Consider the following 110,899-nt stretch of genomic DNA (forward strand, 5'->3'; position numbering starts at 1 on the left):
AATTTGTTTTACATATTCCAAACGTGGCCTGCCTACACAATTTTTCCCTTCTACCTGTCCTTCCAAAATTAAAGCGACTATTCCAGGATGCCTTAGTATGTGGCCTATAAGTCTGTCTCTTCTTTTAACTATATTTTTCCAAATTCTTCTTTCTTCATCTATTTGCCGCAATACCTCCTCATTTGTCACTTTATCCACCCATCTGATTTTTAACATTCTCCTATAGCACCACATTTCAAAAGCTTCTAACCTTTTCTTCTCAGATACTCCGATTGTCCAAGTTTCACTTCCATATAAAGCGACACTCCAAACATACACTTTCAAAAATCTTTTCCTGACATTTAAATTAATTTTTGATGTAAACAACTTATATTTCTTACTGAAGGCTCGTTTAGCTTGTGCTATTCGGCATTTTATATCGCTCCTGCTTCGTCCATCTTTAGTAATTCTACTTCCCAAATAACAAAATTCTTCTACCTCCATAATCTTTTCTCCTCCTATTTTCACATTCAGTGGTCCATCTTTGTTATTTCTACTACATTTCATTACTTTTGTTTTGTTCTTGTTTATTTTCATGCGATAGTTCTTGCGTAGGACTTCATCTATGCCGTTCATTGTTTCTTCTAAATCCTTTTTATTCTCGGCTAGAATTACTATATCATCAGCAAATCGTAGCATCTTTATCTTTTCACCTTGTACTGTTACTCCGAATCTAAATTGTTCTTTAACATCATTAACTGCTAGTTCCATGTAAAGATTAAAAAGTAACGGAGATAGAGAACATCCTTGTTGGACTCCCTTTCTTATTATGGCTTCTTTCTTATGTTCTTCAATTGCTACCGTTGCTGTTTGGTTCCTGTACATGTTAGCAATTGTTCTTCTATCTCTGTATTTGAACCCTAATTTTTTTAAAATGCTGAACATTTTATTCCAGTCTACGTTATCGAATGCCTTTTCTAGGTCTATAAACGCCAAGTATGTTGGTTTGTTTTTCTTTAATCTTCCTTCTACTATTAATCTGAGGCCTAAAATTGCTTCCCGTGTCCCTATACTTTTCCTGAAACCAAATTGGTCTTCTCCTAACACTTCCTCCACTCTCCTCTCAATTCTTCTGTATAGAATTCTAGTTAAGATTTTTGATGCATGACTAGTTAAACTAATTGTTCTGTATTCTTCACATTTATCTGCCCCTGATTTCTTTGGTATCATTACTATAACACTTTTTTTGAAGTCTGACGGAAATTCCCCTTTTTCATAAATATTACACACCAGTTTGTATAATCTATCAATCGCCTCCTCCCCTGCACAGCGCAGTAATTCTACAGGTATTCCGTCTATTCCAGGAGCCTTCCTGCCATTTAAATCTTTTAATGCTCTCTTAAATTCAGATCTCAGTATTGTTTCTCCCATTTCATCCTCCTCAACTTCCTCTTCTTCCTCTATAAAACCATTTTCTAATTCATTTCCTCCGTATAACTCTTCAATATATTCCACCCATCTATCGACTTTACCTTTCGTATTATATATAGGTGTACCATCTTTGTTTAACACATTATTAGATTTTAATTTATGTACCCCAAAATTTTCCTTAACTTTCCTGTATGCTCCGTCTATTTTACCAATGTTCATTTCTCTTTCCACTTCTGAACACTTTTCTTTAATCCACTCTTCTTTCGCCAGTTTGCACTTCCTGGTTATAGCATTTCTTAATTGCCGATAGTTCCTTTTACTTTCTTCATCACTAGCATTCTTATATTTTCTACGTTCATCCATCAGCTGCAATATATCGTCTGAAACCCAAGGTTTTCTACCGGTTCTCTTTATTCCGCCTAAGTTCGCTTCTGCTGATTTAAGAATTTCCTTTTTAACATTCTCCCATTCTTCTTCTACATTTTCTATCTTATCTTTTTTACTCAGACCTCTAGCGATGTCCTCCTCAAAAATCTTCTTTACCAACTCTTCCTCAAGCTTCTCTAAATTCCACCGATTCATCTGACACCTTTTCTTCAGGTTTTTAAACCCCAATCTACATTTCATTATCACCAAATTATGGTCGCTATCAATGTCTGCTCCAGGGTAAGTTTTGCAGTCAACGAGTTGATTTCTAAATCTTTGCTTAACCATGATATAATCTATCTGATACCTTCCAGTATCGCCTGACTTTTTCCAAGTGTATATTCTTCTATTATGATTTTTAAATTGGGTGTTGGCAATTACTAAATTATACTTCGTGCAAAACTCTATAAGTCGGTCCCCTCTTTCATTCCTTTTGCCCAGCCCGTATTCACCCACTATATTTCCTTCCTTGCCTTTTCCAATGCTTGCATTCCAATCTCCAACTATTATTAAATTTTCATCTCCTTTTACGTGTTTAATTGCTTCATCAATCTCTTCGTATACACATTCTACCTCATCATCATCATGGGCGTTTGTAGGCATATAGACGTTAACAATCGTTGTCGGTTTAGGTTTTGAATTTATCCTTATTACAATGACTCTATCGCTATGCGTCTTGAAATACTCCACTCTCCTCCCTATTTTCTTGTTCATCACGAAACCTACTCCTGCCTGCCCATTATTTGACGCTGAGTTAATTACTCTAAAGTCACCCGACCAAAAGTCGCCTTCCTCTTCCCACCGAACCTCACTAATTCCTACTATATCCACGTTTACCCTATCCATTTCCCTTTTTAAATTCTCTAGCCTACCAACCTTTTTTAAGCTTCTAACATTCCTCGCTCCGACTCGTAGAATGTTATTTTTTAATTTTCTGGTGACCCCTTCCTTAGTAGTCCCCACCCGGAGATCCGAACGGGGGACTATTTTACCTCCGGAATATTTTACCAAGGAAGGCGCCTCCATTATTGTATATGTGAAAATGCAGAGCCACATTTTCTTGGAAAAAAAGCAGCTGTAGTTTTCCATTGCTTTCAGCTGCGCAGTACTCAGATGACTGAGTGCTGTTGATACGGCCGTTTAAGAATGTGAAAATAGGAGTAGAAAAGATTATGGAGGTAGAAGAATTTTGTTATTTGTGAAGTAAAATTACTAAAGATGGACGAAGCAGGAGCGATATAAAATGCCGAATAGCACAAGCTAAACGAGCCTTCAGTAAGAAATATAATTTGTTTACATCAAAAATTAATTTAAATGTCAGGAAAAGATTTTTGAAAGTGTATGTTTGGAGTGTCGCTTTATATGGAAGTGAAACTTGGACAATCGGAGTATCTGAGAAGAAAAGATTAGAAGCTTTTGAAATGTGGTGCTATAGGAGAATGTTAAAAATCAGATGGGTGGATAAAGTGACAAATGAAGAGGTATTGCGGCAAATAGATGAAGAAAGAAGAATTTGGAAAAATATAGTTAAAAGAAGAGACAGACTTATAGGCCACATACTAAGGCATCCTGGAATAGTCGCTTTAATATTGGAAGGACAGGTAGAAGGGAAAAATTATGTAGGCAGACCACGTTTGGAGTATGTAAAACAAATTGTTGGGGATGTAGGAAATGAAACGACTAGCACTAGATAGGGAATCTTGGAGAGCTGCATCAAACCAGTCAAATGACTGAAGACAAAAAAAAAAAAAATATATAAATGATTAAAAATGAATAATTTATATTTATTCAATTTTTTTTATAAATTCAGACTAATCGCTAAATTACACCCACTGATGAGAGGTGAGCCTTTATTAGTATGTATAAAAAAGCATTTGAACTCAGGTCCTACCTATTGAAATACAGATACGTTACCAATCCGCTATGGAAACAGGCTAATAGTAACATAACAAAATTGACTAAGTAGTAATACGATTTATTAGCTTTTAAAAAAAATTAAAATATTTAAATTGCATAAAATTAATGTAATATATAGTTCGGGAAAAAGAATAATAATAAAAGAAAGAGATTTTAAAAAGTTATTTTCTTATAGTAAATTATCTGCCTAAAATTTATTTCTGTGATGCAGTTTTTAAATCCTATGGAAGGAATTAAAACCGTTGTTCACGGTGTACCAGTTTATCTCTATAAATTGAACTACATTGTCCTATCTGCTAAGAAATTTTTTTGGATATTCTGTACATCCGATTGTTCCTAAAATACTTCCTTACTCTTATCGTAGTCCTCCTTGTCTTATTTATATCTGTATACCTGCTAAGTAACTGTGATACTAAAAAATAAAAACTATGTTCCTATTCTTTCCATAAAGAAATGTTTTGGTTATTTCCACCTCTCCGATAAGGAAATTTATTATTTTTTAAATTCATTTTGCCTTACTTTTATTGTTTTATTTTCTTCATGTAGTCCATAAGAAATAACATTCTGTCATACTAGTGTTAGCAATATGAAATTCTATCGAAATTTCCGGGAATCAGATTGTAAACTATCCTCTAAATTTTCCCCGCGAAAGATGGATAAAATATAAGAAAATCAGGTTTGATAACGATGACTAAGTGTCTGTTTTCTCATATGGGATTAGAAGTGGGGAGTTCGCTTTGACGGTATATGTACATCCAAATAGTTTATATAAATAAATATAATTTGGAATATATGAAACTAATTATAATTTAACGCCTACACTAAGATCAAATGATTCATTTTCAGAATGAATGAGAAGAAAATAAAATGTAAAGAATTGTATTTGATAAAGTGAAAAACTAACTCCGCTCATAAAAGAGAAACAAACGAAATTTTAAGTGAAGTGAAAACATAAGCTGGTAACGTTTATAGATGAATCTGTTCAAAGGCAGGTTTCGATTTGGGAAATGTTCAGCTGTTAAAAATAATGTTTTATTTTTGTCAAGCTAGTTTAGGTCTATTTAGCAACTAGGTATAGCGTAGGAGTAAATAACTCCAAATTCGTAAATGAGGTTTTATTCAGAAGTCCGGCTAGAACGAAATTTACTAATTGCTGTTTATTATAGTCTGAGTTGTTAATTCGTGAACTAAACAGTTCATAATAATTAACTGCTGATTTATAGATAATGAGTCGGATTGTATGCATTGATTTTGGTATGGCTGTACTAGATGATACTGATTTTGCCCCTTCTACCAAAGATTTAGGTGATTTGTGTAATAAAAAAGGGAATACATTTGTGATAAAAAAATCTCCAGTCACAATCACAATTTTTGCTTACAGAAAATAATAATTTCGCTATTTTTTTTTTTTTTTTTTTTTCTTTCTGTGAAATGAAAAGAAGAATTAAACAATTTAATAAACAAATGAATCCGATAATTCAAATGAAAACTATTTTATTTGTATGAAGATAAATGGAAAATTAAATTTTTTATGATAAACTCTACAAGTTTTGTAATTTTTCTTTTTATGTTCTATTATCTAAAACAAAGTATTGCCTACAGAAATTAGATAAAATTAGTCTTTATCTAGAAAATATTTCTCAAAAATAGCAGAATTTTTATAATCATAAAATTTACATGTCACTTAAAAATACTATACTTACAGTAATGTAAATTTATTCATACATTTAAATTTATGTTTAAAAACATTATTACACAATACTCTTACCAAAACGATTCCTATTAACCTGCTTTGCTTATGATAATAGAACAAAATATTATATTTTTATTAAAAGAAATTTTATTAATATAAATATATTATGCATAAAATTAATTTATAATATTATACTTAACAATAATTATTCGATAATTTTATGATTATGTGTAAAATATATCAAACAGCTAAAGGTAAAGAAATTCCAAGTAAAGTTAGTAGTAAAATAAGAAATTAAATGTCTTATAATTACATAAGGCAACATGAATTATGATCTAATTTAAAATCTGTTTTAACAATTAATTTTAAAAGTTAAAGGTACATTATTTTTGCAGTGTGAATTATTTGATACAAGAACCATTTCGTAAACATGTTTGTAGATCAAATATGTTTGTCTAATACATCAGAGGACAGAAATATTGACTCAGAATTTAATTACATGTGTGATCGTATCATGTGCCAAAACACCAACGCATCCCTCAACTTAAGATGTACACAGCCAAGCCTACAGCTCTACAATTCGTAACGGTAGAGGAGGAAATGACTTACTATATAGTAACAAATCCATTAATATAAGGAATAAAGTGCCAACTATGAATAGTGTCAACTTTAAAATGTAACTCTTTGTAGAAATTGTGAAATCTAGATAATCATATTCTATGTAAACTTTTGAGTCGTAAAAATTCATTAATTTTCTTCCAAAATTTTTTTTTGGCCGGTATGTTGCATTTACAGCAGGTTGCTTACAAAAGATTAACAACCCTGCCAAAATTTTACGTAATCGGAAACATTTTATTTTTCAGTACTCTATGACAGTAAGAAATACTTCTAATCTAGTTTAATTGCAATGAACTCATTTCAAAACCGTTACTTGCAACTCTTGGAAATAACAGATGATCTGTTCAATAATTATAAATAAAATTTGCTAATTTCACTGATGAATTTTTCATCGATTTGAAAATATTTTCTCCGTGATACAGGTCGACGTAAGTTTTAAAGTAGAAGTAGAATTTAAAAGAGAACAACAGGAATGTTCTCTTTTAATATCTTTTAAGACGTAGTAAATCCTCACGCTACAGAGAGTTTCAAATGGTGCGGCCCTTTATATCGACTTGTCTCGATCGAATTGAGGGTACTATGAATATAGAAACATCTAAATCGTACTAAGCAGTTTCTTTCGGTGTAAGTTTTATTGTTAGTAAATTTATTTTTAATGTACAGACAACACAAAATATATGTTCTCTGCAAAACCAAAATCAGTAGTTCCCAAAAAAAATTAAGGACAGAATTTGCAAATGCAATTGCCTTAATAAAATAAATGTAGCAAAATTTCTATCGTGAAGTTTTTAAGAGATCTGAAAATAAATTTTCAAAATTGTAACATCCTAATGTCAAAGCTATTTCATAATCGGTAAATTTAGATCGTACTGATGAATGTATTCTTCCAAACTTAAATAATAAATATATCTCGAAAAAATGCAAGGAGCCGATGAAAAGACATCTAGGAGTTTCATATGAAAATTTCTGATTTTAGATCCCGGTCATGATGGAATTTTTTATACTATAAAAAAAATATTTTTTATAATTACAATAAAAAAATTTATGACTGTAATTGAGTGTAAATCTGTCATTATTTAAAAAAAATAGAAAGGCTTGTAAAATTAAAAAATATTTTTGAAAAACCAAAAAATTAATCTTAAATTTAATAAAACTAAAACAGCTATTTATGGAAACTTTATGGAAAATTAGTTTTGTTTTTCATTATTTATTTTTACCCACTGAAAATGCGTTTGGGGTAAGAGCGTGTGTGTGTATGTCTGTTATTATTTTTCTCAAAAACTACTGGACCGATTTCGATGCGGACTTTTGCAAAAGGTAACTATCACTTCAGAACAGGTTCTTAGACATGTTTTACGATTTTAGGCCACGTGGGTACGCTGCAGTAGATGTGTTTAACTAAAACGGCTGGGCCGATTTTGATCCGGTTTTTACATTACATAGCCCAGGTTACATCATTACATTACATCTCAAAGCAGGTTCTTGGATTAATATTACGGTTATAAGCCTACAGGGGGCGCTGGTGTACATATGTTTCTTCAAAATGGCTTTTAAATGTACATGTAGTCGTCTAAAAGCAGAGAAATAATTAAATAACTGTATTTTGACCTTATAATCATCTGTGTCATTGTGATATTGGTTTTAAGACAATAAAATTTTGAGATTTTGATTAACCGTCGTGCATGACCCTAGATAAGTTTTTTATCTAAAGTTTTTTATCTAAAACTAGATAAGTTTTTTTTTTTACCGAGCCGAATCCTAAAGTTAAGTAGTACACAGCCCAGGGGAGTGTTCTTTAGTTTAACGGGCCTCCACGTCTCGGCCCGCTGATCGGATCCTGCATTGCGCCCGCCATCGGATCTTACTTTGCGCCCGCCTCAAACCTCCAGAGTAGGATCCACCAGGCGCTTTCAAAACTCTTGGAGCTCCGCAACATGGTGGCAATGATATTCTTCACGCTGAGCGGTCCGGTAATCGCCGAGCAAGCTATCTGGTATTCACTCCACTGCGGTCACCAGAACACCAAATGCTCCTGTATAAACAGGTTGCCACAGTAAGGGCTGTAGGGGTCATCTACCCTCCAGCAACCTCGCAGGTATATGCGGATGACCCCATGGCCGGTCAGGAATTGCGTGAGAAAGTAGTTCAGCTCACCAAACCTCACGGCATTATAACCGCGATAAGGCGGTGCATCCATATACCCTTGGTGGATGCATCAGACCTAGCTCTTGCCAATATCGGAACAGGACCGCATGTATGTTCTCCTGGGGCACTCCCCGGTTGCCCAACACTTGGGCCGTTGCCAGGTGCTGAAGAGGTAGCTGCCTCGTGATCACCAGCACTGCCTCTGTCGACACCAAGGCATATGCTGATGCCATCTTTAGAGCCATGCGGCGCTGTACCTCCTCTAGGATCCTCGTGTTGCGCTCCACGGTCAAGGTCCTTTTCGATGCCGAAACGACTTAGAGAAGTGTTGCATTATGCATTGACGACGAGTGCATTCGGCCTCCTTTTCGATGCTCGTGATTCGCCGATGTTCGAAAGCAACCTACACAGACACTGCACTATTCGCCTCGCCTTCTCGCTAACCACTTTCATATGGTGGGTGAAGGATTACTTTGCTTGGCATTTCTCCCACCACCACCCCATTCGGTCGCCCTAAAGCATAAGATAGAATGTCTGTGTCACAAACGGCTACTGAGCTACGAAACAGTTTAGCGAACAGTGTCCTAACTAGCTCCAAGAACTAACCTACAAGCATGAGCGGAATAAGCGTGGTACCATACACCACTCGCTTGCGTGTCCCACCGCCCACTTGTCATATATCACTAAAATGGCGCACCCCGTCAATTACTAAAACATATTTGACTATCAATAATTAATTTATCTTGTCAAAGATAGCAATTCGTTGCCACGCCCAGGCCGCTGAATGCTAGTAAGTAACTGTCCACCATTAAAGCGTTTGTAGCCTTAATCTGGTTGGTAGCCAGCCGTATCTCTTAGTTAGCATCCTACAGCAGCGCGGTAGGAGTCTTTTCCCTTAGGTAAACTACTGATGTCGGTTGAAAAAAGCAGTTCAGTTCAGTTCAAAGCGGTTGAACCGCATCAAGGAACTCCCTCGGTCCGACAATGAGGCTCTCGCCACACTGACTCGCTGCTTGTGAGAGGCCAATTTTCCCCTTGACCTCTAAGTTCCAGTGTGTCCTGAGTCCTGGCCGCCCCAAGAGCTGGGCAATGGAACACATGTGTTCGTTCGATTGGACCTCCCCGCAGACGTACAGTTCATCAGCTGCCAGGTGGAATCAAAACAGATATCGGTTTAAATATACATGGTTGGAAAGCACTCGGGCTCTCCCGTTGCCCTTAAAACGAAGAAGAGACATATCATCCCCTCAGATCCTGTATATATTTGTACAAGGACTTCCCTTAGTCGTGGCGTGCAATTCTTGCTGCTATGCTTCCATCGCGAGGCTGCAAAGCCTCCTCCGCAGGCGGGAGATGAGCAACCGTTCGAAATTAAGAACCGATGCATTGAGATCACCGTTCCGCTCCGGTTCAGGCCCCGATCGAAACCGCATCCCAAATTCCTCGGCCTCCCTGCCTCTTCACAATTTCCACATGGCCGATCGAACTTTTACCTCTGAATCGATTGAGAGATTATTTCTCAATACAGTGGTAGCCTTGTAGGAGGTTGTTTTAAAACACCAGTGCATACAATTAAGGCTCTGCGCTGGACACTCCTTAAATTTTGAATAAGTGCTCGATTTCATTCCAACATATGCGCCAAAACGGAGGCCGCATAAGAGGTCATACTTTCGAAGACACCTCGGTACACCATATAAAAATGACAGTCCGTATTCCTTTCGAGCAATCCTCCTAAGCTTGTGCATACAGAGACGGCGTTAAACGCTGCTTGCCTAATGTGGTTGCTAAACAGCAACTTCTCATCAAACAAAATACTAAGATACTTATGAACTCGAACTCGACTGATTACACAGCCTTTATACTTAATATGGGGGTTACGACTGTATGATACTTTGTCTGCGCCCTTAAGAAGCAGAAACTTCGTCTTAGGCATAGAAATCCTTAAATTTTGAATGTCCATCCAGCCCTCTGCGGTTGACAAAGCTGCCTGCGCTTGGTCTTCTAGCTGCAGTCGTCAGTTACCACGAACTAATAGGAGACAGTCATCGGCGAAAGACTGGCCGTGATACCTTCCGGGAATGTCAGTCCAAAAAAACCGTCGACTAACAGGTTTCACAGCAAGGGACCGAGAACTTAGCACTGCGGGCATCCTCCGGTCACGGATTTTGCCACAACTAGGTGCGCATCCTTAAACAGACGGGCGATCCGACAAGTAGTCATGTACTACGGCCTGCAGGACAACCGAAACATTGCGGCGTTCCAACTTATAGGGGACAGAACTGTAACCCAAAGAAGGAAATGCTGCCTCTATGTCAATAAAAATTACCAAATCATATTTATAGTCAGCGCTTTCCACCTCGGCAAGAACATTTAAGATGCAATCCTCGGTGCCAACTCATTACATGAAGCCATACTGGCCTCAAATTAGAAAAGAGTTTATATCGACGCATTCACAGAACTGTTCCACAACCAGCCTTTCAAGAAACTTGCCGATTACCGGCAAGAGGTTGATGGGTCGATAACTGCTTACTTCACTCGGATCCTTTTCTGATTTTAAGAGCACCATCACCAAAGTCACCTTCCAACAAGTCGGAAAGCAACCCCAGTCTAGGCAGCCCGAGAACATAAGATTATGTTCTTGGGGTTCTCGGGGACAGGCATAATCCCATGACAGCCAGCAGATGATAAAAATATCCGGGTCAACTTGGTCAATTTCCGGTGCCTTTCTCAGTGGAATTCGAGAAACCACTCGGTCTACATCTACGGGTTCCACAGACCATACGCTAGGGAATGGTGTCTCACCTATCCTAACGCCGACTTCTGCTTCAGCCCCCGGAGCATCCGGAAACAGAGTATCGAAGAACGCCCGGTAAGTCGCCACAGATGTTAAAGTGTGGTTACGATCATCAAACCCTCATCGAACACTAGACAGCACGTGCAATGGCTTTGGCCGGTAACATGACTTCGCGGGCTGCAACACACGCATGGAGTCTTGCCAATACTTCAGTTTGGCTTACTTGATGGCATAAACGTACTCATTACGAGTGCGCCGATAGATCCGCGACCTTCAGCGTGCACGTCATGAATGATAATTCCCGTTAGTGGGTGACGCTGGTATCTTTTCCTAGCGGACCTAGCTCTTGCGAGCAGCACGCTAAGGTCGGGGGGACCACCAAATCTCCCCGAATTTCCGCCTGCGTTTAACAGACGGCTCCCCAGAAGCAGCGGTCATGACGGCTCCAGACACCCTCCGATCAGCGGACTGGCCACTACCTAAGGGTGATCGCCGTAGGACCCTATTGCAGCCAGTCTTGATGGCCCGGCCGAATTGTTCAGCCATCAATTCCACCTCCTCCCTGTGCTCCATGCGCCATTCCAACCCTCGTAATGCAGCCGCACACTGGCGACGATGCCTGCGCTGATCCATGCCCCATAGGTTATAGCGATCCGAATCCTGGATCTCTTGGATCGCCACCGTAAGCGATCTCATAGTTTAAAAGTCGATGATCACTCACACTGGCCTCGAGCCAGACAGTCCAACTACTTGTACACCTAAGCAGATCGCCCGTCACCAAGGTGACGTCGATGTAACTTTCCCTCAGTTCGGAAGAGAAAGTCGGAAGTTGTTCTGTCTCATTAAGTAAGTTAGAGGTTTCTGGCTTCAACGAATTGCGCGAGACCAGCGCCTCTGGGGTCAGTGAGTGGTGAACACAGGCGGAAGACTCGTGTTAGCGTCCAGATCAACCAGCACTCTGATGTCCGAAAGATCGTCCAGAATTCGCCCCAACTTCGCCGACAAGTCATCGATACTCCATCCAAGCTAGAAGCATCCCGAAACCAGTACGTCATCGAGCGTACTCCTCGTGATTCGCACAGCAGCGTACCGCTCATCAGAAAACAGGGGCATTCAGAAGACACCCAACGAGACCGAGCCGACCACGATCGCAGAGAGCGGCCGTCCCCCACGAGATTGAATAACATCAACCCCGTGGAAGCCGACTATCCTATCCCCGACCGCGTACGGCTCCTGGACCAAGAGGACCTCGAGGTCGTATTCCTCAAGTATCCTCATGCCTTTATTGGTGGCTGCCTGGGAATGACGCAAGTTTAACTGCCCTAGGCGCCAACGTTGAACAAGGTGACCACCGTCCGTGAAAGGTTCCTCCAATTCAGGCGCCGCCATACGCCGTATTGTTTACGAACATCGCCCGGGCTATGTCATGCGATCTGCATTTTTTGCCACCGACCCGGTGTCCGGCACCAAACCCTTTCACTAACACACAGGGAGCGCAATTTGCAGGCGCGGTCTTATTAGGGCAGTTATCTGCCCTGTGCCCAGCAAGAGCGCAATGACCACACATCTTCAATTGCGCTCTAAAGCGGAGAGAGGTGTGCCCAAAGCCTTCACATCTGAAGCACCGGGGTACTTCTTTGTGGTAGAAAACCCTGCAAGAGGTCCACCTAAGAAATAGCCGACCACCGGCCACCATGACCTGCCGGATCTTTGGTAAGGTCTCAATTTTCCAGTGGCTCTTCGGGGCCTCTTTCCGCCCCAACTGCCGGACCACCCTGGTCTCTTGAAAAAGTCATTGACGTGTGTATAGCCGTGTATAGCCGTGAGGATTTTGAGCTCCTCTACCCTCGTTGTCCTTGGCAAATCGTAGACCAATATTTGCGGCCTCCGCTCGGTCAGCAACTGAGACTTCAGCTCGTTCTTCCTGAACGTTGGTCTCCAGCAGCCGCTTGGCTTGCTGCTCATTAACAACCTCTAAGACGACTGCATGATCCCTTGCGTTTGTGACCCGGAAAATCTGGAACCTTTCCTTCCGCGGGTCCAGGACCTTATTCAGTGTCAGCTCCATCATCGCAGACGAAGAACCCGGACCAGGCGTCATAGGGACTACCTTGACAGTGGCCCGCTTAATTTTAAAATTCTCTGCCTGGACTGGTGCTGGCGAGCTCACCCGCTTAGGCCCCGACGCGGCTGTTATCGCGTCGAGAAGACAGGTTTTTTTGCCTTCTCCTGCACCCGTTTCAGAGAAGTGTGGATCTCGCCAAGATCCCTCCCCGTTTCCGGTTTCAAGTCCTTTACGCCTTTTACCACATGATCCTCCTTACCCGTCAGTTGAGAAACGACTGAATCAAAGACTCGGTTTGCGCCCTGAAGTTTTTTTTTTCAATGCCAGTTGAGCAACCATCAAGGAACATTCAGAAAGATACGATTCGACCTGCTGTTTAAATTCGTCCCAAAATCCTTGACTCCTTTTTTTGAGGGTATTTTGGCCTATGCGGACTGCATACCTTCGATCCGCTCTATCCCTACTGATCTTCAGCTAGACCCCTTCAAATGAGGCTTCACCCCGGAGTTCTCCAGGATAGAGACGACCATCGCACAGCTGTACTCCACCATCCTCGACTTCGGAAGGAGCTGCCGAAGTGTCAGCCTTGGCTCGCCCTCCACTGCCTTGCTCTTCCTGCACTGTTCCGACCGAAATCTTTCCCACCCAGCTCGACGCAGAGGTTTTGGCAGTATTTTTTGTGCAATCCGCCGGTGCACAAGAGGGTAGGGGCTTTCCTCTCGTGGAGACCTTCGTGATCTCCTTAACAGAGAAACGTGGCCTCGGAGGAGACCTGCCTAGTGACCTTCTTGGCAGGAAGGGGTCACCGGTAACCAAGTCCTTGGCTAAACCAACCAAGTCCTCGAAACAATCTCCCACGGATTGCTCCATCGCAGCTTATTAAAACAATAAAATAACTGTTGCACTGCCAGGCTCTACAGCTGCCGTTTGAATGATCCTAACTCATACCACAAGAGCAGTGAGCGTTCGGCTTAGTTTTTCCGCGCAAGGCCGACTGTTCTCACGCAACCCCGCTCGAAAAAGTCAAAGCTTTAAAGCTCCTAATATAGACCACCGGCGAGGTCGGAGCGAACTCTTTTCCCGAACTTGCTAGAGGATGAGACAAATTTTCTGGCCTCACGAACCTATGAAAATGGGGACACGATTCAAATAATGAAACCTCCTTATTTAGCCGACATCTCAATTCCCCCCCCCAGCCCGTGTTAGGGGGAGAAGATCCCGCTTCGTAGCGTGTCTGGTCGCTACACTACCCTCTCCGTTCCTAGCAAGTGTGGTTACGGTTCCGACAAGTTCTCACTTACATCACAATGTACTTGAGCGACGTGGAACAAAATTAATATATAATATATAAACAATGAAGTGAAGATAAAAATATGTATATGTAATTTTATAGCCGTCATGTGGTGTCCACATCAGATTTTCTTTTAAATTCATAAAGACGTAATCTTTCTGAACGAATATAAAATCAAAAGTTTTTTGCACCGACCTAGAAGATGATTATTTAACAAGAAAATCTAAGCGTTTGAAAACAGTGAAAAGAGAAGGGATGAAGATGACAAAATAGTAAAGAAAATTCAAAACGTTTTTAAATTATGTAGAATTTCAATATAGGGTTGACTTCCAATATGTGATATAAAATTATTTATAGGCTTTATTAAATTTAAATATTTTTTTTTAATTTACAGAAAAAAATATCTGTGATGTTACATTACATTGTCGTAAATAAGGAGGAAAATGCTGGAAATTGGTATACTCTTATTATTTATTATATATTTATTTTAATTTACATGATTCATTCTAATATAGATTTAATCTAACAAAAATTGGATTTACAATAAAAATATTTTAAACAATTGTCCAAGGAAGTTTTACATTTCATTTTCAAGGTCAGAGAACAGGGATCCATCTCTTTGTAGGGAGACTGAATTTCATTATTAACTATATAAGGAGTCCTTTAAAAACAAAACTGGATGGTTAAAAATTGAAAAATTTTAATTTAATTACTTCCTCATAAACATTTTGAGTTTTAACTTGGGTTCCTTTTTTATATTGCGTGAAAGTTTTGCGTGAAAGCATCTAAATAAAATTAACTAAATTCTTTTCACTATTTTTGACTGACTTAGTTGTAAGAAAATTATTTTCCCAATATCCAATTTTCTTATGTTTTTGGTCGTGATTTTAGTCAATCCCAAATCAGTAAAGTCACAGCCGCAGTTTCCTACATTTCATCGTAGTATAAACTACATGTTTTTATTTTAAAATTCGTCTGTTCTCATCATTTCATAATTATCTATGTTCTAGCTTATGTAAGAACACTAATTCATAGATTAGAATGCATACGTGATTATCTGTTTGCTTGTAAAATCTTCTCTTAAAACTTAGGAAATTTGGATTTGTCGTAACGAATATTTCATCTGTATTTATTAAAATATATATTTCAATAATCTTTTTTTATTTTTTATTTCAATAAATTTATTTTAAATAGGTTTATTCTTATCTGATATAATAATATATCGATATGAACAATAATATTCAAATGAACCTTACAACTAGCAAATAAATTGTTATGTCTAGGTTTTATCCAAGAAAATCATACTGTTTATTTTTATAGAATCACCTATAATAAAAACTCTGAACGAAATAATTTTATGAATCAATTCAGAAGTTCTCTTGTGCGTAGCAAAACAAAATACAGGTATTAACCGATTAAATTTATCTCTCTCAATCTCTACAAACTTTGAAGGTAGCGGTACTAAATTATTAACTTTCGCTCCGTAATTACACAAAAGATTTATGTAGTAAAATTAATGGATTATAACGAAAAAATAGTGTTTTATCTAGTTATTTCAATTTTTCAATTTTAAGTTATTTTAAAATTCAATTAACTGTTTTTTTTTTATTTTAAACAATTACGGAATCTGCTGTTCTTGTAAAATTTTATCATATTTAGCATGTTTCATATAAGAAATCTAAATAAGGACAGATATAAATGTATGTAGAATTCATAACTTTTTCAAACTAATTTTTTTCGTAGCTTAATTTTCTTTTTCAAAAATCCAATGAAATGGTAGAATTTAAATAATTCTTCCTCACAGAATCCATTATATCTAACTGTTATCAGATGATCTTTCACAACTGTAATAAATGCGATGAAATATTCAACTATATAATACTCAGGTTTTATTAAATAATATCTGATATATTTAAATACTTCTTAGAAAAGAGTGAAAAAACACTTTTACTGAATTCACTTTAAACTTATTTAAAATAAAATATAGTCCTCATATTTGTATTTCCATCTATCATTATTATTTTCGTAAATCATGAGTACGATTCTGGTAATAAATATCGGTATTTCTCAGTATTCGGTTACATGCAATAAATTATGAAACTGAAGCACGAAGATGAAGGTGATAATCAAAGATAATGGTAATCAAAAGCAAAGGTTTATTAATTAAACTTTATCAGATAATGAAATAACTGAGAGATAGATTTATAATAATAAGCTCTTTGTGGTACTCTGAAAAGTATCAATGAAAATTTCAAAAAATGCATCTAGAGATAACCACTGCAATTTTTTTTCAATTTCAATAATACATTTACAATAATTTCTCTGACAAAGTATGTTCAATCGTATTTACTTCTATTTTCTTAGTTTTATGTAAACAAATTAACAAAAGAAAAAATGATTTTATATCATCCCATAAAAAAATACCAATTTTTAAAAACTGATCTAAGAGTAGAACAGAATAATAATAACTTGACCTCTTTAGCCACAATCTGTAAACAGATTTTTCGTTTTCATTTCTATTGTACTGTTCTTAATTAAATGCCTGGTTAATAATAATTTATTTATATGGGTCACTTAATTTTAATGATTCTAGTACAGTATATCTTAACTCGTTATCATAGTCGACTTTTTACTGTTCGTTTAAAAGCACAAGCAAAAATAAAACCGCTAGCAAACGACTATGTAATGAGTAACCTGAAGGTAAAACGTACAACTTTGGCTCAGGTATTTTATCAAAATTTGAAGTGAAGTTTGCAAAGTAGGTCGAAAATACCCTGTGGGGGGGAGACTGATGGAAAGATAGGTTGTCTTTCTTCTACCAAATCAAGGTGTACGTAGTAAAGCAAACAAAGCTAAATATACGAGCACGCTTTACTCTTTGGAAGGGGGTGTAAACCTGGGGGAGGACATCTCTCTTGCTCACTCTGTCTTTTTCTAACATACACCGTCTCTTTTTCTGTCCCTATAAGCGATCCTAAACGCTACCAGTTACTCCACATCTTCTGAGCTTAACTGTTGGCAGGGTATTCATTGAGCACGAGTCATCTACACCTCAAAAAATATGGTAAGTAGAATCCAGATATGATAAATTAAGTAATTTAAAATATTTTTATTGATTTACATAAACATTAACAAATACGTACAGAGCAATTAAAGTAAACTATTACACTTAAAATTAAAAACACTAAACAAATAAAACTATAAAATAAACTAATTGACTTTATTTAAGTAATAATTTTTTCTTCACAATTTAATTATTTTATATTTTGAGAATTAATAAAAGAACTTTAATGCAAATATTTTAAAGTTATTAATAAAATTTACTCCATTCCTGGTGCTTAATTTGAGTACAAACAGCTACAATAATATGAATAAAAGTTTATGAGCTTGTACCATGAAAATTTTTATCTACCAATAAAACTAAATCAATAGCTCGCAGGAAGTTATTGAATTTTATGTATTGATAAATCATAAAGAGTTTTTCTTTATGATAAAAATAAACAAATACAAATTGAAAAATAAAAAAAAAGAATAATAATCCAAAATAGCATTATCGTTTAAACAGTTAATTTTTCAGTTGCACAGAAAATCCAGTTTTCCTAATATGATTATAAATTATATATTATTATTTATATTATTAAATATTTTATAAAAATAAGGTAAATACAATATGTTTGTTTATACTGGAGTTGAATGCTACAAGTAACATTTTTAATGTAGATGTTTTTTCTCTATTTTGATATTTATACATTTGAACGTCATATAACAGTAGTGAAAATATATTAACTTCCCCTCACTTAGAATTTTGTTTACTCTTAGAATTTATTTGTTTATAAATTACTAGTATATTTTTTATTTCTATACCGAAGTGTGATACATACATATGTTCTGGTATAAATAAATAAATATATATATATATATATATATATATATATATATATACTGGTATCTGTGAAAAATTCCTTAGTTCCTGGAGCACTATAAATAAGATCAATTATTCCTAATTTATTTGTAGTAGCTGCATTGTCAATGTTTTTATTATTTAAGCTTGACGTTATGTAAGTACTGCATCTGTGGTTAGTCAAGATGCTGAGCTAACACAACGTGTGTAGAATTTCAGCGGTAGAAAATAAAACCTCATTTAGAAAAGCCTGCGGTGGGGTTTGCTCGTAAAGATTCACGTCCATACGTGGCTAAATAGAAGGATTACGAAATGGAAGTTCCGAAGTTTGAATTACATTAGTCTATTCTATTCTTAAACTACCTAAAATAGATACATAAAATTTTGCCAGGAATCTAAATTTATATAATTTCGTTTTTCTTTTATTTTAATCCTTTCAAGTATTGAACCAAATGATGTACACTTGTTCAGAGAGAACAGTAATTCACTTACTGTTGTTCTTACTACCCAATTTAGACACATACACATACAAATTTCGATTAAACTAATCAATCTGTTTGGATTCTACCTTGACAGGTGGAATATTATCTTTTTAACACTCTATTGTATTTAACGTTTTTAAGATAGTGTTTATAAAGTTAAAATTTTCCTTTAAGTGGTTAAAATCTTAATTAAAAAGAATAACTTACATAAAACCTTTTCTTTCATAAGGTTTCACTAAGAGGTAGACAGGTTTCATAGTATTACGAATGGAATTTTTTACTTCTGATTATTTCATTACTTTTTTATTATACTTCAAGTTTGGTTAGTAATAAATTTAAGATCTGTTGCTTTCAGTAATTTCTTCCCCTTTGTATATCCGTGCTAGTTAATTTTTTATTACCTCGATAATATCTTTTATGAGTAGTACTAATTGAAGTACTACTTCAGTTAGTAGTTTTTATTTATTGCAATTTAATTTTTTCACTTTTTAATCTATTATTATTCAATAATAAATATATTAAATTGTTACTAATGATTAACATTTAAAAAGAATTCAAACAATATACAAAATGAAATGAAATGTTTCTACTAAATTATCAGACCTTAAGATTTTAATTTTAATTTGCAGCAATATTAACAATATCTAGGTATAAAGACTAATAGAGAACTACCAGAATACTCGTACATTGACCTAGAGTTAACGACTCAACCAATTTGTTTTCACATCTCTTTGCAGAATAATAAGTAAAGTTGTACACAAAAATGAAGAAAAAGTTTGCTTTTACTTCCATGATGGACTCACTAATAACTATTATTGGCCTGGAAAATTAAAAATCATGTGACATGATCTAATTACATTAAAACAACTACCTCATATTTCCTGTTTATCATTCTATACGTGCATTTTGTCTTAATCTGTACTTGAACATAGATAAGTAATCAGTTATTTGCTTTAATCTTATTCTCATACTTCATTTAGTTGAGCTAAATGTTGATTTTAGTGAACGCAAAAACTATTTTTTGCTTCCAAATTTAAGAAAAATTACTGTTAGTAAGATGTTTCTATATTAAAACATTAAAATACTAAGCGGTTCGTCTAGCCATAAACTGGACCCTCGGGGCTCAGGTCAGCCCAGGAGAATCCCGGAACCAACTCAGGAGCTGCTCGAGGCCTCCCATGGAGACCTACCCCATGGACGCAGAATTCGCTTCGCCGCCATTCCCAATTTACCCTGTACCGGCGTTCCGGACACCAGCAGAGCTTGCTTCGGTCACCATTTCCATATACCCAGATGGATCCACCCCCTGAACCCACGCACTGTACGTTATCCTCGTGGTTGTGAGAATAATATTGATAAATAATAACTACAGTATTTAGGTTTTATAGAAACTTGAAAACGAAACTAAATTACAAAAGATAGAATAATAGTAAGAATGGTAAATGAAGTACACACATCTTTAACGACGAAAAATTCATAACTTATTTCTTTCCCATGGTAATAGAAATATAATAAGGAAGTAAAAGGATTAATCTATTTTTCTTTAATCACTGTCTTTAATTCACAAATTCACCTGCTTGTGGTCAAACAAATAATGATTATTTTTAATATCTAACTTTCAAAGGAGCTAGGGGATAGGTCGAAAGTTTAAAACCTTCCCTGGGAAAACACGAATGTATCCTGCAAATTTGAAAGTAGTAGGTTGGTTGGTTCTTGCGTGATCCGATAAAAGACAAAAAGGCAAACTTCATATATATATATATATATATATATATATATATATATATATACATTTTCGAATAACCGTGACCTGTTAGATCCAGGGTGTACCTGATACGTGCAAAAATTAGCATTTAGCCTTCAACCTACTAACAAATACCCCGTATGAATTTTTAAAATCGGACGATTGTTTGCAGAGCTATTATAAGAGCACACCATCGCATCTCTCAAGACAGCCCTCTAGGAGCACCTCTTTTTTACCGGTGGTGGTGATGATTGGTCTAGCTTCCCACGAGGTGCTCGCATACCTCGCTACTAACTAGCCTTCCACGCCGTTCCCACAGGAAGACCATTATTGTTAAACAGAAATATTTTTAATTTATTTAATATTATTTTATTTAACGTAAATTTAATTGTATTACTTTTGTAATATTATTACATATTATTATATTTGTAATATTCATTCGATTGATTCGATCATTCAATTAAACCCCAGCTCACACAGTGATTGAGACTCACAGTTCGCAATTCAATGAAGTTTGTGCTTCAACAGGCAAATCTCCACTATTATATATATATATATATATATATATCTTTTAGAGATTTTTCGAGATGAAATGTATTTAAAAACCTTCTCAGTCATGCCAAGAAACACGAGTAAAACTTCGGTTGTGATTGATCGAGTAGTTTTTTTGTTTATTCCGAACAAACGAAAACCCTCTTTCTCTTTATATCATATTATAGAATTAAAATATATATGTTATATATTTTATAATATTTGTTTATTTAATTATTTTTTGTATTGCTATACTTTTGAAAAGAAATTTTGATCTTCGTTATATGATAAGTACTATAATTTTTAAAGATTTATAAGTTGAAAGATTGTTAATTTAAGTATACCTTCCTTAGATTCAAACAAAGCAATATTTATTCGCTGACCTAATTTAGTAAAACGTTTAAACTATAAAGATAATATTTTTAGTTACTACAAAGATAATTACTACTAATTTCGATACAAATTTGGCTACTTGAAAGCCATCTTAAGTATAAAACTTGCTCTATTGTCTTTACATCTCTTACAAAAGAAAGCCTTTATTTTAAAATTAAATTTTTATAAACTGAATAGATATATACAAAATCACTGAAAAAATCATTAAATTTTTAAATCTAAAATTATCATTAATTTTTTTTGAAATCCCAGTTTTCTTTAGTTGTTAACCGAATATTGTATTTTTTGAGGAAAGGTATATGTAAATTATAATAATTATTTAAAAAGAAAAACTAATATTGGTTTATTCGTATTGAGTTTATGTAACAAAATTTCATTTTTAATCAAAAGCAAAAACGTCTTTAAATCATCATTTCATTTTCGAAATATATGTAGTTTTATTAAAATAAGAATAACCTGGAGAGCATTAGGAGTGCTGATTCATGTTCTAGGTTGCAAGCAGGTAGAATTCCTAATATGTGCAAAAATTATTCACGAGTCAGTCAATTTTACTACATTTACAGTATGATACTCATTTTATAGAAAAATATAATTTAAAATTTAAGGAAAATTAGAAGTCATTAATAAAATAATTGGTATTAATAATAATATGGATAAAAAGGTAATAGAACAGTTGAAAGCCTATATGTTTTACTGCAACAAAAATAGAGAAGAACGTACGTTATAGTCCCAAAAAGAATGATTTGAATTAAACTTAAACCTAACTCCCACGAATAACAATAGGAAGACTAATACAATAGGAGTTACTAATCCTATAGATCAGATTAAACATACGACCCCTCTTAACCATCAACAGTTTATTTACAACAAACATGCTCTTGATAGATGGGTTTATTTATTAGACAAGAACAAAATCTATAAAATCATCTCGGTAGAGATTAGGTTTCTCTAAGTGCTTTGCTAATTGGATCAAACAAGATATACACCGCAAATAAGAATTTCGTCTACATAAAAACAGACGATATCTTTCTTGGCTCTAACACAAAGCCCTCAAAACCAATATTAGATATTTCAGCCTGAAGACATTCTTTATGTGTCTTGCAAATGTGACTTCCTGAATCAACCACCTGCTCACACAGAGTCATTAAAACCCCAAAACATCTCTGATTTTCATAATTAGAAAGCTGTAACCAGTCTATAAATACTAATACTACTATTATTTTTTTATTTATTGCTAATATTAGCTATTTATTGTGAAACCTATATATTTTTAACCTTTAAAATACCATCACTGTATTCACTATTACTTATTTATTAATATCTGGCGTAGAATATTATTTGATTTATGACACTTCCGAAAACTTATTTTTGACTAACTATTCATTACATTTTTGAACTGTGAAACTAAAGAGTCCAAACTGTTACACTCTGCAAAATCTATTTCTGCACACTGAAAAATTACTTACTTACTTACTTTAAAAAAAAAATTACTGGTTTAGTGTTTGCAGAAAGTTTTACTATTTTTTTGGTTAATACTTTAAAACAAATACTTACGTGACTTTCTTCTTTAAAAAAAAAAAAAAACAAAAAATATTTTTATGTAAAGTTATTTTGGAGGTTACATTGGAAACTAACTACTCGGGTCTAACGGCGTCGTATAGCTTTCATAACTTAAAACAGAATATTTGAAGAACATTTCTATTATAAAGACCTCAGTTACTAATGCACGAAAACACAGCTTGAATCTTCTCCAAAAATTTAATCTTACTTTTTGAATTCTTTAACTTTCTTTGAGTTCAAGAGTCGCTGTCTTTAAAACATCTAAAACTAAACAGTAAATACATGATCGATAATTGACAGATGTCAGGCCTGAAGGTTAGCCGATTCTATGTTTTGTTTGAAATACAAATAAAATTTCCCGAAGACGAAAATCACGCAGGAAATGTCTAATCTGAGCTGAAGGAAGGAAAAAGAGGAACGTTATTAATTCAAATCTTTAATACGAGTGTACGAAAGAAACCCTTTTTTTGTCTGGCAAATTCCTGACAAAACTATTCAATTATTGTAAGATTAGATTGCTTTAATTACATAAGATTGCAATTAAGGTTAAAACGAACTTTAGTGAGTTCAGAAATTTCGTTCTACTTCCTTTTTGGTGGTACGGTGTCCAGGGCCTTATACGATCACTGTTATAAAAAATCTGTCTAAATGATTTTTATTTACAAAAAAAAAGATATGGATATTTATTCAAACAATCTTTTAATCTTAAACTGCAACCAAAATTTTATATATTATTTCCTTAGATTTCTTTTCCAATACATATATTTTTTTCTTTCTCTTAACCGACTTGTTTTTTTTTTCTAGAAAAGCGTTTATTTTAGATTATTTGGTCATTCGTTCTAATAATCCCTGTCATTAAAACTTTTTAAAATTGGTTGGAATATAAACTGTTTCATAAGCGCAAAACAAATGTGGGTCAAATACAAAACTAAAGTCGATGATTAAAAATATATTTTAAGAAGTTTTTCATGGCACATAAAGAATCTGTAACATAACAAATCTATATATCTTTAAATTTCTTTTTGTTCTTACTCATCTTTAAACTTATTTTACTTAACTTACACACATTAACTTACTTTTTTAAAGGTATTTTCTAGCAAAAATATGTCTATATTATTTAACAACTTCTTTAATAATATATATAAATGAAGGCCCGTTCTTATTGTTTATAATTTATATTTTTTAATTATGACTTTCCTCTCAAAGTTTCCTTTTATTGTTTTATTTATTTTTTAGACAAGTCGAATTGCCGGGGAGAAAACATCCACCTCAGCATTTTCTCTCATTATTTTCTCCATTGAAGCTTCTTCTCCTTTACTCAGAAATTTGTACACTTGTTAAACAAAATGGTTGTTCTAAAATTTAAAATTGTAATTACAAGTTTAACGCTGTAAAACTGATAACTACAATTTGAACTTTTTTTACGGCACAAAATAAACATTAATCAAACGAAATGATTTTACTAACCTGAAACTTTTTAATTACAAACCATACTTGCTTTATAAGTACGTATAGTGGCTTCAGGAAAACAGTACATATTGTTCCGGACAAATGACCATAGATGTTGATGCCCGCTCTTTCATAACAAAAAAACAGATATTGTTACAAGCAGGGATACCTGAGAATATAAATTTTAGCGAAATAATAAGTGAAATAAATATTAATAGGTTACATCCGTTATCATTCACGGTTATTTTCATGAAAATTGATCCTAATAAAATTACTAACAAGGTAGAAAAATAATCACCTCGAACATGGAACCTAGTTTAGAGTTACTAACCGGAGGCTATTACAGTTCTGTCCTTTTATTAAATAATATAATTAAATTAAATAAAAATCCTGTCGTAAACCTGAAATTTTTTCATTTGATTATTAAATCGTTAAAAGTCAACGTGCCTTGACTTTTCAACGTGCTGACATCCGTGGCTGAGTAGGTAGCGTCTCTACATTTCGTGCGGAGGTCCCGGGTTCAAAACCTGGTCAGGCTCGGCATCTTTCATATGCTACAAATTTCCACCGGCTCTTTAAACATAGCTGTTGATGCCCGCTCTTTCACAACAAAAAAATTCAACGTGTTTTAGAATTGGTTTTTAAACATCGTTTAACAAATTACGTTTTATTCATAGCACCGTAAATACATATTTAACAGTTTCCTACTACGTGAGTAGATTTATTATTCGAATAAAGGTGTGAAAACATTAATTTTTATTCATATCAAATGAACTCATGAACTGTTAAATTAGTCAAACGTAATGTTGGAAAGTAAATATTGAAAGGGATATATTGTTTACAAGTGATCCTGATCATATAGATCTTAGGTAAAAAGAAAAATTCAGTAATCTCTCTCTCTTTGTCACCTACTGTGGCAGTTTATGAGATTTTTGTCAGGATGTATATTTATAAGTTCAGGCTGCAAATGTTACAGGATAATCTGAACCAGGGGAAAAAATATTTTTTAAGTTAAAGTTGTTTTTATTTTCTTCGTATTACAATTTCATAGAAATATAATAATAAATTTAACTTTTCAAAAACGTTTTATGAGAATTTTCACTCCGGATCATTGAACTCTGTTTTTTAAGAGGAAACTTTTTCATACTGTTTTTTCTGTTTCAGGAAGAAGATGAACAGAAGATGCAAAGTAAGTTGTAGCAATGTATTCTCTCGGTTTCTATTTCATACATACTCGTATATCATGTAGAAAATAATTTTTACTTGTCACGTCGTATTTTATTTCATTCCATAATCCATATTTCACAACAAAATTTCATATTTGATTACAACTCACACAACATTTTGCTGCGCTTTAGTTCTGCCACCATACGTAACTTTATAATGATATTTGGAAAATTAAAGAATATGAAAGAAATAATAAATGTTTTATTAAAAAAATATAAAATCACATTATTGAGGTTTAGCTACATCCTACATTGTTATATTAACAAAACGGAATTTACCATTCCACCGATCTCCGTGGAATCGTTTCAGTCTTTTATTCTGAAGGTCCTAGGTTCATTTTGCGTCTGCTAAAATATTTTCTTACTTCATTCCCACTTAAAATCTTTGAGTGTGTGTAGAATTATAAATATTATTTATTTTTTTTTTAAATTTAATAAGACATTTGAATAGCAAATAAAATATTTCATTTGAATATTCGTGCCAGTGTACTTGTGAAAATATTACACAAAAAAACCAAAAAAAAAACAGAACAAACGATTTAAATAATCGTTAATTAAAATAGTTGTTCTCTCAATAATGAAAATAATTGCTAAGAAAGATAATATAAGAAAAAATCACTGCATATTAAGGGGGCAGCAAACGTAAATTCCCAATTGTATGCAAAGAAATATTTTTTTTATAAAGAAAATTTTCTACATATATTTCGGTAATTTAAAATATATATATATAGCGTATTTATTAACAAATAAAATTTTAGATATTAATTTTTTATACTTAAATAAATTCAATTTATTTTAAGAATATTACTAGCATTGATTAATAAAAAGTGAATTAATATATTCAGGATGAAAAATGCATAACTGTTTCTTAAACATAATTATTTCTTTTATACTGTATCTACATTACAACAATAATCGGTGGAAAAGGAATTATTTTGTAATTTGATACTATTTCTGATTTCTAGTAGTCATTTATTTTTGTGGTTTGAAGTGATGGAGCACTGATGAGCACAAAGAGAGAGATACTTACATTGGAAGAAATAAAACAAATTTTTTACATTGTTTTGGAGTACATAAAAGATTTTTCTTTTTACTTCTACTTAAAATTTTACTAAATTCAGTCTCGGTTAACTAGTAACTCAATTCAGATAATTCAGTGAAAGATCTGAGCCTATTCTATGTATTCTTAAGGTTCATTTCTTCAAATTTGTTGACGAAAAGTTTTTATACCACATCCACACAGCACACCTAATTATTATCTTTTTTTCGCATTATTAGGTGTGTAAATTAACTTATTTTACATTTTTAATTTACCCTTAAATTACTTGGTAACTACAATATTACTTATTTCTTATCACAAGATAGGATCTTTACCACTAATTAACCCGAAATACTAAACGACATTTAATGTCCTTTCAACCTGTAAGGAATAAAATCAAGTAACTATTCGAAGTTAGTTAAATAAACCACACTTCAAAAAAGAAAAGAGAGTGGAAGAGTAAGTAGAACCTGTATATTTTGCTAAAGATCTGACACACCAAAAAAATCCAACGACAAGATACATTCTTGTCGTATCTACATTAAAACAATAATCGGTGGAAAAGGAATTATTTTGTAATTTGATACTGTTTCTGATTTCTAGTAGTTATTTATTTTTGTGGTTTTGAGGTGATGGAGCACTGATGGGCACGAAGAGAGTGATACTTATATTAAATGTTAAGTGTTAGATACTTAATGTTAAATTTAAATGTGTTTAATAAATAATATTTTATGCAATCTTTATCTCATGATGTAAGTATTATTAGTGTTGGTAATTTTATTATTCCACGTAAGTAAATGAAAATCGTTAAACACTTCGCTCACTTGCAAATCAGTTTTGTGTCCTCTAGTTATTTTCTGCTCATTTCTGCTAAGTATTTTGTGGTTTAAAAGATAAATATAACATATTCATCACACCATCTATCGCTTTTTTCTAATATTTCCTTTATGGTTTTTAAGTTTGACTTTCTTAAATTTTTATTCTATAAATTCTCTTATATCACGAATTAACAAACCGTAAATGTCTTATGTATGACTATAGTAAGCAACCCTTTAGTATAATTTTTAAGATTTAATTTAATCTCAGATTCTCTAGTAAAACCGTATTTTCATTCAGATTTATGTATATTCAAATTTCACTGATAATTCTTATATTCTCCTGTAGCATAAAGTTTTGTAAACTTATTTACAAAAATGAAATCCATCGATGTAAGAAAGTTAAATAAAATTCATTATATTCTGACAATTTTATTTCTATGATAAAAATAATAATTTCACACAGATTCATTTTATGGATTATCGGGTAATATAATTTAATCATAGATCATAATTTAACTCCTACAGACTGTACGCATGAATACTTGTAGCCTACTTCACTATATGCTTTCATGTTCTCAATGAATGTGTGTGAACCTGCATGTATGTATAAAGATTATACGTTTGTAGTTTTATGATAATTATCTCAAATAGTTATCACCTGATGTGTGACCTGGCTTAGATCCATAACGTGATGATTTCTGGCTATGACTGCTGTCATATATCAGTTCGTGTCATTTGAGTTCCGATGCTAATTTATTTGCGAACTACAGAGTCTACTGACAATCTTTCACTAGATCTTTCTGTTTACGACAGCTATAAAAAGACCTTCTTATTCTACCCAAAGTCAACAAAATACCATTAATACCAAGACGTCAATCATTAACTAGACCGCCATATATTTTCAGCTAAGACAATACTAAAATAGCGGCGAGAATTTATTTACGTTTTTTACCAACCGATTTATTAAAAAAATGAAATGTTCAAGACAAGTGTGATTTCAGAATTAGTTAACATGTCCGTTGCTCATTATTTATATAAAAAAATAAGAAACATTTTTAATTATTAATTTTTATTTTAACATTACAATACTTCGTTTCAAGAACTTTAGTAGTTACTTGTCTAACCACAGTCCTTAAAAAAATCTATCAATTTAATCTCATATTCCAAAGAATTAAAATACGTATGTATCGGTACAAGAAATAATAAAATTAAAATTAACTAGGCCTTAGAGTGTATGTAAAGACATTACCTTCATTCGTCAAGGAAGATGTTTTTCTCTTTCTTTAAATTTGAAGTTAACTCCATGAAGATAATCTTTCTTCCAATATATATATATACACAAACCCAAATTGTTTTACCCTATAAAGCCAAGTAATAGCTGAATTAAAATGCTTCCAACGAGATTGGTTGCCGATATAAAGTTACGTTTATGGTTTTATACTGATTACGTGTTTGTGATCTTATGTTGATCTATCTTAAACAGTTGTCACCTGAGGTGTTGCTATATAAAGCTCGTTGACATGAAATATGAAAGTTTATAAATTCTTATCTTTTAAGAAATCTTTATCTTGAAACAAACCTAAATACTTCAAATAGATTTTTTCCACCAAAAAAATTACGTCTAAAAGGATTTAAGAACGCTACACAATCTTTGGGGTACCCTATAAAACAATTTTTTTTAAAAACTGTAAATAAATTAATTCATTAGAACATAATTAAGCTTCCTAACCTTCTACAAATTTGTGTAAGTTAACTTGTTTTATAACTCGTATATTTTTGAATATTTTGTGCACTATTAGCTATGCCATTCTGAAGTTAACTTGCTGCATCATTCTACTAAAGGTAATTCAAAACATTTTATTATAATATCGTTTCTTTTATTGGTTGCGCTTGACAATAATTATTAAAAATTCAACGGCAAGCAAAAAATAATAAAAAAAGACTCTAACTCTACATTTTCAAATATTTTTTTTGTCAGTGGATTGATATGAAACAGGAGAACATAGAATACAATGCTAAAGAAATGGTTGAAATTAACGACTCAATCACTGAAAGAAGTCATTAATATTAAATGACTGGTTTATTATAAATTATAAATATTTCATAATGTGGAGACCACTCAGCCTCTTTGTGCATTACTTATCAACTTTTGTAATAATGTTCTCGGCAGCTAGGCGTCTCAGTAATTTAATTTGGTCACCCAAATCTTCATTACTAAGTTAAACTCGCCACTACGATCCGGAAGGTGTTCCACAACCTCCATATTTGCGGTAGAAGACCCTTCATGAAGCCCAACTAGCTCCGGGGCCGATGTACGATATTCCGTCTTCTCCATCGATGCGAAAGAGTCTTCACTATGAGCCTTAGAAAATCTAAGGCTCATAGCGGCGGCTACGTTTGTCTCTCCCAGTTGGGAGAGACAAACGTAGCCGCCGCTTTGGCGTCGTCCTAACCAGCGGCAGATCATCTTTTGTATTTCCTGCAGTCTCGTCTGGAGGAATCAACGACACCCACGACATATGTCCAGTTGGAGATTGAGACCATTTCACTGAGATAGACATGACTAAATGGCTTCATCAATGTAATCACTTCCTGATATGTCGCCAGCCACCAGCGAGGAAGCATTTGACAGTAATTGCTGCCTAGGAAATGTGGCCCTATATTTGTTTGCCTTTCGTCTCGCCTTGAGTTCATATGCTTTTTACAGGAGGCAGGACTCAGAGTTCAAGGCCCGAATCACCCGAACCTCTATGTACTCGCCTAGATACCCAACTCTGACTACCCTATTTCGTTGTCACCGGACAACCCCCCACAGGCTTTGCCACGCTGCGTAGGCTTCCGCTTACTCATAGGTGTATTAAACTTCCCACCGATCCTGGGTACGCCAGCATCTGTCATCACTGAAAAACACGAGTAACGAAACGTAAACAAAGAATCAGCAGTGGCAATGCAAACAAATCGCCACAGCAAAAGGCAATTAATGTGCCCAGGAAATAACAATAATCACCCAAGGGCGAGAGAAAAAGTAATTCACCGTCAGTTAAGTATAGACCAAGTCCATGGAAATAGTATACAAGTCGAAGAAAATATAATAATAAAAACACTTAACCTACTTTTGCTAACCAGCACAACAACCCTTAGCAACGGAAACTTCACAAGTAAAAACAGAAAAAAACGTAACAAAAACCACCACCGCTATAATATGAAACGAAATAAACAAACAACGAACGATAACAACAAAAAATAAAACATGATGTGGACACCAGATGACTTCTTTGTGTGCTTATTAAATTACATACTAAATTTTTAATAAAATGAAAATTTTATAAAATTTTATTTGATTAAAAACTTCTGATGAAAATTTTAATTAATGAAATATTTCCATCTCACAAGGGGAAGGCACATCGTTTGGAATTCGGTTTCATACCTATTTTTTTAAGTTTCTCTTTATTTAAATACATTGCATTGGTTTATTAATTATTATTAACCTCAAACTGTAAAAAAAGTTTTACAATAAATAATAAATTCAATAATAACAATAAAAAAGAAATATATATATATATATATATATATATATATAAATATATAATATCTATAATATTATATATGGAAATATATAATGAGATGGAAATATTTCATTAATTAAAATTTTATTTGGCTATAACTCTGGATTCAATGAAAGTAAATATCGCTGAAAACTTATATCGTTGAAAAGCTCTTGAAGAGAGCTTATTACTGCAGTTAAGAAAAATTCTTATCTTTTTGTATTTTGGGCTTTTTTGGTTCAGTCGATTGCAATCAAAATGGAAGGTGCACAACTAGATATTACAACAGTCCTAAATCCAAAATTTCAACATACTACGGCTAATCGTTTTTGAGTTATGCGAGTTGCATACGTAAGTACAGACGTCACACCAAAACTGGTCAAAGTGGATTTAGGGATGGTCAGAATGGTTATTTCCGTTGAAATCTGAAAACCGAAATTTTTCGCGATCACAATACTTCCTTTGCTTCTTAAAAGGAGGCAAAAAACTCGTAAGCAGATCTCAAATACGGACCACTACGAAAGACGCCCACGAATAGAGTGATATTAAAGATTACATTAGAGAAAAACATATTTAGATATCAATCCAATTTAAATTAAGTTTTGCAAGAAAATTCGAGGAAGTTAAAAACAAAATTAGGGTAAAATAGAACAAATTTTCCTATACTCCAAATGTGTTAGCTTCCTTTGGATAACAGTATCTTTGCTTTAAGAGTCTTTAGTTTTACACAAATACATTTTTCAAAAAATTGTTGTCATGAGATTATTAGCTACTTTTTAATACATTTGCTTTAAATACACTATTTCTTAAACATAACTGAAACACAAAATATAACAACCTTGATGAAGAAAAATCTAAAACGTAACCAATCAGAACAAAAAAAATTATTTAATGTTTGCGTTGAAGAAGAAACCATACCAAGTGTAAACTACTACAAAAATTCAATGATCTTTTAACAATAACAATATAGCAATAACATCTTTAACAATAAGAAAGGAATAATAATCGAGAATGATCCTTGACTTGTGTAAGTGAACTAGGTAGTCTCAGAAGTAGTTTTTCTTGTTTTCAATGTTCAGTCAATATTTACATTAAACTGATTAATTTAATCAACTACACTCTTAGTAGTTTAATTACTTTCTAAAAGATTATCAAGAATACCTTGCTTAAAGATTGCATCAATTTTTTTCGCAAGAAAGGAAATAATAAGGATATTCATTTATCATAATATACTTAAATTCAAATCAATGAAAACTTAATTCACGATTTAATTACTTTAATACTATAGTTGATGAACGGCATAGATGAAGTCCTACGCAAAAACTATCGCATGAAAATAAACAAGAACAAAACAAAACTAATGAAATGTAGTAGAAATAACAAAGATGGACCACTGAATGTGAAAATAGGAGGAGAAAAGATTATGGAGGTAGAAGAATTTTGTTATTTGGGAAGTAAAATTACTAAAGATGGACGAAGCAGGAGCGATATAAAATGCCGAATAGCACAAGCTAAACGAGCCTTCAGTAAGAAATATAATTTGTTTACATCAAAAATTAATTTAAATGTCAGGAAAAGATTTTTGAAAGTGTATGTTTGGAGTGTCGCTTTATATGGAAGTGAAACTTGGACAATCGGAGTATCTGAGAAGAAAAGATTAGAAGCTTTTGAAATGTGGTGCTATAGGAGAATGTTAAAAATCAGATGGATGGATAAAGTGACAAATGAAGAGGTATTGCGGCAAATAGATGAAGAAAGTAGCATTTGGAAAAATATAGTTAAAAGAAGAGACAGACTTATAGGCCACATACTTAGGCATCCTGGAATAGTCGCTTTAATATTGGAAGGACAGGTAGAAGGGAAAAATTGTGTAGGCAGGCCACGTTTGGAGTATGTAAAACAAATTGTTGGGGATGTAGGATGTAGAGGGTATACTGAAATGAAACGACTAGCACTAGATAGGGAATCTTGGAGAGCTGCATCAAACCAGTCAAATGACTGAAGACAAAAAAAAAAAAAAAAAAAATACTATAGTTAAAAATAATTGCTGAGACTTAGGCTAACAATGTAATACTTGTTTTATTCCTTGCCTCTTTTATACGCAAAAATCAAGTTAAAAATTTGTAATTACTTAAAAGTAAATAGTTATAAAATAAAGTTTTGCAAACGCTTACTTTATATTCTATATGAAAATAATGTTTTTCTAAATTCACTATTAATTGAAGATAAAATAACCATTTCGGTATTTTTAATTTTAGTTTTAATTAAAATATTTGTTACATATGGTAAAATAGAGTAAGATCCAAGCCAGGAATCTATCCCAATACCAGCTTTACAATCACTAGAATGGAGAAGAGTCTTTAAATTACTATCTTAAAAATTTGATAGGTGTTTTTCTATTTACATAAATAAGAGTGAACTTTCTTTTGTTTTACAAAACGACAGATTCTCTTTATTTGTAATCAGTTACAGAAAGTTGGTGTTATTCTGTTATTAAACAGTATCAATTTTTTTTGGAAAACTCTGTTAAATAAGATTAAAAACTGGAAAGAAAGAAAGATTTATTTTGTTATTGTAAATTATTTAGTTATTTTAATTCAAACACAAATGTAAATTTGTGATCATTGGACGGTCATTGGATAGATCATTGGATTGCTTGAGATTCGTGGATGGTTATTGATGACAACACCTATGATAATCATATGATATTAAAAAAAGTTACCCAACTTGTATGTGGATCATTTTTTCTTCTATAATATATGCAAGTTTTTTAACTGAAATGTGTAAGATTAATAAGTAATGCGTATCAGTAATAAATAAGGCTATAAAATGTAAAGAAAAGTATAATTCTTGTAAAATGAAAATTACAAAATTAAGTGATTAAACGTTTAATTTATATAATTGTTTCCCTCTGTTTACAGTTATGAGGAAAGCATTCCAGATGTTTGACACAACAAAGTGTGGTTTTATAGAAACTTTAAAAATTAGTACAATTTTAAATACTATGGGTCAACTATTTGACGACGGCGAACTTAACGCGCTAATTGAAGAAAACGATCCAGATGGTCAGTAAAACTAAATTCATTTGTTGTTGATGTAATGTAATACTAATTATTCAGTAATTTAACCAACCTCAATTTTTATGAAAATTAATTTACAGTTTGAATACGAAAATATCTTTCAAGACGGAAACGAAATGACACTATCTAACTACTTACATTATGGTAAGAAAAAATAAACTTGATCGGCAAGTTATTATTTTATAATTAACAGAGAAATGTAAATACTAAAATAAACCCGCTTCTGATTCACATTATTTTACTAGAAACTAATTTAAACAACAAAAATACTGTTTTTTTTTTTTTTACATTTTTAATTTGTATTATTTATATTTCAGAAAGTGAGTAGAAAACATGACCGTTGTTTAGATTTTCGTACTTCCTTATGAAATGTTCGACTCTATAACTTTGATAATACATTCTGTAAGATATTAAATTACCATTTCCTAAATATAGACTTCTCTCTTCACTTATAAAATTTCAGTTAGGTTAAGTTATTATTTAAACGATATTGAGTTTACAAAAGTTATTTTCGGTGATCGTGTGAAAAATATTTTTTTACCACAGCAAATAGTTACACAAGAAAATTACAATAAAATTGTAAACCGTACGGTAAGAGTCTCGTAGATATCATTTCTTCCGCTCAAAAAACAAAAAGTTCTGTAATATAAATAAAACTGTTTTTAATAAAACTATGCTGAAATCAAAAAGGGTAAGAACACTACATTTAAAATATCAAAATCTGTTATTAATTTAGAATTTTCTTTAAAAAAATACACCTTAAATATATGCAATTGACAATAGATATACAATTATTTATTACAATAAACATTACAATGTTTTTTTTTTTGCTTATTGTATAACTAAAAAAATAAAATTTATTTGTTCTAAGGTAATAATTCTTAATAATAAATCCATAAGATAACAATCAGTAATTCATTAAAAAAAAATAAAAGCGTAATTTAACAAAACGCAATGATCAAAAAAAAAAATTACAATGAAATTGTATAAATAAGCAAAAAAAAGAAAAATTTGTTACAAAACTCTTACTGGCCCGATTTAATTTATTAAACAACGCATAATCATAAGAATTGTATTATTCTGTAAATGTGATATGTATTACACGTAAATGAAATCGGGCCGGTAAGATTTTTGTAAGATTTTTTTCTTCTTTTGCTTATTAAATTGAACGCATAAACATTGTTTGTTATCTAATATTGTATATCTATTGTCTATTACATATATTTAATATGTATTTTTTTTTAAAGAAAATTCTAAATTAATAACAAATTTTGATAATAAAATGTAGTGATTACCTTTTTTGGTATCAGCATTGTTTTGTTAAAAACAATTTATGTATATTACAGAAATTTTTATTTTTTAAGCGGAAGAAATGATATCTGCGAGACTCTTATCGTACGGTTTACAATTTCATTGTAATTTTTTTTTATCTTTGCGTTTTGTTAGATTACGCTTTTATTTTTTTTTAATGAATTAGTGATTGTTATCTTATGGATTTATTATTAAGAATTATTACCTTAGAACAAATAAATTTAATTTACCGGACAATTTTTTATTTTTTTTTGTTGATAGTCATATCATTCACTTCATACCACATTTTTCCTTTTTTAATAAAACTAGTATAATCTCTGGTAAACTATTACTTTTATGTTTTTTTAAGAAGTGATGGGGATTAAAAAAATTGTTTCATTTTTAGTACTTTCATTTATATAACAGCATTTACTATTAAAACAAGCTGTAGTATATTTTCTTTTAAATTTTATTATTTCAAGTACATTTTCAACTTTTTGTACGTTACCTAGCGAAGTACTGCTATCTAGCGGCGCGACTCGTAATGGTACATTAAAAAAAATGAATAAAATTACATATTCCAGTCCCACGGTTCACCAAATGGAAAAAAAGTTGTCTAACAAAATTCGAGGTATTTTTTGAAAGTATTCTTTATCACTAATCTAACTGATCTGAAATATAATGTTTTCACGCTTAATTTTTTTTCCAATTTTTATTTCACTGTTAGTTTAGGTCATAAACATTAGAACTGTAAACATAATTCGTTGACTTCATCACCTCTTACCGACGAAGTTCTAACGAACCCCATGACTACGCAAGAAAAACTTTTTAAAAATGTGGTCCAGCGACTATTCTTAATGAATAAAGTAGCTATGTTCTGAAAACAGTTACATTGCAGCTTTATTTAGTAAACATCAGCTGGCAATTACATAATCAGCTTTGTTTAAAAGAATATGATTCAATCAAATGATAACATATGAAAACTTTTTCTAATTCAAGATGAGAAAACGTTTATGCATTTTTTTCTTATTTTTTATCAAAAGCAACTGCTATTATTAATGCAATCTTCTTATAAAAAATATGGTTTTATACAAGTGCTTCCATTATATTATGGAAGCTTCTACGTGTTATTTACTTTCTTCTCTGAAATATAATGTAGAAATATATTTATCGGACGCTTTCCATTTACAGGTTATTTTAAGTAAAAATGATGAAGGTAAACTGAATATTTAATATATTACACTGCACGATTCCGAATCGAATTTTGATGACTACACCAATGACAATGGCACATAAAATTTAAAAAAAATTACCATATTAGGGTCTGGATCATTTTTCCGTCGATGCAAGTTCCACAATTGAAATGTGAAAGATTAATAAGTAATATGTAACAGTAATTATTAAGGTTGTTAAATGATAAACAAATTATAATTCTTATTCTATATACTCGAAATCAAGTAAATTAAATCGCAGTATTGCCACAGTCAATCAATAAAGTCAGTTTTGGTTACTTTATATTTTATATAAAATAAAAATTTTAATTAAGAATTTAACTATAATTATATTACGTGTCTGTGGTTGGAAAACAAAGCGGTAAGTTTTTCACAGTAATGGAAATGTTTACTTAATTGGACTAATAAATATCTACCAAAAAACCTTAAATATAGTAGAAGATATACTTAAGTAACTATAAGTTTCTTTGTTTAGGAATACCAGACTAAAATAGTACTTGTGTTTTGAAATTGTATTAAGTTTAATCATAGATATAATTAAGAATTATTATTATTATCAAAATGTAAATAATCAGAAGATGTAAGGATACTTTCTCTGAAACAAAATTTTTCTTCATTATTGAGGAAGGCTTTGTAATGGATTACAGATGTATTAGAACCATACAATGACGGGTTATGAAAAAAAAGAAATTGAAATAATAAAAATATTCTTATATCTGTGGTCACTTGATGATACACCAGGAATATAGAAGTAATATATTCTGTCTTGTTCTTGTGGAAAAGGTAGGAAGAAAATAAAAGCCAAGAATTCCTTAAATAGATTAGTTTATCATGTCAAGGAAGATGTTGTTAAGAACAGCATTAAGTAAAGTCATAAACACTCAGATGCCGCTAACGTTCATTAGCAGATGTGACACATTAAGAAGTACTATTTGTAGGCCCAGCTAAAGACAATTAGTACAAGCTGACAGGCAAGTCGATACATTCTTTCCTCTGTAATTTGTTGGTATGCCCTTTTTGAAAGCCGTGTATCATAAACAAAAATATAGAATAAAAGGAATTTTATTCCGGCTATGGTGTCTTTGTATATCAGAGACTATCACCTATTCGCACGTAACATATTATCGTATTGGTGAATATGTTATGCAGTTGATTTTTTAAATAGCGATTAAAAACGATTGGAACCGATTTTTTATTATTAATTTGACGTATAAAATAGTTGATAAGTTATACAATAGTTGATGAGTTAATCTTCTCGTACTCTAGATAATGTTATTTTTGCTGGGATTGCTCTAGAAATAAATATAAATAATATCAGTTTATAAACCGTTGAATATCTATTTCCACGTAAACATCTATTGGGAAACATCAATTTATTTCATGCTGGTTCAGATTAATTATATATTAGCAGACTTAAACAGTAAAGTTATTTGTTAGTTTTTCACATTCTATTGACTTTTCACGTAAAAAATCATTGCTTAAAAATATAAATATTAACTCGAACAATTTTTAAAGTTTTATTTGATTTATTTCATTGTTTCTGTTTAATTAGAAATTTATTTAATGTAGTAATATTTTGTGCAAGTTATTTTAAAACAGGATTTTTTTTATATACTGGCTGCATCATGACTAACTTCTATTTTAATCCCCGTTGAATGCGTCTTGATTGACAATTTTCATTGTTCTATTTGTTTCATAAAGTATAACAAATTAGGAAATAGGTAAATACTTGGTCGAAAGTTCCTACGTAAAAAAAAAGAAAGGAAACCATACTATACACAAAATACGCCTAAACAACCTACGGTTGTTATTCTCTTTTAGAAATTGTGACTTAAAGTATAGAAAAATCAGTGAATAATTTAAGTAAGACTTATTCATATCCTATAAACTGATAATGACGTAAAAATTAGCGTAATATCGGAGCATACAAAAGATGTGCGTAAATTTCTTATAGCCTGATGAAGAAATTTAATTTTTAATTAAACTGTATTGTAAATCTAGATTTTTATAGTGCATCAGTAGAAGTTCTAAGTTTTTGCTTATAAAATAACATAATTACTTTTAAAAGAAAACTTTTAATCATCGTTTAAAAAGAAATTAACTGGTAATATTATTTCTGCAATAAAACGCAGATCATTTTAAAAAACAAACAATTAATTCTAGGAAAAAAGATTTATTAAAAGGAATGGTGCAGAGATTACTTTTTATTAAACTCATATACCGCTGAAGTTTGTTAATATTAATGTTTTGTGACAAGAAATCATTAATATATCCTTTTTTTAACGAGCAAATTCAATTTAAATCACTGCTTTATAATCATATAACAGATGAAACGAATACTTATTAAAACAAAACTGACAAAAAACTGAACCTGAAATGAAAAGTTTTTCTTTTTATTTAACAATAAAATTTATAAAGACAGAACTTGTTTATAATCAAAGAAAAGTTTCACTGGAAATTTCATTTGACAAATAACAATTTCTTTCCATTTTATTATTTTATTCAGAAAAAATTAAAAAATGTAATACGATAATAAGCCAAGTTTTTGTAACGTAGAGTAGGAGTGTTATGATTGAAAGGGTTATATGAATTTTCTTTTTATCCGTTAATAATTATTTTTCATCTACTTCATAGAGAATTCTTAAACTTAAAAAAATTTAATTAGCAGTTGGTTACAAAAGTTTCACAGAATTCAAGTTTTAATATTTCTGTAGCATTACTGCAGATAATTTTAACGAGTTAAGTTCAACTACGTGTTTAAAATTTATCATAACGTATCGCAATTTTTAAAATATCAATCCACCTATTATATATATATATTTCTTTTTAATTAAATGCAGAGTTTTTTATTTCTGTAAGAACCATGAACTTTTATTCTCATATATCTTTTTTGTAATAAGATTAATCAAACAATTAATTGTGTTAGATACTTTAACAGAGTTAATTTTTGTGATACAATTAATTGAAAAATTTATTAAATATAGAGAATTATTAATATAGAGACCCTCTAGTGAAATTCCGAAAAAAATTTAACAGGAAAATTATCTTAGATTTCGATATTGAATAAAATTATTCATTTTTATAACATTTGTTAACAAACACGATAATTGTACGGTAACCCTGTAAATTACATTAATTTTATAGTTCAGGAAAATAAAATTAAAATTCAATGGCGTGCGTGTATGCTATGTGATAATTGTAAATAGGCTACATTTAGCCATTATTTCTTGTTTATATGCTTGTTAAAGCCGCAAATAGGCAAGTCTTTATAAAATTCTATAAAAGTATGCATTAAAAGAAAATCTGCTATCTTCCTATCTTCGCTTATTATTACCCTGATTTGTTTTATTTCCAAAAGTGTAATCACAAAACATCAATTAATTGAGAAAATATTACAATCAATATTTTATTGTCACCATCCCAATTTAGACACACCCTTTGTTTCCGTTAACACACGGCTAACGAAACTGATCAATTTTTCTTATTCTAGCTTTCCAAGGCATTTAATTGCTTTCAGTTCTCCCTATATCTAATTAAGATTTCTACTAAAATTTATCTTTCAAGACGTTTCCTTAATTTTCGTTCACGTTCCATAAGATTCTCCAGTAAACTCCGAAATTTAACTAACTTCGATTTCTTCAATTTCCGTGTGCCTCCTCTGTATAAAAATTATTGTCCCGATCTTTTGAACAAAACTGGTAAATGTATAATCTTATAAAAGTTCCAGATGATTTCGATTTTTTGTTTTTTATTACCAATACCTTACACTAAACTGAATGTTATTTAGAGACGGTAATGTACAGGAAGGCTCTCTCTACTTTTCGCTATAACATGAAAAAATTAGAGTTAATTTTCCACCCGCTTCATTATATATAATTGCTATGATCAATAATTTTAGCAGGTTGTTAATTTCTGACTAATTAAATCAATCGTATTGTTGAAGGATATATAAAGTTTAAATTAATATCTTTCAAGAAGTATATATATATATGGAGAAAAATATTCATTGGCAGATATCTTCAGCTAAGTAATACGGACTTTATCGATAACAATTATCGTTACTTTTAGAGGATCAAAAATTACATATCATTATATGCTTTAAGAGTTGCTTCCATTTAGAGGATTACGGAAAGAGTATCGGAACACTTCTAATTCCGTTCGTTTTATACTCCCCTCCTTGGTCTCAACATATCTTTAACATTTATTTACAAACAGAATTTTCTACAGAAAAACACTATATACTACTCTTTCGTTAATTAAAATTAAAACAAATCTTGGGTAGTTCTGCGCAAGAAGACCGACTTTTCGTTATTTTAAAATATTTAATATGAAATTACATTTCATATTACAAATTTTCTTTTCTCAAATTTTTCGACATTAAATTGAGCGTAACTCAAGAAAGACTTAATCATTCTTAATAAAATTTTCCCTTGCACGAATCCAGATATACAACTACAATATATCCAAATTTAAATGAAAATTGATCTAATAGTAAAGATTTAAAAGGAGATTTTTATAATTGCAATGTTCCAGTTTAATGAAGATTATAACCAGGTTGTGATTTTTTTTTCTGAAGCTTTTAACATTAAATATACACCTATTTCATTGTAATATATACTTATGCTCCATAGAATCCCTTTAAATTTTCTATAAAAATTAAATTTATAGATTTCACAAAAGTAAAATTTTTTGATCCTTTAATCTTGTGTCCGTTTTAATAATTTGAATTTAATTTAATTTCGTTCATTTTTAGAAATTAATTGTTTTAGAAATGTAATTAAAGTGCTTTAGAAATTAATTAATTTTTTTTGTAAATTAATTAATAACGGATGGAAGATAACAATATCTAATCAACGGTTTTTTTATTGTAAAGAACTCTTTGTAAATCCATAAACAAAGAACAAACTTTCCTTTATAAATTGTGTTTGTTTTACTCTTTATTACTTACGATTTTTTTTTCATATTATCTTAATAATTTAAATTCAGCAACATCTTTACCGGCACTCAAAAACATTTTTATATTTACTGAGGAAACACTGTTAGAAATCATTGTATTAAAACTGATATTTCCGAGTAAATTATTTAATTTTGGAAAGTTTTTGTATTAGTTAATATAATTTACTATAAAATTTAAATAAACACACTTACATATAATTTCACCATGTATTAAAGAGATATATAATACGCAATTATTTATGTTCTATTAATGAATAGAATTGTTAGTCGTAATAATGTTCAACTTTTTACCATTGATTCAAAAATGTTTGAATTAAAACGAAAAAAAAATTTGACCATGTTTTAAACAATAATCCCAATTGTTTTATATCAGAAAACATTTGATGTGGACACCAGATAACTTCCTTGTACTCTTATTAAATTACATATACATATTTTTTGCTGCACTTCATTTAAACTTATTTCATTTAAAAATGAGATACGATACTCCAATTCTTTAATAAAGAGGACACAGTTGCTAAAATCTTAGTTATTAACATAAAATATTTATGTAGTTATTATTTAAACAATCTTACCTGAAACATTAGAATCGAGTAAAAATCCCTTTATTACTCTTTAAATAAATATGTCATATCTATCCAATACTATTTTTATTTTCTTTTAGAAATTATTATGATGTAACCATCAGCAAAATGAAAACAAAAACGAATAATCAAATGTTTCACCAAATTTGATGCAGACACACATGACTTACTTGTACGCCTATTAAATTACATATACTCATTTTTTTTTTAAATTAAAACTACATAAAATGTTATTTTATTAATAACTTACGATATTTTTTTTATTTTATTGTTATTACTGAAATACATAGTATTTTTTTTTTTTTTTTACAATCAGAGGTTAATAATTAGTAATAAATCAATATATTTAAATTGAAAAAAAGTTAAAAAAAAAAAAAAAGGGGGATGAAGTCTGATTCGAACCGATATGCCTTCCCCTTATAAGATCCAAATATTTCATAAATTAAAATTTCTTTTGACTTTAACTCTGAAACTAATGAAAATAAGCACGACTTATAATATATCGTTGAAAAACTCTCAATGAGGGCTTATTACTGCAGTTAAGAAAAAATTCAAAATCCACATCTTTTTGGAATTTAGGCTTTAGTCGATTGCAATCAAAAGAGGAGGTGCACAACTAGATCTTGCAACAGTTCAAAATACAAAATTTTAGTATCTTACTGCTAATCGTTTTTGAGTTACGCAAGATACGTACGTACATAGGGTACACACATATGTTTATTGAGTTACATGTCGGTATCTATATACGTATGTATAGACGTCACGCCGAAACTAGGAAAAATGGATTCAGAGATGGTCAAAATGGATATTTCCGTTGAAATCTGAAAACGGAGATTTTTCACAATACCTGCTTTATTTCGTACAAGGAAGTAAAAATGTGCGGTAAACAACCTGTTACAAACTTGTACTCGTATTTAATTCCGTACAGCATAAACACTAACTTATGGCTTATTGAATAACTGTAAATAACCCATTCTTTAGGAGGTTTGGAGGTATATTTTAATGCACAAACATAATATCTTTTACAAAAATATAACTACTAAAAAATTATATGTTCTAAAGAGTCGGCAATTCTTCGCATGAGATATAAATTAGAATATTTTATTTTATCTGACTGCTAAAAAATATCCGTTCAGTAAGTTATGACGGCCTTATTACTAAAATTAACTGTGAATATTTTGTTAAATTTTAAGTAGAAAATAATTAGCGAGGTAAAATATGGATTATGCTATGATAATAACACATTTGTAATTTAACCATTTTTAAGTGATTAAAGCGGCAATACACAAAATCTGCGGTTAAGCAGTATCTGATTAATCTTGTAATACGAATCTGATTAAAGGTTGTACAAAATACACATATTATAGAAAATTAATTTCTGTACTCATATTGACTTTTGATATGAAATAACAAATGATACATTAAATTAAATTCCTAAATTAAGTTACTACGCATTGAATTAAGCCAATCGGTTCATTAGAAATGGTTAGGTTCATTATTAATCGATAACGGATAAAAAATTTCATTCTAATTAATAAATAAAATTTCGACCAACTGAGCAAAGTTTAATTGGCAATGCATCAAGAAATTATTGAAATAAAAAGGAATTTAAAAATAATAACTATTGCAACACTAATCCGAACTAAATTTTATAATTTGTTTACCGAATGTTTTCAAATACTCTAATACATTTTCACTCCCGTCTGTTACCATCTTTGGTTATCAGTGCAGCTGTGCACCGATCATAGTAAATTATATCAATGGCGGTTTTTTTGAAAAGGTAAATAGGTTTCAAGTACGGTGTTGAAAACGAATTGAAATTGATTTGTGTCAGTTTAATTTTTACGTATCGTTACTGTATGTTTATCTATTTCATAAGATTCAAGTCTTTTAAGATATAGCCCCGTTTACTATAAGACTACCTAATTAGATATAATCTGAATCAGCAGGAATAGTCGGCCCCAATATGAGAGCAATTGCAACAATCAGTGAAGAGGTCAGAACGTTTACTAAAAGAATTTTGAAGTAAGCTTTAACAAATTTTATTATAAGAGTTTCTTCGATTTGTGTTTGTAAAATTAAAATTTTTTAATTAGTTTCATTGCCAATCTTCTAGCAGACAAATTTCAATTCCGCAACAAACAGCCCATTTTTGTACCGTTTTTTGCGGTAGCAGAAGGAGAATGAGGAGGTAGCAGTGTTACCTCACGGCGTGTTCTTATGACCAGCTGTTGAGTGAGGTTCAGGTTCAAGTGAATGAGTTGGCTAAGTTGGTGGCGGCCAACCAAAATACTAAGCTGGAAATCAAGGAGTGCTCCCTGCGGCTTACAGAACTTATGAAGCGCAGGGAGGAGCTTAGGAAACTAGGGTATCCATTTGGTGTAGATAAGAGGTGTGGTGTTACGAAGGTGGCTATGCAAACGGTCCGCGCGCGCAATTAAGTTCTTGTGCAGCTTGAGGAGGGTGTATTGGAGGAGAGTACACCCGATTTAGTGCTGAAGAAGTGGTCACCTGACTATTTTGTGAAGTGTAAAGAAGGGGAGGGTTTAATTTTTGACGTGAAGGAGAAGGATATCGTAGTATTGTATGATATTGATAAGGACGTGCGGACTGATTATGTCAAGTGGCTGATGGATTAGGAGGCTGGTGGCCAGAATAAGTTACGTGCCGGGCAGGGTGTTGCTGACAGGGTCGTAATGGAGAAGATTTTGGGCGAGATTGAGGAGGATGTCTGGGGGCAGGCGAATTTTATTGTAGTTGACTCATCAAAGGGTGAGAAGAGAGCGGTGGAAGAGTTGTACAGAGCTCAGAAAATGCTGGAGGAGCTTAAGGTAATAGTAGCGTATGGTGTTAGATCTGGTAGTATGGATTTGGCGTATAAAAAGCTTACGGAGTACCTGGCTCGAAGAGTGCAGAGAGATGTGGTTATTCGCCTGGAGGCCAAGAAGTTTGATGAAAGGGGCAAGTACCTGGAGTGGAAGGTGCTAGTTCAATTGTATTGAGAGAGGAGGGCACTTTGTTTGCTGATCTAGTGAAGAAAGTGAAGCAGGATGTCAAAAAGGAGGAGATTGGAGACATCGTTTCCATAAGGAAAGGGGTGATGAGTCTGTTTAAATCAAGTTGAAGCCCCTAGGCAGGATATAGAAGGAGTACGGCAGTACATGAAGAAAAAATTAGCTGATGTGAGTGTTAGTTTACGAAATGAAAGGTTGGTTTATCTCCACGCTTTTAAAATATTGAGGAGGATGTTACGGAGGAAGATCTGGTGGGTACTATAAGGGAGGAGGATGTGAAGTTGAAGATTGCGGCTGGACGGAAAGAATTTGGTAATACCACTGTTGCGAAGCCAACGGTGTTGGCCAGGAGCATATAGTCGATAAAGGTAGGATAAAGGTGGGATGGGTGTCCTGTAGGGGGTCCATCAGGAAGGAGGAGATGTACTGCTTTAAGTGTTTGGAGGTGAGCATATGGCCTGAAGGTGTACTGGCACGGATCGGTCGACGAGATTTTTTAATTGTGGAGGTGATGGCCATAATGCTGTAGGTTGTTAAGAGAAGCCGAGGCGTCTGAAATGCGGAGGGTTTGGGTACCGAATGGGAAGTGGTAGGTGTTTGCTACGTGATAGTTAGATTTTTGCAGGTAAATGTAAATCGAAATATGGAGGCACATGACTTGATCATCGAGATTGCTACCAGGAGGAGGGTGGAAGTGTTGCTGATTTCGGAACTGAACCTACGTGTGGGGAAGGGGGTAGGTTGGTATACGTATGAGGCAAAAAATACAGCTTTATTTAGACTCCAAAGTGCTATAACGGTGCTGTCCTACAGGTCGGGCTCAGGTTTTGTTTCGGTGGAGTTGTGTGATATGGTCGTGTTTAGCGCATATATATCGCCGAATTCCGGGTTGGAGGTTTTTGATAGTTCGTTAAGTGCGTTGTATCATACGGCTAGGATGTAAAAAAGAGCATTTTGCTGACCGGCGATTTTAACGCTAAAATGTGTCGTGGGGGGCTGGGTTACTGACCAGCGAGGTAGATATGGTGGAGGAGATGGTGAGGTGGGGCTCATCTATTTGAATGATGGGGTGGCTACAACCCTTCCATGAGAAAATGGAATTTCGTACATCGATGTGATATTTGGCTCTAGGGCGCTGGTACAGGCGGCGAGGACCTGGGAGGTTCTGAGGGAAGAAACGTGTAGCGACCATGAAGCAGTTTTCTTCGAGATTTGTGGAAGGCAGCGGAGAGTGAAAGTCGCCCTAAGTTGATAATGAGTGTGGTAGGGCTCGAAAGAGTGAAGGTAAAGCTCCTGGAGGGGCTGGAGCATATCGAAGAATTGTCTGCGGGACACTTGACAAATTTGTTATCGGAGTCATTCGAAGAATCATTGGCTAACAGTGGATCAGTGCGGAAGGCGGTCTATTGGTTGACTGAGGGTGTGGCGCATGCGAGGTCGAAGTGTATGGCAGTCCGACTTCGGGTGCAGAGAGCCAGTAGGAGGGGCGACCCCCGCCTACAATAGGGCTTATATAGCTTCAGTATTAGCTTATAAAACTAATTTAAAGAGGAAGAGAAGTGAATATCTATCTATCAGCTATCTTTGAGAGAAAGCTGGCTAATACAAATTTTTACTTACTTTTTTTCATTAACTTCATGTTTTTATATAACAAGATGGTGGTGGGACTAATAACACACTAAATAATACAAATTTTCTCTCTCTTTCTCTCGTGGCGTGAGTTATGCGGCCAGTTGAATGAGGACACCTGGGGCAGTGCTTTTAAAATTAAAATGGAAAGGTTTGGAAGGGCACTGCCCCAACTGTCGAAGGATTTGCTCGTGGGATGTGTGGGAGCGCTTTTCCCTGATATTAGGAGTTTGGTAGATGTTAGTGAGTTGGTAGCGGAGGAGATGCCTCCGATTACTTTAGAGGAATTAGGGAGGGTTGTGGGCCGCTTGGGCAGTAAGAAAAGTCGGTGCCTGGATGGGGTGCTGGACGAGGCGGTTAGTGTAGCGGTAAGAGTTACCCCTAACTAGATACTGGCGGCCTTTAATAAAGTGCAACCGAAGGGTTAGATGCCGGTGGAGTGGAGGGTGGCTAAGTTGGTGCTGGGAAAAGCGATGTGGACGCGAAAGGGTATAGGCCGTTATGTCTCCAGAGCTGCGTTGGTGAGCTGTTTGAGCGACTTCTTGTGGAGAGGCTGACTGTTGTGGTGGAGTGTGTGAGGGGCTTAGCGAGCACCAGATTGGCTTCCGCAAGGGCCATACCACGACGGTGGCTGAACGAGTTATTACCCTGGTAGATCGGGCGGCTCAGTTGACATGGAGGAGAAGGTCCATTCTGGTGGTGGTGTTGTTGGACGTGCAGAATGCTTTAAACACACTGCCACTCAGATCGATTGTGAAGGAGCTGGTGAAGAGAGGGATAACTCCACATATAGTTAGTTAGACTTGTACAGAGCTATCTAGAGAATAGAGAATAGGGAATATGTGGTGGGTGTTGCTGATGGTGAGCAGCTAAGTTTTCCTACGCATTGTGGGTTCCGTAGGGTTTGGTCCTTGAACCGTTCCAGTGAAACTTCACATATGATCGAGTGTTGAGGTTGCGACACCCCAGGGACAGGTAGTCGGCGTTTCGCCGACTACCTGTCCCTGGTGGTGACAGGCAGATCAGAGGAAGAAGTTGTAACCAGAGGTACTATTCTTCAACCATGGTTGAAGAATTGTTGGAGGGGAAATGGCTCAATTTGGCTGCGGGGAAAACACGACTAGTGGTGATGGTTGGCAAGCAGAGGTTGCGGCCCATAAAGTTAGTTGTGAAAGGGTTCGAGATCGAGCCAGTGCTCAAAGCAAAGTGTCTGGGTGTCTGACACGACAGTAAGCGGTCGTTTCAGCCTCACATGGTTTGCAAGGCTCGTGGGACTGCAGCGGCGGTCTGTCGAGTTATGTGTAGAGTTGGTGGGCCTCGTACTTTGAAGAGGAGGATTTTAGCTTCGGTGGCCAGCTCCGTCATTCTTTATGCGGTGCCAGTTTGTAGACGTGCATTGCAGATCGGCATTGCGATTAGGCGTCTAGTGGGCCTTAAGAGGACTTTGGGGATAGAGGTTTCCTGTGCTTACAGGACTGTGTACAGGACGTCTGTGTCTACTGATGCAGTGCTGGTCATACTTTACTTCCGCCTTTTGAGTTGTTAACTGAGGAGGCGGCGGATAGAGTAGATTGGATACTGAAGAGTGAGGCACGTAGTAAGCTGGTAGAGAATTGTCAGAGGATGTGGTCAGCTGCTGGCACGGGGAAGTGGACAAGAAAATTATCTCCGTTCTGAAGCCATGGCTAGGCAGGAGACATGGGGAGGTGTCTTTTGAGCTTATCCTGTTCCTCTCTGTTCATGGGAGTTTTAACAAATATCTGAATGATAAGAAGCGTAGGAGATCAGATATACGCATCTATTATGATAATCCTGACACGGTTGAGCATACGATTTTTTAATGTTCACGCTGGGAGGTTGAGAGGAGGGAAGTGGCGGAGCAATTGGAGCGGTTATACCGGAATACATTATTGCTGCGATGCTTCATAGTCGACGTAACTGGGAAATTGTCAGCCGTATGGTGACGAAGATTATGAGGAAGAAGATGTTGGAGGAAGTCGAGGACTGACCCCCTCGTCGGGAGTTAGAGTTGGGATGGACGCACAGACCCGTTCAGGAGGGGTGGGATCCTAAGCTATCCCACTTCTGATGATTGAAAGGAGACTCTTGCGGTCTGTTAGGATGTGGTCTGTTTTGAAAAAAAAACCTGTTTTGGAGACCCCTTCGGGTGATTCCGAATGTAAGAGGTATGGAAAAGACTGAGTCCCGTCACACAGAGCTGTCACGTACGACAGAGTCGAGAAGCTGGCATGACTGCTGTGACGGGTTAGAGGCAACTAGCACCCCCATGTCTGTGTTGACCGACGTCGTGGGTCCGGCCTTGGGGTGAAGGGAAATAGATAAAAAAATAAAAAAAAATAAAAAAGTATACGAATTAAGCTGTACGTAAAGCTGCAGGATGCTGGTTTGAAATAGTTGAATGAAATAGATTCGAGAATGTAATTTATATGGCATTTAAAGTTGACACTATAGCAATTTTTTAGTCATGAAAAACTAAAGGTATCTTAAAAGAAGATATTATTTTTATTTATTTTCTTTCATCTCACGTAATTAATTAGATTTCAGTATAATTGGATTGTTAATATGAACTCATATTTAAAAAAATTAAATAAGTTATTAATCAGTTTAAGTAGCTGCAAAAAGAGATATTTCGTTAAAATTCTATTATATATTATTAATACTTTTTTGTGTGCTTGGTTAATTTTTACGTATTTATAAACTGACTGAAAATACTGTCTTAAAAGAAAGTTTTCCACTCCATCTAACACTAGTAAGTTTTGTTTTTTCCAACTTTCCGTAAAATCTGTAACTTTCCCCCATTTATGGCTTATTTATTTTCTACAGTTTTCTATTTTATTGTAGATCATTGGTTTCGGTATTATTCTCTTTAGCATAAAGGTTGTGAGTGGTATCTACACTTAAAGCATTTACGTTGGTAGTAGTGTATTATATATTGTAGAATTATTGGGGTCTGATCTTAAGATGGAATTACAGCCCCGACATGAGGTATTCAAATGTATTTACGACGCTAGTTGTATTTGTTTCTGCAGAGAGATACTCTTAGAAAGAGTAAAACAATCGCTTTCTGTTTTCTCTCAGTGTATACGATTAATTATATATATATTTTTTTTTCTTTGAATTTTTATGGGCGTCGACTGCTAAGGTCATTAGCCCGCGTCATAATCTTTAGAAGAAACTACTATCACCATCTGGATCGTCATATGTAAGGGTGTAAAGGGCCCTTACATTTTATTTAAAAGCACAAACTACACAAAACATTTAAGACATAAAGACGAGGACAATCACAAACACTTATGGGACCCAATATTAAAATTTGAGATAGGTTCCCAAAAGACCATTAAATTAAAATTAAAATTAAAACTTATCATACCACATCTTTCTTTCTTCTACGAGTCTCATTTATAGTTTGTTTAAGCACCCTCGGGGCGACCAGAACCGCCGTTGAGCAGTATATCAGTCACGCCAGGGTGCCGTGGCAGTTGAATCCTTCTTACAAACAGGCTATAGATATGCACAGCGTACACCCACAGCCTCGCGCCCTCAATCCACCCTTGAGGGTCCCCCATGTCATCATCGGACACACCCCGACTCACTGCTCTTGAATGCAGGTGAGCCAAAATGGCCTAGGCAAGAGGGCTGCCTCCCGTCACTATACGAGCCACGTTTCGAGACTACCTCATATATATATGCATGCATTTAAAATTAAAATTAAAACTTAGCAATACCAGTTTTTCTTTATCTATATATATATATATATATATAAACTACCGCTTAGAGTTTCTTTTGTCGCAGCTTTAAACATTCATTTTATAGACTTTTAAGAAGTCCACTGGCGTGTAAAAATGCAACTATATTTTCTTCGTTTCCATTATCCAGATCAGCACTAATATTATTTCTAAGACGGAACCTCTTTCTGAAGTCCTCATATATGGTACACTCTTCTATTAGATGCTTGATTGTCAGTGTTTTATTACAAACACCGCACATTGGTCTCACTTCGCCGGTTAACGTATATAAATTTGTTAATCGCGTGTGACCGATTCTAAGTCTGGTCACCGCTACTTGTTCACGGCGAGTCAACTTAAAGTCGCTTTTCCATTTATAAGGAGAAGTTTTAACTGAGTTTAGTTTTGTATTTAAACTCCTCCATTCAGCGTTCCACTTGCTTCTTACTATGTTTGTTAGACGGTTTTTAATATCTGCCACTCTTACAGGAAATGCATCCAAATCATCACAGACTGTTGCCTTTCTGGCAGCTTCGTCTGCGATTTCATTACCTGTAATACCAGCATGCCCCGGAGTCCATACAAATACGCATCGCTGTCCTCGTTGTTTTAGTACGTATAAAATGGACAGGATGTTTGCAATTAGGACATCCTTAATGTTCTTGTTCCGAATTGCGACGAGTGCACTTAATGAATCGGAACATATTAGCACTCTCTCTTCGCAATAGTGTTCAGTGTAGCGAAGAGCTTGCTGAATTGCAGTGAGTTCTGCCGTGTAGACACTGGCCACAACTGGCAGTCTCCAAAAGTGGGCTTCTTCATTTACATATATCGAGCATCCAACACCATGTTCGGTTTTAGAACCGTCAGTATAAATTCTAATATGTTCTTCGTAATTACTGACGGTTGCCAAAAATTCCTGCTGGATGATCACTGCTGGTTTCTTTTTTGTTTCTCCTTGAGAGAGATCTAAACTTGTATTAACCGCTGGCAAGAGCCATGGCGGTATTTCTCTAGTAGAAATCGCTAGTGTCTCTTGTGTAGCAATTTCATATTTTCTTCTTAATTCGTGATACTTACTTCCGGCTGGTCTGGAATAGGTAGCACGATGTTCATATACTGCAGCCATAGGATGATTCATAAACAATTTATTATTTATATGAGCAGGGAAAGCCCATACATTTTCTGCATATCTTAACAAAAGGATCTCTCTTCTATAATGTAGTGGCATTATTCCGGCTTCAGACATCAGACTAGCCGCCGGACTTGTGCGGAAAGCGCCTGTTGCATATCTTATTCCGCTATTATGTACTACGTCTAACTTTCTTAAGTGCGACTTTCTAGCGGATGAATATACAATACATCCGTAGTCTAGTTTAGATTGAACCAATGCTTTATACAATCTCAATAATGTCTCTTTGTCTGAGCCCCAATTTAAGTTCGATAAACATTTTATAATGTTTAGGGCTCTTTTGCATCTATCACTCAAGTCCTGTATATGTAATCCCCATGTAAGGGATTTATCCAATACTAATCCTAAATATCTTACATTGTCTTTATATTGTATTGGATTATCATCAATTGTCAACGCGGGACTTTGATGAGGAATTCTCTTCCTACAAAAGTGTACACAGCACGTTTTTTCTGGTGAGAATTGGAAAACGTTATTCTTTGCAACTTCATTTAGAGCATTGATCGCTCGTTGCAATTTGTACCTCACCATAGCAGTCTTGTTGCTGGCATACACAATTGCCAGATCATCAACATAGACGCTTTTGCTGATTTCTGCTGGAATGGCTAATATCAATTTATTGATGGAAATGGTAAACAAGGTACCACTCAACGGCGAACCTTGTGGTGTGCCATTTTCCAAATTTCTTACAGATGAATATTCGCTACTGACTCGTACTTGGAAAGTACGGTCATTCATATAGTTGCTGAGCAGTATAGGCAGATTGCCACGAATGCCCCATTCATGTATCTGGAGCATTATACCATGACGCCAGGTCGTATCGAAAGCCTTCTGAAGATCAAAGAAGACTCCGACACAATGTTTCCTTTTAATGAAGCTGTTATATGTAACGTCCTCTAAGCTGATCATTTGATCAGTGGTAGAATGGTATTGCCGAAAACCTGCTTGATACGGTGATATCAGGTTTTCTTTTTCCAAAACCCAGACGAGTCGATTATTAATCATTTTTTCCGATATTTTCCCCATAGCACACGTCAAAGAAATAGGACGATAGCTATTGGGGTCTGTTAAATTTTTATTTTTCTTTGGTACTGAAACAACATGAGCTTTTTTCCACTGCTGTGGGTACGTTTCATCCCGCCATATTTTATTATAAAGTTCTAATAATCTACGCTTTGCAGTGGTATTCAGCTGCCTGATCATATTCTAGTGGATTTCATCCGGACCAGCAGCTGTGTTACCTGATTTTTCAACGCTTTCGCGAATTCTTCCATTTTAAAGGGTACATTATATGAGTAATTATACTCAGTTCTGAAGTTTAGTAGACCTTCAAGTTGTTCTTTTTTAGTGCGAAAATCTTCTTCGTAGTTGGCCGTTCTGCTGGCCTTTTCGAAGTGATTGGGTAACAGCTCTGCAATTTCATATGGAGTGTCTTTTATTCCATCTTCATCTTGAAGGCTAGTTATGGGAGCAAAATCATTGCGCCCACAAATCGCCTTCACTTTCCTCCAAACATTTTATGCAGTAGTAGTTTTGTCAATGGATGACACGTATTGCTGCCAGGATCGTTTTTTCGAATCTATCATTAGACGTTTTGCATACGCCCTGTATTTCTTAAAGGCAACAAGATTTTCTATACTAGGACGCTTCTTAAAGGCGTTATACGCCCTTTTCTTTCTTTTTATAGCTTCACTTATTTCATAGTTCCACCATGGAACGGGTTTTTTCGTAAGTTTCCCAGATGTTTTGGGAATATATCTTGATGCCGACTCAATTATTGCATTTGTTATGGCGTCGACATCGTCTCCGATAACTCCAGTTGTTTCTGGGAGTATCGTTCTCGCTGTGAAGTTCGTCCAGTCTGCCTTTTCAAATACCCATCTTTTAGGGATGGGATATATTGTTCTTGTAACATCAGTTACAATTTGCACCGGGAAATGATCGCTTCCATGCAGATCGTCTATGACATGGAAGCTGTACCTCGGTGCTATCGATCCGCTTATAAGTGCAAGATCTATACAGGACGTCGATCCATCTCTGGCATTGAAAAAGGTTCCTGATCCGTCGTTTAAAATAATAAGTTCTGAATTCATCAGGAACCCTTACAGTTCTCTTCCACGGGGATCTACTCGATCCGATCCCCAAAGAGAATTATGAGCGTTAAAGTCACCCACCAGTAGGACAGGTGGGGGAAGCTCGGAAATTAGTCCTGCTATGTCATCCTTATTCCAATCAAAATTCGGCAAGTGTATGCTGCAAACAGTGATCTGAAGCGGACGCTTCATTCTAACGGCGACCGCTTGTAGGTTTGTGTTTAGAACAACCGCTTCGGTCGTAGCTCTAGTCGATGTTAATATAGCTACTCCATCTCTAACTCTTACATTTGGCGGTTGATCTCGCCGAAATATATCAAATCCTTTTAATTTAAAATTTTCATTTCGGCGGAAATACGTTTCTTGCAGACATATACACATCGGGTCTACGTCATGTACCAAACGTTGGAGCTCATGGATGCTTGAAAAACATCCATTGATGTTCCATTGTACAATCGACTCGCTAATTTTTAATTAAATTATGTCCTAGGTTTTCCTTTCGGCCATCCTTTTTTTCTTTTCTTCTCCATATTGCGAACGGCATCATGTTCGCGGAGAAAGTCGTCGCCGGTGTAGCTTCCGGTCTCCGAATCGGAGACCACCGAAGCCGCCGGCGATGACGGGCATGGATCGGCGCCGGTTTCAGGCGCCGATTGAGAGGCGGCAACCTGGCCGCTCCCCAACACGGGGGGCGCACCGGTCACCGCCTGTGGGAGCGGGGACACTCGCCCCCCTGTGTGATTTTTTGTGGTCTCTGAGGCTTAGAGGCCACTTTAGTTGCAGGAGGCTTGGGAGCCTCCATAACAGTCTCTGTAGGTATTATCGTTTTCTTGTCATCATGAATCTCACTAAGATGGACTTGGCATTCTGCTTTGGCGTCCGTTTTCTTCATAGCAAGAGCAGCTTTCGCTGTTTTATCTTCGGGAGGAGGCTGTACTAATATCTTTGGCTTTATTGGATCTTTAATATTGAAAGATTTCATTTTAATGTCAATAATTCTTTCAATCATGTTAGCCAAGGTCGGAGCAAGTTTACTGATGAGCTGACTTTCATCTACAGCAATTGGAGCAGGAGCAGGAACAGTAGCCACAGCTTGAGCATAAGATGTTGCTCTGGGTTTGCGGGCGTTAACAATCTTTTTGGCTTCGATGTAGCTGACTTTCTGCAGAGTTTTAACTTCCTGCACAGCTACTTCTTCTTTGTAGACAGGACAATGCCTGGATCTACAAGAATGCTGTCCCTTGCAATTGATGCATGTAGGGGGCTCTTTACACGGCTCTCCCTCATGCACCTCTTCGCCGCACACGCATATTTGCGTTCTCTCACATTTGATGGCGGTGTGGCCAAAACGTTGGCACTTGAAGCATCGCATTGGTTGCGGGATAAATGCCCGCACATCCAGTCGATGTATCCCCGCTCTAATCTTCTCCGGCAAGGTAGGCCGGTTAAATGTGAGAACATGAGAGGCTGAAGGTAGGACGTCGCCATTCCTCCTCATGTTCAATCGGCGACACTCTATGACTCCCTGCGTTGACAACTCCTCAACAATTTCTTGCTCCGTGCAATTTGGAAGATCCTGACAGACGACCACACTTCTTGAGGCGTTGAGCGTACCGTGGGGATCGACATGTACAGCCAGTTCTCCAATCTTTTTAAGCCCTAAAATCTTTTGAGACTGGACATCATTTACAGTCTTAACATGAAGTCCCATGAAGGTCTTCCTTATTTCTTTTACAGGGCCACCAGCGCATTTGGTTATCTCCCGAGCGATGAGAAAAGGACACACCTTCGAAAAATTTCCATCCTCCTTGGTAATAACCAAATATTTAGGTTTCGGTGCATTATTGCACTTGAAAAAAGCTTTTTGTAAGGTTTTTCTAGCCTCATTCTCTATCCTTTTAGATTCCGCACTTTTTCTCCGTTTTGCCTCAGGCGAAACGGCTGGTTCTAAACGAGGGTGTTTGCGTGAACCCTCTGCCACGTTTAATTGTTCAGTTTGCATGAACCATAAATCCCTTCTGTAGTAAGGCTAGCCGCCGGGGTACACCCCCACTCCAGGGCTACCAACCCTGGAGGTCCGTTCCGGTACTCCGGTGGAACCGGCATATGTCCTGGCAGAGAGCGGATGCGCAGTCTCTGCACTGACTCCAGGCCCTTACACACCGAGGCTTTCAGGGCTCCCATGCTCCGAACAACATGGGCACCTTAACTACATGCTTGCTATCGCGGGGGGCATGTGGACAACGAAAGGTCTCCGTTACACCTGCAAATAACTTCGACCGTGGCCGCCACATCGCCAGCTCTAAGTTCATTCCTAATTCATAAATTGTTCATATCCTGCAGGTAGCCGAAAAATCCAATCCATGAGGGGACCTGAAGGTGGAAACAGGTCAAAAGAAATGCATATCCGAGAAATTTACTCGGAGCCCCGTTAGCCAGCTATATGTATTGTACATAAGTACGGCTTTTACCGCCCTGGACGTGGAACGTAGATGTTGTGTTCCGGACGTGGGGATTACCTACCTCAGGGCAATTATATATTAATCATCAATATAAACCTCAGACTATAAACATTATTGCTTAAATCGAATTATTATTTGTCGCACAAAATCAAATTATTTTACTGACATAATTTTTTTTTTTTTTATTTACATGAATTTACTACTAATAAATAGTGGGTCTACAATACAATAGTATACGTATCTATTTCTTGTACAACAGCTTTAAAACACTGCGAAAATAAACTCTCTACATAGAAAAAAATATAAATCAAATTATAAAGAATAGAAATAATATTTTGTTTCTGAAATAACAATAAATATTACATAATAAATAGATTAAAAATAGCATAATACGAAGTCATAACATACAAAAAAATGTAGTGGTTGGGTCACAAAAAAATTATTGTCTTCAGAATCATATAAAAACGTTTTGTGCACAAAACTGCTAGTTTGATATTTAACTTGCCACTTTGCAATCCGTATTTACGCGTACTTCCTTGTAAAGAATTCTTTAAGAACACATTCTCAATTGATCTTCCATTAATTCTTTCAGTGCGATTTCTAAATAAAAAAAAAAAAAAATAACTGACTTAAAGAGAATAATACAAAAAATATATAAAAAGCAATTAAATCTTTGAGAGTAAACATCATGAGTATAACAGATTAAAAGGCAGTAATAAAGGATATCTCTCTTTCGGATAACTTGAAAAGTTATTAAATCAGCTTTAACAACTACTACAAAGATAAATGTTATTTGATCTTGTAAAACAAAATTGAACGTTGAACATTATGCATGAGTTCAATTCTTGAAGCTGGTATAATTCTGTAGATTTGAAAATTATATTTATATTTATGCAACTTATGATATGTTTGAAAATAAATTTTATTTTTAAACTTAATCTTTAAAAGAGTTTTCACATAATTTATATTGTTATGTTTAATTACAAACGTATAAGTTTATGATATGAACAATATTTCTCCATTTTCTTTTTCTAAAAGTAGTTTTTCAATCTATTTCAAAAATAAAATGTGACTAAGTATTTATATAAAATGTTCAGTGATAAACAATAAAATCATTGGTCAAATAATAAAAAAATATAAAATAATTACTAAAGATACAGGCACAAAAATAACACAACTGAACACTTGTAAATAGTTAAACAGACTAAAATAAAATACACAAAGTTATTCAGGGTTATCTGACACTGGTAATTTGCAAAGCTTATTGATTGATCTCTTAAAGACACCTTGATAATTATGTTATGTCACAACACGAACAGTTTTGTCAGAACCAGGATGAGTCTCTTTGACTACAGCTAACTTCCATCGCAAAGGTGGTAAATTATCTTCTTTGACGACTACGACATCACCGACTTTGAGGTTGGATTGTTCAGTTGCCCACTTTGGCGTTGTTGAAGGGAGTTCAGGTAATCAGCTGACCATTTCTGCCATATTTGTTGAGTCATTTGCTGGCCTCGTTGCCATCGGTTCAACCTGTTAACAGCTAAGTCAGTAAAGTCAGGATCAGGAATTGTTTTCGTATAAGGAAATGTCCTGGCAAGATTTTTTTGTTTTATTTGGGCTTGAAACATATCTGTTGCTCATTTGCCTTCACTGGCTCCCTCATCCGTATCAGTCATTTTGTGTTATTATAAAAATAAAAGAGTTAATCAAGATTAAATTTTTGTAAAGGACGTGTTTCAAAGGACGTGCTGAAAGAAATAACATGAAGGAAAAACTATCTAGATTATAGTATTAGGCTTGAATTACGAAATGATACGTGGGGCATAGGATACAAGTCAATAACTGGGCAATTAAGGTCAAAATATTGACAGAGATAAACATATATTAACAGTATAAGTATTATTGTTTTAGATAGTCAGTTAGCCTACCACATTGGAATCCAAGACATCTAGCGATGATGAAGATATATATTTTACTTACGAATTCCAGTCAGCATTAATTGTTAGCATACGAATCATTACAAAGGCAGCGCCGATTAATTAAACATACATTTTCACATTTCGGTTTTATTCTTATGAGTAAGTAGACTCGTATACATTTGATTGCTTCTGACGCCATGATGATTTAACAATGTTGCATTACACTTAAAATTATAAATTTAGCTGATTCACTATGTAATAGAATCCAAATATCCTGCGTGTAGGATCAAGTTATATTTCGTTTATGTTAAGTGGACTGCAAATAAAACAAATACTGATTCGAATTAACGATTGTGTATTACATGTTCATTATTTATTTTAATTTGTATTACATTGTTGAAAAATATATATAATTTAATATATGTGCATGTCTACTGTATGATGTTAAATTTTGACTGAACAATATCAGTCTTCAAATGATAGATCGTGACTAGACGAGTAGACGAGACGACACACGAAAATAAACTGGACTGTCAGATTCTAGTGATGAGTCGGCTTATATAGTGTAGATGAAGCCAAGTAAATCGCCAGGAGCTGTGTGCGGTACGGATCCAAGTGAACTTCCAGGAGCTAGTGAATCATACGGAGCCGAGTGAATCGTCAGAAGCTGTGTTTCAACATACTGCCCGCCATAATTTAACACATCTTACGATAATATAATAAGATTAAATCCAGCAAGCTTGGTCACTAGGTCGTATCGTATGGTTGCCTCTTACGCACTAACAATTAATGAATAAAAACACATGTTTAATAAAATACAGACACCAATGCTGCCTGTACAAGCGGGAAGAATTTTTGTTTCACTTTTTGTGGCCAAACGGCAACAAACAAGTTTTTTTCTATCAACCAAATTAGAGATATAATACATTATGTATTACATAATGTACAGTTAAATCTGTTTACTTTTCACTCTCAATGTTACTTACCTTTAGTTTTCGTGTACGAACTCTTACATTAACAAAATTTCTGGTATAACTTTATAAAAACAATTTTAAAGATTATAAAATTAATGTTATGCTATTTTGTTATAAAACACATTATTTCACATCGTTATTCTGAGTGATTAAATGGTAAGAAATCCTGTTATAAAATAATAGAGTTTATCATCGCTTAGCTTCTAGCTTTATCTTCAATCGTGTATTTTTGTTACATATTATAACATTTCCCTGCTGGGAAAAGGATTTGCTGCTTCCTTCGATTTTCTGCGGTAAAGATTTTGTTAACAATTTCTCAGTTTTCCCTGTTCATCACGATTTGTGTTTCAGTTTCGTAATTTCTATGTCGTTTATAGAAAATATAGTTTAATAAAAAAACGTCCTTTGTCCAATTTTATATTACTAATTCAAATTTCTTGATTCTAAAAATAAAGTGTATTTAATTGCTTATTATTATTAATTTGTAATGTATGAAATAATATTTAATTACTTTTAAATTGATATTATTTGTAATTTTATTTATCTTATATTTTTATCGTCTTTATTTTCACCTGTAAATTAATTTTATTTCAGCATTACAATGCAGTTATATTCTTTTCAGAAACTGAAGGTTATGTAGTAAAAGTAATTAATAAAGCACAGGTTATAAATAAGATAAATGATCAAATATTTGTAATTTATTAAAATTATATTGAATTAATATTATAATTATTATTATTATTGTTATTATTATTATTATTATTATATTACTATTTTATTTTGCTACTAGTATGATTTACAATGAAATTAGTAATTTAATTATCTAAATAGATAATTGTTTAGCTTTTTTCATCTGAAAAGCAAATGAGGTAATATCTCGCAGAAGTGTCAACTCATTCCTGAAATATTTTACAGGTACCGGAAGAGTGAACTTTGATGGTTTCTGTCGTATTGCTGCCCACTTCCTTGAAGAAGACGATGCAGAAGCTATGCAAGAAGAGCTTAAAGAAGCTTTTAGGCTCTACGACAGAGAAGGTAAATTATGTACTTATCTGCATCATCATTATTTCCAGCCTATACATGTTTATCAGTATCATCATTATTGCTTGTCCTCGAAAACAATCTTGGCCTCTCTGAATCATGTGTATTCATGTTTTTAGTGATTTTACATATATCCAATTAAGCATATATATATATATATATATGTGTGTGTGTGTGTGTGTGTGTGTGTGTGTGTGTGTGTGTGTGTGTGTGTGTGTGTGTGTGTGTGTGTAAATTTGATTTTATATATATATAATCACATTTTATGTTGATCACTCATATTTTTAAATCTTATGATTTTTTAATTAAACGTAAAATATTCTATTTTTTACAACGTATTCAATAGTCTTTCCTTGTACAAGTTAAATGTGTATGAATGCTATATGTTTTTGTTTGTACTGCATTAATCTTACTGAATATTTTCCATCTGTTATTTAATTTATTATTCTTAAGCATGTATAATAACTAGGAACTCTTTTTTCATTAATTTAATTTGGTCAAACGTGTGATATTTTATATTTTCATGCAGTTATAAAACTGTTACTGCAAATAAGAAAAAAATTATTACGATAATGAATGAATTAGTTAAATTACCAAATGCATTTTATTTCCTGGTCACATTTTTCTAGTAATGTTACATAATTTCGTATTTTCCTGAATTTTTAGGGGAAAAAGACTTTTCGCATTTACTCAAAATAAAATTAGTTAATCTGGTAAAACATATTTTGTTTTATTTTTTTCTTTTCTTTGTGATAACTTTTGTGCAACTCCAGAAAAATTAGCGTATTACATACTCAGAATTTAGAGGTTTAAATAAAACTTCAATTCCACCTGAATAATCGAATAAGTTGTAAAAATTCTGCGTATAAATTTTTTTTATTGAATTTAAAATACTATAAATTTTTTTTAAAATTGATTTTTGAAATTAATGAATGAATGCTATTATACTGTAATAACTGGTATTTTATTTTGATGTATTTCTGAAATAAAAATAAAATATCAGTTACAAAATATTTTTATAGAATAATTATATTAATGCTAGTAGAAATAGCAATACTGAATATATCAATTTAGATATGACATGATTATATAAAATATCCTGCTGCATGTGTCTATAAACAGACATAGAAATAGAAATTAAAAAAATAAATAGAAACTACTCGTGCAGTAAATATTAACTTGGTATTCTTTAAATTAATTATTAAGAAAAATTATTTAGAACATTTATCCATTCATTAGCCCAGATATATTTGGTTTAGAAGACGGGATAACATCTATCTTATTTTTCGTCGTGCATACCAATAAGTCTGTTCTTCAAAATTATTGAAAATAATTTTTAAAAATCCGTATTCAATTTGCTTTTCTCGAGAAACATGGTACCACTTCGTAAATTCATGCAGATAAGCAACGTTGCGTTTGAAAATCGAACACCACTGTTGTGCTACGTTCTCTAACGTATGTCATGCCTTCGGTACGGCCTAACACGTTAATCTTAATTAACTCAAGAGTATACTACCCCATGTCTTTTATATCATTTTGATCATATGTATAACTCGGTATTTACAAGTAAAATATGACGATTTCCTAACTAATCTGTTTATACTGATGTTATCTGTATAAACTGAAGTGATGTTATTAACTCAGGTGTGCTTCAGAGAAGCATTCTCGTCTTGTATATCATGATCACAGTTGACCTTGCTTCTCCTCGAGCAATGCTGCTATTTTCTGAAATAACCCCCCCACCCACAACCTCTTAATAACTCAGCACCTAGCTTCGGTGACTCAACTCTTGCAAACGTTTTTAAATTCACTGGAAAGGTTTTACCTTTCCAGTGGTTTGAGGGTTATCGCAGCATATCGAGCAGTCTCCCATTAGGCGGCAGAGGTGCTGGTGGGCCTCCCGCCGATAGATTTAATGATTAGGCAACGGAGATGGACCAAGGAGCTGGAGCATTTGCCATCAGACGAAAAGAAAAGAAGAATAAAAGAGATCACCTAGAAAACATTCAAGATTTGGCAGGATCGGTGGGACAGGAGAACTAAAGGGAGGTTGACCCACCGACTCATAAGGGATATTTGGAGCTGTTGTCGGGGACCTTATGGCTCTCTGAGCTATTCCAGCTGAGCCATAAGGAGCTGAGAGAGTTCCTTGCGAGCCACGATGGTTACCGGTCGTATTTTCATCGTTTCGGGCTGGACCAATCAGACCTATGCCCCCAGTGCGATGAATAGGAGACCCCTCTCCATGAATTTTATGAGTGTATAATATTCGATGTGGAGTGCACAGAAATGCTGCGCACACTGCACCGAACAGATATGTTCAGACCTGAGGAGACACTAGAAGTAATAACTAAGGGAGAGAAGCAATGGAGGGTTGTCGAGGATTATGTTAAAAGCATGATGGTAAAGTTTCGTGGAAGGAGACATAGAGGGCGCCGAATTAAATAGATCTGCGGCTCAGTGCCTCGGGGGTCCCTGCAAGCGAGTGGGGTTCGCCTTGGCGCGGTGAGGCCGTGGACACTCTGCTTCCGGTGCCTGAGGGTGTCCTTTCTTCTTCAAAGCAACGACGGATGGCCGCTTTGGGTAAGTATGCAAGTTATGTGCATGTCTATAGGCGAGTGCATATGTGTGCGTGTGCGGTCAGTGTGTGTTTGGTTATTAAGCGTCCCTGAGAGTGCCTTTTGGGCTTGATCTATTATCTCTCGTTTAGTCCTTATGCGATGTGCTGAGTCTGTGTTTGGTATGGTTTGTTGTTGAGTGTATACGTGCGTGTGGTATTTGTGTGCGAGGTATCTGTGTGCCTGTCCGGTATGTTACCACATGGAATGGTATCGTGTTTATAATCTGATGCTTTTTGTTGTGTTTTGTGTGATGCGCACGTGATGGTTGGATTTTTATATTTGCTTGTGGTGACCGATTGTGAGTTTGGGCGTTTACTCCCTCCTGAAAAAAATGATCTATTAGAGCTTTCCAGGATGGGGGGTTGCCAGGGGTGGAGATTTAGTCGGTAGTGCGCAGGAACACATACGCAATTAATAACATCTTGCGGAACCTATTAGCTAGCCCGACACTTCTTCGGCGCTCGTAAATGGAAGTTCCTCCTCCTCAAAACAAAAAAGATATTCTATACCCATAAATGGTGAAGCTCATTCGTGGAAACTGCCAGACATAAGCAGTGTTTACAAGGCAGAACTAACTGTTATACAGCAAGCTCTTCGCTGCACAGTAAATTTCTGCAAAGAGAGAGTGCTTACATGTTTCGACTCTTTAAGCCCACTAACTGCTATTTGGAAAAAAACAATGTGAAAGTCCTTACCGCAAACATCCTATTCATTTTGTATGTATTAAATCGAATGGGATAGCGATGTGTATTTGTATGGATTCCCGGACATGTTGGTATCTCAGGAAAAGAAATCGCAGACGAAGCTGCCAGAATGACAAGAATTTGTGAAAGTATGGATAATCCCTACCTACGTTAAAAATCGTCTAACACGTGAAGACGAATGAATCAGAAACACGTGAAGTAAACAATGGAGAAGACTAAATACGAAATTAAATCTAATTAAAATTACTTCAAATATTAAAACTAGTGACGTCAATATTATAAACGTTTTATAGCTAGCTATCTTCCTTCATATTTTATAAAAATACAAAATATAATCCAGCTTCACCAGTACACTTAAAAAATGCAATATGCAACTCACTTTGAAAAATTATCTTAATTTTTGCATTGCTAAAGAGAATTCTTATACAAATTAAAAGATTAGTGGAAAAACTATCCTAATGTCTTTTAGTCACTTTATCAAACAGTTCCTTAATTATTTAACAATTATCCCTTAAATTATTTAAATGTCATTAGAACTATTGTTCAATTTGTATTGCTATCTCGGAACTAAATAGTACGTTTTGTCTGTCTAAAACAAGAAAATTCCGAAAACAAAAAAGAAACTATAAAAGATTATGGAGAGCTATAAATTTCTAATCGATGTGCATTTCACCCATCGAATTCATGGAAACACCTTTCTAATTAATCATTTGTATATAAAATTACATGTACGGAGTTTCTGTTTTTAATTTAATTTAATATGAAATACTGATTAAAAATATAATGTAGTTAAAAAAAAGAAAACACATCAGATTAAAAATCTGGTGTAGTTAACAGTTATGCACCTATCTTTAATTTGGTATAATTAATTTGCCTTGAAGAAATGATTCTTAAATCAAAGCAGTTTGCAGAAAGAGAATAATAAAATAGCTTTAAATTTGCCTTCAAAATAACAATTGATAGTCATCATATACAGTCCATTCACGCGCACAAGCGGCATGTTTGTGCGCGAGGCCGCTTGTGCTAACATAACACAATACATACATACAGTGTTAGGGAAACGGAAAGCGAGAGAGAGGGAGTGAGTGAGAAATAAGGATACATAAATACGTGGGCGCAAATATATTTTCTAGGAAAAACCGTTAAACGTTAAGTTGCAAATTAATTATGTACATAAATAATCATGAAACAGCATGACCTTTCTTTTATTTAAACTGACCCAAAATATACAGATTAATTAAAAATGATTTAAATCTTACATTTTACCGCCAATTTCTCTCCATCTAACATTATTCGATTTTGCTAACAATTACATGTTTCGCCTGAAATAACAGTTAACTAAAAAAATAATATATCATATTTAACAATTATTTTACTAATTAAGATTTACTTTACTTTATCCAAGATTTATAAATACCTTTAAATCCTAATTTTGATCCAACATGTAGTTTGTGTGTACCTACCGAGTACATTTTAAAATGTAAGAATTTCTAAAGTTGTAAATTTAATCCAGCTTCTCAGGTGAATTCCATATGTCTCTATTCTCCAGAAACTTTCTAATTTATGTTTTCTCGTGTCTATATGTAAATGTGTTTGCGCGCGCGCGTGTGATTTTGCATAAAATGTTTAATTACTTTGCATCTTCTGACTATTTTTTTGGCCATGTTTCTTAGTATAGTTTCTGAAGTCCACAGAACTATCATAATTGAACAGATTCTTTGAAAGATCTAGTGATATATTACTAAAATAAATAGTTTATGAGATGTATATTAACCTAAGATTTTACATAAACATGACAGAATCTTAAGAACTGAGCTTTATATGTTTCAGGGTTTTAGAGAAATTCAATTTCTAACACCTAGTTCTAAAAAATAACTACTTTAAATAATTACTGAAAAAGAAATACTGACCTATTTTAATCATCAAAAAATATACTACTAAAGAATTGAGCCTTTAATCTAAGAAAAATAAATTTTTTTCTTACTTAATAGAATAATTTTTTGGACGCGTTATTATTATAATGGAGTTGTTTTATTTCAGTTAGTGCTTTAATGATATTTCATTAAAGCACTAAACTGATAATACAAAGTATCTGGAAACTGATAATACGTACGAAGAATTTATCGATTAAAATATGTTCAAAAATGTTCTGTAATAATTTCCGCTATACGAGAAAAATGGGTTTATAATTAGTGTCATTATTAATGATCTCCAATAATTTTTGAATATTTAGAAGAAGAAAAAATTAAATTTTATTTCGGATGGTTAATAACGTTCTTTAACTACATAATATAACTGTATGTTATTTCAAATTTTTCTTACATTAATCCTGTATTTGTCGAATGTTTTGTATACTCATTCAGGAAGAATGATACAGTGAAGTGCATTTTATATGCTAGACTGAAACGAACAACAATATCACTAAGTTTTCTTTTTAATTCTGTAAACAAGAGGCAATGAAAATTGTTTCTTGTTATACCCTATAGTGTGTAGAAAGTAAATAGAGAAACTTGAATATTGTCGTTATGTACCCGAAGAACAATTTAGAAGATCTCTAAGATTCACATCGCGTAATCATCTCTCTTGCTTCTTCACTGAAAATAACTTTCTTTTATATCTAGAGATACGAGAAAGAATAAGAAATTTCACCCTCTTGTTTTATTTACTTAACGCACAGATGAATACAGCATTACTTATTACCTCTTGTACTTCATGAAACGAGCTTTCAAACTTTTATTAAAAAAAAAATCTTGATTTCTAAGCACGAGAAGTAAGTGATCTTTACTGGATCATAATATAAAATTAAATAAAACATTATCTCTTATAGTAGTTTAATTTTTGAGTAAAATAGATCAACAAAGTAAAAGAAAGCAAAAAGGAGGGGCACATACAAAATATACAGTAATGCTTCTAGCAGTAATGCGTGCTGTTAAAATATCTATCACATAAAAGTTTAGATTGGATTGAAAGTAGATCAGTTACAGTCAGTTTTAAATCTCTAATATTACTTTCGTAATATTTATTTTATTATACAGAATTCTTCATTATAACTTCCAATAAATAACTTAATTAACATACTAAAAAAGAATTAATTCAAATTAAAATTCAGAAATTAACCTCATAGAAATGTGATCAACCAAAATTGATTTAATGAATAATAACAGCCGAATATAATCTTGCAGAAATCTCATATACAAGAAACAGACTAAACATTTCAAAATAAACTTGAGAGCGGTAGGAAACGAGCACATTCCTTAACAAAAAATAAATTATGGTAAGTTTAGGAAGCTAAAGTAAGCTTTAGGAAGCTATTATTTTGTGGTTTAAATGCAGAAATAAAATATTCAGTTTTCTTTTATTTATTGTTTCATCAACGATTAGAGTCATTAGCAACTTAAATTAACAAGAGATTGTTTACAAGACTTATTCAAATTTTATTTTATTGTAAAAAAGAAAAATGTTTGGGAATAAAGTAGATTGGTAGGACATATACTTACTTATATTGTCCTTAAATTTTAAACATTCATAGAGGGGGATTTTGCGCACTTAATACAACGTTTTTAAGGATATAAGATTTATAAGAGGAAATGTTTCTTATCAACACCAATTAAACACAGATGTTTTTATACATTTTTTCTGAAGTTAAAGATATCTTAAGAAGCGGCAATTGTTTTTCGCAAACAGGACGTAAATCCAAAAAGCGTCAGTTTGCTTAGCAATACTGGATTGATGGAATTAATAATTAAAGATAAATAAACCAATTACAGTTTTTTTTTTTTTTTTTTGTATCTGATGTCAGAAACAAACATTACTGAATAATTACGAGGCTGAATGAGAAAAAATGAGATCAAAATATTAAAGAATCTTCTCAAAGCAGTAGAAACATCTGTTCCATGGAAAGAGAGAGAGAGAGATATACGGAGATGAATGAGCTAATTATTAAAAAAACTTAGTAAGAAAACATGAGGCTGTGTGATAAACACAGTGAATAAGTGGGTAAACTGAATAGATAGAAAGAAAACGAGTGAGGGAGGCTAGAGTGATTGCTTTGGCAAAAAAGGGATCAAAGCACTATCTGCCAAGGCTGCCAGAATATTGACCTGTTAAATTTTAAATTAATAATTAAAATGCTTAACACTGGATTTGAATAATTATAATCATTAAAATCGAGTTAAACGATTAGTCGAATCTTTTGTTTTCGACACAATGAATGAACAACCTGATAATTATAACGCATACGATAATCTGCCAAACTCTAATCTTACTTAGAGCCTATTTATTGGTAGCAAATAAAAGCAAAAATTAATAATAAAATGAAATAAAAATAATTATTTTATTGCAGCTTCATTGATAACTTAAAAATTCTTAATTGTACAAGAACTATAAACGAATTATACCTAACAGATTAACTATTTAATTGAATGTATCTGTATTATTTAATATTGGTATTTTAAAGATGTCTAATGGCCTGAAAATTCGATGCCAATTTAACTACATATAAAAATATTTCATTGTCGGTCAGAAAGAAACCACGCGTCATAATGTCTGCTCTGATAGTTGATATGAGACAGATTAAATATACGATAATTGAAAATAATTTTTTTCAGGTAACGGTTACATTACTACCGGAACACTGCGAGAGATTTTGGCTGCCCTGGACGATAAACTAACATCTGATGACTTAGATGGAATAATAGCTGAAATTGACACAGATGGTTCTGGTACTGTTGACTTTGACGGTAAGTAAATTAAGGGTTATTTAATCATTATTGTTTTGAAACAGTTTTTTGTTGAAATTATTATTTTTACAATTTCTTCCTGAATAAGTTAATTATTCAGTAAGTTAATACATAATTTTTCAATAGAGTTTCTGGCTTTATCTTTTTATCGTTGTAAGAATTTGATGAAATTTGCTCAAGAATCAAGAAAACCTACTGATACGTTGATTACTTTGACTTAGATCTACTTTCAAAGGTAAAACTGAAAAAAATGAAATTAACTAAATAAATATTTAAATTGTAATAAAGTGAAAGTATGAAATTACATGCTTAATTTTACTGTATTACAATTAACTAATTGTAACTAATTCGCAATCATTGTTTGTCATTAAATAAAGTTTAGTTCACTGTATCTAATATAAAAAAGTGAGATCATTAAAATAAATCTAAAAATAACTTATTTTTCAAACATAGGACTTAGTCATAGCATTAAAGAATAGGGAATGGATATGGCCTACGTATTCTAAAAATCCGTGTCTCCAGTACCCTCTCTTATAACAAAAAATTATTGGAAACCTCTTCTATAATTAAATTTTTTTCAAAATTAGAATAACTCGAGTTTATGACTACCATCGCAAAACGGCTTAATTAGTTGCAATAACCTGCATTCTGGGTATACCATTCATTAAGTGTCTGAACATTATTGTAGTCATTTGAATAAATTTTGATGGTGACTTGGGTTCACCTTTCAAAAGAACCAAGGCTTTCGCATGTAAGAAATGCAAAAAATTCAACGAGGACTCCCACACAGACCTTCAGTTTACCTCCGCACCATAAAACCTCGCCGTAATGTTAGGTCAATTTTACCCCACCTTGAAATTCTCAGATGATATGGCCTCTTACTTCCCCCTCCACAAGAGCCGTACAATCAAAAGCTAATTCAGCTGAACAATTCCTGCCGATCAGATTCATCATATGATTACCCAAATTCTTTCATAATTAGAAAAACACCGTCTTGTTTTAACACAACGTGAGCAATCACTGTAGAGATAAAAGAAGATATTTCTCTCAAGTCCAGCGTGAAGGAAAACATTTCTTACGTCAATTGCTCCTTTAGTTTTTTAATAGTTTCTGGCATATTTCATAGAGTTAACTGTAAACTATTTTTTAACGTAGTGACTGGCAACACAAATTTGCCTCAAAAGGAGGATATTTTAGGTACATATGTTTTCGTTTTAACTTTTACAATTTATAGGAATTGCATGAATTTTAAGTAAGGCTTAAAATAATTCTGCATACATAAAAGTATGCAACACGGCAGGGTATGAGACAATGCCTTTCAATAAAGCTGTTTTGTTCACCATCGTGAGGTAGCCCACAGACCGATCCCTCAATCTTGAAAAACAATTCACTTTCATTTTGTAATATCATGACAGTGATTGTAGGTACCAAGATTACTTGAAAAAAGGAGTCATTAAGAAACATTATTACGTAAACTTATTTGTCGTTAATCAGTAAGCGTTAATGGATTCTAATACTGAAGATCCTTTACAGTTAATGAGAAAAATCCAACGAAAACTTAATTTTTCAGTAACATTTCTTAGCGTGTATTTTTCTTAGGTAAAGGCACATTTAAATCTTGCTGATCTATTCAGCTCTGGAAGCAGCCATTACTTATGGTACTACTAAATTGCAGAAGAGAGAACCAAATATTGAACGCTATGCCTCTCCCTTATGAGTAACGCACAGTTTGGTGAACGGTTTTAAAACCAACTTTTTTGATTGATAGATAATCTTTGGCTTAGACAGCTTCAGTTATCCTGCTAGGTAATAAAGAAAGATTAGAGATAATTGAATTTTAAAATAAGGAAAGAACTACTGATTATCTTATCAATAAAATGTGAAAAAATATATATTTATTCGATGTTTTCTTTGTCAGTCAGTATGGTCCTCATTGCTAAACCCCTTCATGAAGGTGTTAATTTTGAGTTTGAATGACGCCCATGTCAAACTTTTTCTTGAGCCTTCCCTAAATCAGTCACTAGAACAACTAACAAAAGACCAACAATAGTTATCGACTGATAACTGCTGAGAAAGCAGCCCTACTTATGACATATCTTTAACAGTCACCTAAGAAATTCATTTGTAAACGATCACACTAACTACACCTGGTAAACTGGACATTATCTACTGCTGTATATATTGGAAACCACTGGTTTCAGAGATGGACCGAGTGATTTCCAATTGAAAAACTGAAAACCACTTTCATTTCAATTCAAATTAGAAACATTTTAGTTCAAAAATCGTTCATATCAAAAAATTATATGATCAATTTTTTTTATAATCGATTTACAACAATAGCTTGAAGCTTTGTTTTTTTTTTTTTTCTACTCTCTCCGACCGGATATCCAATTAAGTATACTCAGTCGGGGAGAGTGTCCTTTTACTCTTAAAGGAGGCGTCCCCCACCCACCGGCTATACGTCCGGCACGGCAGGTTGGCCTCCCCGGTCTCGGATCTTTTGTATTACATTTCCTGCCTCTAATCCCCCGCTTTAGAGCCAAGGTCCGGCTATGCTGTCCCCCAGCGCCTCAGCAGGGAACCGGGACTCGGTCTTTACGCCTTTAGCCTCTAATCGACAGCGCCGACCCCACAAAGAGCCTAGACTCCCGCAGGGACGACCCCGCCGACCGGGACTTGGTCTTTTATTTTAACCCAAACTCAAACTCCCCTGGAGTTCACCCCCTTCTTAGGTAACCGCACACCAAGGCGTACAGGCCCTCCATGGAGTTACTGTCCGCCCTACCCTACTGTTTATACTCCCATTCTTCTGTCTTCATCCTCTTTGGCCCGTAGGACCTCCCCGGCGAACCTGCGGAACCATTCCCTGTTCTCATTGTTGTACCCCAACCAGTTTATGAGATTTTCTGGTGTAAGACGATTAATTACTATTTGACCTCTGTTAACGGCCCATCTTGGACATATGAACAACGTATGTTCGGCATCGTCGTTCTCTGGACAATAGATGCACTGCGGGGTGGCTCTCTTCCCGATCCTATACAGATACTGACCGAAAGAGCCGTGCCCCGACAGTAACTGTGTCATGTAAAAATTGACTTCTCCGAGTCTATTGTTATTCCAGGTTTTAATATTAGAGATTAGGCGTCTGGTCCATTCTCCCACTCTGGACCCTGCCCACTCTTCTTGCCATTCTTGTTCTATAATCCCTTCCATCTCTTGTTTCGACATACCGCTGTGTCTGAGGGTTCTGGCTTTTATCTGAAGGTCTATGGGTAGGACCCCGGTCAGTACGCACAGCGAGTAATACGATACCGTACAGTAACTAGCAGCTACACGCAGCAATGCCAGTCTATGGACACTTCTCAACTTCTTTCTATTTCGCTGTATGTTCATTGCCGCCCCCCATATGGGAGCCGCATACAGTACCGCCGAAGTGATAGCCGCGGTTATCAATCTTCGAATAACCATTTTAGGTGTGCCGTTGTTTTGAAATAATCCTCTTAATCCCTTTACAGCAGGAGTAACTCTCCCACAAATCATATCAATATGCTTGCTGAACCTTAAACTTTTGTCCAGAAGTACCCCCAAGTATTTTGTTTCTTTTACTTCATCAATTCTCTGTCCTCTGATATTTAGATTCACACTTCTTAATGGTCTTCTACCCGAGAGGACCAGGCAACAGGATTTATTAGGAGCTATATCTAATTTGTTATCCTCCATCCATTCATCTATTGTTCTAAGCGCTTGGTTTGCCTTGTTCTCCAGTTCATTAATATCTCTGTCTTCTACTAATATTGCGATATCATCCGCGTATCCTACTATCGATACCCCTTCGGGGTAGTTCAGCCTGAAGATTTTATCATAGAAAACATTCCATAAGGTTGGGCCAAGGACAGATCCCTGCGGCACCTCTCCGAATACCTGAAATATGGCTTTCCTTTCTAGGGTTTTGACCTCTATGAACCTATTTTGCAGATATTGATCTATCTGATTTACTAAGTATTTACTTATTTGCATGGCTTGAAGCGCCTCAATGATGGCTGTCCAGGGGACCATACCAAATGCGTTTCTAACATCAAGCATTATGATCATGGGGATTTTTCTAGTCCTCCATGTACCGCTTCTGCAATTTAATGCCCAGTTTTTTACCTTCTCGACTGCGGTCACCGTGGACCGTCCCTTTCTAAATCCGTATTGTTCCGGATGTAGACATTGTTTTTCCTCTATTTCCTCTCTAAGTCTATTTTCTAACAACCTTTCAACTACTTTTCCCATATTATTTATGAGCGTAATCGGTCTATATGCTGTGTTCTCTTGAATTTGTCCTGCCTTTGGGAGGAAGACTGTTCTTGCTTCCTTCCAGCATTCAGGGAAGCTTCTATTTTGTAGGCCGTAGCTGGCTACATCGACTATTTCCCAAGGTATGATCCTAGCTATTATCTTAATGATGGCCGCTGGGATGTCATCTGAGCCGGGGCTTTTCTTATTTTTTAATTTATTTATAGCTTCCATGACCTCTTTTTGTGTAAATCTTCCTCCCTGGCATTCTATCACCTCTCTATTATATTGCTCCTCCGTTCTGGGGAATAACTTTCTGATCTGCAACGCAGCTGTTTCTTCATTCAGTGTCGGAGCTTGTCTCCCAAGCCGCTTCGTTACTATTTTGAAAGCCTTTCCCCACGGATCAGCATTCAACTCCTCGCATAGTTCTAACCATTTCCTTCTTTTGGCCTGCTTTATGAGGAAGTTAAGCGTCTTTCTCGCTTGCCTATATTGCTCTGTCGCCATGTTACATCCTATTTCCGAACCAACTCTAGCTCGCAACCTCTGGGCCGTCCTCTTGTGTCTTTGCATAATTCTACGCTGTTCCTCTATCTCCCTGGACCACCAGTAGACCATATTATGTTTAATATTATTTCTCCTTGGTATGTTCGCCATCTCTTCTTTAACTATATTTTGGAATATTTCAGGTGTTATCTGAGTACTATTTCTAATTCTATTTGCCGCATTATTAGCCACTCTATATATCTGTTGATCAGACAGTCTGATATTGTTATTTATCTGTCTTATTTCTGGCCGTTGCTCTCTGAAGTTAACAAAGATGGCTCTGTGATCGCTTGCTGTTTCATCATTAAGAACCATGAAATCAGCTGCATCAGTGCGCATCCTTCCATCAATTATAACTAAATCCACGACCGATTGATGCCCTCTTGCTTGGTAGGTGGCTGTCCCGTCATTAATACATGTCATTCCTGTCGCTGCCAGCAATTCCTCCAGGAGTTTTCCTCTAGCGTTCGAGGAGACCGCTCCAGCTAGAACAGTCCTGCAGTTAAAGTCTCCAAGGACTACTATTCTCTTCCGAGCTCGTATAATGACTTGTTGGAGGTCAAGGAGTCTGTTCTTAAGAGATTCCCTGCTGCAGTTAGGGCTGATATATACACCTATTATAATCTTATCGCTTACCCCAACAGCAATGAGTCCGTTACCTCTACCATACAGATCATAATCCACATTTCCAACGATCTTTCTAATTGCCACATCACCATTCCCATCGGTCAGCCACTGTTCTCTGGCCGCCGAATACACATTAATCCCCTTCTTGTTGATACCGACCTCGACCTTGCCCTCCCTTGTTCGCCCAGGCTGGGGAGTAACATCCTCGGCAAGGTCTTACCCTTCCTCATCATGTATATTACTATTTTTCTCACTATGATGCCCGCTGGACCAGTGGGAACCACAAAGACAGCTGACTCCAGCTTACCTACAGCTCTTTGTAAGGCCTTTATAATATGAGAGGCATTATCTTATCTCCTTCTTTAGAGTCATAGATTACCGTGTACCTAGTTCCGGTATTTGTGATCTTTCCATCTTCGAGGATTGTGGAGTCTTGTAAGATCATTGCCCCAGGTGCCGTCCCAGCATACCGGCTGGATGGCTTTAATCCATTCAAATCGGTGAAAAAACAGCTGTCATCTCCTGGTCTTAGATCTTTCTCCTGGGTCAGCCTGTTCATTACCCAGGTTGACCATTGTGTGGGTAATCTGTCTATCAGTTGTTCATCTGTCAGCTCTACATCTAGAATATCTGACATCTCGTTCCTGCCATGACTTTCGGTTTGCGTACTTTGGTCAACTGTGTCTGGAGGCTCATCATTTATTCGTTGTAAATCTTTATAAATTTCTGTCAGCTCCCTCTCATGAGCCTTGATTGCCGTTACACAGGCCTTGCCAGTTAGTTGCCTAAGCTGTAATAGTGCATTACCCAGCCTGTACGTAACCTCCTTCAAATTAAGGGGGGCCTCCTCTTCTTCTGATGAGCCTGCTCTCGGCTGCTTGGCGGTTCTCCCCTCTACTGTCTTCCACTTTGCTTTTCCTTGATTTAATCCTGTAATGTCCATGTCTTCTGAGACTTCAGAAACACTCCCTCCTTCCGGCAGTTCCCCTCGAGGGCCCAGCCTCTGGAGAGGCCTTATCTTCTATTGGAAGCGAGCTTCGTCTTCTCATGACTCGGATTCGAAATCAGGGGTTGATTCCGAGTCCTATGATGCCCCACACGGGCGGGTGCCCCCCAAAAAATTTGGTGGGGGTGATTGGGGGGAAGTAAAATGTATGTGTCCAAATCCGGAGTCAAAAATTTTGGGGGGTAAAAATATGAGGGGGGTCAGAAGGTCAGAAATCTTTGGTTTCGGATAGATATTTGGGAATTTTGGTTCTATGGTAAAAAGTATAGGAGATATGGAGGATAGGAGTTTGCCCGTGTAAAGTATCGCAAACACTTAGAAAATTTCTACTAGTACACAGTAAAACTTCTGAAAATTTTACAAGTCCTTGTTTATTTGTATTTCAATGACGTCACGAACAAGCCAGAGCTTGTCGCTTGACTTGCAAAATTTGTCTCTATGTAAGTAAATGTATATACTTAAACACTTAAAAAAAAACCTTATTCAAAGTACTTTTTAACTCACTCTGTCCGTGTAGTTGTATTTACTTACAATCCCACACCCCTTCGGTTCTTAACCGTTGTCCAAAAGGGCTGTAGCACTTAAAGTTCTCTACACTATCCTCAAAATTTTGTATTTTCAAAAAAAACACCAAACCGAAACTCAAAAAACTTTGCACTTGTGTCCATTAACCATACCACTATAATTTCCGATGTCCGTATCCAGTGAAAAATCCAAAAAACCCAATCAAAAAGTAAAATATCGCGGAGCTAGGAAACACGTCTGCACTCGGTGCCGTCCACAACTCAAGCTTCAATAGCTTGAAGCTTGTGAACTCCAAACCTAACGTGGCTTCCAAAACTTCCAACCTAATTGGGAGGACAGGGTGACATACTACCGAGGTCAAAACTTTTACCTGCCGACCTCGGTATTTTCATTAAGAAATATAATAATCATTGAGAAATACTTGAGTATTTCATTAAAAAATATAAATGTTGTAAAATTTATGCAGTATTGGTGTTGAATTCTTTAATTCTCACTATTTTTGCGAAGCAATATTTAGTAGAGCCTGATGCAAGTTTTAGGAAACTTTTTTTTAGGACTTTATTGATTTTGGTCGTCATTTATTTCCATCATTATAATTCTATATATAAAAATTTATTATAAAACATTTTTTTACACAAAATATGTCATCCAAGGTTTGCAAAATCTTTTACAAAGACCCACTTTAAATACAAAGTTAAAGTATTTCGTATTTTTTAAATCAATTGAAACTGAAACTTGATATCTCCGGAGTATGGAGCAAAATATTATTTAAAATAATAATGATTTCATTTCTCCTAAAACTGAAATTTAACTTACTTAGTAGTCACGAATGATTAACAAAATGTTTTGAATTGGAAAATTAAACAGTTTTTATTTTTAAAAAAGTTAAATTTCTTTACTTACGTTGTTTTCACTCTTTTCATTAACTGCAAAGATAATTGAGCAAAAGCTCTGATTACAAAGCCAGGCAAATGAAACTAGAGTGTCATTTGAGTGTCATTTGAGTTTTATTTGCTTTACTCGCCCATCCTACTTTAAACAGATTCAGAAGGCCATGTTTTATCAGGTTGTTGTAGTAAAATATTATGAATTTAAAATTTTTCATATATTAATCAATCCATATTTAGATATAATATATTTCTACATGTTTCTCGTAAAACTTCTAAACGTATAAGTATGCACAAATGTACACAAACTAAATTTATTTGAATTTTATAGTAAAATAATTTAATCTCTTTAATATAAAAGTAATCTTAAATTTAGAAAAAGATAGCCGGTCTGTACATAAAAATGACAGTTTTTATAGAAATCTGTATCTCTTTATTTTTCGCGCATTAGAAACTTGTATTTAATATTTAAAAATATTAAATACAGATTAGGTTGTAGACAACCTACTGATTTAGCAGTAGGTTGTCTAACCTAAGAGTTTGATGATTAAGTATGGTGAACAATTAATAAAATTATTAAATCTGTGAAAACAACTAAACATTTGAAATCACGTCTAGGGTATATAATGTTATGAGACTCCTGAAACTATTTAAAATATTTCTTAATGTCTAAATTTGTACCCCCTCAAACGTTCCTGGGTGGGTACCTACACAAACAGATAGACACATACACAACCTTCCATTAGCTATTATTACGCAAGGGATGTATATTTATGCACCAGTGTTTAATCGAGAATAATGAAAAATCTTAAAATTTTTTTTTCTTTTAATCTCATGATCAATTTCCATCATATCCTGACAATTTTAAAATTCTGAATCTAATTCTCATCTTTTTCATGATTTACACAAAAGTAATGTTTAATTTTATAAAGTATAAACGTTTCTTGTTTTTTTTTACAGAATTCATGGAGATGATGACTGGAGAATAAATGAATGCTTATCTTTAGTGGAGGTTCCTCGCAGCATAAGTGTTTGAGACTACAAGCAGCTGTAAGAGTGTTCATATCCATCTTTGTGATACCCTAACCAAACAGTAATGATTATTTTGATCACGATAAGAAGAGATTCTTTACCGTGATTGAAAAAAACTTTTTTGAACAATGGAAAGAATACGCTTATACAATTCAGATAAAAAAGCTATTATAAACCTCTAAGTTGTTAATGAATTTATGATTTCTGAAAGCCAAATAAATTTAAAAAAGAGGTCACTAAAAATAGAAATGTAAAATATCTGCTTGTAGACGTAAAAAAAATTATTGTGCATCTTCTCAAATATGTGTTTAATAATTTATATTTTAGGCTATCATTTAGCTAGCATTTAGTAAAAGATTCCTTATAAGTGTTGATTTTACAACACTAAGTTTGTAATAAATTTATTCTACCAAAAAAATCTGTATTATTAATTTTAAATGAAAAATCAATTAATTTTCTTGCAGACAAATAAATTGAAAACATAATTCTGGCTATTATTTTAGAAAAATAAAGATGTGAACTGGGTTTATCATTTTATATTACCAAATAATACCTTGATTTTGGCTTGTGTGAAGAGCAATTTATTTCAAAGAACTGAATTAGCAACACCGTCTCAAAAAGTATTTTTCGTTAATTTTCAACTGATTTTTTTATAATGGAACACTAAATTGAAAATTCTGTTTAATGTTGGAGAATATATAATTGTTACGTGTCCATTTATTTACTCCCCTTACAATGAACTATTAAACCTACAATTAAAATAATAATCAAAGTAATTAGGATTATCTATTCCTTTTCTTCATTGTAATTCAAAATACTTCAGAACGTACTCGTATATTCAAATTCCAAATTAAACTATTCATGATTCTGGTTGTCTTATCTTTAATGTTGTGTCAATCCATATTGAATAAATAGACTACTGATTGAATTTTGATTTTCAGCCGGTTTTAAGTGATATAATTTCGATAAAAAAGGTAATTTTAATTATTCCCTTTTTTAATAGTTATTTCGATCTTAAATAATTTACATTTATCAAAACAAATATATTATGTTACAAAATATCAGAAATAAAATCTACTTTTTGTCAGATTCATTAATTAGTTTTCGAAAGACAAGTGCCGTAATATTATCTTAAACTTCATTAAGTACTAGATGTATTCATAAAACTATATTTTTTCAATAATCTCACTCAGATTTCTTCACCGAGTTTATTATCTTTTCTTTCCGTTGAAAATCTATGATTTAGTTTGTTCTCATATACCTTAATTTTACAAGTTTTTCTTCAGTGAATTGAATATTGTCAAAGAGCTCACTATCACATTCAGTAATAGTGTTTTTTTTTCTAGTAAACAATTTGTTCGCTCACTGGTCGCTGTTAAGTAATATCCTTCTGATATAGTTTTTTTTTTTTTAAGAATTAGGCGAAATTACTTGTGAAATTTTTGTGAATACTGATTAGGTTTCTCAATATAAAGCTGACAAAGTTGTTTCTCAGAGTAAAATTCATAGTTATGGTTTGTTCTTTGTAAAACTTTGTAAAACTCGATTGTTGAGCACCTTAAAATCTTTAATTTTTTTCTTTAACTAAAAGTTAAAAGAAATGTTAAGAGATTATTAGCTTTTCTAATCTCTTGGGTTTTCTTGGAAATCTTTATCAACCAACCCTTCCTACTTGAAATAGAATATTATTCAGATTAAAAAAAAAGAAATTAACAAATCAATACTATAATAGTACATTTGTATCATGCTCAATTGTAAGTTGTAACAGAGCCAGTGGTAAGTACTGACAATGCCCTTTAACTCCCAATAGAAGCTAAAAAAATTATTATTATTATTATTATTATTACGATTGTTTACATTGTATTATTATGTTTTATCTTTAATTGCGGAATACAATTAAAATTTACTGCTAAATCAATTTTTCTAACAAAGTAATTTGCATCTTATTGATTTAAATGAATTTCCATGTCGATAAAATAGTCTTATTCCATTCTGTACTAACGTTTTTTAGGAAGTGTTATTGTTGAATAATAAAAAGTTTGAAAACTTTAATTTTCCCCTTTAGCTAGCAAAATTACTTTTATGTTATGAGTACAGTTATTGTCCGACGTACATCGTATAATAATAATAATTTTCTCAACTCATTTGTTATTTTAAAACTGTATAATAAACCTTTATATGGAATGATTTACTTCTGTTTTCGTAAAAATTCGGGGATTGATGACCATGCAAAAGTTGCACTACAGTTTTATCCATCAGGAGATTATAAAGCATACTCGTGCTTTATTTTATCGACAAAATCCTAACATGTATTTCATTTTCCATTGACAAAAAAAGTCATAAAAAAATATTTTCCTCAAAACGTCCACGCTGTAACCGATATTTATTTTCTGCAAGGTTTTTTACCGACTTTTCAAAAGAAGTTCGGTATTACTTTCGGTCCCATTGTGTATGGGGGTGAAACTGAAATTTCTTTTTGAGATATGAGGAGTAGGAAAATACCATTCACTTAAAATGTATCTTTGTTATATGAATGTGTGTGCATATACATATGTATATATATATATATATATATATATATATATATATATATACTTATATTTTTATATATATAAACTACCATCCCTCCTCGGCTTTGCCTGCGCTATATGGTTATTACGATGAATGTTTTTTTTTTTATTTTATGATTTTTAGTCAAGTAACCGCAGGATAGTGTGGGCAGCGCGTTGCACATACATTAACAGTGGAAATTGCTATATTGGTTGAGTAGCCATCATACCCCTTAAAAAATCGAAATTAAAAAAAAAAAAAAAAAATTTAGATATTTATCTGAAGAGTTTTTAAAAGCCCAAATATAGTAAATATTTCGTTTATTATTGTCAGAGTATGTAAAGTTTTCAATCACTGTTCAACAGTTTTTTAACTTTCTTCATCCCTTTCAAGGTGAATTGAAAAAAACTAGATATTCATTTTTAGATATTTACATGAAGATTATATGCACTAAAAATCAAGTTGATATCATCATTTGTTACCGAGAAATTCGAAACGTAGTAAATTTTATCGTTTCTTCATTTTAACCCCTTAAATTCGGAATTTCAAAAAAATCCTTTTTTAGTGTACACTTACAAACCCACCGGGTTGGTCAAATGGTGAAATCGTCATCGCAACTCAGCTGATTTCAAAGTTGAGAGGTCTAAGGTTTAAATTCTAGTAAACGCGACTGCGTTTACTGCGTATAAAAGTGACTACTTTTATACGGATTTGAATGCTACATCGTAGATACCGGTGTAATATATTTCAATATTAAATAAAAGAAAATATTAAAATTTATTTTTTTATTTAATTTATATTTCTTGTATTTCTTGAGAAAAAAATTAAATAATATATAACGAACATTCGGTCTTCAATTTTCATCAATTTGTTTTTCATTAGTAACAATAGTAAATATTTTTTTATTAATTATATTTTCTATTCCAATATGACAATCATTATTTAAAACGAATTCTCTTTTAAAACTAGTCTTGCAGTTTAAAAAATCTGATGTGAAAACCACATGACTTTCTCGTACGCTTATTAGATTACATATACACATTTTTTTCTGCTTTTCATTTAAACTTATTTCATTTGAAAGTGAGATGTGAACCTACAATTTTTTAATAAAGTGAACAGTTAGTTAAACAGATGCATTGTGGTGGACACGACAATGCATCACATGTTTATGTGGTGTCCGTATCAGCAATTTATATTCACATCGCTCAAGTAGTCATGGGGTTTAGGTAGTCATTTTAGAAGCAAAGGCACAGTGGCTAGAAACGTCCAAAACATTGATAATTGGCGTATATATATCTCCCAATGTGGCACTTAGTGAATTCACTAGCACCCTTGATACGATAAAAGAGCTAATTAGTAACACGGATAAGAAGATCATCATGGTAGGAGATTTCAACAGTAGGCTGGTGGCGGCTGGCGGTCGATGTACGAATAAGAGAGGTAAATTATTAACAGACTTGATGGAGACCGTTGGCTGCCATTGCGTTAATGATGAGACGCCTACATTCGAGGCCAGGGGACATACCTCTATCCTGGACCTCACCATACTTGACAATAGATGGAGGAGTCAGCAGTGGTATTGGGAGGTGATACCGCATGATATAGCTAGCGACCATTATGCCACGATGATATCATTGAAAAATGTCAGTTTTAAGACGAATGAACAACCCTCGTTGATCAGATTTTCGGCGTACCAAATAGAAGTAATTACCAATAGAGTGGCTACAAGACTAGAGGCGGCTGAAAATCTTACGCCAGATACTTTGACTAATATTGTTATGCAAGAGATGGATAGAGAATCGCGCAATGGCCTCAGGAAACACACCGTCTATTGGTGGACGGGTGAAATAGCGCTCCTTAGACAGTCGCTACAAACCAGGAGACGTGTAATGCAAAGGCTCAGACCCGCGGGTGACTCGAGATATCAGGAGGCAGTTAGCAACTATAAAGAGGCTAGAAGAGCTCTCAATAAAGCTATAAAGAAAGAGAAGAGAATACACTGGTCGAGGTTGTGTGCTGAACTAGACAGTGACCCATGGGGCATGGCTTTTAAAATTGTTACAAAGAGGTTTGGCAGAAGGCTTCCGATACTCTCCAAGGATTGGGCTGAAACACAAGTATCTAGTCTTTTCCCGCATATAACTGTTGAGGAGCGCAACCCACTGAATGCGATAGCAGAAGATTTGCCTTATGCGAGTTGCAATGTGCTGGCAGCATGCTTGCGACTAAGAATAGCCCCGGACCGGACCAAATACCAGCTACATTAATTAAGAATCTCATCAAGAAAGCACCTTGGGAGATACTCGAGGTGGCCAGCTACGGCCTGATTCACAAGACTTTCCCGGAGTGTTGGAAGAAGGCAAAAGTTGTGTTTTTGCCTAAAGGCACAAATGATACAGGACAATTGACATATAGACCGTTGAGCCTCCTCAACATGATGGGAAAAGTGGTTGAAAAAATGTTGGCTGGCCGCATAGTGCAGGAGGTGGAAGATGATGCGAAAATAAGTGCTAATCAGTTTGGTTTTTGGAAAGGCAGGTCAACAGTTCAGGCAATTAGTAAGGTGATTAGTTGGGCTAACGAAACTAGAAGAGGTACTTGGCGGACAAGAAACATTCCTTTGCTTGTGTCTCTTTAGACGTGAAGAATGCTTTCGGGTCGATTCCATGGAAACATATTAATGCGGCCATGGTTGAAAAGGGAATTAGCCCGTACTTGAGAAGGCAAGTAGAGGAGTACCTCAAAAGTCGCAGCTGTAAAGTCAAGGCGCAAGAGCAAGAGATATCCTTTAGTATGAGCGCCGGAGTACCGCAGGGCTCAGTCCTTGGACCACTTTTATGGGTCATTGCCTTTGATGGTGTGCTTCGGCTAACATTTCCTGAGGGTGTACAAATTATAGCATACGCAGATGATCTGGCAATCCTTGTGCAGGCCAGAACGATCGATGAAGTTAAAAACAAGGCAAACGCTGCATTAGAGACAGTTGGTAGATGGCTCATTGATAGGGGATTGCAGCTTTCGATTGAAAAATCTAAATACATTAAATTCACTGGAAAACGTGTATTGCAGCCAGTAGATATACGAATTGGAGACTATAATATTGAGGAAGTAACAGTATTAAAATATCTTGGAGTCATCTTACAGAAAAACTGCAGATTTACTGAGCAGGTACTAAGTGGCTGTCAGAGTGCGGAGAAACTGACTAAATGCCTAAATATAATTTTGTCAAAGCAGAGCGTTCCTCGGGCATCAAAAAGAAGAGTTTTAGCGACAACCGTAGTGTCAACAATGATGTATGCCGTGCTGGCATGGAGTTGTGCTCTCACTATTAGCAGAAATAAAGACAGGTTGAAGAGAGCACACAGGGGGATACTACTGGGAGTAGTATCTGCCTATAGAACTGTTTCTTACGAGGCCCTCTGTGTGCTCTCAGGAATGTTACCGATTGACCTTATCGCCAGATATAGAACTGACAGGTTTTTAGGGAAAGCAGAAAATGAAGTCAGGGAAAACATACATAGAATCTGGCAGGAGAGATGGGCGGAGGCTGGAGTGGCTGGATGGACAAGAACCTTAATTCCAGAATTAACAGGATGGATAAACAGGCGGCATGGAGAAACTGACTATTGGATCACCCAGTTGCTGACGGGACATGGGTGTTTCAATGGTTATCTCCATAAGGTGGGAAGAAGGAATGAACCCACGTGCATGTACTGCGAACAGGACGATGATTCTGAGCATACGTTTTTAGTATGTAATAAATGGATAAGACTAAGACACGACGCGGGTATTCATGGAAAAACGCCGAAGGAAACCATGGATTTCATGCTCAGCAGTAAGGGGAACTGGAGGAAGGTCGCTGATTATATAAAGACAGTACTAAAACAGAAGAATGAAGATGAACGAAGAATGGGTTTTAGTATGTTAGGTTGGGTGGACAGCCTCAGCGGTGAGAGCCAGCATGCTTAGGTGTGCTGGTTTCAATGATCCGCTGAGGACTCCTTGGGGTGTGCTGTAGGGACAAGAGAGTATTATGAAAGATCCGGGGGTCACATCACGACTTGTAGGTATGATGTGGTTCCATAGAGGACATAATAGAGAATAAAAAATCTCAAAAGAGCCACCGGTAGGCCTGACCTGCCATGCCGGTATATAGCCGGTAGGCGGGGAGGGCCTAATAGATTAACGGACACTCCCCTGGGTGGCGTAATACCATCAAGTCGGTCCGGCTCAGGGGAGTAGAGAGAGAAAAAAAAAGAAGAAAAAAAGTAGTCATAGGGTGTATGCGAGAAAGTGTCGGATTCATAACCAAGTACACATTGATTCAAATCCGACTTCATATACATATATTTAAAAAAAAAATTAATTTAAGTATATTGATTTATCAATTATTAACCTCTGTAAAAATGTTTGAATTAAAACGAAAAGGACACAAAATCTCATTTCACTAATAAATTATGATTTTTTTCATATGTTTTCAATCGGAGGTTAACAATTATTAATAAATCAATATATTTAAGTTTAACAAACGTTAAAAAAGTGAAATGAAGTCGGTTTTAATCCGATGTTCCGTCCCCTTGTAAGATTCAAATATTTAATTAAAATGTTATTTAGCTATAACTCTGGAACCAATGAAAATAAGTACCACTTATGATACATCGTTGAAAAGCTCTCAATGAGGGCTTGTTACTGCAGTTAAGAAAACGTGAAAAATCCACATTTTCCCTTTTTGGATTTTGGGCTTTTTTGGACACTTTTGGTTCAATCGATCAAAAGGGGAGGTGCATAACTAGATGTTACAACAGTCCTAAATCCAAAATTTCAATATTCTGCGGCTAATCGATTTGAGTATGCAAGTTACATCCGTACGTACAGATGTCACGCCGAAACTAGTAATATGGATTTAGTGATGGTCAAAATGGATATTTCCGTTGAATTCTGAAAACCAAAATTTTTTGCGATTACAATTCCTTCTTTACTTCGTACAAGAAAGTAGAAAGCAATCCCTTGAAGTTATGCGGTGTTTTATTTAGGCTAATTCATTTCTTTCAATGGGAGAACAGCTAACGAAGGACAATATACTAATCATTTTACTAGTGTCAGCTAGTTGGTAATTAAAAATATTTACCTGAGGATATTGTACGTTAAATTGTAAGAGTGTGAAAACCGAGTGTAATAGATAAAATATATCCTATGACAATTAATAAAATTAATTAGAAACTTGACTAAAATATTAGGTATGAAGTGCTTTTTGATCGTGGTTTTGATAGATGGTCGTAAATATAAGAAATGTTTCTGAGGCTTATGAAATAAAATTAAAACAACCAAACGATTTTCAGTTGTTACATTGATGTTGGAAAAACTACTATTGGATTGGTTTGCTGATATCCATTGCAGTAGCTTAAGCTTGCTTTGAAACGATAATAATTGGAAACAACATTTTTTGTTTTATAGAACCAATAGTAAAATCACCCTACAATATAATAAAAAGTATAAAAAAAATCATTTATATTAAGGAGACATACACGAATGAACTGCGACGTAAAGACTGACGACGGTTCAATTTAAATAAGTCTTACAGTACCTATTTGGACTATGGTGGGAGTCCAGGAAATCTGAACTGTGCTGAAACTGTAATTTCCCTAATACATTACGTTAAGGAACTAACATAATAAACTTCCAAAAATATAGCTTGGCTGTTAAAGCTGTTGTACATCTGCGTTGACAGTTAAGAATGTTTTAGTTTATGTTGAACCATTTCGTTTTTCTGGTTTTATATATATATATATATATATATATATATATATATATACACACAGTGCATTATAAATAATAATATTCATTTTTTTTCTTCAAGATTTTTGTGCACTGAGAACAAAACAATATAACACAATAGCCAAAGCAAGTAAAAATTCATCAAGAGCACCAATTTACATCATTCCCGTTCATTCAACCTTGAATACCAGATTTTTTACATATTATAAGTTTCTTTTAACGAATTCTATGTGTCAGATTTAGAACAATATGAACAACCCACCGGGTTGGTCTAGTGGTGAATGCGTCTTCTCAAATTAGGTGATTTAGAAATCGAGAGTTCTAGCGTTCAAGTCCTAGTAAAGGCAGTTATTTTATAAGGATTTGAATACTAGATCGTGGATACCGGTGTTCTTTGGTGATTGTGTTTCAATTAACCGCACATCTCAGGAATGGTCGAAATGAGACTTACACTTTATTTGCACTCATACATATCATCCTCATTCATCCTCTGAAGTAATACCTGAACGGTAATTCCCGATGGCTAAACAGAAAAAAGAGAGAGGACTGTATGAACAGAGCGATTCTGAAGAATAGACTAAGACGTTTTGGTACCCAACCTGCATTTTTTTATTTTATTGTAAACCTATTTGGAATTATACTTACAAGAGGTGGTGAAGAAATGGGACATAATAATAGTTTATAATTTTTATTTAGGCTGTTCATCCTGCAAACCGAACCGACTTCGATACAATTATTTAAAAAAAAAAACGAGTTAGAATATTACTAGAACGACACTCTGATATAGTCTACCTTCTCTTAACAAAATGACCGTCGCTCAACCTTCAACTGACAACTGACAACTGTCGCCACCAAGAACCTGGGCATGTCAGTTCCTTAATACAATAAAGTTATAAAAAGAGATACGTCTTAATACACTCTTTGTAAAGCTTGTAGGCCCAATACTTATGACTAACAAATTATTGAATGATGAGTTTTCACGTATAGAAATAACGTAACATAGTTGCATGAATGTAGCAACGGAAATAAATCAACCAAGTAATCATTTTATTTAATTATTTATTTATTTTAGACTTACATCAGACAGCAAAATAGAAAGAAATTATCAAAAATACATTATTCATTGTTTAACCATGTAGTTATCCTACTATCCTCTTTTACAAAAACCAAACATAAATAATCATCAAAAACTGCTGAATGTTGAAAACTTAAAATTACAGGGAAATAAAACCTGATTTATTGTAACAGTTATAATTGGTTTTTACTTTTAGATGACAAAAGTCTTATAATAAAATTACTTGTAAAATAAAGAAAGTTATTCCGCCATTTATGAATCCTTATTCACCATTTTGACACCAAGGATAATCTGCCTTCATCTTCTGTAGATCATTCATGTAATCTTGACTCAAATGGTGATGATAATTTGATAGCAGCCACAATCAGACTAAGATATGAGAAAAAAAGATCAAGTTTCTATGCAGAATAACGGTACTAGAAGTCAGCAAAAAAAATATGTCTCCAGCCGAGAAGCATTTTAAAAAAGAGATTTTTTTAACGAAAGTTTTTAACTGTCAGAAATTAGCCGAAATAGTCAGCGTAAAAACACGTCTGCAGCTCAGTAGCATTTTAAAAACTAGTTTTTTTAAAAACTGTAACTAAAGTTTTTAATTGTTAGAAAATTATTAGCCGGGTGGGAACGATCTTTAAATGCTATTCCTAAAGAGTTTCCACACAGTTTTCAACAAATGTAAGAAAGAGACTATTAAAATAAAAATTTTGGATGTTATTGACGAAATTTTGGATGAGTAGCTTCAGAGTTCACACTCAATACCTATTTTGTACCCGAGTGCATCAACGCCTTGGAAAGTATACTATCACCTTTAGTTTCACTGTCAAATATTTTTCATAATTTGAAGATATCAAGAGACCTCAAAATCATTCTATCATTCTTATTGGACGGAATTTTCGCTGGATAATCATTGAACATTATTATTTAACATTTAACTCTTCTGAATTATGCTACAAATATTATTATATATTAAAAATGTAAATCTGGTTATCTTTGATTCAGTAATAAGAGTCATTAATGTTCGGTATTAAAACAGAAATTTTTAAAATTGTCCTTTCTTTTGTGTAATACTTTCTTCTGTACAGATCGTGTTTCTGTAATTTGTATTTTTCTTGTGTATGTCTAGTCACTTTTTAATGTTCTAAAACAAATTTTTAGATAGTTGATAAAAAAGTGTGAAATTTTGTGTTATCCTTCAGCGTACGATTATTAGCAATCACATATATTAGTCAATTTCTATTTTCACTATTTATGCATGGATGTACCACAATTTTTTCTGATTTAGTTATCCTATATTATAAAAATACCACTACAGTCATAACATTATTCTCACAGATAGGCATTTCATTTGGAACTGCTTAATCTTCTCAATTTAACTTTTATTTTATTAAACTAAATATAGATATATTAATTATATAATTCTTTTTGAACATTACTATTTTACACGTACACCATTTTAAACTTAATAAAGTGAGATAATTTAGTAATGATATAATATTTAAATAAGGGACAATGTATCTAAATGTGTTATAAACTAAGTACAAATAATATATATATATTGATCAGACTAACAAGGACTTTAAATATATAAATGATCCAGCGTCATAAGTTCTGAATAATGAAAGGTGCCTTACGTACACTTATTCCAACCAGACATAATATAAACTAAGAAATGGAAAGTTTTAGATGAAAAAGTTAAAATATATAGTAAATGTTTTGATAATTCTCATTTATTAATAACTTTTCAAATTGTATGTTTACATAGAAATTATTATTCCTTAAAACTTTTCAACAAACAGTAATCATAAATGAATAGCTGGTGAAAAAAATACGTATAATTCAGTTACTGTTTTTTTTTTTTTTTTTAATTATATCTGGATAGAGCAAGTAATAAGAACCAATTAAAAATAATTATTTTTTTTAAACCTGAGTTTATAAACTATAACAAAGACGAAAACAATAAATATCTAATTCATAAAGTCATCAGCTAATACTAAACTGGTAATTGACGTATATTATGTTGAATATAAAATATTCAAAGTTATTGGATTTTTATTGAAAGTATCTGCTCTAGAGGTGTCTTTTATCAGCACTCGGTACGAAGTCGACGATATTTTCATAGAATATTGGATTCCTTCTTGTGAAAATATACCGATTCGTATATTGAAAATAATTTTATTCATAGTAGGCAGAAATAACTACTTATTGTTGTTTGTTTAAAATAACAGTGATGTAATTTTTACACTGAAATGTAAAACATAGAGTAATTAAAATTAAATTGAAGACTTTAAAAAGAAAAAAATACTTAATACAAAATTCTGTGTTTTATATTACATTAATTTTTAATCTTTAATTGATTTTCTTCTTATACAAAGATTTTTGGGTGACTACTCTAAGCCTTGCCCAAATAAAATAAATGATAGAATTATAAACGAATTTTATGATTTATAAAGAAGTAGAATTATAATAATCTTTTTTGATAATCATGTATTGATTCAAGAATATAAATTCAATAATAACAGCATATTATGTTCTCTACAATCTTACACTGATGCTCACTGTAGTTGAAAATAGCTTGCAATTTTCGGTAGTGACATATGAATTGCATCACATCAACTGCATTAGTTTGGTATGTCATCTTACTGACAACCGCTTACATTAGAGAATCAAATTCTAAAACAAAGCTATAAAGTATGTATAGGAAAGTAATGCTTGAATATTATTAATGATATTCTTGTAAATTAATGTGTAACAATATCACCAACCGTAGGTATGTTACTGATACAATTTGTTATTTTAGAACTAATTTGTTCAGTTTGCTGAGAAATAATTATCAGACTCTTGTCTCGTTTAACAATTTTTTCTGTTTTGAAAACCATTTATTTTATTAAAACTGCATATTGCATTGACAAAGATATATTTATTCAAAGGAAATTAAGTAATCAATACTATAATGTTTTATAACAAGAGAACTTCGTGAAATTTTAAGATTTTATCAGCTGTGTGTGTGTGTGTATGTGTGTTTTTAACGTTTAGCGTAAGATCGCTGTAATTGCTGCAATCTTGTCACGACATCAAAAAAAAAATCTATTTAGGTCGTCACGTATGAATAATCGAAGCATAGCAACCTCATAACTTGCTTAGTTAGCACTACAATACCCCCTTAGAAAATAATGTAAAAATTATTATTTTATATACAATTTCATGTTTATTGTAATTTTAAATGTTAAAATATCTAAGAAGGCTCAGTTTTATATCAAATTTTATGAAATTTGAGAGTTTAAATAAATAACAAAAATGTTTAAAATATGGTGTTAAATTTTCACTTTGCAGCAGGCTATCACTATTCTTGAATAAATAACATTATATTTAATAAATTACAAATGATAATTGCAGATTCATGATTTACTCAACTGATTTACATAAAACTGGATAATATTCGTATTTCAAAGGTATCCAAATTTTGCATAGTTAGCAAACATAGTATTAAAGTAAATATTATAAAAAAGAATAAATAAAATTAAATTGTATTAAGTGAATACACTTCATAGACAATTAACGTCACGTGGCATAATATGAATATTCTTCCATACTCAGGTAGAAAGCCATCATTATGAATAATTTTTATTTTGTTAAAATATTTTTGTATTTTAGTTGTGATAAGAAGTTATTTTAAAAATAATTTGTATTTTCTGATAAAAAATTACTCAAAATTAAAGAAACAACTATTATTTTACAGAAATTGAAAGATTAAGTGAGATTGATAAAAAATAATATTCTATAATTAATTAAAAGTAAAGTTTTTACAAATTAATTGTATAACTACATAGAAAATAGCAGAATTGAATTGTTTGCTTTAAAAACAAACAAAACTTTACAATAGGAGCTCTTCAACAAATCTCTCTATTCATAAGTACATCCTGGAAATAATTAATTTCTCTCCTGAGAGAAGCATTCATTATAAAACCATTCATCAAGCATTATATAAAATAAGCATTGTGGGTTATTAATAGACTATCATTAAAATTCTTAAATATACTCAACTCTTATTCATGTTTGTGATAATTTATTAATACGTTAATACACTAAAGTTTAACTTTCCTATGTCAATCAAACTCATTCAAAAATAACTTTTTCTTGTGTTTAACGGTTTCTCGTGCAATACAATTTTATTTTATTGCTACAGTTGTACTCTATCTAGGTTTATAGTTTATGTTCTAGCCTAGGGAAGGCTGATCCCAACCAATGGCCCCCAATATATTTTTGTTGATTTACCATTTACCTAAGCCGAAGAGTTTCATTTTTTCCGTAAAGTTGGTAATACCGATAATTTTAAGAGCAAGATATATCTTACAACATCCAAGCCGACTACAAATAACTCAAAGACAGTTAATCGTGAATCTTATGCTAGTGTGTCTTTCCATTTATTCTAGAATACCTTCTTTTGTATTGTAATAAACGAAAACTATACTTCAAGTGTTTTATGAAATTCATTTTAAACGCTTAAAAAGAAAGGTTCTCTCCAGTGATAAAATTATCACAGAAAATTTATCCATATTTGGAAAACACAATGATGTTTAGATATGTTAAAGAAATTACTTATACTGTTTCAGTTTCTCAAAACACAATGACGTATTGCGTAAATGACAGTTGGTATCTCACAAAAAATAAAATATGCGATATAAATTTCCAAGTTTAAAACTTTAAACTTGCAATAGGCGTTAGTCGATAGATTCAGTCATTTACAAATAATTACACTCATTTATTTGTAGGTGATGTATATATGAATACTTTGACGCCTTTCAACAATTTCCAGAACTCCACCAATATTCAACTACTACGACGGAGGAACACATTTGAAGAAAAGAAACAGGTTTATAGAAAAATGTGAACTTGTGTGTGCTAAAATTGTAGTACACTCTAAAATGGAGCTTCAGCATGACAGAAAGTTAAAAAAAAAAAACAAAAATGGTTGTCTTGTTGATTGATTAAATCCAAATTGGTTTATTTTCATACACCCACTGCACAATTCATTAAGAGGCTTTGAGTCTTGCAATATGAACTTTTATGGTGCTGTTTTTTTTTTATCCCTACATCCCTGGGCCGGACATCCAATTAAGTATACTCGGCCCGGGGGCGTGTCCTTTAACTCAAAGGAGGCCTCCCCACCCACCGCTAAAAATCCGGCACGGCAGGTCGGTCCCCGGTTGGATCTTCTGTTGCCTGCCTCAAATCCCCAGCGGACGGTAACCAGGCCCGACTATGTTGTTCCCAGCCCGCCCGCCATAGACATTGCGAACTAATTTTTTTAACCAAAGAACTAAACACAATGTCTTCTTCGAAGACACATTGTTTTCTTTGAAGAAAATTCAATTTAAATATTGACAACTGCTGGTGTTTCAAGACGATCAAACGTTTCCACTCCTAACGTTACTTTACCTGAAATGATGTTGCATATTAAGACATTGTCTTGTACATAGGACCTTAATTTTATCAAAATATAATTAAATAATCACAGTATTTTATTTGTCTTCAGGCAACAAACTTATTTTTTGAAGAAAATGATTAAACTTCACTTATTATTTTGCACTTTTTTCACTTATTTTTTTCTTTGTTATTTTTCTTTGTAATCGGTAGTAATAGCCCATCATTTTAATCTAAACTTTTCAAAACATGTTTACTTCGTAGAAGACCATAATCTTTTCGTAATTCTATTAACTTAACAGTACACGTTTCTTGCAATTTATTTTATATTCATTTTAACAAATGTATAATGTGCACATTCAAAACCAAAAACATCTTTTTTTTATAAGTTACATTAAATGTATTTTACTAATATTATAACGGCAATGATTTTAGAAGGATACTTATTACTAAAAACTATAATACAGTAGCGATGTACATGGAAAGCACACTGAAATGCAAATTATTTTCATATCTACCAGTAATGCTGTGTGTTCTGTACAAAGTCGTTTAAATAACATCATTATTCTCAGAGAAAGCAAATCTATTTGGTTTGACTTATACCTTAAATCTTTACAAGAATTAAAGACATAAAGATAACTACGCCGCGTAGTGTAAAGGTGTAAATTAATTCTCACCTTTCTGTTCTGATTGTAGAATACTAAATCTTTACACTCGTTATAAGTGTTGATTTGACAGCACTTTTAAAAATGTTGTTAAATAAAAAAATTTTTTTTTTAAAGCGCCTAAGATTATTATAATATAATAAACATTAATTGGAGGAATTTGTAATTTATAAAAAAATGGAATGTCTGTAATACAAAAATAATTAAATTTTTAAAATGTACAAATATTTTATACCCAAACTTCTTTGAGTATCTTCAACAAACTTAAGATTATAAAATAATATTCATGTAAACATTAAAATAATGATCGTACGTGAATGTGCGAATTCTAGTCCAGAGAGAGAGGTATTTTAAGGTTACTTGTTAGCACTAAACCTAGAATTAATTCAAGTTTGGGAATGTTGATTTCGATCCACTTCGAAAGCGTCATGAAACCAACACATTTAATTTTAATACTTATTGCTGATTTTTCATATACATACTAAGTAATATAATAATAATAATAATAATTTTTTTTTGGTGGGAGGGGAGTGGAAATAAATTTACGCACGGAATGGCGGGCTCACAGTGGTGGTCTTATCCCACCACCATTAGCAGATTACCGACTAAAACCACACCTTTTTCTTCCAGGACTTAACTCGTAAGCGTTTTACACATTACTTCAGTCCGAGTCCTCCTTTCCTGGTCTGAGAAGGCCGCTACCTAATTTTCACCTGTCTCAAAAATAATAATATTAATAACAATAATAGAATAAACAGGTCAACTAGATAGTATAAAATTTTTCTTGTTTTTTGTAGTCATGAATTCTTAACTTCTGAAATATAAAGTAGGCTTATGAAAACTGTAACTTAAAATCCTAGTTATTACAACTTGAAGAAAATCAGTAATTCTGTTATCAATATACTTGCTTGAACAGTCTATTATATTTATGACAGCGACTTTAGAAGAGCTGACTGACTTTATTGTATTCTATAAAGTAAGTCGAATTACTGCATCATGATCTCAGTAATGCAACTGGCAATTAATTATATTTTTTAGTCACTTGCAGCTCTACACTGCTTCTTGATCAGCTGGGAAAAATCATTTAAAAACAATAAAAACAGGAATTGATGATACCTGAGTCAGTTCAATTTTTTACTTACAATAAAAATTATAAAAAAATCTTTTCGGTTTCTTACATCAGTAAAAAGTATAATAATTGATTTCAAATTTATATTAATTGAATGAAGGAATGTAATTTAAAATTTTAACAACCAGTTGAATTTCTAAATGATAAGAAAAACTTTTAATAATGTTTGCTAAACGATTTAAAAATGACTGCCGTAATATAAATCATTTTAGATTCTTCCTTAAATATTGACATTTAGAAAAAACCGTTTAATTGCCAATTAAAGTTATTTATCAATTATTGAATGATATGATTAATTAGTAAAATAATAAAATTAGTAAAATGAATACAGTTAACGTGAACGGAACACTAACAGTAATTTTCCCCAAAAAAAGTAGGGGATGAATAATTTTACAAAGTCAAGCTTTGTTAAAAATAAGCTAGTATATCTTTAATTTTCACATTCCAAAAATTTACACCTCCACGTTTACTCACGTCACTGTACTCTAGGTAATCAGCATAAATCAACAGATTTTTTCTAAAACAAGTGTAGATTGAATTAAAGCAGTATTTCGAAGAAGTTTCGTCTATCGTTTATACTTTATTTCCCCTATTTGAATCTGTGCGGAACTGTACATTTATTTAGCAGAAATCACCTCATGATATTATTTTTGAACAGTTTCACTAATAGATGTAGGACGATTTTATCATTGTACTAAATTTCCACGCCATTTTCTGTTTATTCATATTTCTATCCGTTTCTAAATTTGCATGAAAAACAGTTTCTCACTAATTAGAATTAGGTCAAATCTGGTTTTATTATAAGTTATAAATGCTTATAACTTCTCAGCTCGTGAATGGATTTTAAAAATTCAAATTTGGTTTTCTTATAACTTAGTGTACTTACTCAGTTCTTTGTAAGATTTTTAAATTTGCCATAATTTAGGCTTTTGTATTTTTTATGGGCGAAATAAATAAACTTATTTTTCATTTAACTGATTTCTTCTTACATCAGGAATATTTTCTCATGTATTATTTAATGACTTACCTTCTCAAATTTGATTTTTTCGGTTTTTATTATTTTATTAAAGCTCCGTTCAGGAAGTATTAAACTATGGTTACTTTTTCACACATCAAAATTATTATTAGTAGTAATTAATTTTATTAACTACATATTTATTTTATACAATCAAAAAAACGGTTAACAAACGAGGTTCTTTAATATTGAAAGTCATAATTACTACTGTTAATCTATTTCTTACACAAAACCTGTTAGTACTACAAACTCTCAGAGAGTGAAAAAACAAAAATTTTTGAATATAAATATTTGGAAGATAATAGAAAATTTATTAATGAAATTTAACATTATAAATATATCACACTTACCCTTTCATTAAAAAATACTGCAAAAACACTAACTCAAGCACATACATACACTCCAAATTTTTTTCTTTAAAATTATGGCTTGCAGTTTCTTCGTAATCTTTTCGCAAAGTTCGACGTATATTTAAACGGTAATATGGATTTTCTCTTGTATCTTGTCTTTTAGTTCCTCCGTGGTAACACTTTTCTTCTTAGGTGATCATACAAAAAGAAATTGCATACTGAAAGTAGGATCTTGGAGGGGATTAAATTCTACCATTTATCAAAATAAAAAAAAAATAAAAATGTATATGAAGTCGGATTCAAACCGATTTGCCTTCCCCTTGTAGGATCCAAATATTTCATTAATTAAAATTTTATTTGGCTGTAACTATGGAAGCAACGAAAATAAGTACCACTTATGATATATTGTTGAAAAGCTATCAGCAAGGGATTATTAATGAAGTTAAGAAAAAGTCCAAAATTCAAATGTTTCAAAATTGAAACCCTGATTTATTTTGAGGACTGATCATATACATATTTTTGGCCCCTGCTGATTGCAAAAGGGGAGGAGCACAACTAGATGTTACAACAGTACTAAAACCAAAATAACAACATTCTATGACTAATCATTTTTGAGTTATCCGAGATATATACGTATACACTGAATCCGACTTATTATCCGAGATACAGACGTCACACTGAAACTAGTCAAAGTGTATTCAGGGATGGTCAAAATGGATATTTCCGTTGATACCTGAAAAATGAAATTTTTAACGATTACAATACTTCCTTTACTTCGTACAAGAAGAAAAAAGAGAAAGAATGCCCCTTTTCTCATAGGAAAATTTGGTGTATACTTAAGGTGAGAGTGCTAATTTATTTTATTTATTATGCCAAAGATCTAAGAGAAAACTAAACTATAAATTTATAATAAAATTATTAATCAATTAATAAATAAAATTCAGTAATAAATAAATAAAAATGTAAGTTAAAAAAAGATTTATAATTAACAATTAAAAAAAAAAAATTGCATGCCTGGGTGGCTCGGAACTCAATCTCCCTCCGTGCGCTTCCTTCGACCAGCAGGAGTCCATCGTCAGGATAAGCCACGATGAGAGAACCGCCGGGCAATCTCAGCCGCAGAAGGGAATACCACCCACATCCCAACACCGTAGGAGGGAAGACATCCACCTTGTGATGTTACCGGTCGCCACACCACCCTCTCCGTTCCGAGCCTGAGGGGCTTTACCGGAACTCGTCTTTAGACCCTCTAACTGATTACATCTCACAGTCATCAGCCAGGCCTCGGTCGAGATGTCACCGGTGTAAATGCCTCAGCAGACATTTGCATCAGTAAAATACATATCAAATTTCGCCTTCACGTAGGCCTCAAACCGACATCTTCACATCCAACCTAACGTGATTCCCTCAAACTAACCAACCGAAAACGCGGAAGCGCGAACCCCGCGCCTAGTACAGATTTGACAGCACCGTTCGTGACTGTGAATGTCTGGGAAAACGAACGAGTTTAAACTTAAATCAGTGCTACACTCATACCAATCAAAATTATGTCTATCACCATCCACAACAATGGACCCACCCACAACATGCTGCTCTGAGGACAAGCCTTGGACAGCGTCTTGCCTACCTCATACCCGCTCACGTGGAACAGCACATCTCGGTGCCTGAAGTAGTTTTACATTACTCGCAGTTGACTACCAGTGCATTGTCTCTTTTGTAATTTATAAACGATAGAAGGCCACCATATGTTATTAAACGCACCGGAGATGTCCAGGAAAATTCCTAGGACATATTCCTCCTCGCTAGTTCTTACCACACTCATCCCGCGGAGTATGACTTTCTCGCTACTCTTTGCGGAACGAAACCCTTACTGATTTTCCATCAATAAGCTTTGTGAGATCATCCTCTCTTTTATACGCAGATACAGAACCTTTTTGAAGACCTCACCAATAACCAGCAGCAACGTCAAGGCCTGAACGACGAAATAACGACGGGATCCTTGTCGCCTGCTTTAAACAATAATTTAACAATACCCTTCTTCCAACACACAGGGAAGTATCCTCCAAACAGTAATTTGTTAAACTCGCGTGTGAATGTTTTAAAACTAAACACAACTGAGCGAACAAGGATCTCCGCCAATATTTCATTGAAGCCCCTTCAGCGTTCCTATTTTACTGCAAGCCAAGATGGTTATCACGTGGAAAATTTTTGCAACGTGTTTATGTACTAAGAGATGAAATCGCCATTTTTTTTAGAAGAGGAAAACCAACCGGAAGCTGAGAAGTTTCAAGGTGGTTTATTTGTGATGGAATTCAGCTACTTGGTAGATATATTCGAGAAATTAAATACCTTGAACCTTCAACTCCAAGGAGCAAATACACATGTGTTAGATACGAGTGATCAAGTTAATGGTTTTTGTAGAAAACTGGAATTTTGGAGCAGAAATTTAAAGTAAAAACTTAGAAATGTTTGCAAATGTCAATGAATGTGTTAAAACTTACAAGGCTGAAGAACACATGTGAAAGTTGTTTTTGTAACATTTGAAAATCATTTAGCCGTGCTGGCAAAATATTTTAAAAAGTATTTTATTGCTGACAACTTGGTAACAGGTTATGAGGGGATTATTAATCCATTTCAAAATACTTCCAAAGGACGCTCAACTGCCAAAGAAGAAATCTTCATAGACTTTGTTGCAAGTGGCGAAATCAAAAGAAAATTTAGTAATAAATCACACTTTGAATTTTGCGCAGGGGTGGATGATGAGTTTTTCTGCACCAAAAACAAGAGCAAATCGTATACTATTACCATTTTCTATATCCTACCTTTGTAAAGCTGGATTCCTCTACTTTTGTCGGCGTCATCACTTTTGCCTCTTTCTAGCGCGAAAAGCTAGATATTCTTTGCATTGCATAAAAACTTTATATTTATTCATATATTAAGTAATTTTTTCTGACACCACTATATGACTGATAAAGAGTGATTATACAATTTTTAAATAGGACATTTTTTCTTAGGCTTTCCTGGTGAACTAGACTGTGATGCCCTAAAATTCTTCGGACGGGTCATTTAGACTGTGGTCAAGCGATTGAAAGCGTCTACCATCGTTATTTTCAGCCCCACACCGTACACTATAATACCGCCTTCTCTCATCAATTACATTTTCATTATTTTTGGTGACGCCCTAAGTCCTGTGTGGAGTGGTAGCGATTTACCTATCGTCGGGAAGTTCCGAAAAAATGAATCTCCATTATGCTCGAAATTTTTAGAGTGAAAATTTTGTTTAACAAAATTTAATAAAAACAATAAATTAATTATAAATAATAATAATAATGTAAATTGAACATTAATTAGTAACAGAAACATTAATAGTCAGTATTAGAATAGCAAAAAAAAAAAAATTGCAACATCATTCTCACAATAAAATGGAATAATAGCATTAAAATTGTGCTAAAATGTAATAAATGGAAAGAGATATATCCACCAGATGGCTGTTGGCAAGTTGACGAGTATAATCTCAGCGTTTCTATCTTACACGTTGCTATTGTGTTCAACACATTGAGTTTCACTTCCTTTGTTTATTATTTTGAATTGTTTCTGAATTTACTTCACAGAAGCACAAATTTTAATTAAAATTATACAAATATTTTAAACTATCAATAGATGATTATCAGTTTTCTGATTATTATCATCAGCATACTTAAATATACTTTAAATATTTTATTTAAAAATAATTATAATAATATTGTCGTGTGTTCGCTGCTCGATCAGAATATTAAGAGACTAACAAATTTAAATGTTTATATAAATGCAGTTCATTAATTTAACAGCATAAAGAATAAGGCAAATCAATAATATTAATAATAATAATAAACGCCAATAAATAACATACAAAATTCCAATAAGGACATTATTTATAGATAGTTAAATCACAAAAATTGGAATACAGACCTGTAGACTAAAGACATTATTATGACCACTAATACTAGTACCTAATATTGCATTAATACCAAGATAAGATTAGACCAGTTCAAGGTTCATACAATTAATCCCATTAACTGCAAATACCATTCCTGTTTACAGTAGTACTATCCTAATGTAAATGGTTTTATTATTTATCACTTTCACAAATTATCTACCAGTAACTCACCGAACAAGTTCCTGTATTCACCCCTATTTATACTGGAATGCTTGTGATGTCACTTGACACTATTTTACTCGCGACGAACACACCTCGCAGCGCTCGCTTATACTCGCTTCATACTCCTCGCTTAATACTGACTTTATCCCTTGTTCAAACAATCTTGCATAGCCTGAACTGCAAAACCGGCCACATTCCTTAACTATTGAAGCGTGAGAATTATGGTCCGCGCTCTTTCATTCTCCCATAAATTCCTACTCTCCAGTACCCCAGTAACCCTTCTCATCAAACAATAGCTGTGCTATTGACAGGATTATAAAGAACGATTGTTAAACGGATCTATTGGCCTGAGAAGAGGATTCTTTTTAGTACCCTTCTCGATTCCTTTCATTCTTATTTTCTCATACTTTTTCTTAATTGGAAGGAATCCGTTAGCCAGGTCCGTTATACTGGTCTTGTTACACTACTTTCTCCTTAAAGCTATTCGTCTAGAACAAATCCTTGACAAGGCGCCAGGCAATTCATATGAACCAATATTTACTTTGTTATTGAATTGCACAGAATCCTGTAGATTACGTGGTTGATTCTGTTGAAGACGGTGTAAAATCACTATTATTAGTCTGAAACTTTGGACATCTTACTTGGATGGTAGAGCCAAACTTAATCTCCTGCTTTAAACCAGAAGAGTTGACCTGTATGTTATACATACGGTCACTAGCCATGTTCAAATGTTGTCAAGCATAATAATGTACATCTGTTAGGTTATTAACCAATTCTGGAGCATACTGGATCGAGGGTTGTTGTTTACCAGGCAGTAACCGAAAAGCAAATCAAATGGTAACCTCAACTCTCCTCTAAAGATCATCTTGAAGGTGTAATGCCGATTGATTCATATATAGCTGCTCTATAAGCCATTAGAATGATAAATAGTTTCTTGCCCCCAATCGCGCTGATTAGATGAAACGAACTTTCTTAGGTGCCCTCTACTGTCTTGATGTAGCGTTTTACTATATCATCTGACTGTGAATGCAGTGATGTGGTTCTCGTTTTACATACAGCAAAATACTCCAAGACCTCTTGCAAAAGACGAGATTCGAAGTTCTGCCCTCGATCGCTGAGTACAACTCTTGGTATCCTAAAACGGCCGAAGAATTCATTCACCAGAGCGTCTGCTACCGATGATGGTTCTTGGTGAGGCAAAGCGTACTGTAAGTGTTGTCAGAGAAATAGCAGAAGTAATAATTTATAATTTTAATAATAATAATAAAAAAATAATAATTATTGTGGTAATTGAATAATTAATAATCAGCTTTTTACCATCAATTCATAAACATCATTCTCTCAATCGGGCTAGGTCAATGCTAGGTCGTGATTGGTCCAACTTGAGGCAGAGCTCCAAGCACAAGCATTATCTCAACAAGCATTCGTGTGTTGGTTGCAAAAAATGTTGGCCACATCAAAATCTCGATCTGGTTCTTTCATTTCACCACCTTGAAAATATTTATTCTAGTAAAAGTAGATAATACATTTACTTGCTGAGTCTTGCTCGAAGCAAAATATTCTTCAATTATCCAATTCATTGTGCCCTATCCGTCAAAGCAGGAATCAGGCAGGCATCCAGAACCCTGTAGGGGAAACCCTCAGCCACCCTCTCTGTTCCTTGCCGTTTTGGGCTTTACCAGAGATCATCTTTGATACCTTGGCTTTTGAAATATTCTAATATTTTAGTCCGTCTCAGCCAGGATGTCACCAACGTGAATGAAAAGAGTGACATTCTCACGGTGTACTACTATTTAATGAACTAAAAAATAACATATCTTTCCGAGTCTTAAGTAAAACTTAAAGGACTTAACTAAACAAAGGAACAGAACTACCTACTCGCAGATAGTAAAAATGAGTTCAAAACACAGAACGAAACATAAAAATATTACACCGAACAATAACAGCACAGTAAGAGTGAAACAAAACAAAGGACAAAAATAACAAAAACATGATTATAAAACAAAGCATCAACAAAAACAAAATATAAGAGAAATTCAAGCAGTGCTCCATATTTCCCCAGCAATCTTTCTTTTACCAAATACACTATAAAACTCTCCACCTTTGCCCATTCGGCCTGGCTTCTCCAGTTTTTACGGAGATCCAATACGACCCAATAAGATCAAGTCGATAGATGGACTCCATGCGCATTAACTCGTACTCATGAAAACATGGTAGAAGTCATCCAATTGTCCACACTGAGGACACGTCCCAGAATCATCCAGGACAAATTTTTGCAGTTTGTCCCTAAAAACACCATGGCCGAAAAAATTGCGTCGCATATTTATTAGGGTATACCCAAGAGACGCCCCACCCTCTTTCTAATGCGATCTGGCCCGCCAAAAGGTATTGCCATATTGTTCAATTTCTCAAACTTTATCCGAAGTCAACTCACCGAAGTTCTTAGCAATATACCGCTGCTGCTTTTCAGACTTAATCAAATCTATAGGTTTTACGCCTGCTATCACCAACAATGCCTACTGTGAATAGTACGATAACTACCCATTAACGTTATCAATATTAGACGATAAGCCTTTAATAATATATATCAAAAACATTTATATTTTATCCTATCCGCCCAAACAGACGCCGCATATAGTATAATAGCCTTGCACATGCCTGTATACAGGATTCTCATGGTCTTAAAATTAAGACCCCCCCCCCAATCAGGATTGATCACATGTCGAATACCGAAGAAGGTATTGCAGGTCTTTTCCACGATGTATTGAAGGTGCTTCTTAAATTTCAGTTTCTCATCAAGAAACACTCCGAGGTACTTTTAAACCTGAACCTACTATATACTCTGGCTTGCCATGAAAACATGGACTTGCCGACTCACTGTCAAATGGCCTTTGAGGAGCATCATTGTGGTTTTTTTGGGCTAAATGTCATCTTGTGTTGACCCTACAGCTTAAGCTTCCTGCAAGATTGAGTGGCTTGGAATTCAACCTCCCTCCGCGAGCATCCTTCAACCACCAGGACCCCATCATCGGCATAAACCACGATGCAACACCCGCTGGGCAATCTCAGCCACAGGAGATAATCAAACTCTATCACTCAAAATAAAGGACCCAACACGCTACTCTGGGAACATTCCTTGGACAGCGTCTTGCCAACCTCATGGCTGCCCTCACGGAGCAGCACACCCGGCTGAAGTAACTTTGCATAACTTGCAATTCGCTTAAAGTACATTATCTTTTTTGGAGTTGGTAAATAGCAAAAGGCCACCATAAATTATTAAATGCTCTGAAAATGTCACGGAAAATTACCTGGACATTTTCCGTCTCACTGGTCATTAGCATACTCATCACACGAAGTATGGCGTCCCCAGTACCTTTTTCGAGACAAAACCTGCACTGATTCACCATCAACAATCTTTAAAAGGTTAACCTCTCATTTATACGCAAATACAGAACCTTTTCGAAGAACCTACTAATAACCGCAAGCAACGTCAAAGGCGTACATGAAGAAGTAACAACAGGATCAGATCGTTTGTGAGTGGCTGCATGAAGTTTTCTCAGGCAGAGACTTAATACTTGACATCTTTCCGCTTGTGTCGTAGTTTAGAAAGGCCAGTTACTTGCAGAAGGTGGCAAAGCAAATTCTCACAACTTTATGCGAGGCATAATACGACAGGGACTCACCTCTTGTAGGAAAAGATATGGAGATACTTTTTGTAGTTTATTTTAACCAAGACTTTACGGAAAGGAAAGAATTCTTTCTATTTCTTTCCTATCCTGAAGGGTGAAATCTACTGGTAATCTGTAGACTGTAACTGAAAAGCAGATTCTGTATGATTATTTGACACACTACCTTTCTTTCTATGTACCTTTTTCTGCCTCAATGTGTTTTTTTTTTTAATATAATTATGTTGCAGAAGACAAATATGTGTATTTGTCTCAAAGTTGTGAATTTCTGATTAGTTCACATTTCAATTTCTACTCGTCAAAAGGAATTCAAACATCTTTTATTTTACACACGAAAAGAAACATTTCCTTCAATTCATCACAGTTCTTCAAATAAACTTATAAATGTTTCACCGCTTTACATGTATCTGGGCACTTGTACGACCATTAAATATTGCTGGCTCTCGTTCTTTTAATAAATTGAGTATTCTTCTAATAGTGAATCTATAAACTTTGTATGATAAGAATTTGGTTCCTCTGCTCCAATGATTAACATGCAACATTTAAAGGTGGTTAAAATGGAAGCACTAATTATTTTAGAGGTATTATGGTTTATTTTCATAAGAGCCTCTGTTTATTTTATGCAAAATTGAATGAACATGTGCTGAACTCCAAGTTTCTATTTTTCCTATTGTAATTAGAACGTTAGGTATCCTTTTTCTCTTCCATGAGTATTAAAAGATAAAGTATATTTTTAGGTAAAAGAATAATTTCTAAGCCTCTTTCTTTCTCTGTTTAGCCTCTGGAACCACTGTAAATTATTACTTCAGAAGATGAATGGGGATGATACGTATGAATGTAAATGAAGCCTTTATAATAAACCTTTTACAATCTCAGGTCGACCATTCCTGAGAAGTGTGATTAATTGAAACGCAACAACCTAAGAACACCTGTATTCACGATCTAGTAATCAAACCCGTTTAAAACTGCCTTTACTAGGATTTGAACCTTAAAACTCTCGACTTCGAAATCAACTGATTTACGAAGACGAGTTCACAACTAGACCAACCCGATTGGTAGCTTATTTTCTAACCTACTGCTAAGGATATTACGTTTGTCAGATTTCAGGTTCCTGGCTCATTTAATATCGTCATTCAAATTTTATTTCAATTTCTAAGGTTGTTGTGATGGAAATAACTCTTTTTTATTTCTCTTAGAACACTTTTTTGACTTAAATTCTATTTGCAATAAGTGAGCACGTGTCACAGAGATGTATTAATTTACAGTACACGTTGTATATTAATTATATACGCTATCATTATTAGAAGGCGAAATCAACCTGTGTTTTAAAGAAATGTTGCTATTATTAAGTACTGAGAAACAGAAATACAATCAATCTCCGATATAACTAAAAGTTAGTATCTCAAAATCTTTAGTCAAGATAAATTAATATTACATTGGTCTAATTTGATTCACAGTTTACGAAATTTTTATTATCGGGTATACATGTCGCTAATATATGTTTTTTCAATACTTTATCATACTTGTTAGATATAATAAATTTCCCATTTAGCTATCTGTTTCTATCATTATATTAAGAAAAATAACGGTATAAGTCAACTAATAAAATCATACAAATAACACTATTTATGATTTCATAACAAATTTTTGACCTGTAAATCGATAGAAAAATTAAATTTATTATAAAATTTAACTAAATTTTTAAATGAATTAAACAAATTAAATTGAATAAGAAAACAAAGATTTTTGATATCGTGAGTGACTTTAAAACAAAAATAAATATAGGAAGTTTGGAGATAATACTTTCAGAATTTTTGTTTACCTCTTTATATGTTGATGCGTGCTTTATAAGCTATAAATTGTTACCTTCAAAATAAAGCTTATCCGAAAAAAAATAACAAATTGAAAAGAAATTCACTTTTTAAAATGAGGAAAAAGACAAGGGCTTTCTTTCACATTACATATATGAATAAAACTTCTAAATTCCGAGAATCAAAGAATATATAGTGCTGCATGATTAGTTTATAAAATGCACACAGTACAACGTGCATTAAAATCTTTGGTTTTTTTATTTTCAAATTTACGTAAGTATAGATTGAAAGGCCAATACGTTTGGCACCATTATTTCTAGTGCAAACGATTTCCAACAACGTAATATTTACATCGGCCTCCATGGCGCAAGTGGTAGCGTCTCAGCCTTTCATTCGGAGGTTCCGGGTTCGAATCCAATCAGCCATTGTGATTTCACATACACTATAAATCATTCATCTCATCCTCTGAAGCAATACCTCACGGTGGTCCCAGAGGTTAAAAAAAAACAAAATGAAATATTTACATTTATTTTGTTTTAGTTTAGCACTAATAATAAAGAAATGTTTGTAAGCAAATTATTTTAGTTTTATTCGGTTCTTCCCTTCAATCAAATTTGAAGTTTCTCACCTAATGCTTTATATTATAAAGTCCTTTAATAAACAAACGAATTTTTAAAGAATGTAATGTACTAAAAAATGTGATGCAGAAATATAGTGTCATAATAGGAAAAATATCACATTCATTCACCATATACCCATACACTATGTACTCTTTTATATATATATATATATATATATATATATACCCACACTAGCATCCCCTGTCGCAGCTTTGCAATCACTGGCACATTTTGCCAAAAATCTCCAGCAAATACAAAAGTTATTACTCTTATTATCTTCTAACGTGATGTAAGATCTCTGATAGTACAGTCAATCGCTTCAAGATGAGCTGAATGAATCACTGTGCATTCATCTCACACAATAAATGTTTTATCTTAGAAAATTTTAGCAGTGGACCATTTTTACGCATAAAGCAAACTGATTCTTGTTCACATGATAAATTTAACGGCAATTTTAAAGTTGAATGAGCAATCTTATGAGAAGCGTCGCAGCACTGCCTGATGATGCTTCAAGGATAGCCAAGCTATCCATCGAACATATGCGAGAAGTACGAGTATATTAATAAAAATGGTTTTCCCATATTTGGTTCTAATTTAAAAAGGTTATTATTAACGTACTCTTGAAGTTCACTGATATTAAGAAAATTTCGGAAAATTGTGTCATAGGGGTTTTCATTGTCTTGTTCATCACGTATTGGCTATGGTAAACCGAAATCACATAAATACTTTTCACGAAGACTTATAACTTTGTCTTCAATTTCAAAAAGACCTCTATTGAAAATATCTCAACTGAAAAATATCTTTCAGTTGAGATGTTGAGATTAAGGGAGCGGCTTACTACAAGAAAGAAGCGGCCCGAATAATAAGTACAGCTCCGTAACTATTTATTAATTAAATAAATAAGTTTAAATAAATAGCTTTTAATCTTAATATAGTCTGTGACAAACCGGATTACATAAACTACTATTAAAACTTGATAGCGATTAGTTTAGCGGTTCCTAAATTTTTTTTGCAACCTAAAAACAAACGTTTTCTCTTTATTTAATAAGATCTAGATGCTATCCAGCGGTTAAAAAAAAAATCACCAATTGAATAATCAAATATTTATCGCCTACCGTAGAACCAATATTCCATATTACGTAAGAAATCGAGTAAAACTGCAATAACCACTACAGGCATATCAAAGAAACGAATTAAAATTGTCTGCTATTCATAATTAACAGTATCGACAGCGAATGCTCTCATGATTAAATAGAATGAACTGAATTATTGAGTTAAGCGCACCACGTGTCTACCGCCTAGCGAAGAGTCAACACGCGGTTTGAATTTCAATGTCAATCAATAGTCCTAGCAAACACCCCGTTTGAATTTTGAAAATCGGACGATTTTTCGGAGAGATATTATAAGAGCACCCCATTTTATCTCTCAAAACAGAGCCCCAGGGCCACTTAGTTTATTCCAGTTGTTGTTGATGATAGGTCTAGCCTCCCACGAAGTATTCGAATACCTCACCACTCTAGTCTCATAAGCAGTCCCCCCGGGGAAGTCCATTATTGTTAAACAGTATTTTTTTTTTTAAATTAATTTAATATTGTTTTAAAACGTAAAATTATTTTTATTTTTTAATATTATTAATTCGATTGATTTGAATCGTTCAGTTCAAATCCAGCTTACATAGTGAGACTCACAGTTCACAGTTCATTAATTCAATTCGTTAAAGTTTGTGCTTCAACCGGAAAATCTTCATTCTACATGTATATTCTCTTATATATAGATTTTTTTTAATTTTTCCAGATAAATTACATCTAAAATTCTTCTCAGTTACGCCAAGAGACATGGGTAAAAGTTTGGTTGCGACTGATGAATAGTTTTTTTTTTGTTTATCCCGAACAAACAAAAACTCTCTTCCTCTTTATATAATAGTATATATATGAGAACTGAATAACTACCAACCAACGCTTGAAAATTAGTACCAGATTTGTATTATTTAATTTGTCGTAAAACATAAAAGTACATAGTATTATATTTTTTTTAAAAACATATAATAATTTAATTTCGAAAAACATCACTAGCACACTTACTTATTCTTCCTCCTTGTAGAAAAAAGGAATATTTAAAAAAAGAAATGCAAATAAAGATTTGTCATTTAAAACATAGTTCACAGAATAACTATAACAATGAGAATAAAGTGAGTCTCTTTGTAAAAGTACACTTGAAATAGTTTGTTATACAACAGTAATAAACGTCTTAAATTATGACATGAGACAAAGACAAGCCTAAATTTAACCAAAGCAAGTCATCAAAAAGGAAAGATATTTCATCAATAAAAAAGACCCAAAGTAAAGATGCTAGATGAATAGAAAAAAGGGAAAAATTCCAATACATAAAGGTAGAATCAGAAATATCAGAAAGGCAGAAGACCTCAAAAGAATAGTACAAAATACAATAAACTGGTGGGCAACAAGGCCAGAAATTATCCACGAGGACGGTAAATACTTCACCACAAACATTTTATACTAGCCATACATTGTATACACAATGTATTCGATTAAAAGAATAATGTGTCACAGTACTCGGCAACTACATGTGGATAATACAACAAAAGAATCATTACTTCAGTCATTATTTACAAGATTACATTTAACATGCAGGTAATCGAGCTCATTTACAAAGAACGACAGAACAGTTTACAGAAATGCTGAGAAAGCCCAAACAAATCGAAAAGCATTGATACAGATTGACGCAAAACCTTCGATCTCATCTCCTACAGCTGACTACTCAAAATACTCCCTACATAAAAATACCCAAATAATAATCAAATAATCTACTGAATAAAAATCAAATTGTCCCTACATAAAATCTTGTTAAATAGAAATAGAAGAAACCAATTTCAAACCGAATTTTTCAAAGTAGTGTCCTAAATAATCTAAGGCTCTACTGTCGGAAAAATTTCCTTGTCAAGTGAGCTTAATGAAATAGGGTAGCATTCAAAATTAAAAATAAAATATTTCCTCCACCCCTTCAATTAACGTTTTTACTTGGATGGTTAGAAATTGTACGGAATCATCAAATTCAATGCAGCAGAATCCATAAATGCAGATATTCAAATAATTTTTGGAATAGAAAAATGTAAGATAAAGACATAATAAAAAAACAGCAAGATGACACATTCAATACAGTCAATGAGGCTATCAAAACTGATTAATAATTACCTCGGAATACAACATAACATCATACAGAATTCCATGAAACAAAAATTGAAGCACTGTTTTGTTTTAGGATGATTCAGCTAGTCAGATCACAATAAACTGGAAAGTAGTTCGGTAAAGTTGTGAAACAAAAAATATATATATATAATTCCGTTTTAAATTCGTTTGGTATATTAAATTGATCATACACTTATTAGGATAAACTTTATAGCCATCTCCAAACAGTTCCCACGAAACAAATAAAGCATCATCCCAAGCCATGTGCTGAGAGAATCATTCCAAGAGAAAAAGATTGTACATTACCAAAAACATTTTCAGGCTTCATAAACCGCTTAAAAAAAAAAATTCAAATTCGAATAACAACTTCCAGTGAAAAATAGAAAGACCCTCTCCTGATATCTATTTATAACATTGAAACAAAACATTTAAGGAGTGGCGTAGGAGTTATTATCGTGCCACAACAGCGTATTAACTGGTTTTGAAAGGACATCTGTAAAGGTGAGACATCGACTTGAATCGGCAATTTATAATCAGGTAATTTCCACTAAAATTTTGTATAACTTTGTAATAAAAAGATTGATTAAATCCGAAAATGTAGGAAATCTGATCTATATCTCGAGACCATAAACATGCTAGACTTTTTATTTTTTTTTTTGTTTAACCTCCGGGGCCACCGTTAAGTATTACTTCAGAGGACGAGATGAATGATTTTTAGCGTGTGTGAAAATGCCATGCCTGACCGGAATTCGAACCCGAGGACCTCCTGATGAAAGTCCGAGACGCTACCACTCGTACCACGAAGGTAGACCAGGCCGAAAGATTCTTCTTGCTGTTTCACAATATAACAATAGGCAAAACAAGGTTGGAAAAGTTATCCATTTTAAAGTATACAAAATCCATAACATAGAGAATCATATTATAGATATATGCTACTGACGGTACTAGTCAGTAGTGAACAGTGGATAAAAAATATACTAGATAGCATTGCTCTCAAGATCAATACAATTTTCTAACACATAATTTCCTGTGAAACGTTTTTAAATCATGAAAAATATCGCCAAGCGGTTTATATTGCATTTGATGATAAGAAAAAAAAACAGTCCTAGTTCTGTAAAGAAGCCACACAGAGCTTCCTCTCTAAAGTTTTGATGAGTTTAGATTAATGAATATGTTACACTTAGAGTTGTGTTAAACCATTTTCAAAATGGTGTTATATTTAAATTGTTTTTAATAAATATAGAAACATGAATGTGTAGATGAGCCATTTTTATTGACAGATCCGTATTAATATTTTATTTTACAGAATCTTTTTGCAGATTTTACCACTAATTGATCGGTTTTCTTTGTAGGTGTACACAAATTTTTTTTTTTTTAATTTTTCCTCACTTCATCATTTTTCTAGAGATTTTCAGTTACTAGTGATCGCAAAAATCACAAAATGTTTGAAAAAGGTCTGAAAGGTGAGTGTAAAACATGCTGATTTTACTTTTTAAGGGTTTTGTGACATCATGTAGACACTTTACCTCCTCCCCACAGCAACATTCACTTTGCTAGTCTTAGTAATCCCTATAGGATCATCTTTAAAGCTGCTTATTCTGTGCAGCCGTTTATTAGTTATTTAATTTTTTTTCATTGTGTACTAATCAAACAAAGAAACAGTGAACCAGATTAATGAACCAAAAAAAGTAAGAGGTGAAGGAAATGAAGACTTTTAACGATGCACTACACCCTATTGTAGCTGATTCACTTCAAATCTCGGAGAACTTACACATTTAGTATATGCAGTTGCTTTAGACGCCTAACGTCCTCGCTGTTATCGAGAAGGTTAACCGCGAGCCACCTCATATATTTGTTCGATCTCATTATGTATCTTGTTTATTTTCAGCAATAAAATTATAGACAATTTTATTTTAAAATAATATTGATGCCATTGGAATATAATTTAATAAAATCTTATACACTACGTACAATAAAACAATAAATATAACAAAATATAAGTAAATTAGTTGGAAATATAAGTACTTAAAAAAAAAAATTATAATATATATTGAAAAGATATTATTAAAAAAATTATAAATTTTTTTTAAATGGATGAAATTGTCACAAACTAATAGCAGAAATACCCCACGTTGTAAAAAAAGTACTGAACTTTATCTTTTGTCTAGAATAGCAGATGGTGTTTGTGGATGGGGAGGCAGACACGCACTAACAGGAAAATGATCAGACAT

General features: G+C 33.6%; 1 protein-coding gene across 1 annotated transcript; it reads left to right on the forward strand.

Moving 5' to 3' along the window:
• The first annotated feature begins 17,288 nt into the window (after positions 1–17,288).
• Positions 17,289–77,755, forward strand: TpnC25D (Troponin C at 25D). Its single transcript, XM_075374374.1, has 6 exons — positions 17,289–17,423; positions 25,584–25,608; positions 33,969–34,112; positions 60,137–60,256; positions 68,195–68,326; positions 77,159–77,755. Exons 1-6 carry the CDS (start codon positions 17,421–17,423, stop codon positions 77,185–77,187), a joined length of 453 nt encoding a protein of 150 aa, XP_075230489.1. The 5' UTR covers positions 17,289–17,420; the 3' UTR covers positions 77,188–77,755.
• The last annotated feature ends 33,144 nt before the right edge of the window (positions 77,756–110,899 follow it).

The sequence above is a fragment of the Lycorma delicatula genome, chromosome 1, assembly GCF_047948215.1.
Source record: "Lycorma delicatula isolate Av1 chromosome 1, ASM4794821v1, whole genome shotgun sequence".
Taxonomy (NCBI): domain Eukaryota; kingdom Metazoa; phylum Arthropoda; class Insecta; order Hemiptera; family Fulgoridae; genus Lycorma; species Lycorma delicatula.

What these genes read in the sequence shown, in the direction of transcription:
- TpnC25D (XM_075374374.1), top strand. An exon ending in TGAAGAAAACGATCCAGATG is followed by an intron (nt 34,113 to 60,136) that starts GTCAGTAAAACT and finishes AATATTTTACAG; the next exon opens with GTACCGGAAGAGTGAACTTT. An exon ending in TGGTACTGTTGACTTTGACG is followed by an intron (nt 68,327 to 77,158) that starts GTAAGTAAATTA and finishes TTTTTTTTACAG; the next exon opens with AATTCATGGAGATGATGACT.